Consider the following 115,873-nt stretch of genomic DNA (forward strand, 5'->3'; position numbering starts at 1 on the left):
AATAGACAAGCAAATAAAGATACATTGTATGGCTGGCCCTCGTGGCGTGTGCCTGTAGTTCCAGTACTCAGGAGGCTGGAGTGAGAGGATTGCTTGAGTCCGAGAGTTTGAGGCTGTAGTGTGCTATGATTGCGCTTGTGAATAGCTATTGAATTCCAGCCTGGGCAACATAGCAAGATCTTGTCTTTAAACATATATACATATATACATATATATAATATAATATGACATGATATCATATGACATGATGTGATCGTATGATACAATAGTAGTTAATGATAAGTTATATGAAAAAAACTAATGTAGAGAAGTAGAGTTGCGGAGGAAAGGGAAGGAAGGGGATGTAGGTTTAGATGGAGTGGTCAGGGTGTACATCTGAGCAGAAATCTGAAAGAAATGAAGAAGAGTGACTTGCATATGTCTAGGGGCCAAGAGTTCCTGGCAGTGAGTAGCCAAGGCCCTTGGTGGGCACATACCTGACCTGCTCAAAGAGTAGCACAGAAGCCAGTATACCTGGAGTACAGTGACTGAAATGGGGAGTGGTGGGGAATATGGGCCTTTAAGTATCAGGAAGCAGATAACAGCAGCTTGTAGATCATGGGAAGGACTTTGGACTTTATTCTAAATGTGCTAAGGAGACACTGAGGGATTTTGACCAGGGGAGCGAAATGATTCCATTTATGCTTTGAAGGATTACTTTGGCTGCTTCTGCGGAGAACAGATTGTAGGGCACAGACAAGCGTGGAAGCTAAGCAGCTAAGAAGAGACTCCCCAGGGCAACCCTGTTCAAGTGAAATATAATATGTGTAACTTAAACTTTACTAGAAACTATATTTAAAAAGGTAAAAATAAAGGGGAAATTAATTTTAATAACATATTTTGTTAGCCTAATAGATCCAAAATATTATCTCTTCAGCTATATAAAACTATTGTTGAGATAGTTTACATTCTTTTCTTTCATTTTAAGACTTTGAAATCCAAAGATTCACATATGACCATGTTTTAAGTGCTCAGTAGTCATGTATAGATCATGGCAACCATATTGGATCCTGAAGCCCTAGATCGTTTCAGAGACGGAATGGGGCTGGACTAGGGTGGTGATAATGGTAGTGACAAGGGGTGGTCAGATTATCAATACATTTCAAAGGTGGAAATTGAAAAATCAAGGGTTACTCCAAAGGTTTTCCCCTAAGACACTGGGCTGGATGCTAGGGATACAGAGATGAAAGAACAAGTCCTTGCCTTAGATGTTCATCTTTGGTTGGGGAAGGCCTGAATCAGGAGGAATCCCCATGCCATGTCATCTATGTTTTGGCAGAAGTAAGTATAGGATTTCGTGGGAGAATAGAGACTGACCCAGCTTTGGGGGCAGGCTGGGGCCCATTAGGCTACCTGAAAGAGTGGACACATGGTCATAAAATTTGGGGCAGAACTTTGAAACGGGGGAGATGATATAGAATTTGCATGTCTGTGGGCATGGGATAGTAAGAAACACTGTCTTTGGTCTTCTTAAAGAAGGAAAGGGATGGAAAGGAGCTGGGAAGAACAAGGAACAAGAGACCAGGGAGAAGAGTATTATGTCCTATCCAACATAGGGTCGGGGGAGACTTCCCTGACTAGACTCTCCACACTAGTCTAGGCCAGGTTCTTTGTTCAACACTCCAAAAGGACCATGCTGCTCTCCTTTGGTGCTCTTGTCTTTTTTTGTGATTCTGGATCCGTGGCCATGATTATTTGTTTAATATTCATCTTCTCTGATGGACTAGGTTGTTAAAGAGCAGGTGGTGAATCACTATGAATCACTAGCACAAGCATAGTGCCTGGAAAGAGGTGGTTGTTTGTTATGGATTGAATATTTGTGTTCCTTCTGAGATTCATGTTGAAACTTAATCCCCAATGCGAGTATTAAGAGGTTGGGGTTTAGGGGGCGATTAGGTCATGAGGCTTCCACCCTTTTGAATGGGTTGGTGCATTATGAAAGGGTTTGAGGAGGCAAGTTTTCCCCTTTTAAACCTTCCACCACGTGAGGACACAGTGTTCCTCCCCTCTGGAGGAAGCAGCAAAAAGGTGCCATTTTGGAAGCAGAGAGCAGCCCTCACCAGGCACCTGAACCTGCCAGTACCTTGATCTTGGACTTCTCAGCCTCCAGAACTGTGGGAAATAAATTTGTGTTGTTTGTAAATTATCCATTCTATGATATTTTGTTATAGTGGCATGAGGACACTAGGACAATGTTTGAGAAACATTTCTTAAATGAATAAATGTGTGGAAATCAGTAAGTCTGTAGGCTTAACTCTCTATAAATGCCCCCAGGGAAAATACAAAGAAGTATGGCCTCAGGGATAGGTGTTGTGCCCTGGTGAGGAGTGCAATTCAATCTGACCAGCGGGTCACTGGAAACCTCCCTGTCCTCCAAACCCTGACTCCTCCAACCAACCACTAAAATCAGGTCTGGCACTGATGGGGAGCATGAAATCAGAAGTCAGCCCCAGTCTCTGTTTAGTGGGACCATCAAGATACCCACAGAAGAGGCAGCAGGGGCATAGCTTTGGGGTCTGGTAGACCCTCCTGTGGCTGCTCCCTCCGTAGAAGGATGTTTTTAAAAATAGGAGAGACCAATGGGGTTGAGGAGGATATTTATTAATTATTTAGGTGCACTGGTGCAGTTGGATTAACATCCAAAGGACTGAGCCCTGAACTATGAAATCAGCGGAAGTCACTTGAAAGTCATTTCCACCTTCAAAATGTATTGATAATTGGACCACCCCTTGTCATCACCATTATCACCACCCTAGTCCAGCCCCATTCCGTCTCTGAAATGATCTAGGGCTTCAGGGTCCAATATGGTTGCCATGATCTATACATGACTACTGAGTGCTTGAAAAATGGTCATATGTGTGAGATGAGCTAGAATTGTAATACACTGGATTTCAATTAATTGAGACATGCATTATATCGTTTCTTACTTTTCAAGGAAAAACGTGTTTTACAACTTGAGTTTATCTGTCTAGTGACCTTGCAGCTGCACAGCTAGAGAAACAGGGTCTTCACAATGCCTGGGAAAGGAGGAGAGATAAGGCTCACTAGCCACAGAAAAACAGGCAGTTAATTTTTAAAGGACTCCAGCTCTTTGTCTTTCTCGGGGGAACTGGGTTTTCTTACATACAACTGAGTTTCTGCTTACACATTCTTTAATTTCTTTGAATTCCTGTTCCACCTCTGGATCTTCTTCAGCAGCAGGGGCAGGCCAGGTGGCAAAATTAAAGAATTTTAGAAAGATTAGATACCCTGCTGGAGGTCGGACATGACAGATGTGAGGAAAAGTGGGAAGGGAGGCTTTTTACTGCAGGAGGGTGGATTTGGCTTTTGGCTTATTTACTGTAAAGCCATGCGGAGACAGTGTATGGGAAGCTGGGATTCAGGACAAGTGACAAATGATGATTCCTGGGCACATAGGCTTCGGGTGGAGGTTTGCTGACCACCCCCACCAGAGGAAACAACTGCATCTGTGAGATGCAGTTGCATGGAAAGTGTGTGAGAAAGTAGAAGCCTGTGGATGGGGCTGAGGGGAGAGGCTAAAGATGGGGGTGAAGTCGGATTGACAGAAGAGGAAGGAGTGTGTGACCCAGGGAAGGGAGTCCTGGAATGGTCCAAGCCTGGAAGGCTTCCATCACCAAATGTGAATGAGAATGTGAGAGCATTTGGGGAAAACCCTCCCTCACGGCACAACCTTGGCCAAATCACTTTGCCTCTCTGGGTCTTTGTTTTCTTTATTTTTGAAGAATTCAAAGGTATTTTAAACATTTGTTTTGAAAAGTTTTAGACTAGGTGAATACTCAGGTGCCACCCAGTGTTAGTACTCTGAGAGACTTCAGTTGGATAGAGAGGAACATTGCACAGGGTCTAGAAGGAGAACGCCACTTAGTGAGAGGGTAGGAAGGAGGATGTCCCTTGGTGCTAAAGAGTAGCAGTCAAGAGTGTGAGGTTAGAACTTATACTTGTGTGTTCAAATCCTAGCATTGCCACTTACTAATTGTGAGACCTTGAACAAGTTACTTAGAATCTTTAAACCTCAATTTCCCCATCAGTAGCATGGGGATAACCATAGCACCCCTCTCCCAGAGTTGGTGAGAGGATTAGGTCATCTCATAGCACATGGAAAGCACTTGGCACAATATCTGATGCAGAGTAAGCACACAGCAAACATTAGCAATAACAGTAAGATCATAATTTAGACAGGAGGTAATGATTGCAGCTGACCCACTCTCTGCCACAGCACAATAGGTATAGATTATTTTAAACCAAAGCAGTTTGAGGTTATATTTAGGGGTGGTTTGGTTAGTTAAAGTTGACCAGTGTAAGATAAGGAACCAAGGGAAGTTGAGCAATATCTTCCTCTAAAGGCCTTTGAACTAGGCCAAGCTGTTCTGCAAACTAGGCCACTCCCTTAATGCACTCACCTTGATTTGGGACCGCTTCTGATATATATAGTAGTATTAGAATCTCTTAAAAAAACCCAAAAAACCAACAACTAGCTGATGAGAACAAAAGCCAAGCATATTTGCTGTTGTGAAAACACTCACCAACTATAATTTTGTTTCAAAATAGCCCACTGAACCACAAGTTGAACTTGAATCATGGCTAGAAAAATTTTAAGGGTTGCTAACCTTGGTCAAAATCCATCAGCCAGCGGCACCTAAGGACAATGACAAGGGCCCTTGACTTGGAATCAAATGAACTTGGTTAGACTCCCAGCTCAACTGCTTGGCTCTGTGAGTTTGGACGAGTGGCTTCCCTTCTCTGAGCCTCAGTTTTCTCAGGTATGTAGTGTGCTGTTTGCACAAGTGATCTCCAGTACCTTCATGAATACACAGAGACTAGACCACGTGACTGTGGTTGGTGTCGTGGAACAAGCAAATGAACACAAGCACTGTTAGATCCACTGAGCCCAGGGATTGGCCTTGTTGTTTCTGGAGGCCTTGTCTCATTGTCACCCTCTGTCCACCCCCAGAGGCCCTATTCTCCAGCCACTCTAGAACAGTCTGTAATTTCTCCATGGCTTTCAAACTTCTTGGGTTTTGCTCCTGTTGTCCCCTTGTTCTCTTTGTCTAAAGGGTCTTCTCATCCCTTCATTCACAAACATTTTTTTGTGTCTGCTCTGTTGCAGACACTAGGCTACCTGGGCCCTTCTCTGGCTCTAGAACACCTGCTTATATACCATGACCCGACTCAACCATCACATCCTTGAGGGAGCTCACCTGTTCGTATCTTCCTCATGTATTTCCATCAAGAGTAGACTTTAGGTCCCTTCCAATTTGGGGCTAACCTCCCTCTTCTGCTCTCTGGCTCCTGCTGGAATGATGAGTCTGACAAAGCTGTCTGGGCAAAGGCATTACTGAGTGATAAAGGACACCAATATCCTCCTGAGGGCAAAGTATTGCACATATAGCACCCAAAAGAGTGGCATTGGTGTCCTTTATCACTCAGTAATGCCTTTGCCCAGACAGCTTTGTCAGACTTCCAGTACACCACAAGTCAAGCCATGCCAGCCTGTGCATCAGGCCCTTGGATCTCAGGAGAAGGATCTGGGCTCAACAAAGTGGCTAACAGAAGCCCCTGACGTGAGAATGGCTAGGTCTTGTCATTTTGACCTGGCCAACACAAGAAGCCTTTCAAGTTAAGATAAAGCAAACTAAAAATCTGGAGGGCAAGAGCTCCTACTTCCTATGTTTCTCTGATTTCTCTTATTGCCTAACACAGGACTGGGCACACGGAAGTGCAATTCTTGCCCTTTCAAAACTTAGCATGGGCATTAGTCCAAGCAAACTTTCCTTCTCCCTTGTTCCCTCTACCCGTGCCCCCTGGCTCCCCCCACCCACCCCCACCACCACCACAGCCAAGAAGACAGCAAAAAGTGCCTCTCTGTACTCTCAGGGCATCTTGTGCTTACCATCTGCCTTTGCTTATCTTTTGCCCAGAACATTGTATTGTAGAGAAAATATCTGTTTGGTAATTGTGTCCCCACTGGACTGAGGGCTCTGTAAAGGCAGGGAATCTAGCACAGTATTTGACATAAGACCAGGCTCAGCAGCCTCCTAACTGGTCCTCATGCTCCTACTCTGGGGTTCCCCAGGCTACCCTCTACATAACCACCAAATGATCTCCTCCAGATACATCATATCACATCACCTGCCTGATTAAACCCCTCCAAAGGCTCTCCAATGTATTTGGGGTGAAATCTTTGTGGAGATGGCTTCTTGTCATCCAGGCCTCGTTTCCAGCGTTGCTTCCTTGCCTGGTTGCTGGCCCATGGAGCAGTCCTGCTAGCAGGTCTCCTTTATTTTCTTTGTGGAACTCATCAACATCTGAAATGATCTGGGCTATCTATTTCTTGACTTGCCTCTGGTCTGACTCTCCCCTAGACGCAGTTTTATTGACCCAGCAACTATAACAGGGTGCTGCATTTAGTTCTTACTCAGTGAATATTTGCAGACTGAACAACTGATGAATGTTGGCTTCTTTGCATGGAGCTGTTTCCTACCGGAGGGAATGAACACCTGGAGTAGAACGCGAGGGCGATGCTTGAGGCGGTGCTGGGAGAGTGGGAGGGCCTGGCAGCAAATGAGCCACACCACAGTGGGTTTTGGAGGCCTTGCCCCTGGCGTGGGCTCCTCTCCCTGGACCTCAGCAATATTTGAAGGCAGTTGTCATGGCTCCCTTGCTTACCTTTTCCAGACTCGATTCCCCAAGACCTTCAACAATTTTCCCTTGTGATTGTCTCCTTTCGTTATTAGGAGTAGACTCGAAAGTGGGACATCCTGTGTTTTGAGGGAGCAATTCCTGGTTAGATATGACCCCTAGTTACTTCACAAAGATTAGATATGACCCCTAGTTGCTTCTCTGAAAGCACCCAGCCACACAGAACTGCATTTTACCACAGAGAACAGGAGGGCAGAAGGCAGTAAGTGAGAAAAAGCTTGGGGAGAGGATGTAGAAAAGGTAGGGAGAGAAAGAGACAGGGTAAATCAAGAGGGAAAAGGTTAGGGGAGAGGCAGGGGAGAGGAGGGAGGATCAGACTCCAAGTCAAGGCGGGGGCTGCTGAAGGTGCTGGCTGCATGCTGGAACCCTGACGGCCCTGCCACCCCTGCTGGCGGCCACCCTCCTCTTCCTCTTCACCTCAGATCTTGGCAACAAACCTCTTCCTCACTGTATAGTCTGCATGCGGCAATTTTGGGTATGTGGGCAAGTGTGGGAGAATTCATGGAGAAAAGGAAAGCCTGGATGTAGTTGCTTTGAGCTGGCACCAATAGCGGTGCTCTGTGTTTAGTTGGGACTCTGCATTCCGTGGGACACTCAGGAAGGAGGCCAGTCGGCTCTCCCTCAGGGGCTCCCTTTCCCTGTCTCCTGTGTCTGGGAGCAGATTTCTGAAGACAGGGGTGGTTTAATCATCCAGGGACTGATTGTGGTCTTGGGATAGAGAAACTGTTTCAGGTCAGAGCCCCAAGAGGCAACAGGACTTGAGAAACCAGATGTTTCAGTCCTGCTGTCACTTTGGTAATTGGAATGTCAAAATCCATGACACGGGGCTTTCTAAAATATATGTTTTAAGCAACTGCTGGAAGAGGGGGGCAGTGTGTTGGGGTTGGATTATGGAGCTTACTTCAGAGCAGGGCTGCATCAGGGTTGTGTAAGGTTGGCTCACTGGGCTGGTGAAAGCTGAGATCTTCCTTCCTGGAAAGGTCTTGGCAAATAGCATGAAATGCTTATTTATCATGTTGCAGTCACACCTCTCCTAATTGAGGTGAAGCTCGGGGTAGTTTGAGGCTCTAACTTTACTTTTTTTGAGAAGCACCGCTTCAACTCTCTTAAGTGCTCACCTGTGCTATTGCAACAGACTCCCCACAGGCCGTGTGCTTGGGGTTTCACTCCCACTCCAAATCCATCCCATAAAACACAGATAGAGAAACTTCTATGAAATGCAAATGTGATTATATCACTGCCCTCCCTGAAGCCTTCGGAGCTCTGCCCCTGTTCTGTTGAATGGAGTGTGAGCTCCTTGGCCTGGTACCTACCCTGTTCTTCTCTGTCTCTCTTAACTCTCCCTGTCACACCCCCAGTGCTCCTCATTCACCCTCAAACCCCACTCCTGCCCATTTCCAGGCCTTTGCACACCTGGCCTCCTGAAGCACCTTCATGTTTATCCCGGGATGTCTACAGGTACCAGCCTTGATGTCACACTGATACTCACCCCTCCACGGAGATGGCCCCAGTGAAGGGCATCATTCCCACCTCAAAGTCCCACTGAACTACATCCCACCGAAGTCTTTTAGCTGGACCTCCTCGGACTCTCATTTTCCACATCAGAATAATTTGAGGAGCTATCTTGTCTCCCTAAAGGGGAGAGCTCCTGAGAGCTCCTTGACAACATGGACAAGCTTTATTTATCATGAAGGCCGCTCAGAGCATTATACTGTGCCTGACACATAGTAAGTCTGCAGTTAATGTCTGTTGAGTGAATGAGGGGAAATACAAGTGAATGGACAAGTGAATTCATTTTCCCCCCAAGTTCTGGAGTCATCCCACCACCACCCAGGCCCCAGACCACATTCAGAGCACTACGAAGTGTCTGGAAAGAGTTTAACAGCTTAGACCACTACTGATCCTTCCTCATTCCTCCAGAAAGGCATCTAGCAGTTCAGGTTCCACAGCTAACACCAGACTGGAGGGCAACTCATTGTTGCAGGAATTGTTGGATAGTCATCTGAAGACAGGTTGTCTCTGGTTCTTTAGTCACCATAATGCTGGGAAAGTCCCCAAAGGTCATGTTTCCCCAAAGGACTCATTAATCACAGAGATAGTTGCTGATTCTCACTTGGAGTGGGAATCTTAACCTTGACATGGACCTGGACATGCTTGCTGTCTCTGAGCAAAGAAGCCCACTCTGCTCTACTCAACAGAATGAGGTTTTTTTTTTTTGTTTTTTTTTTTTTGTTTTTTTTTGTTTTTTTTTGTTTTTTTTAAATGAAAGAGGCTAATGGGAAGGAAGAGGTTAAGTCACCTTGATGAGTTCTGTTCAACTGTGTTTAAAGAAAATTCAACAGGGTGCAAGTGGCTTGCTGTTAGACCATCCCCTGGGGTCTGAAACAATTGCCTACATGCAGACTGAGTTACTAGCGACAAGGCAAATGGAAGAATGCTTGGTATCTGAGGAGGTCTCTGGGTCATCCTGCTGCTCAGCTGCTCTTCTCTCTGCCAGCCCCAGGTCTCCAGACAGCTGGCACCCCCCACTCCCCACCAGTTCCTTAGAGCCACCCCTACCTCACACCCACATTCAAGCAAAGCACCCATTTCTGCTCTAGAATCATCCTATCTTCACTTTGTGGATGAACAAGTGGATAATCTATGCTGGGATCTTGAATGTGGGGGAAAATCAGCCACAGTCCCTGCTTTCAGGGGCTCATAGTCTTGGCAAATGGATATTTTCAATTCAGTATTTGAAGTGCAATGGTGGAATTATCAGAGTTCTGTGGTCCTGGAGGAGGAAGTCCCTATCTTCTTGAGAAGGGTGGATGGTGAGGAAGCAGTAACACTGGCTCTGAGACTTGATGGATCCTAAGGGACTTACAAGAGACACCAGGATGGTGCACAGCATTTTTGGTGCAAAGGTGAAGAGGCTAGAGAAAGCCTGGATGTAATTTAGGGAGGGCGTTTTGAAGAAGCAGAGGAATAAACATGTGGATAGGAGGATGGATGATAAGGGGTTAGATTTGTTCTGTGCCCTCAAAGGGGAGGAAAAGTAGGACTAATGCTGGGTGGGCATGAGGAGATGGATTTTGGCTCAGTATAATGAGGAACATTCCAAGTGCCACTCCCAAAGGAGGAAACTCTCTTTTCCTGGAGGAATTCAGGCAGGGTTGGTTCAATCACTTGGCAGGGACATTGGCAAGAATCACTCTAGGGTGTGGGTGGGGCAGATTGGATTAAGTCCATAGTTTTCACACTTTTTTCAAGACAAATTTCTTTCTTCAAATCAAATTGGTCTGATTGAACAGAGGGGTAGAGGGGCCCTCAGATTCCCTCAACTTTCTGCTCCTTACCTTCAGGTTTGAGATTCTGTAATGCTAATGCAGAAGCCTTCCATTTGCAAGTTTTGATCTCCTCTTGCCTTTCCCCCCCCACATCATCCCTTGAGAAGAGAGCATAGAATATGTGAGAAATTTTAGACCATTATACAGGCAATATTTGTTGAGAACCTTCTATGTAGCAGCCACTACTCTAGGTGCTGGGAATAAATCAGAAAAAAGACGGACTTTGCTCTCTTGGAGTTATTAGTCTGGAGGGGTAGGCAGAGTCATAAACATATTTAGGCACATTGTAATAAGTAATGGTGGGCATAGGGCCTAGGGGGAGCACTTACCACCCTACTGGAAGCATCTGGTCTAAGGCCCTCCAATCCCCAGGATGCTTCTCTCTCCCCATTACCAAGCTGTGTTCAGAAGGGGGTGAAGACAGTGACTCCTCTCTGGATGTGAGCATGGGAGCAGAAGGGCTGTCAGAAGATGAGTGTCTCCAGATGTCAGGTCTCCAAGTCAGGCACAGAAGGGACTGGTGAGGGCTTCTAGACTCTGCTGCCTGAGCTCTCAGCCTGAGACTGTTCTTGGAAACATCTTCATACCCTTGAATGGGAGCCCTTATAACCCTGCACCCAGAGCAGAGCCCCCAGGCCCTTAGAGCAGAAGTCTGCAACAGGCAGGTTGGGGGCACAACCATAGCCAGGCTGTGAGGGGAGGGCTGAAATCCAACCATGGCAGCTCTGTATCTTCCTGCTCTGCACGGGGGAAGGGGCTGGGGAGGTGCAGCCAGTGGGGCAGATATGATTCAAGCTATTTTTCGTACTGCACTGTTTTGAGCAACTCTGTCGCTTGTGTGACTTTGGACTAGTCTCTTCTCCATGTTATGCCTTGGTTTCTTCACTTATGAAAAGGGAGAGTAGATGACTGCTAGTCTTTTCCCAGCTCCCCCAGATCCTAATTCTGTGAGTCTTCTTTCTGCTGAAAGGACAGGGGTCAGAAGACCTTGATCTGAACTCTGGTTTTTGGAAGGCCCACCCCCACTGGTTATAACCTAGGAAAGGGACTTTATAGCCAAAGGGCAGGAAGATAGCAGAGGAGTCCCTGAAGTTAAGGTCTAGGGCAGCTTGAAGTGGGAGCAGCAGCAGTAGCCCTGAGGCAGCTGGGGCCAGGACTGGTAATAGGCTTTGCGGAGAGAAGCAGATACTTGTGCTGGCTCCAGCTCTCAGCTGCCCACCAGAAAGGACAGCTGGCCCTCAAAGCTTAAAATCAGAATCTTTAGACCCCCAGGCTCTCTGGACCCAGAGCACAGACTCCTTATGGTAGTCACTGAGTCTTTTAGCTGCAGAGCCAGGACTGGAGCTCATTTCTTCACTCTGCCATTCTGTTGAGACCAGGGTGGGCATAGAGCTAAGCTCCCAGACTCCCACTTGTGTGAGCACCCCCGTCGCTTAGGATGGCAGGTCTCTTAAGACAGACCCAATTGCTCTCTTGGATCCAGAAAAATTATGAGAGTAAACATACCGGATCTGTCCTTGTTTCCACTGCCTTAGTGCCAGTATTCCTCCCCAGACATGGCACTATCTGGGTCCATTTCTGGAAGACTTTCAGAGGAATAGAATTATATTAGGAGAGAGAGGGCTGCGTAGACAGTGATGGGTGAAGATAGGGTTGGAGCTGGTTGGGAAGGTAGCTGACATATCAAGGGGTAGGGATATGCCCTTTTGCTTTCTACAGTGTACAGTGACAAGGGCCACTTGTCAGGCTGGACAGGCTGGACGGGGTGTCTAAGATGGGGCAGGGTGCCTGGGATCTGAGCAGTGGGGCCTGAAGTCAGAGGTGAGGACATGGCCCGGGAGGTGAGCCCAAGGGGCTCAGCACAGACCCATGTTTTGCTGCTTCTCATTTTGTTAATACTGAATGAGGGGGGCTGAGTCACAGATAAGGACAGGGCTCTCTAATGCCCAGAGCCCTGAGAAGGAAGGGTTGGAGAAGAGGTGGAAGAAGCACACAGAGCACTGATTTGGAGGAAGACTTTATTTGGCCCCAGCCCCTACCGCCACAGCCAGGACAGTTTGGCACAAGAGGTCCCGGGGCCCTGGTTGGGTAGAGGCAGGGTGGCCTGGCCTCCTGATTAGTGGCTGTGGCGTGGCCATGGCCACTGCGATCTTGGACACTGTGGTCTTAGCGAGCGTCCTCCCCGAGACCTGGCTTATGGTGGTGGCCAGGGCCCTCGTCATCCTCGTGCATCTTCTCGTGGGAGGCCCAGGTTAGCCTCGCCATCAGCATGATGAACTCCTCGAAGCTCAGCTGCTTGTCTGCATTTGTGTCCAGGTCCTCCATGATGTGGTCTATGATCTTATCATTCTTTTTCTCCTTCTACAGGTGGGGAGAGAAGGTTGTGAGAGCTGGGTGTGGCCAGAAGTGGGGACTGGGAGCACAGTAAATGACCAGCTGGCAAATGTGCAGGGATGCCTCACCCTGGAGCTTGATTTAAAAATTAAAAATGACCATGGGTTGAATGCCCACAATGGAACAGACAATGAGCACGCACCAAACGCTCTCCAGTTTATTCCCTCCATGACCCTGTGACTTGGGTGCTGATTCTCTATTTATAGAAAAGGAAGCTGAGTTCCAGGGTCTTGCCCTGGTCATGGCATGAGTAAGCCTGGCAATGTCACCTCATTTGGTCCTCATAACAATTTTAACAGCTAGGAATGGTATCTTCCTGGAAGAAACCAGTCCTAGAGAAGGTCATTGGTTTTCACAGCTTGACTACTCAGGGCATGCAAATTCAGATCTGACTTAGAGGCCAGTTCTACTCCGCTACCCCTCTGCACTTCACTTCCTCTCATGCCCTCCTTTCCCTTCCCTCTGGAGGTTACCAATTAGTGAAACTTATTTCAACCAACTCAATGGGGAAACACCTAGAAAAACTAGGTGCGCACAGGTGAGATGGAGGGGCAGAGAGCAGAGTATGTGCTCCGTTGACCTTCAAGAGTGTGATAAAGTATAAAAGGGGAGATTACAGGCATAAGCCGGGCAGGGTGGCTCATGCCTATAATCCTAGCACTTTGAGAGGCCGAGGCAGGCAGATCACCTAAGGTTGAGAGTTCGAGACCAGCCTGACCAACATGGAGAAACCTCGTCTCTACTAAAAATACAAAATTAGCCTGGCGTAGTGGTGCATGCCTGTAATCCCAGCTATTCAGGAGGCTGAAGCAGGAGAATTGCTCAAACCCGGGAGGTAGAGGTTGCAGTAAGCTGAGATTGTGCCATTGCACTCCAGCCTGGGCAACAAGAGCGAAACTCCATCTCAAAAACAAAACAAAACAAAACAAAACAAAAAAACAGGGGAGACATTAGGGGAGGTGGAAGACCCAGGTGGTATCCAAGAGAGCACTGGCTGGTTCCAGCTCTGCCACCCTCTGGCTGAGTCACTTCGCTAAGTCCCCTCCCAGAACCTGTGGGGCACCCAGCCAATGCGAGCTGTCTCCTGCGCAGCCCATCCATGAGGCTCTGCTTCTTTCCCCACAGCATCACTTTGCTTCTGGCAGGGGATTTCAGGTGGGCGGGGAGAGCAGGCATAGGGGATCACATGGAGGAGAGCTTCACCATGCAGCCTCTCTGCTGGGCCCTCTCTTGCCTACCCCACCCAGCAGCTTGCCTGCCAGAGGCCCCCACCTATGGGGAGATGTCAGGGCCCCTAACTCTGAAGGCTGCAATTCTCCACCTTACCAAGGTGGAGAGAGGGGCACCGGGAGGGCTAGGGACCCACCCCAGGATGTCTGGCTCCAGGAGTGGAACTGAGACCGAGACCCATGTGTTCCACCCTTCTTAATGCAGGCCTCTGTTTCCCGACTTTCCCCAAATTTGAAAAGAAAACAAAAAGGCTGTTGGAAGTGCTCAACCTTTTTCTTAGAACTGCTTAATCATTTTTGGAGCAGGGGAAAAACCTCCCACTTCCCTGAGGGCTATGCAGGTGCTCTCCGTGTGCTATTTATGCATTCATTTTCCACCGCAGACCCTTAGGATTAGAAAAACCCTCCAAGTCTTCCACCCCAAGTTCCCACCTGAGGCTTAGAGTCTCCTCAGCTTCGTGCCAAGGGTGGTCCTCAGGGGCTTCCCTCCCCAGCATTTGGGGCTCAGCTCAAATGTTACCTCCTCAAAGAGGATCTTCTCATGTACCCTAACTGGTCACCTCCACTCCACCTAGCCCACGCTGCCCACAGCACTCTGTCTCATTTTCTTCCATACACTTACTGGCATTTGGCTTTATCTGTGCTCTTTATTGGCCAACAATTTTATTGTGTGTCCCCCTCCACTGGAATGGTGGGCTCCCCATTTACCACTATGTTCCTCTGCCCAGAACAGGGCCCGACAAATAGCATGGGTTCAATTGAGCAATCTCTTGACCCTGTCATCCTGTGTAACTGTGAGCATCTACCCTGTATAACAGGACACCCGCTGCGTCTGGGGGCTCGGCTCGAGGAGCTCAAATCTTCCCCTTGATTGCTGTAGGCCACACTCCCATCCTCCCTTGTCAACCCAAACTACTGTGAGGCTGGGTCAGACCTGCCGGAGTCCAGTCCTACCTTGAGAAAGTTTTGCAGATCTTTTTCCACCAGCTGTTTGAATTCCCTCCGGTTCAGGGTGTCTGGGTGCCCCAGCTTCACAGAGTACTGGTGGAAGGTGTTGATGATGGTCTCTATGTTGCGTTCCAGCTGCGACATTTTGCAGGACATCTCCTTGCGCTCTGTCTGTGTAATGGAAAAACAAGAGTTGGGGCACCTAGAAGAAAAGGCTGTCAAGCTTCTTTGACACTTCCTACTAAGCACTCACAGAAATAGTGGGGGAAGCGCAAAATAAAAAGAAAGCACAGGCTGCAAGTTAACTGGGAGATGGTCTGTCACACACATGTACAAAATGATTTTTTAGAATATCTAGGGAGTGCCGAAAAGCAAAGCATTTGAGGTCAGGAGGCCCCAGGGGAACACGACCTAAGAAAATGTGAAAGAAGTTTTAAACTGGGCAGGGCCAACCAAGGAGGGCTTCCAGGAGGAGGATTTGGAAGGAAGTTGGATCAGGGAAGGAAAGAAGGAGTTGGCAGGCAGGCTTCTGCCTGGGGAAGCTGGCAGCTCACTTACCAAAGCCGAGGAGCCACACAGAGCGTTTGCCAGAGCTGTGCAGGCTTGGCATTTATAGGCAGCTCCTGGCTGGGGCACTTGGCCCTTTGGCCCTGTCTCCGGAAGATTGCCTCACAGGTGAGCAGTGTGGTAATGCTGCCAGGAAGGGGGCTGGGGCGGAGCAGGAAATGTTCACAGAGCGCCTTTTGCTTTTTTGTGAAATTCCCAGCCCTAGCCTGAAACTGGTTTGGGAGGAAACTGGTTGTTTAGTTCATTTCCCTTCTATTCTAAGCCCCTCCTCTCCCTGAGTGAGCCTGCTGCTCCTCTGGCACCACTCAGCCCCCCGTCCCCTTTGAGGTTGAAGTAGGCTGAGGACCTTTGGGGGCCTGACCCCCTCAGTCACCCCCTGTGGACAGTCTGCCCCTTCCTTTTAGTCCAACAAGGATGGACTGAGCCCTCCCCCATGCTTGTCTGGCTCTGTGATACTTAGGATGGCGAATGGTTGGTGTGGGATTCTTAGATTCATAGGGTGGGAGTTGGGGTTAGACAGGTTCTTGGAGGTGAGCAACTCTCTTGCATTGTAGATGAAGAAACTGACACCCAGAGATGGACCTGAGCAAGGTCACATAGCTAGTTGCTGACTTGGCAGGAAGTGGACCCAGCTACTCTGGTTCCCGGTTAAGGGTGATTCCGATGATACCTCCCTCTTGGAGTCTGAGTGAGAGAGCCGCAGGGCGAATATGTTTCTAGCGTCTCTCAGCATCATTTTTCTAAATCCTGCTCCCAGCAAGGGTTCCAGGAACTTATAACTTGGGAGACAACTGTTTTTACGTAGCCTCCTGGTGGGCAAGACAGGTCCTTCCCCTGCTACAAACCTCCAGTAGCTCCCCATTGCCTATGGAGAAAGCTTGACTTATTAGCCCTGCACACAAAGCCCTCTCGGAATGGCCCTGCCTGTCTGGCCAGATTTGCTTTCACTACTTCCCTGCCCACTGTGGGAACACAGGGCCCACCTCCCACTTTGCCACTTCAGGAGTGCCCTTCCCCTACTCCACAGTGATATCCTGCCCACCCTCACGGCTCAGTTCTAATGCACTCTCTTCCAAGGAGACTGCTCTGTGCTTCCCATTTGGAAACAGCTTCTGTCCTCCTGACAATGATTTTCATACCACTTCTGGCTCTCAACACTTGCTTTCCTGGAGTAAAATTATTTACATATTTTGCTTCTGTCCGACAATTGACTGTAGATCCTCAAAGGTAGGTTCTCATTCAGGTTCATGTTCTCCTACGCACACATAGCCCAGGGCTTGGCACGAGGGACAACCTCGGATTTGTTGATTGATCCTTGCTGATGTCCTTGCTGGCACCCTGTCCCTCACCCCTGGAAGCCAGTGTGGAGGATCCATCCTGGGACTCCCTCTTGCTTGCTGCCCGCTCTCTCTATCAGGAAAGATGGTTCTCTTCTACCTGTGCTGGTCCTTTTGCTCTGTCTCCATGAAGCCTTCCTTTATTGCTCCAGCCCCTCCTGACCGCTCTGTCCTCTGAAATCCTGAGGCGATCTCTGTGTGTGCTAAGCATTGGCCCTGAGCATGGCCTGCCTTGCACTGCTGAGATGCACATGGAGTAGTGGTTAAGACTTCAGACTGTCTGTGTGACCTTAGGCAATTTACTTAACTTCTCTGTGCCTTACTTTTCTTATCAATAAAATAGGATAATAACAGGACTTATCTTGAGGATTGCGACAATACATGGAAAGTTGGGAAGAGCTCAGTAAATAAAAGGTATTGTTACTAATAATCTTTTCCTTCATTTATGCAACAAATATTTGTTGAGCACCTACTGAGTGCCATACATGAATGCTAGACGCCAGTAGAACTTGATGAGTGAGTCGCGACACACGGGAGACATGGTCTTATATCCTGTCTTCCAATCACATTTTAAACTCTTGGTAGCTAAGGACAGGGCTTGGCACAGTGCTAAGCACACAGCAAGCATTTAATAAATAAATGAATGAGTGCTCGAATATATGAGTCGTCTATGAATGAATGAATGGTGCAGAACAGCTCAGGAATGCATGAGGTAGAGTTCCTATCCAAGTCCACTTTCCATTGTTTAAGCTAACGGAGGAAGCCCAGCCAGCAGCCAGCAGCCCACCCTGTGTGCCCATGCAGCCTGTTCTGCAGTCCCTGCACTTGCCCCAGGTGCCCTTCCTGTGTGCTCCCATGGCGCCCTCTGCTGCCTCTGTCAAAGCACTTCTCACCCTGGACCAAGGATCTCCAACTCAGCCTTGCAGGAATCAGATCCAAGGTGAAGCTGGCGGGGCATGAGAACATCAACATCAGCAGTAGGGTAACTTGTGGCCACTAATATGGGGCCTCAGGGTTGGGGACACTGGACAGTGGTGGCGACTGTGGGGAATGAGAACGTTCCTAACTTGAAGGGACAGCCAGTCTCAGGCCAGGGCTGCCACGTGGGAAAGTAGACCAGATGTTCTTGTACCTCCTGAGGACTCAATACATGTGAATCTTCATGTGAAAATTCCTGTTTAATACAATTTGTCCATTAATTTAAACTAAAAACAAAAAAAGCATGACAATGAAGCAGGGTGTGTGTTAATCAAACCCCGAGCGATGGTGTGCGGCAGGCACCTCTGCTTTGCCATGGAGCTCTCAACTGTCAGGTTGACTTTCTGACTCCTCCACACCACTGTGGCTCCTCTAGGCAGAGATGCTGCGTGCTCACCTCTGAAGTCTTAACACCGGGCAAGGGCTGGCTCAGTAGGCACTGGATAAACGCTTGTTGGTTGAATAAATGCAGGAGTGCACGAATCAATGACGAAGTGAGTGAATGTGGCATAAACACTGGCCTGTCGCCCTCTGTTCTGTGACTTTCTGCAGAGCCACTGACTGTGGTCATTTAGTGCTGACTCAGAATGAAAGTAAAATTGGGAGTGGGGGAGAGAAGGCTCAGCAGTGGGTGGGAGTGAGCAGCCAGTCAGGGTTTCAAAACAGACGGGAGTCTGCACTTGGGGGATCCGACGCTGACAGTGGGCTCCCATCTAAGAAGGTCACTGCAGGCCCCCAGGTTCCAGGCTAGCCCAGGCGCAGGTGAGACCAGGGCCGACCCATTCTGGTTCTGACAGGAGCAGACAATTCCTGGCATGATCAGTAGGTGCTCGACCCCCCACCGGCCTCCTCGCTGCCAGCCGAGGCCAGAGGTTGGATTGAGGGATGGTGGGATGGGGGTCTTCCCCTCTGGGTACTGATTTTCCAGGGAAATTCAGAGCCTTCTGCTAGGGCATGAAGTGGGTGGGCCAATTTTCCTGGCTCCGTACAATGACTCCAGGTTTTCACTGGGAGAAAAGGGCTTGGCTTTTTGGGTTAAAAAACAAATAAGTGGCCGGGCGTGGTGGCTCATGCCTGTAATCCCAGCACTTTGGGAGCGTGAGGTGGGTGGATCACGAGGTCAGGAGTTCAAGACCAGCCTGGCCAACATGGTGAAACCCCCATCTTTACTAAAAATAAAAAAAATTGCCTGGTGTGGTGGCGCACACCTGTAGTCCCAGCTACTCGGGAGGCTGAGGCATGAGAACCACTTGAACCTGGGAGGCAGAGGTTGCAGTGAGCTGAGATTGTGCCATTGCACTCTGACCTGGGTGACAGGGTGAGACTCCATCTCAAACAAACAAACAAACAAACAAGCAAACAAACAGGCGGGCAGAGGCTCTTGCAGCTACCATCAAATCATTGTGCTCTTTCCCAGATGCCTGGGACCCACTGTGGGTCTGTCTTTCCCTTCTCTGCAGCCCCCACTGTGGCTTTTTGGGGAGCTTTGCCCCTCCTGTGTTGTAATGGGGGTGTTATAGCAGGCACACAGTGGGACCAGACTGAGGGACTGAGCTGGGTTTTAGTGCTAGCTTTCCCAGACTTGCTGGTGGTCTTTAGAAGTGATTTCCATGTTCGGGCCTTCATTTTCTTATCCATTACATGAGGAGATTGGGACAGCTGACCCTTGGTCATTTCTAGCAGAGATTCCAAGTTTTGATGGACTCTTGATGGGCTCCATGACTACCACTAGCCTCGTGGCCCCTGGGCACTGTCTCCTGGCTTACTTGCTCCACCTGCAGGTGAAGTCAGGTCCCTGTCCTCACAGGGACTCTGATGCCTGAGGCCCAGCCCCACTCAGGCTGTGCCCAGCCTGCTGCCTATTCCCCTGCTCCCTCTCTTCCTCCTTGCTGGGAGTCCCAGGTGCTCTTCCTTGGAGATCTCTGGATATGGGTCTCCTAACCACAAGCCCCCTGACATTCCCCATTTCCCCAATGCTCATTCTAGACTCTAGTACATTAGGATGACTTAGAGAAGCTATCCACGGGTAGCTTCAGACCATTTTTCCTACCACGTTTGGGTTCAGTCTACACCAAGCTTTGACCACCCTTGGCATCCTTGTGGCCTCCATTGACTGGCCATCCCGAGTTCTCTGAGGCCCCCTGCTGACCGCAGCCCCACTCCCTGCCTCCATGCTGAGCCGCTCCAGCATCCACAGTGAAGACCCTCCAGTGATCTGGCTTCCTAGACATTCAACCTAAGCTTCCCCAAGTCTGGACCCCTCCCCATGTCTCCACCTTGGGTGTCTCTGCTCATTATTCTCCTAATTTCTCAGACAAACTACTTTCAAAATTGAGAAAGCTGGCATTCCCTTTTGTCCCCTGGCTTCTGTTGCTCCAATCCTTTCTCCTCCCCAATCTCCTGGGAACCTGGCTTTCTCCCTCACTATGTGCCTAGGTTCCAGATCCCTGCAGACATTTTTGGCGAGTATCTCAGCATCTGACTTTTGGCATCCTCTGCTCTCAGGACTCCCTTTGAAGTCCACAGCCCTTTGTAAAGAATAAAGGGTTTTCACACTCAGCAGGTATTATAATCACTGGCCTTTGGATCTGTCTCCCTCATCAGATTATTAACTACTTGAGAACAGTGTTCTCAATATACTCATCCCTGGATGATAAGCTTTGCATATGAGTGACACCTGATAAATGTTTGCAGAATAAAATGAATGACTGGCTTGGTTTGGCCAGAACTTATGCTTAGGAGATTGCTATTTCCTGTAATTATGAAGGCGTTGGTGGATAAAGCTAGTTAGAAAAAAAAAAGAAAAAAAGACGTGCAACACAGAAGCATGAAGGTAAGAAAGGAAGCGGTGGGGAGTGATGGAGAAAAGAGGTTGCTCAGAGACTCTTAGTGAGTGAAGGTAGCTCCGGAGTTATCAGAGGACGCATACTGCCACCTTGTGGTCTATCTGCATCAGGACAGGCTGTGGGATTCCCTTGGCCCCAGGTTTTCAATCTTTTTGCTCTGTGGATCCTTTTATATGTACGCATAGAAGTTATTGAGTATCCCAAAGAGCTTTTGTGGATTATATGCATCAATATTTACTTACATTAAAAGTTTAAAAAATTTAAAATGATTTATTAACTCACTTAAAGTACCATTAATAAACACATTACATATTACCACATTTTTAAACGATTAAAAATAATTATATATATATATCAAAAGCTAGTGAGAAGAGTGTTTTTTTTTTTTACATTTTTGCAGACCTATTTACTGTATGGCTTTAAAGAAGACAGCTGGATTATCACATCTACTTCTGCATACAAGGTATTGCTATATGTTGCTTTGGTCGAAGAGTTGAAGAAAATCCAATCTCTCATAGATAAGTAGTTGCAAAGGGGATGAATACATTAATAGCCTTTAAATGTATAATTGTGGATATTCTTCTCTCGTATTACATCAAAACCCAACAAATGGTGGTTTCTCAAAGGTTAGTTGCAACGTAGAGTCTGAAACCATATCAGTGAATTCTTTGTTCTCTGTTACATTAGAATCAACTGGTCCATCTTAAAATTTAATGGATCTTTTATCCAAACTTTGTGACTTTGTGACTTCATATATTGATCATTTGGAAAATATTGGTTAACTGAGTTATGTACATCTTCTAAATGCTGACATCATTTATTACTCTCTATATATACATATTTATATGTATCACACACATATAAATAAACCACATTTGGTGGGGTATGGTGGCTCACACCTGTAATCCCAGCACTTTGGGAGGCTGAGGCAGGCAGATCACGAGGTCAGGAGATCGAGACCATCCTGGCTAACACTATGAAACCCCGTCTCTACTAAAAATACAAAAAATTAATCATATGTGGTGGCACATGCCTGTAGTCCCAGGTACTTGGGAGGCTGAGGCAGGAGAATCACTTGAACCCGGGAGGCAGAGGTTGCAGTGACCAGAGATCATGCCACTGCACTTCAGCCTGGGTGACAGAGATAGATTACGTCTCAAAAACAAAACAAAACAAACAAGCAAAAAACCCCCACCACATTTGTTAATACCACCACTGATCTCATCAGTAGTCTTCAAGTATTGGGAAGCTGTCAAAGTCATGGTGGCAGACACAAATTTTCCAAAGTTCATATTTTTGCCTGAAAGTTCCAATTTTATTATGCTAACAATTTCTAGTTGTTTTCCTGGAAGTGAAAGGCTCACTTTGTTAATTTTTAGGAAAATGTATGCCCCATACCCGAATATAAGTATCTATAGTTTGGCCATCATTTGTTCTATGTTATTTGTTCATGGCGTTCATGAAAAAGTGGCTGGTTTAACTCACAACTCTAGCACACAAATGCTTTTCCTTGAGAGAATCAGGGTTGAGGTTTAATAAAATGAATAATTCTCACTGCTTCATCAAGAACATTCCTAAGTGAGGCTCCTTTTCTTGAAAGAATACATTGTGAGCAACACGAGGACTGCTAGTGCAGTTTGATGCCACACATAGGTTCATGCCTCCAGTGATTTTATCGACTACTGTTTTTGTGTCATCAGTGCAAATATCAGCACAGCGAGGAAAGTGAGGAGCCGGGAGTCTTGGTTTGTGGGCAGTTTCCTGTGGTGGGTAGTTTGGGGAATATTGTTCTGGAATTAGTTTTGATCTCATGGACCCCCCAAGGGGCCTTGGGGTCCCCCAGCTTCCCCTGGGCCACTCTTTGAGAACCACTGCCTTAGGTACTTGAAGATATGCATTATTTGAAGCAGGTGGGTGTGCTGGCTTGCTTTTCCTTTCCATTTCTTCTTTTGACACCTTTTAAAATGTGTCCTGTTTAAGTCTTTCCTTCTTTCTCTCTTCTTTCTTCCTTTCTTTCTTTCTTTCTTTCTTTCTTTCTTTCTTTCTTTCTTTCTTTCTTTCTTTCTTTCTTTCTTTTTTCTCTTTCTTTTCCTTCCTTCCTTCCTTCCTTCCTTCCTTCCTTCCTTCCTTCCTTCCTTCCTTCCTTCCTTCCTTCCCTCCCTCCCTCCCTCCCTCCCTCCCTCCCTCCCTCCCTCCCTCCCTCCCTCCCTCCCTCCCTCCCTTCCTTCCTTCCTTCCTTCCTTCCTTCCTTCCTTCCTTCCTTCCTTCCTTCCTTCCTTCCTTATCTGGCAAGTACTTATTGAGTTTCTAACGTGCGTCAGCACTATACCAGACACTACGCTAAGCCCCGAGACTACAGAGTAAAGTATAATTTCCAACTCTGTGAAGTTCACAACTGGAGGGAAGCTTAAGACAGAGGACAAAAAAAAAAAAAGTAAATATAAATAATGATATTATTAAAGGCAGGTAAAGAGATGGACTTGGGAACTCTCTTGAGGAGGTTATAATTACAATTCATGACAGGTGCTAGAATGGAGAAGAGAGACTCTGAGACTCTACCAGTCCCAACTAGTCATGGAGCCCTTTCCAAAGATGCCAGGATGAAGTGGAGCCTCTGGCCGCAGGTGGGGAGCGAGGCTGGGCGCTTGGGAAGGGTCCTGAGATGGTGGGAGGTAGGGCAGAGAGCACTGGGAGCCTGCTCTGGCAGTGTGGAGTGAGATGGGGCTGGGGGCCGGATAATTCAGGACTTAGGAGGTCGTCTCGGGATTCTGAGTTCACAGAATCAGAGAGGGATGACCCACACTGCTCTCTTCCTCCCTCCTAATGCCCTCGTCCCAGACAGCCCTCAGTCTGTTAGTCCTCAAGAATCTCTTGGTCTCTGGATGGGGCAGAGAATCTGGTGGTCCCCTTAGGCAGCCACCACCCAACCTCTCCTTGGGCTTCCCCTCCCCAAACCCCTCCAAAAAGGGGAACCGAGTCTCCTCAAGTCCTTGGTGCCCTGGATGCAAGCCCAGAAACCTTCTCATTTTGAGAGTTGTTCTACTCAGTTAGGATGGGCAGCCAGCTAAAGGCATGGAGAAACAGCATGCTGCCAGGCTGGGGAAATTGCCAGGGTCCCTACAGTGCTGGTGCCAGGCTCCAGTTCTTGGTCTCCTTCATCTCTGTCTCTGGCTCTGCCTCACATTAATCCTTGCCCCAGGACAGAGCTTAGCAGCCCCTGCTCATCACACAGCTCCAGCCCGGGTCTGGGTGCATGACTGGGGTGAATGCCAGGTAGACCTGGTGCATGCAAGGAGCCCCATCCAGAGAGCGCTCCTGGGGAGCTGGGGCTGAGAGTGAGACTGCAGCTCACTGAGAGCAACTGTTCTGGATTTAGGGCACTTCCTCAGTGTCTAGGGAGGTTGCCCCATGAGAGGCTCTGCAGGTCCCCGTGAAGACTGAACCCTACTGTGTTCTTGGAAAGTGTCATGCAGAATTTCCTCTGTGAATATTCAAGGCCTGGAAGTTCAGGTTGCAGAATGCGGAATGAGATTACGTGACAACTGGAACATGGCGAGGAGCTGGAGATTCTTGGTTTGTGGGAGGCTTTCTGTGGTGGGTGGCAGCTTGATGCCGACGGTGGGGAGTGGCAGGTGGGAGGATGATGGGCAGACATGTAGGCTATTGGGGTGGAATTAGGCATCGTGAGCTGTTTCCTGAGATTGTACCTCCCAGTTTCTCTCTGTCCATCCTGACCCTACTCATGACCCTGGTAAAAGGGAGTGTTGGTGAGTGACTGCAATCCACAGTCTTCAGACTCCCGGAGCAGATCTTCACAGGCAGGAAGTTTCTAGGTATTGCAGACACAGCCATCAGGCCCTGCATGCTTTCCCAGGCTGGGGCTGAGCAAGAGCTCTCCGGAGTGTTGGGCAATCTTGCCCTTTCCCAGGGAGGAGCTACCTGAGCTTATTCACAGGGCGGGTCCCCAGGTGCTCTCAGCCTGAGTCTGGTCCCACTTGCATTTCTCCAGGTGCTGTGAAAGGAGCTGGCTCAGAGCCTTGGCCCTCTGTCTTCTGCTTCTCTTCCATCTTTAGTTAGGGATCCTGGGCTTTCCTCTTCTCTCTGGGAAGCTGGAGCCCGATTGCTCCATTCCCAGGGAGGGAGTGCCCTCTAGGGCCAGAGAGAGTTAAGGCTGGAGGAGAAGGCACCAGCTGGTGAAGGAGGGCAGGGCCTGGAGGCCAAGTCTGGAAGGGAAGGAGCTGCTGGACAGTGAGGGGCTAACCAACTGCACCCTGACCTACTGGGCTGGAACAGCACAGGACCCACAGGTATCTGTGAGTTGAGTGTGTGTTTCTTCTTTAGAAGCCCTCTTCCGGCAAAGGGACTGGAATCCACCAGAAAGGATGTTAAGGGTTGGATTTCCTCTGCCCTAGAACTAGGAACCCCTGCTACTCCTATATCTCCCTCACCTGACATATTCCCAGCGGGGAAGGGATTCTCTGCATCAGACCCATCCATGAGTCTGGATTTCTCGGTTGTACCATTCTTGGATCTTACTTCCTTTGTCTATAAAAATGGGGGTTAACAGTCTTACATGACAGGATTAGGGTGAGGACTAATTAAATAAGACTGCATATGCAAGTGTGTACACAGGCCTTGCACGCAGTGGGCACGTGATGAAATTCAGTTGCTGGGGTAATAATAGGACAGGGAAGCTGAGCACCTGCTATGTGCTGGGGGCCCTGAGAAGCCTGAGCCAGGTGCTGGCCCTCAGGAGGCCACAGGATGGTAGAGGAGGCGGACGGCACCCCCCGCAGTCAGGGTGGAGGATACTCTGCAGATTGAGTATGGTCATGTTAACAACTGTCAACATCTGTCTCAGGCTGTCATCCACACTCTCCAGGTTGGTGTCCTGGGACCACGTGGGGATGCTGCCGTGGCTTCTTGTCTTCTCTGCTCTGGGTCTCCAGGCCTGGGGTAAGTTTTCTTTCCCTGGGCCAAAGAGCAACCAAGAAGGGTGATCCTAAAGTCTCGTAATAGGAATTTAAAAAATACCTACTCTCCATCTGAGCCTGAGGAGTTCAAGGCTGCGGTGAGCCGAGATCCCGCCACTGCACTCCAGCCTGGGTGGCAGAGCAAGAACTCGTCTCAAAAACAAACAAACAAACAAACAAACAAACAAACAAACAAACACCTACTCTCTCTTGGCCAGGGGTGGTGGCTCACGTTTGTAATCCCAGCACTTTGGGAGGCCGAGGCGGGTGGATCACGAGGTCAAGAGATTGAGACCATCCTGGCCAACATGGTGAAACCTCGTCTCTACTAAAAATACAAAAATTAGCTGGGTGTGGTGGCATGTGCCTCTAGTCCCAGCTACTCTGGAGGGAGACTGAGGTGGGAGAATTGCTTGAAGCCGGGAGGTGGAGGTTGTAGTGAGCAGAGATTGTGCCACTGCACTCCAGCCTGGGTGACAGAGCGAGAACTTGTCTCAAAAACAAAAGCAAGCAAACAAACAACAACAACAATAACAACAAAACAAACCTATTCTCTCTTGGCTGGGCATGGTGGCTCATGCCTGTAATCCCTGCACTTTGGGAGGCCGAGGTGGATGGATAATGAGGTTAAGAGATCGAAACCATCCTGGCCAACATGGTGAAACCCCATCTCTACTACAAATACAAAAATTAGCTGGGCATGGTGGTGCACACCTATAGTCCCAGCTACTCAGGAGGGAGGCATGAGAGAATCGCTTGAACCTGGGAGGCAGAGGTTTTAGTGAGCCGAGGTTGCGCCACTGCACTCCAGTCTGGTGACAGAGTGAGACTCGGTCTCAAACAAAGAAACAAAAAACAAAACAAAACAACCCCCCCACCAAAATAAAAACCTACTCGCTCTTAAGGCAAAAGAATAGATCATAGGTAGAGCACAGAACTTGGAGCCTATAGACCTGGATTCAAGTCCTTGCTCTGCCTCTAGGAATGATTTTAAACGAGCGATTCAGCTCTATAATGCTTCATTTTCCCACCTGAAAATTGAGAAAGTTATGACTTCCTAAACTCACTGTGAGGATTAAATGAGATAATGCACCTGAAGATATAGCAATACGTGGGCAGTAAAAGCAGATAAGCAGGAGCAGGGATTGCATTTGTATTATTATGACGTTAATCAGAGTTCAACCCATGGCTTGGGTTTGTGCTTGTCAATAAGAGAAAGCTCCTTGCAGGTAAGGGTCTCAATCAACACACCCTGCCCATCCCCCATGGGCCTTCAGACAGGAGAATGGGCACAGCACATGTCCCTAAAATCAATCCTGGGGAAACTGGTCTGACCCATGCAGGTAATTCTAACCCGTTCTCCACACACGCTTCCCCATTGCTTCGGTAAAATAACGCACACAGGAGAGGACTTTGTGGTTTTGAAGTGTCTGAATACACTTTTTTTTTTTTTTTTTTTTTTTTTTTTTTTTTTTGCCAATTGTGTGTGTAGATACAGCTCATGAGAAAACGGTAACATTTCCAACTCCCTGCCTATCCCAGGGGATTGCCCAGAGTTGGCGTGGGAAGAAACTATGCCACTTGCTGCTATTAGAGGTGGCCCTCTGGTCAGCCCAGAGGGATTTCTTAGAGGGGGCTCTGGGATTTGAGGAGGCAGAGGGGCAGTGGAGAGGGGATGGCTGTTTCTGTTCAGAGCTGGTGCCACCACCATGGCTGGTATTGGTGCTCTCTGATGCAAAATGGGATATTCCTTTGCAGATGATTCCTCCTGGAACAAAACACAAGCTAAACAGGTATCAGAGGGGCTTCAGGACCCATTTGAGAACATCCCCCAGCTCACTGAAAAAGGTAAACTGGATCTGGATAGTAAGGGGGTTTGGGGACCAGCTGGGGTTTTTCATGTGATCGGAAATGTTTCTGAGGTCTGCAGAGCCACATGCGACTGGGGAGGCGGCAAATGGGGTTGAGGTGCAGAGAGCAGTACCAGTAAACCACCTGCATTAATTGCCCTAGGTCCGTGGAATGGAAGGCTGGTGCTGGAGGGCTAGAAAACCAGGAAGGGGGGAAACAGCCTCTTCAGACAGGGACCCCCTGTGGAGGGAGACCCAAATCTTGCTCTCAGGGAGTCCTCAGACTGAGGGGGAGACACAGCCCCTGCTGAGGGGAGAAGATGCAGTCTCCTCAGGGAACACTCAGAGCCACAGACGAAATGATCAGAGAGCACACAATGAATGCTGAGGTGACACTAAGCCAGGCTGTTCAGGGCTTTCCCCAGGGATAAGCAAGTGATGCTTCCTGAAGTGCAGGGCCTGGAACACAGCAGGGCAGGAGCTGAGTAGGGGACATTCTGGGATGGGGAAGCAAAGCACTAGGCTCCCTGGCTGGGTGCAGAGTCTGTGTTGGGGGTGAGTGTTGGAGAGATGGGGTTGCAGAGGTGAGCAGGGCAGGTGTACCTGCCTGTTGAAGGCTTCCTTCTCAGGCTCTTCCACTACCATGGGGCCGACACAGCCCATGCCTGCATGTTCAGCTTGGCCCACTAATGTGGTAGTCATGGGGCAGGTGCGCTGAATGATGTCTCCAAGGCCTCCCCACAGATGTCTCCACCCCGGTCTCTCGCAAGGCATGGGGGGCAGAAGCTGTTGGCTGCAGTATTCAGCTGACCACGCCAGTGAATGTCCTTGTTATACACCATGTCCCTGGACTGGAGTGTCACGACCAGAGAGTCTGCAGCCAGAAACTGCGGGAACTGCAGGCCCATCATGTCCACAACAACAGCGGGTGTGACGTGGCCTACAAGTAAGAGGCTGGGTCTGGGTCCCAAGGCAAATGGTCAGTGTTGCTTCCCTGGGATGCTTCTCCTGTCCCTTCTCATCCCTTTTCCTCATTTTCTGGGTTGTGGTCATATATGTTTTATAATGAATAAAATATTTAAAACCCCCATGAAACTCCCAATCCTTTGGATTTTTCTGTGAGGTGCCTGTCTCTGAGAGCTCCCGGAAGGAAGCAAGGAAGGTTAAGTAATAACTGTATTCTCTACCCTCCCCCAACCCTGGCTTACACAGCACACCACAGATTACATACATGAGGGCTTTAGCTCCCCCAACTGGTAGGCAGGTGTCACCATCTCTTTGCCCTGGGAGAGGGGCCCAAGGGAGGGAGGCTGATTAATTTGAGGTCACACATCTGTGGACTCATGGAGCCTAAATTGGCTCTCTTCATCCCTGGTGTGTTCCTCCACACCACACGCATGGGCTCCGGTCTCAGTGAGGCAACTGTCCATCAGTTGCTGTAATGATCTCTCTAGTAGTTCCTACTGGTGTCCATACCACATGCTTCTGGCTCACCTCTGACTTTGACTAGCTGTGGACAGTTCCTGAGTGTGGTGATGGCTTCCTGCCTCAAGTGTCCAACACATCTCTCTGCTTTCCTGCTTCAGAGCTTCCCCCAGCCCCTGACGACAAAAGGGAGTAAATGCCTTCGTGGGGGACAGTGATTGGTGTGTAGCTTCCTCAACCCTAGCACTTCTGAGAGGCAGTTCTAAAGCACATGTACACAGCTCCTGGGAAGGCCAAAGGGTGGGGTGGAGCTGCGGGTGGCCCCTGTGAGCCAGCCCAATTTCACACACTTTGCTGGCTTTCTTCCTTCTGTCTCACTCTCCTCACCCTGGCTTCTGGGATCCTGCAAGAATTGAAGACAGATGAAAGAAACATGAAAGGTGGCTTGACAGTCAAGGGCAGGTTTATTTCAGAGAAAACAAAACTGAGAGAGGCTTCTGGCCAAGTTAGGTCAGAGCCCACTCTCTTACAGACTAAGAGTTTTTAAGGATTCAGGGTGGGAGAGTTTATCAGAGGCTTGGACTGCTTCTGTGTCTTTGTTGTGCTTATCTGGGAGGGAGAGTTGTGTGTCTGTTCCCATACATCCTTCTTCAGCTGCAGGCATACTCCCACTGCCCCCCAGTCTGCTTTTAGCTTCCATATCTTAGTGCACCTGAAGGGAAAGGAACATGCTTATTAAGGCCCACTGTTTTACTGGGGCCAGTTGTATGAGGGTGAAGTTTGGCAGTTACCCAAGAGACTTTCCCCCACCTCCCTCTGTGCCTGAGCTGTCTTATCTGTGTTTTACTGTCTGCTCTTTCTGGCTGCTTGTTGTTAGAAGAGAAGTGATTTCCTTGAAATACATGAGGCTAGAAAGGGAGCTGGAACTTAAAGTGGTGGTGTTTGTCCGAGATGATGGTGCTCCTGCTCTGTCAGGTCCCTTTGCAAATAAAGTGCCTGCATCCTTGTCCTTGTCTCAGGAGCTACTTCTTGGGAAGTCTATGTAGGACAGTTACTTGACAGGGAGAAATCGAATGAATAGCTCTGCATGGATCACACAGACAGCACACACTTTGGAGGAGGTAGGAGAGCCATGTTTAAGGAAGTGTGGAAGACAGAAGACCCTTCCATTGTGTGGTCAGGTCAGTGTTAGTTAATGTGGAACCTCTAGGACCTCTTCTTCTGAGCATGTAGAATGATAAAACTGCAGTCTCTGAAAAGGGAAGGAGGCAGGGAGTGTGAGAGTGGTTCCTTCTGAATTCTGAGGACTAGTATAAATGACTTGTTCTTTCCAGTGTCTGGGAAGAGTTTGTGCAAATTCCTTTCAGTGAACATGACTTCAGCCCTTCTCCATTTTGAGCCTGGGTAAGTGGTTTCCCCTCTGAGGAATGTCCTACAGTGTCAGCCATGAAAACAGTATTATCTTGCTCCATAGCTTCCTGGTTGGGGATGATGGCAGGGTCTATGAAGGTGTTGGCTGGAACATCCAAGGAGTGCACACCCAAGGCTACAACAACATCTCCCTGGGCTTTGCCTTCTTCGGCACTCAGAAAGGTAACAGTTATCACAGCTGACCTTCTCCAAAGAACTCTCTAATCCTTTGTCTCAGGAGCCACTTCATGGGAAGTAGCTGTCTGCTACTCTGCTGTCTTCTTATCCTTCTCATACTTCTCTGAAGACCCACTCTCTCTTGGAATTCTCTTCTTCCTCGATTTCCAGGAAATGATGTTGTGAAGGGTCTCTTCCTACTAGCCTGGCGTCCTTCTCAACCCCTGTAAACAGGCTCCTCTTCCTCTAGCCATCTCGATGGCTAACCAGTCGTCTCTCTGCAAGCTTATCTGGGCTTCAGCTCTCTCTTCTACGTCAATGACTATCACATCTTCCTCTTGAGCTCTGACCATTCTGTGACTGTGGGCCATGCTTTCCAAGTTCCTGCCAGGCACCTCTTCCTTTCATCTTTCACTACTAGATTTTCTATATATTTCTAAAAAAACCCAACTCTGAGTCCCCTAATCTCTGACTCTCTTTCACTTCTTTCTGGGCTATTGCTCCAAGGCCCCTTGCCACATGCATCCTAACATACGTACTCCAGGACCATTCCTTTGAATTTGTGCACCCTTTGCTGTTAACAGAGATCTTACATACCTAGTTTCTCATTTTCCTCTCCCAGTACCCTTTGAGATAGTCCAGGTAGATTTAATAACCCCTGTTGTGCGGAGGTGCAGCCTGGGATTCAGAGAGGTCGATGACTCCAAGTGGCACAGCTAGAAGGAGAGGAATCAGAACATGGTCCGTATCTTTTATCTCCAGCTCCCGGGTGGTTTCCCCAGCGTTCCAGAGGACTCTGTGTTTATCTTGTTTTTTGCTTTTGCTTTCATGACTACTCATTTCCATTTGTTGTTAACTTGGGATCTTGAGCATGTTACTTCTTGGAGCCTCAAGTTCCTCTTCACAAATCATGCAGTTAATAATAGCATCTCTCAGAGGTTTGTGCTGAGGATTAAATGAGTTATTGTAGGCAAAGAGTCTGGCACATACCTGGAGGGGTCCCCTTCTGATGAGAAACCCTGGCCTGGCCTGGCGGGTGCTGCTGAGCTTGGTGCTGCTTCTGAGCTCTTTCGTGGAGAGAGGGGGTGAAGTTTGGCAGGTATTTGGGATGGAAAACGACTTCATTTTGAGTCTCTGAGAGATCTTTCCAGGCATATCCTTAATTCTCAGCCTCTCCAACTGGGGGCATAACCTGTTCCCTTTTCTTCCTCTCCATCAGCTGTGCAGGGGCTGGCAGAACATCTTCTCCTCCCCGAAAAGATCCCCTGAAACTACTCAGGCTGGGTGGAGGTTTCCCACAGATTTCTCTCTTCCAGGCCACAGTCCCAGCCCTGCTGCCCTGTCAGCCATGGAAAACCTAATCTCCTATGCTGTCCAGAAGGGCCACCTGTCATCCAACTATGTTCAGCCGCTTCTTGTGAAAGGTGAGAACTGCCTGGCCCCTCGACAGAAGGCGAGCCTGAAGAAAGGTAAGACCTTCAACCCTACTGGGCCTGCTGCTGGGTTCACCCCAACTAACTTGCAAACACCATTGGGAGTGACCTTTTCAGTAGGGCTCATTAGATTCCTTCTGGTAGGCAACAGGCCACCCAATTCTTTGAACTCTTGGGGCTGGCAAATCTTGAGAGGAAACCTCCAGGCCACCTCTTTATCCCCCAGATTCCTCATATGAAAGAGCCAGAGCATTATCCCTGGTGTCATATATGCACACTCCTTTCTTCCGTCACTCAACAAGCATTTACTGAACACCTTCTAGACTCTGAAAACATACGAAGGAATGAAAAGCAAAAGTCCCTGGCCTCATGAAGTTTCAGTCTAGAGGGCAGAGAAAGACAATAAGCAAATAGATAAGTGACATATTTGGTATGTTATACGGAGAAAAGTGCAAGGGAGGAAACAATGGAAAGGGACTGGATGTATTTATACACATATTTATACATTGATATGTTTACACATGAACACACACACACTGACACACATTTCTGAATAAAAAACCAAAACAACACTAATAGACTGAAGTGCTGCAGAAAACTTAGACCACTGCTTACACAGACTTTAAAGAAAGAGCTTAACATAATGCAGATAATAAAAGGTGGATACTATTTTGGGTTTGACAAGCAGCAACATCAAAACCAGTAAATTTAATAAGCACTTTCAGCCTTTTCTTGAGCTTAATCAAGATTGAAAGAAGATTCATCTCTATTATGTTAAAGCCTTGAGTAAATTTGATCTCTGGTGCCATCTGTCAATATAAATGATCGCTTACACTGACAGAGAGTTTCATGGATTACAAATGACCCAAAGACATTTCTTAGAATAAAATGTCCATGTCCCACTGTGGGACACTCTCTGCTCTCAAGTCCCACTGTTTGGGTCAGGGTGGGAGACCCAGAAGGGTTTGGGAAGTTGAGGGTCCTGAGCATTATGTCAGCCTACAGTGGAGAAGTGGCTGGCATGGATGGGGAAGATGAACCGTCTGTGGTTTCTCGCCCTACCTCAGCTTGCCCCAGCATTGTCCCACGGTCTGCGTGGGGGGCCAGGGAGACCCACTGTCCCAGGATGACCCTCCCAGCGAAGTATGGCATCATTATCCACACTGCCGGGAGGACCTGCAACATTTCCGATGAGTGCCGCTTGCTGGTCCGGGACATCCAGTCTTTCTACATAGACAGGCTCAAGTCGTGCGACATTGGGTATAAGTAAGTGGGTCTGGGTACTGTGGGCTTCTCTTCCCTTGGGGGCAGAAACTGAACCTTTGAAAGGAAGAGGAAAGGGAACTAATATTTATTTACTGGGTAGTCACCATAGGAGAGGCACTGTATGGGTAACCAAATGGATTCATCACACGGCCCTGCATGGGTCTTACTTAGGAGATAGCCAAGGGGATAGTCATTTGCCCAAACATGTTCTCAAGATGTGTACCTACTAAAGGTAGTAAACTGGCATGATGGATGCTAAAACTCTGCCAAAAAGTCACTGGAGGAAGCAGTATGCATGCAAGACTGTGGTACTTGTAGAAAAGATAATCGAAAGATTGTGCTTTGTTTGTGTAACCACCTCCTGCTACTCAGAGGCTGGGGCTCTGCTGCTCCTTTTGCCACAACCTGAAGCGGTTCCTCCTCAGGGTAGACTCATGCTACTTCTCTGTTTCTAGAAACCACCAACCTCCTTGGGAAGAATATCCTTCCTGTCTGAAGGCAGGGGAGAGACCAGATACTATCTTCTGATTTCTGTAGTGCTAAAGTCTGTGATTCTTTAATAAGGAACACACCAACCTAAGTGCAAGAGTAAACATTTCTTTTTTTTCCCCATTAAACGTTATCTTAAAGGGTCTCAAAATCCTGTGATACATTTCTGATCAAGATGTTTCCATTAAAAAGTACTGATTTTAAAAACTGCCACACAAACACACAAAACAAATAGTTCACAAAACAAATAATCCACAAAACAAGTAGAAATTTCTTAAAGGATGCTTTCAGAGCTTGCAGATAAGACATCCGGGGTTAGACCCCATGTAATATCCCATCAGGAACAATCACACTAAATTTTAAATCTCAGGAAAGGCTACTGCTCGCCCATTTGGCATATTCATGCACATTCATAGAAGGAGCCCTTAACTCTAGGGCCATTTATGGCTTAGTGATGAATTTACCATCGCTTGGTACATGATTCTGGGCTGACTGTCTTTCCCCTCTCTGGCCTCCCTGTTCTCTGTCCCCATTTTAGTATCTTTTCAAGACAGGAGAAAACTTTCCCTCCAACATCTATGACGTATCAGAAACTACCAAGTGCTTTGCTAGGTCCCGCCGTACAGGATTACTTGCAGCGTAGCTGTCTTTAATGAGAGTGGATAGTTGAAAATTGACTGTAAATTTGGAAAGCCTAAACTGGAAAGTGGTGGAGGCTGAGGGGAGGTCCTTTCCCTTTTTCCATTCAGGTCTCAGAGGGTAGTTGCCTGTCCCTTGACTTGGACCTTGTATTGTATCCTCTTCTATTATAGCATTATGACAGTGTCATTTTCTTTCCTTGAGGTGCTCTGTGGTCGGGATGACACACTCCCTGCCTCATAGATTACAATTCACAGAACACGTAATTGAATGTGTACTCGGCGTGGCACAAGGCTGTCCTCTGGGGGTGCCATTGGATGTGCCTCACAGATATGGTTCTTGCCTGAATGGAGCCAATGCTTTAGTGAGGAAAAAAAATAATTCAAACAAATAAGTTCTAGTAGGGTAGGTTTAACATTATGATAGGGGACACATGAAGGGTAGACGGGAGGCTTAGGATGCCAGGAAAATCGGAGTGAAGGAAGCAATCTCTGTGGGAGCATCAGATTAGCTGGGGCCTCACAGGTGAGTGGGAGGAGAAAGCAGGAAGAGTGATTCAGGAAGAGGGAAAGGGCTCCGTGGAAAGGACTGAATTCCAGCCTGAGAAAGGTGCCTTTAGGCAGCTGAGAGAAGTTCATCAGGATAAATACAGATGTCAAAGAGGGGTGTGGGAGAGCTGATGCTGGGGAGGCAGACAGGGCCCATGTCAGAAGGCTCTTGTAACTTAAGTTGGGGTGTGTGCACTCAGTGCTGAGGGACTGAAAACAGGGTTTTGACACAGTAAGATTTGTATTTTAGAAAGACTAGTCTGGCTACCCTTTAGGAATAGATTGGATGGGAAAGGGTGGAACTGGAGGCAGTGAGATCTGAGGACTGTGCAGCAATCCAGGCAGGACTAAGTGGTGACATCCCTGTGATGGTAGCAGAGGTCACGGAGAGAAGTGGGGGAATTTCAGAGGTCAGTGGAGGCTAATGGTTAGTGACCAGGGCGCAGGGCAGATCAGGGAGTGTAGTTGGGAGACATCATTGACAAGCCTGAGTTAATGAGTGGATGAAGTGGGTGGGCTGATGCCTGTATTCCTGGCTGGGGCCAGTGGGTGTGTGACCATGCCTTTCACCAAGATGGGGATCCCAGAAAGGGGAACAGGTGAGGAAGAAGATGGGTCCAGTTGTGAACATGTGGACTTTCATGGATGGCAACTGAAGCCAAGGAAGTGGATGGGTTAGTCCTGTGTCGAGTAAGGGGAGAAGAGGGCTTAGGATAGCATCCTGAGGAACCCCACATTTAAGGAAAGGGTGCAGGAAGATGAGGTGTTGAGGGAGAGCAACTGGAGAAGAAAGCCAAGAGAATGTGGTGTGATGGAAGCTAAGGGAAGAGAATGTTTGGAAAAGTCAAGAGGGGTGGCAGAGTCAAACTTACAGAGAGATCAAGTCAGGAAAGATTGGGGAAGTTTACGTTGTACTTAATGGTAAGGAGATCCTGGGTCACCTTGGGGGAAACTGTTTTCTTGGTCAAAGGAGAAAAGGCATAGGGATTGAAAGCTGTCATTCTCTTTTTTCTTTATTGACTGTGAGCTACTTGGGGGCTGCAGTGGTGTGCTGGAGTCGAGGGGACTCATGCCAGCTCATGAGAGCTGATTGTTAGAGATTCTGGAATTTTGAGAGCTGGTTGTTGTTAAATTGTTGATCACCTGAAATCTGCTATAGTGAGAGGTTTACACCACAGAAATCAGTATATGCTGTAAACTGGGATTCCCTCTCCTTACTCTGCCTCCCTCATTCCCCCTGGGCTAGTTTACCAGCACTCCATTGGCAAGGACTCTGTCTTGTTTCTGTAACCCAGTGCTTAGAATCCAATAGATAATCAAAGTCTGAAGCAGTAAAGACATGAATAAATTAATACATGAAAGAGAGAAGCAATTCCAGAGTTTCATGCTGGTCTCCATCTCCCCTTGTGGTCCTCTAGCTTCCTGGTGGGCCAGGATGGCGCCGTTTATGAAGGGGTGGGCTGGAATGTCCAAGGCTCCTCCACTCCTGGCTACGAAGACATTGCCCTGGGCATTACCTTCATGGGTACCTTCACAGGTAAGTGGATGCTTTGGGCAGTAGGGTCATTGCATAGTATTTGAAAGAGAGCATCTGACATGGAAGACAAAGTCTCAGTCTCAAGCGTCATTTTAGTGCCTGCATATGCTTGATTGACCCAGCTTCCAATCCAACATTTGACTCAGCTGAGTGTGACCAGAGGTGATCCCCAGACATAATGCTTACCCTACATCTACCCTCCTTTGCACCAGCCAAATGTCTCTTTCTTCCAGTATGTAAGGAACATGCAAAGCAACGGGAAAAGATCTTTGTGCTTATTTTTAGCTCATCTTGGTCAGCAGATGCAGCCTCTCTTGGTTACCATGACAACAATGTAGAGACACTTTGCCTTATATGCCAAAGCCACAGTGAGCCCCAGTCTTTGCACTGAGAGTTCACACTGAGAATTGTCATGGCTTAGAGCTCTATTTCACTTTTTTTTTTCATTTTTATAGATTTAGGGGCTACATGGATATATTGTGCTACATGGATCTATTACACAGTGGTGAAGTCTGGGCTTTCAGTGTACTCATCACCTGAGTAGTGTACATGGTACCCATTAAATAACATCTTGTCCCTAATCCTGCTCTCACCTTCCCACCTTTTGAAGTCTCTGATGTCTATTATTGTACTCTGTGTGCCAATGTGTACCCATTGTTTAGCTTTCACTTATAAGTGAGAATATGTAGTTTTTCATTTTCTGTTTTTGAGTCATTTCACTTAGGAATATGGCCTCTATTTCCGCTCATGTTGCTGTAAAAGACATGATTTCATTTTTCTTTTTTTTTGAGATGGAGTCTTGCTCTGTCGCCCAGGCTGGAATGCAATGTGCAGTTTTGGCTCAATGCAACCTCTGTCTCTTGGGTTCAAGCGATTCTTCAGCCTCAGCCTCCCAAGTAGCTAGGACTACAGTCATATGCCACCACATCTGGCTAATTTTTGTATTTTTAGTAAAGACAGGCTTTCATCATGTTGGCCAGATTGGTCTTGAGCTCCTGACCTCGTGATCTGTCCATCTCGGCCTCCCAAAGTGAGCCATCGCACCATGATTTCATTTTTTAATGGCTGAATAGTATTCCACGGTGTACACACACACATGCACACACACACACAAACACACCCCACATTTTCTTTATTCATTCATCCATTGACAGACATTGAAGTTGATTCAATGCCTTTGCTATTATGAATAGTGTTGAGATAAACATATGAGTGCAAATGTCTTTTTGATATAATGATTTCTTTTTCTTTGGGGTGATACTCACTATTTGGATTGCTGAATCAAATGGCTATTTTATTTTTAGCTCTTTGATAAATCTCCATAGAGGTTGTACTAATTTACATTCTCATCAGTAGTGTGTAAGCATTCCCTTTTCTCTGCATCCTCAGCAACATCTGTTATTTTTTGACTGATTTATTTATTTATTTATTTATCAAGACAGAATCTTGCTCTGTGGCCAGGCTGGAGTGCAGTGGCGTGATTTCGGCAGCTCACTGCAACCTCCACCTCCTGGGTTCAAGCAATTGTCCTGCTTCAGCCTCCCGAGTAGCTAGGACTACAGGTGCACGCCACCATGCCCAGCTAATTTTTTTGTATTTTTTAGTGGAGATGGGGTTTCACCGTGTTAGCCAGGATGGTCTCAATCTCTGTCAATCAGACTGGTGTAAGATGGTTTCTCATTGTGATTTTAATTTGCATTTCTCTGATGATTAGTAATGTTGAGTATTTTTTCATGGTTTTTGGCTGCTAGCATGTCTTCTTTTGAAAAATGTCTGTCCATGTCCTTTGCTCACTTTTTAATGAGCTGATTTTTTTCCCTAAGTTGTTTGAGTTCCTTGTAGATTCCAGATATTAGCTCTTTGTCAGATGCATAGGTTGCCAACATTTTCTTCCATTCTGTAGGTTGTCTGTTTACTCTGTTGATTATTTCTTTTGCTGTGAAGAAAAGTTTCAGTTTAATTAAGTCCCGTTTGTCTTTTTTTTTTGTTTTTGTTGCATTTGCTTTTGAGGACTTATTCATAAATGCGTGCCTAGGCCAATTTCCATAGGGGTTTTTTCCTAGGTTTTCTTCTAAGATTTTTGTAGTTTGGGATCTTACATTTAAGTCCTTAATCCATCTTGAGTTAATGTTTGTATACAGTGAGATATGTGGGTCTAGTTTCATTCTTCTGCATGTGACTATCCAATTTTCTCAGCATCATTTATTCAATAGGGTGTCCTTTCCCTGGTGTATATTTTTGTCAACTTTGTCAAAGATCTGTTGAGTAGCTATGTGGCTTTATTTCTGGGTTCTCTATTCTGTTCCTTTGATCTATGTATCTGTTTTTATACCAGTACCATGCTAATTGGTTACTATAGTCTTGTAGTATAATTTGAAGTCAGGTAATATGATACCTCCAGCTTTATTCTTTTTACTTAGAATTGCTTTGGCTATTTGGGTTCTTTCTTAGTTCCATATGAATTATAGAATAGTTTTTCTAAATTCTGTGAAAAATGATGTTTGTAATTTGATAGGAACTGTGCTGAATCTGTAGATTGCTTTGGGCAGTATGGTCATTTTAATGACATTGATCCTTCAAATCCATGAGCATGGGATGTCTTTTCATTTGTGCCATTTACAATTTTTTCTTTTTGAAATGGAGTCTCACTCTGTTGCCCAGGCTGGAGTGCAGTACAATCTCAGCTCACTGCAAGCTCCGTCTCCAAGGTTTACGCCTTGCTCCTGCCTCAGCCTCCTGAGTAGCTGGGACTACAGGCACCCGCCACCACGCCCAGCTAATTTTTTTGTATTTTTTAGTGGAGACGGGGTTTCACTGTGTTAGCCAGGATGGTCTCGATCTCCTGACCTCGTGATCCGCCCGTCTTGGCCTCCCAAAGTGCTGGGATTACAGGCGTGAGCCACCGCACCCAGCCTACAATTTTTTTCCATCAGTGTTTTGTAATTCTTCTTGTAGAGCTCTTTCACCTCCTTGGTTAAATGCATTCCTAGTATATGTGTGTGTGTGTGTGTATACACACACACACATATATGTATTCCTACTGTGTGTGTGTATATACATATATACATACACTAGGAATACATATATACACTAGGAATACATATATACATACAAACATATACATATATACATACATATACACACCTATATATAACACATATAGGTGTGTATCTCTATAGGTGTATCTATCTATCTATATCTATCTATATGTAGCTATTGTATATGGAATTGAGTTCTTGATTTGGTTCTTAGCTTGATTGTTATTGGTGTATAGAAATGCTACTGATTTTTGTACATTGATTTTGTATCTTGAAACTACTGAAACCATTTATTAAATATAGGAGTCTTTCGGAGGAGCCTTGAGGGTATTGTAGGTGTAAGATTATATCATCAGTGAACTGAGATGTTTTGACTTCCTCTTTTCCAATTTGGGTGCCTTTTATTTCTCTCTCTTGCGTGATTGTTTTATTCAATACTATGTTGAATACGAGTGGTGAAAGCGGGCATCCTTGTCTTTTTCCAGTTCTTAGGGGGAATGTTTTTAACTTTTTACCATTCAGTATGATGTTGATTGTGATTTTGTCATATATAGATTTATTATTCTGAGGTATGTTCTTTTGATGCCTAGTTTGTTGAGAGTTTTTATCATGAAGTAATGTTGGATTTAATTGAATGCTTTTTCTGCATCAAAACTATTATATATTTTTGTTTTAATTCTGCTTATGTGGTGAATCACATTTATTTATTTGCATATGTTGAACCATCTCTGCTTCCTAGGAATAAAGCCCACTTGATTGTGGGAATTAACTTTTTGATGTGTTGTTGGATTTAGTTTGCTAATTTTTTGTTGTGAACTTTTGCATCGATATCCATCAGGGATATTGGCCTGCAGTTTTGGTTGTTATTGTGTCCTTACCTGGCGCTGGTATCAGAGTGGCTTTGTAGATGAGTTGGGGAGGATTCCCTCCTCCTCAATTTTTGGGAACAGTTTTTGTAGGGTTGGTATTCTTCCTTTTACATCTGGTAGAATTCGGCTGTGAATCCATCTGGTCCTGGGCTTTTTGTTGTTGATTCTTTTTTAAATTACTGATTTAATTGAATTATTTGTTATTGGTCTATTCATGATTTCTATTTCTTCCTGGTTCAGTCTTGAGATGTTGTATGCTTCCAGGAATTTATCCATTTCCTCTAGGTTTTTTAGTTTGTGTGCATGGAGATGCTCATAGTAATCTCTGACAATCTTTTGTTATTTCTGTGATATCAACTGTAATGTGACCTTTATCATTTCTGATTGTGGGTATTCTAATCTTATCTCTTTTTTTCTTGGTTAATCTAGCTAGTGGTCTGTGAGTTCTGTTTATCTTTTCAAATAACCAACTTTTTGTTTCATTGATCCTTTCTATTTCTTTTTTGGTCTCAATACCATTTAGTTCTGCTGTTTTTTGTTATTTCTTTTGCTAGTTTTGGGTTTTGTTTGTTCTTGCTTTTCTAGTTTTTTGGGATGTGACATTAGGTTGTTAATTTGAGACTTTTCTATCTTTCTGACAGAGGCATTTGATGCTATAACATTCCATCTTATCACTGTTTTTTGTTGTATCCCAGAGGTTTTGGTATGTTGTGTCTCTATTTTCATTCATTTCAAAAAAATTTTTAACTTTGGCCTTAATTTTATCATTTACCCAATGACCATTCAGGAGCAGGTTGTTTAATTTCCATGTATTTGTATAGTTTTGAGAGTTAATTGGTATTGATTTCTAGTTTTCTTCCACTGTAGTCCAACAAGATACGTGATATGATTTTAATTTTTAAAAAATTTATTGAGGCTTGCTTTGTGGCCTAGTATATGATCTGTTTTTGAGAATGTTCCATGTGCAGAAGAGATGAATATATATTCTGCCATTGTTGACTAGGAAGTTCTGTAAATGTCTGCTAGGTCTGTTTGGCATAGAGTCCAATTTAAGTCTAGAGTTTCTTTGTTGATTTTCTGCCTTGATGATCTGTCTAGTGCTGTCAGGGGGGTGTTGAAGTTCCCTACTACTATTATATCACCATTCATCTCTTTTCTTAGGTCTAGCAGTATTTGTTTGATGAATGTGGGTGCTCTTGTGTTGGGTGCATATATATTTAGGATTGTTATATCTTCTTATTGAATTGACCCTTGTATCATTACATAATGAACTTCCTTATCTTTTTTTTTTTTTTTTTTAACTGTTTTGACCTAAAGTCTATTTTACTTGATATAGTGTAGCAACTCCTGTTCCTTTTTGGTTTCCATTTAAATGGAATATCTTTCTCCACCCTTGATTTTGAGTCTGTAAATGTCTTTACCAGTTAGGGGGTTTCTTGTAAGCAGCATATGGTTGGATTTTGTGTTTTTATTCATTCTGTCAGCCTATATTTTTTAAGTGAAGCATTTAGTTCATTTATGTTTAAGGTTAATACTGATATGTGAGGATTTATTCCTGTCATAATGTTAATGGCTATCCAGTTGCTTTGCAGTCTCGATTGAGTAATTGCTTTATAAGTCCTGTGAGTTTTATACTTTCATATGTTTTTGTGATAGTGTGTATTGTCCTTTAGTTTCCATGTGTAGAACTTCTTTGAGCATTTCTTATAGGATCAGCCTAGTGGTGACAAATTCCCTTAGCATTTTCTTGTTTAGGAAACACTTTATTTCTCCTTAAAAATATGGAATGCTTCACGAATTTGCATGCCATCCTACCTCAGGGGCCACACTAATCTTCTCTATATCATTTCAGTTTTAATGTATGTCCTACCAAAGTGAGAACAACTCAAAGCTTTTAATCGGTTTGTTTAGACTCAAGGATCTTTCACTGAACCTCTGAAAAGATGAGGCCATGTCACTGGAGCTGATTCAGTGACATGGCCCATACTAAAATGGGCATTGGGTCAGGGGATGGGGTGAACCAGGACTGTGACTTGATACTGGGCTGAGCATTGAGCTAGACATGAAAGGGTACAGGGAGCACATGTGTGATTAAATCAAGTTTCTCAACCTCAGTACAAGTGACATTTTGGCTCAGATAATTCACTGTTGTAGGGGGCTGTCCTGTCCTAGGATGTTTAGCAGTATCCTTGGCTTCTACCAACTAGCATTCCCCTGCATCCCAGTTTTCACAACCATAAATATCTCATGACATTGCCAAATGTCCTCTGGGGGGCTAAATTGCATCCTTATAAAGAACTACCAGGCTAAACTTTTGTAGTGGATAAAAGCTTTGTATATCCCCAGAAGAATATATTATCCCAGGCTTGGCTCTTTTGATTCAGGAAAACTTTGGCACTAAGAAACCTTGACCTTGTTTTTTGCCTGTCTCTAGGGAGGCTGCCGACAGTGGAATATATTAGCTTTGTGATGAGGGTGGGTTCTGGGAATATGTTCTATCTTGCAGGGTGCCCTGTAATCCTGTGGACAATGGGCTGCTGTGTTTTGCAGGTACACCACCCAATGCTGCAGCACTAGAGGCAGCCCAAGACCTGATCCAGTGTGCCACGGTCAAGGGGTACCTGACTCCCAACTACCTGCTGGTGGGCCACAGTGATGTGGCCCAAACCTTGTCTCCTGGGCAGGCTTTGTACAACATCATCAGCACCTGGCCTCATTTCAAACACTGAGAGAAGCCCCAGGTCCTTCTGAGACTGCTCTCCCTCCCCTGTCAGGTATCTCTTGTCCTCACCATCCACCTTGGCTCAACACCTTGTGTCCTCCTCCCCTGCCACCCCTTCCTGGGCTTCCTTTTTGAGGTTGGGATGATCATGCCCTCTCCTGCCAACATCCTCCAAGGGCCTACAAACCTCATAGCTGGACATTCACAGTCCTCTGACTCTGAGTCCAGACTTCTTCTCTCCTTACCTTCCTCTCCCCTGGAAACCCAACTCCTCAGCCAGGTGAGACAATGAACCGATTCTTGTTTCATTTCTCTCTCTCTCTCTCTTTCTCTCTCTCTCTCCCCTTCTCTCTCTCTCTCTCTCCATGCCCCCCTGCCAGGTGAGCCTTCCCCTGGTGTCTGCCTGGTAGCCACCACCTCCCACCCATCACCCCTCACCCATAACTCAGGTCAATGTGACCACTCTTCTTTCTTACACATAAACTTGTATATATTTGGATGCAGCCCTTATTTAAGGGCTGTCATTATTTATATCCTTGCTACTTGGTTGTGAGTTTCTCCGGGAGAAGAACTGTGTTTTATTCATCTATATGTCCTCTGTTTCTCAGCAGTGTCTGAAATTTAATACGTTCTACTGATATTTATTAGATAAGTGGATGAATAAATGAATGAAGAGATCCAAATTCATGTTCACCTTGCCAATTCACTACATTATCCCCTATTTGGAGGAGAACTTTCTGGACAGTGCCCCCATACCACCAGCATTTTCTGCATTTCTGTTCCCTCCCAGTCCAAGAGCCATAAGATCTATATGGTACCAGCATCTGTGTAAGAGGAAGCAAAGAGAAACAACAGAGTGTCTGGTGGACATCAGAACCTAAAATAACCAAGATAATTTTACCCCAAATTTTTGACAGCTTAGCATCTAAAATCAAGAGGCCTTTTTGCACACCCCAATGGTGTGTAAACACAAAGGATTCTGCAGTAAGATCTGCGGGAACTGGAACGGTCTGGGTCTTATGCCTCTCAAAACTAGCCAGATAAAATTCCCTTCTAGAACAAAGTACAGGGGAGAACTGCTGGAAACAGAATCTAATTCAGTCCAGGCATAAGACATAAAAAAGATAAAAATAGAAAAGGAGCTCACATGAAAGTGTGGAAAGGCAGTGGAGCAAGAAGCTCTCTGAATATAAGCCATCATAATGTTGAACATTTACTTGAAAAAAATAATAGAAGAAGGTGTTCCAGAGTGATTGAATTAAAAAAGCTCTTCAACACCATACATCTTCTTTAAAGTTGAGGAAAGCTAATACAGACAATAAACAACAGAAAATACTTGAGGTTCAAACCCACATAAAGTTATTTTAAGATAAAAATAGAATCAGGAGCAGAATCAAGAAAATAAAAGCATTACATAAAGACATGCTTATGGGTGAAAACTATAAACTGCAATTTCAAACTGAGCTAAAATAATTAGGAAAATAATACAAGATATGAAAGAACAATTAATGGAAACTACAAAAACTCAGAAACAAGGTAATGGGGCCCAGAAGAGAATAAGAAATAAAGGAAATATCCATTTCAGAAATAACCAGTTAAAAAATGTTAAAAGTGGATGCACATAATGGATAATGCCTTTAAAGAAAAATAAGATAAAAGGAAGGAAAATTCTAAAATAAAAGATAAATTAAAAAGTAAGATTAAAAGAATTAGAGAGAAAGTGATAAATGTAAAGCATAGGCAAAGAAGATACAAGACACGTGTAACTGGAGTCCCTAAAGAAGAAAATTGAAGTAAAGGAACAGAACAAATATTCAAAACTACTATGCTAGAAACACCTCCTGAAATAAAAAAATTTTGAAATTTTGTTTTTAAAGGGCACACTTCATACCAGAAAAGATGCACTCAAAATGATGGATGCAAACATAAGGTCTAGCTGAACTAATGGATTTTTAAGAACTTAGTCTCTTTAGTGGAAAATATCCTTTGGGCATTCAGGAAAAAAACCAAAAACAAATTACTAACAAGAGAGAAAAATATCATCAGACTTATTGACAACAACATTTTGGACTAGGAGAAAATATAATAAAATGTTTTAAAAATAAGAAAAAATGTGATCCAAGGATTATGTTCAACTAAATTGACTTTTGTGTATAAAGGTCACAAATAAACTCTCACAAACATGGAAGAATTCTGTGAATATTATTCTCATGAGACTCTTTGTGAGAACCTACAAGAGAATGTCTTTAAAAATGACCAAAATAACTGGAGAGACACTGGCATTATGACTGGTGGTAAGCATTTAATATATATTTACTTGTAAAATTAAGACCAAATGAAGGTTATTAGAAAAATAGTATTGCATGTAATGGTTATGAACTCTGACAGTGTAGTATAAGGTAGAACTGTAAAAAACTGGGGAGAGAATAAGGAGAGCATCTGCAAGTTAATTTTTAAAACCATTTTAGTAATCATATTGTAGTTCTAATATTAATATTGTTATTAGAAGAAAGTTTAGTATGAGATGTTGAATCAAACAAATGAGTAATTATGTGACTAATTCCATCATCCCCAGTGTTTTTGAAGTAGGATTCTCAGTGTGGGACAAGGAGATACAGATGAATACAGCAGAGGTTAAGTGATGCACTGTGTCCCTGGATGTGAATTAAAAAATAAAGTGAACTCATTTATGAACATATGAGGTGTTTCATCTTAAATAACTTTACCTTTGCTCACTGAAAGGGCCCAGAAACCTGATCAATATGGTAGCAATGAGTATCCATAGCACCCAAGTTGTGATCTTAAAATACCACTTCCCAGTAAAAGAAATCAACAGTTCTTAGAGAAATGGCTGATTTCAGGTCTGGGATGGGAAACATATAAGTTAAAACATTTTATCATATCAGATAACAATGAAGCTATTAAATATTTCTCATATTGGGTCGAAAGGACTTGGGAAATTTCTACTGTCTAAAGGGAAAATTCCAGTGTCTAACGGCTAATGGCAATGTGAGCATCAATAGCAACAATAATTGCAATGTGTCTGAGCTTGTTAAGTTTAAATCAACACATTCATAATAATAACAAAAACCCCCCCGAATTGTCACTTCTAGGACATCCACTGAATCTACTTTTTTACTTTAAAACTTGTAAAAAAAGGGAAAGAGAAAAGTACCTATTCTTCCTTTCCTATACAAAGAATACAGTTGAATAACCAAATAATAGAGAACTTCTCCTAATAGATGTACTCTAACAAATAAATGAAAAAGTAATGGTAGAAATGGAATATCATCACCTTGCAAGCCCTAATAAAAAACCTAGGCATTAATGACTGTTAACATCACACACACAGCTCCCAGCTGATGAAAGGTCTGTGGACTCAGGAAACACGCTTGTCTTTTCACCACCGTTTATCTAGCTGCTGCATGTAGTAGTTGCTAACTAAACATAAGCTAAGTTGGATGAATGTAGAATCCCAAGACTCCAGGGAATCTACTCCTTAATATCTGACATTGTTTTAATAGCTGATCCAGAGTGGTATAGGCTTGATGGGATCTGGCCCTCCTAAGATCCCACATGTTCATCATGGGAATTGGTGTTGGCTGCAGGGTGGGGAGTTGGGAGTGAGAGGATGGAAGAGTCAAAAGGAAACATATCCAGGATTGAACCGAATTAGAGCAGACCCACAGAGTCAACATGTAGCCTATGTGAGGTGGCAATTTTTACTGAGTCTTTTCTGTGTGCACAGAGTCTATGGGGATTCATGAATCTTCATAACAATTTTGTGGACTAGGTATTGTCATTTCTGCTTGATAGCTGAGGAAACAGGTTCAGAGAGGTTAATAAATTTGTCTAATGTCATATAACTTATGGGTATCAGTTCCAAGATGGGCTTGCATCTAGGTATATCTGACCTCATATCTTTTGGGAAGTATATCATGGAAAGCTTTCTTTGGATTTCAAATTCCTTCTTAAATGCTGTGACCAGAAGTGAACATAATACTCCAAGGATTTCCAGACTCAGGTGGGGCTGAGTGGAGCCATTATTTCTCTTATTACAATACACTAATTATATATGGTGATACATATGAAAATGCTTTGTGAATGATATAGTTCTCAATTGATAGTTGTAATAATTATAAGGCCTAAGACTGCGTGATCTATTTTGATATCTATATTCTTCTGATCACCTTCATTGATTTGGCAGATGGGAAAAACGATCAGGTTTTCTATAAAGAAGTTATATAAATCCACATTTCAACCAATGTGCCTAATCATACCCAGTGTTTAAAAGAGTATAGTTTGTCCTGATTTAGTGGCATCATAGTTTTTCAGCCATGAAATATTTCAAAATCTCGATTTTGTCATCTGCTTTGAGCTCACTGTGCACTCAGCGCTTTTGGGTCATCTGAAAATATGAGCAGCATGTCTTCTCTGCCTTATTGTATCCTTCATCAACATTCTTACCGTAGGGAATTCAGACCACACTTGTTAGATGCCGTGTGCCAGGTACTTCTGCATAATTGCCCCACCTAACCATCATAAAACCCCTGTAAAGTAGGTACTATAATGTCTGTTTGCAGATGAAGGCACCAAGAGGTGCCCAAGAATTAACCTGGCAGACAGAGTACAAGCTGGCTTTGAACCAGGCCCCTGACTCTGGGTTCACTGTCAGCTTTCCTTTATCATAGGTTCTGGTGATTTCATCATAGCTTGTGTGATTTCACCAGTGACATCCTCCAGGGCCACCCACTTCATGAAGTACACACCTTTCCTTTCATTTATCAGTCACAAACATAATGACAAAATGAGAAGTACTACCATGTAGCCCATTTTGTTTTATAATGCTATAGAGGGAGGAAATAATGGCTGAAATTTGTGTGTGTGTGTGTATACATATTGCCACAATTGTCCAACATTTTCAGTCAGCCCGTATGGTTTATTCAATCCTTCTTTTTTCACTTAGGTAAGTGATTCCTTTAACTCTGTCCTTAATTTTTCCTTTATCTGTTTGAGTAAAAAAAATATATGGGGCACTAGTTCACATTTCAAGTGTGAAGTTTCTGGCATTTCATGACCTGTAAGGCCCTTCAATTAATGTCAGACACCAGCCAGTTATTGAACCATGTGTGTCTGCCTCAGCATTATGTTTTGAGGGGGCATGTGGAAAGAACACTGCTGGGTGGTGGCTGACTTGTCTTTTGCTCTCCACTGTATCCCCAATTCCTAACATGATGGGAGGACCACTGAAGCATACTGTTAGCTCAATAAATATTTGTTGTATGAATCAACGAATGAGTGTTCTTAATTTCTGGATTGTGGGCTGTGTTTTCGGATCTCCTGATATTCCAATTGCTATAGACTGACTCTGTCCCCCTCAGTTCATATGTTGAAGCTCTTACTCCCAATGTGATGGCACTTGGAGATGGGCCCTTGGGAGGTAATTAGGATTAGATGAGGTCATGAGGGTAAGACCTTCATGATGGGATCAGTGCCTTCATGAGACACCAGGAGGTCTACACACACACACACACATACACACACACAAATACACACACCCTCCCCCAAGTAAAGGCCGTGTGAACAAGTGGTGAGAAGGCAGCCAACTGCAAGCTAGGAAAAGGGCCTTCACCAGAACGTGACCATACAGACACCCTGATCTTGGACTTCCAGTTTCCAGAACTGTCAGAAATAAATGTTGTTTAAGTTACCAAGTCTATGATATTTTGTTGAGGCACCCGAACTGAGTAAGGTATCAATACATCTCAATTTTTAATTTTAAATCTCCAGATTTTAAAAGAACACTGATTTAATTGAAACATAAAATTAAAAATAATATGCAGGCCCAATAAAATGTATCTTCAAGCAGTTGGGTTGTAACCTCTGCTCTGCAGGGCTGTTAGTGTACAGGGCTAGTTTCCCTTTTTTGGCAGTGAGCTCCTTGAGGTTGGTGGCCTTGTCTTGTTTGTCTCTTTATTCTAAGCACCAGGCACAAGGTAGCTCATTAAATGGTTGAATTTCCGGAGTCCATTTCAAATTTTTCCCTCCCTGAGAAGATTTCACTTCTGATGGCCTCCTGTTCACCTGCCTGAACCCTGAACCTGCATTATCAACGGAAGACCCTCGGAGTTACCTTGACACTGTGCACGTCCTTCTATTAAATCAGACTGCCCAGCACCCTGCTTTACCACTTTGCATGTCTCTGTGTCTTCCCTAGATTACAGTCTCCTTGAGGCCAGGCTGTTATTTGTGGTTCTACCCTCAATGCTTAGCACAGTGCTGGGCAGTGCCTGGCCCATAGTTTATGCTGAATAAATACATGTTGAATAATAAAGGGATGAATGGGTGGAGGAACAAATGAATAAACACTGGATCTGTTTACCTTTGCCCTGTAATTTTGCTCAGAGTCACTGGCTGTGATGATATATAATCACATGATAAATATTATATGTAATTCATAAGTATATATAATATTACATGTAATTTCATATAATCACATATTGTATATTATTATACATTATATGCGCCATATATAATATATCTGGTTCAGGTGGAAAATAAAATAAGGGGAGGAGAGGAGAAGGAAGCAGGACCGGGATAAGTTTGGCAGGGGCAGGTGGACTGATGCCAAGAGCCCTCATTCACTGCAGGCCACCCAGAGGGTAGTCGTCACTGAAGAATCCCACTTAATCCACGTAGCAGGCAGATGATTATTCCAACCTCTGCAGGGCTGAGGGGCTCAAGGCTCTGACATTTAGCCTGATATATAGGAGCTCTCACCCCCGATTACTTCTCACTGTAACCAAGGCTCGCAGTTAAGAATGAGGGGACGCAGTAGGTAAATTTATTCTTTCAGGTGTCTTATTTATCAATAAGGAGGCGACTCTGCTAGTGCATGAAATAAGGCAACTGTCCTCACTGTTTTTGGTGTGGTGTTTTACTCACTGGGTGGGAGTCATTGAAGTTTCTTCAAATGGGTTATTTGAACACAAAATGAAACAATGCAAAACAGAGATTTATATACGTACAGTGAAACAGCACTCTCTCCCATCCCCAGGGCAGTGAGGGAGCCAATGCCTCTTTCCATCTCCACATCCTGATGTGCCTCTGGGAACTTCACTCCTTCTAGATAATAATGAGTGGGCTTTTGCCAGTCACCAGGGGGTGATAGGGCATTGTCACTTCAGACACAGAGAGTTATTGTCCCAGGTTTTCTTCTTTTAGCTCTGAAGTTTCAAAGTCCTGGCTGAAAGTGCCCACTAGACCATGGGCACCAGAGCTGAGTTCTAGATTTGGCTTTTTTTTTTTTTTTTTTGCCTGACTTCCTCTGTGGTCTTGAGAAAGTCTTTCCCTCTCTGGACATTAGTATTTTTTTCTTTAAAATAAGGAGTCTAGACCATTTCTAGAGTCCACTGGAGTTTTCAGTTGCTGTATTATAATGAGCCTCAAGACTCCAGGGTGCCATTCTGAATCCAGGTTTCTGGGCAGCCCCACCAGCAGAAAAGTCCCTATTCTGTCCATGCACACTGACCCCTCACATAGCGATCTGAGGTCTGGGGAAGAATTACAGACTCTCAGAGGTAAACTTTGAGCCCAGCCCCTGCAAGAATGTATTCCAACCCACTGCCTCTTCACCCCCTCCCTTTATTCCAGGTCATCTTCCAAAATACTTTCTGCAACCATACTATTATCTGGCACTATTATCTGCACAGTTGCTGACACTTTCTAATACATTCTCTGTCTATCCACTCCCTTGGTGTCTCTTGTGCATTACAAGGTCTCAACAAATTCCTCACAGCCCAAAGGTATTTTCAGATCATGGCCCTGCCCTCTGGGCTCAATCCAGACCAAGACCTGATTATGCCTCTGGTCTCCAGGCTGCTTCAGCGTTGATACGAAGAACACAAAGAACACTTCCATTATCTTTGTTCCTTCAACCTTCTCAACTCTAAATGCTCCCCATTGACTTCATCTCAGAGGTTCCTAGTCACAGAGCTCAAGCTCAGCATCACTCATAACTATATCCCCTCCCAAACTGAGAACCCTGGAGATTTCTTTTATATTTCCCGTCTCTTATATTTCTAAGATTTTCACCATTCTCACCATTTTACTCCTTGCTGAACCCAAGCATGAAATCAAAGGGTTATGACTTAATAGCCCATTAAATAGCCTCAATTCCCACCTTAATAACCCATTCCTGGCTTGTGCATTCTTCCTTAGAATTCCTTTTCTTAGATATCTCTTTACAGAAAGCACACCGGTTACCATATTTGACCTCGCTGTCAAAAAATTACTGGTGTTTGAGCCTGTGACCCACACTATCCTATCATTAACTCTTCAAAAGTAAACTAATTATTGTGTCATTTATTTTTGGATGATGATGAACTTCACGTAGAATAAACTCCTGACAGTTGTGTGCAGAATAATGGTTTTGATATACAGTTAAGAGAAAAGCTGAAGCAGTTGGGAGACTTGGGAAATTCCTAATGATGGGAATGTGAACTCTAAGGTCACCAAAGAGTCTATACTGCCTTCTCCTGGCCTTATCCAGTTGAGATAGCCTTTAGCTTTTGGGCTGATTATTTACATGAAGACTTTATTTATATATTCTGTCATTCTTTCAAAATATTTTTATAATGTGCTTTGCTAGGAAAGGTGATAATACCATGGATAAAAAGTTAATTAAAGACTCACAGCCCTCTGAAGTTTAAAGTCTGCCAGGGAGATATACGTAAAGTAAATTATCAAATTAATTGTGAGCAATGACTTTTGGACATACAAGAATTGGCCATGTAAGGGATGGAGAATTCATGGGTCAAAGAAGAAATTAAAATGGAAATAAGAGATATTTGAATCAAATAATAATAAAAATACTCCATACAAAATGTGTGGGATGCAGCTAAAGCAGTACTTATAGGAAACTATAACCTTCAACACAAACATTGGAAAAGAGGAAACTAAAACTAATGAGATAAAATTTTATCACAAGAAGTTAGAAAATAAGTAGCACTATCAACCTAAGATAGTGGAAGAAAGGAAATAACGAAGGTAGATGAAATTAATGAAATAGGCTGGGCGCAGTTGCTCATGCCTGTAATCCCAGCACTTTGGGTGGCTGAGGCGGGCAGATCACGAGGTCAACAGATTAAGACCATCCTGGCTAACATGGTGAAACTCCGTCTCTACTAAAAATACAAAAAAATTAGCCAGGTGTGATGGCATGTACCTGTAGTCCCAGTTGCTTGGAAGACTGAGGCACGAGAATCGCTTAAACCCAGAAACCCAGGATGTGGAAGTTGCAGTGAGCTGAGATCATGCCACTGCACTCCAGCCTGGGCAACAGAGCAAGACTCCATCAAAAAAAAAAAAAAAAAAAAAAGAAAAGAAAAGGAAAGAATTAATAAAATAGAACAGAAAATCTCAAATTAATCTTTATTTTAATTAATTAATTAATTAATTATATTTTAAATTCTAGGGTACACGTGCACAATGTGCAGGTTTCTTACATATGTATCCGTGTGCCATGTTGGTGTGCTGCACCCATTAACTCGTCATTTACATTAGGTATATCTTCTAATGCTATCCCTCTCGCCTACCCCCACCCCATGACAGGCCCTGGTGTGTGATGTTCCCCGCCCTGTGTCCAAGTGTTCTCATTGTTCAGTTCCCACCTATGAGTGAGAACATGTGGTGTTTGCTTTTCTGTCCTTGTGATAGTTTGCTCAGAATGATGGTTTCCAGCTTCATCCATGTCCCTACAAAGGACATGGACTCATCCTTTTTTATGGCTGCATAGTATTCCATGGGGTATACGTGTCACATTTTCTTAATCCAGTCTATCATTGATGGACATTTGGGTTGGTTCCAAGTCTTTGCTATTGTGAATAGTGCCACAATAAACATATGTGCACATGTCTTTATAGCAGCATGATTTATAATCCTTTGGGTATATACCCAGTAATGGGATGGCTGGGTCAAATGGTATTTCTAGTTCTAGATCCTTGAAGAATCGCCACACTGTCTTCCAAAATGGTTGAACTAGTTTACAGTCCCACCAACGGTGTAAAAGTGTTCCTGTTTCTCCACATCCTCTCCAGCACCCGTTGTTTCCTGACTTTTTAATGATCGCCATTCTAACTGGTGTGAGATGGTATCTCATTGTGGTTTTGATTTGCATTTCTCTGACGGCCAGTGATGATGAGGATTTTTTCAGGTGTTTGTTGGCTGCATAAATGTCTTCTTTTGAGAGGTGTCCGTTCATATTCTTCACCCGCTTTTTGATGTGGTTGTTTGATTTTTTCTTGTAAATTTGTTTCAGTTCTTTGTTGATTCTAGATATTAGCTCTTTGTCAGATGAGTAGATTGCAAAAATTTTCTCCCATTCTGTAGGTTGCCTGTTCACTCTGATGATAGTTTCTTTTGCTGTGCAGAAGCTCTTTAGTTTAATTAGATCCCATTTGTCTTTTTTGGCTTTTGTTGCCATTGCTTTTGGTGTTTTAGTCATGAAGTCCTTGCTCATGCCTATGTCCTGAATGGTATTGTCTAGGTTTTCTTCTAGGGTTTTTATGGTTTTAGGTGTAACATTTAAGTCTCTAATCCATCTTGAATTAATTTTCATATAAGGTGTAAGGATGGGATCCAGTTTCAGCTTTCTACATATGGCTAGTCAGTTTTTCCAGCACCATTTGTTAAATAGGGAATCCTTTCCCCATTTCTGGTTTTTGTCAGGTTTGTCAAAGATCAGATGGTTTGTAGATGAGTGGTATTATTTCTGAGGTCTCTGTTCTGTTCCATTGGTCTATATATCTGTTTTGGTACCAGTACCATGCTGTTTTGGTTACTGTAGCCTTGTAGTATAGTTTTAAGTTGGGTAGCATGATGCCTCCAGCTTTGTCCTTTTTGCTTAGGATTGTCTTGGCAATGTGGGTTCTTTTTTGGTTCTATATGAACTGTTCCAATTCTGTGAAGAAAGTCATTGGTAGCTTGATGGGGATGGCATTGAGTCTATAAATTATCTTAGGCAGCATGGCCATTTTCATGATATTGATTCTTCCTATCCATGAACATGGAATGTTCTTCCATTTGTTTGTGTCCTCTTATTTCGTTGAGCAGTGGTTTGTAGTTCTCCTTGAAGAGGTCCTTCATATCCCTTGTAAGTTGTATTCCTAGGTATTTTATTCTCTTTGAAGGAATTGTGAATGGGAGTTCCCTCATGATTTGGCTCTCTGTCTGTTATTGGTGTGTAGGAATGCTTGTCATTTTTGCACATTGATTTTGTATCCTGAGACTTTGTTGAAGTTGCTTATCAGCTTAGGGAGATTTTGGGCTGAGACAATGGGGTTTTCTAAATATACAATCATGTCATCTGTAAACAGAGACAATTTGACTTCGTCTTTTCCTAATTGAATACCCTTTATTTCTATCTCCTGCCTGATTGGCCTGGCCAGAACTTCCAACACTATGTTGAATAGGAGTGATGAGAGAGGGCATCCCATCTTGTGCCAGTTTTCAAAGGGAATGCTTCCAGTTTTTGCCCATTCACTATGATATTGGCTGTGGGTTTGTCATAAATAACTGTTATTATTTTGAGATACATTCCATCAATACCTAGTTTATTGAGAGTTTTTAGCATGAAGGGCTGTTGAATTTTGTCAAAGGCCTTTTCTGCATCTATTGAGATAATCATTTGGTTTTTGCTTTTGGTTCTGTTTTTATGATGGATTACATTTATTGATTTGCCTATGTTGAACCAGCTTTGCATCCCAGGGATGAAGCCCACTTAATCATGGTGGATAAGCTTTTTGATGTGCTGCTGGATTCAATTTGCCAGTATTTTATTGAGGATTTTTGCATCGATATTCATCAGGGATATTGGTCTAAGATGCTTTTTTTTTTTTTTTTTTTTTTTTTATGTGTCTGCCAGACTTTGGTATCGGGATGATGCTGGCCTCATAAAATGAGTTAGGGAGGATTCCCTCTTTTTCTATTGATTGGAATAGTTTCAGAAGGAATGGTACCAGCTAATCTTTCTAGCTCTGGTAGAATTCGGCTGTGAATCTGTCTGGTTCTGGACTTTTTTTGGTTGGTAGGCTATTAATTATTGCCTGAATTTCAGAGCCTGTTATTGGTCTATTCAGGGATTCAACTTTTTTCCTGGTTTAGTCTTGGGAGGGTGTATGTGTCCAGGAATTTATCCATTTCATCTAGATTTTCTAGTTTATTTGTGTAGAGGTATTTATAGTATTCTCTGATGGTGGTTTGTATTTCTGTGGGATCAGTGGTGATATCCCCTTTATCATTTCTTATTGAGTCTATTTGATTCTTCCCTCTTTTCTTCTTTATTAGTCTTGCTAGTGGTCTATTAATTTTGTTGATTTTTTCAAAAAACCAGCTCCTGGATTCATTGATTTGTTTGAAGGGTTTTTTTGTGTCTCTATCTCCTTCAGTTCTGCTCTGATCTTAGTTATTTCTTGCCTTCTGCTTGCTTTTGAATGTGTTTGCTCTTGCTTCTCTAGTTCTTTTAATTGTGATGTTAGGGTGTCAATTTTGGATCTTTCCTGCTTTCTCTTGTGGGCATTTAGTGCTATAAATTTCCCTCTACACACTGCTTTAAATGTGTCCCAGAGGTTCTGGTACGTTGTGCCTTTGTTCTCACTGGTTTCAAAGAACATCTTTATTTCTGCCCTCATTTCGTTATGTATCCAGTAGTCATTCAGGAGCAGGTTGTTCAGTTTCCATGTAATTGAGTGGTTTTGAGTGAGTTTCTTAATCCTGAGTTCTAGTTTGATTGCACTGTGGTCTGAGAGACCGTTTGTTATAATTTCTATTCTTTTACATTTGCTGAACCGTGCTTTACTTCCAACCAAGTGGTCAATGTTGGAATAAATGCAATGTGGTGCTGAGAAGAATGTGTATTCTCTTGCTACATTTGGGGTGGAGAGTTCGGTAGATGTCTGTTAGATCTGCTTGGTGCAGAGCTGAGTTCAATTCCTGGATATCCTTGTTAACTTTCTGCCTCATTGATCTGTCTAATGTTGACAGTGGGGTGTTAAAATCTCTCATTATTATTGTGTGGAAGTCTAAGTCTCTTTGTAGGTCTCTAAGGACTTGCTTTATGAATCTGGGTGCTCTGGTATTGGGTGCATATATACTTAGGATAGTTAACTCTTCTTGTTGAATTGATCCCTTTACTGTTATGTAACGGCCTTCTTTGTCTCTTTTGATCTTTGTTGGTTTAAAGTCTGTTTTATCAGTGACTAGGATTGCAGCCCCTGCTTTTTTTTGTTTTCCATTTGCTTGGTAGATCTTCCTCCATTCCTTTATTTTGAGCCAATGTGTGTCTCTGCACGTGAGATGGGTCTCCTGAATACAGCACACTGATGGGTTTTGACTCTTTATCCAATTTTCCAGTTTGTGTCTTTTAATTGGAGCATTTAGTCCATTTACATTTAAGGTTAATATTGTTATGTGTGAATTTGATCTTGTCATTTTGATGTTAGCTGGTTATTTTGCTCGTTAGTTGATACAGTTTCTTCCTAGCATTGATGGTCTTTACCATTTGGCATGTTTTTGCAGTGACTGGTACTGTTGGTTCCTTTCCTTGTTTAGTGCTTCCTTCAGGAGCTCTTGCTTCTTCAGACAGGCCTGGTGGTGACAAAATCACTCAGCATTTGCTTGTCTGTAAAGGATTTTATTTCTCCTTCACTTGTGAAGCTTAGTTTGGTTGGATATGAAATTCTGGGTTGAAAATTCTTTTCTTTAAGAATGTTGAATATTGGCCCCCATTCTCTTCTGGCTTGTAGAGTTTCTGCTGAGAGTTCAGTTGTTAGTCTGGTGGGTTTCACTAACCACATCTGGCTAATTTTTTTGTTTTTAGTAGAGACAGGGTTTCACCATTTTGGTCAGGCTGGTCTTGAACTCCTGGCCTCAATGATCCACCCACTCTGGACTCCCAAAGTTCTGGGATCACAGGTGTGAGCCACCATACCCAGTCCATACATTGTGTTTGATATGTCTTTTATAATTCCTCTAATCTGTAGGCTCCTAGCATCTCTTTTCTTTCCTTACTATTTGTTTGTTGAAGAATGAGTTTGGTTTGCTACAGTTTTCCACAGCATAGATTTTGCAATTGTGTATCCATGGTACATTTTAACACATCTCTCTGCTCTGAAATTTCCTGTAAGTTGGCAGATCTAGAGGTTTGTGGTTCAATTTCTTTGTGGGCGAGAATACTTAATGATGGGGTTAGATTCTTCCATTAGAAGTCACATAATGCCTGATGGCCTGTTTAGCTTTTCTTTTTGATGTTAGCAGCCACTGATAATCATGTTCAGAAATTCGTTAGGGGTGATAAAATGCTGATATTATAATTCAATCATTCCACCTTCATTTATTAGCTGGAATACTTTTATAAAGGGAAACTTCCCTTTACCAACCATTTGAACACCATGAGATAGAGTTTATACAGAAAAAATAAAAAACAATATGTACACACTCACACACACACACACCCCCCCCGCAAAACAAAATCTTGATTCTTTAAAATAATATATTATTTCCCCAATGTAGCACTGGCCACAATAATGTTGCCTCACAAATCACCTCAAAACTTAGCAGAATACAACAATAAGCATTTATTCCCACACTGAGAAACAAGTGTGAATGAGCTGATTTAGAGATGACTGACAGGCTTTGCTTCAAGCTGTGGCTCTGTCTGGGTTTGGCTTCTTGCTCCAGACTAGGCACAGATCAGCCCCATGCATATTTATTCTGGGGCTCAACTGCACATGTAAATTTCAAACTTTTGCACCTTACTTCCACGTTCTACTTATTGGCCAAAGCAAGTCACAAGACCAGATCAATACTAGTAAGACAGAAAAATACACTTTGCTGCTGCTTCTTTTTCTTTTCTCTTTCTCTCTTTCTTTCTCTCTTTCTCTCTTTCTCTCTTTCTCTCTTTCTCTCTTTCTCTCTTTCTCTCTTTCTTTCTTTCTTTCTTTCTTTCTTTCTTTCTTTCTTTCTTTCTTTCTTTCTTTCTTTCTTTCTTTCTTTCTTTCTTTCTTTTTTTAAGATGGAGTCTCATTCTGTTGCCCAGGGTGGAGTGCAGTGGTGTGGTCTCGACTCACTGCAACCTCCTCTTCCCAGGTTCAAGTGATTCTCCTGCCTCAGCTTCCTAAGTAGCTGGGACTACTGGTGTGTGCCACCACGTCCAGCTAATTTTTGTATTTTTAGTAGAGACGGGGTTTCACCATGTTGGCCACTATTCTATTCTGTAGGTTGCCTGTTCACTCTGGTGATAGTTTCTTTTGCTGTGCCAAAGCTCTTTAGTTTAATTAGATCCCATTTGTCTATTTTGGCTTTTGTTGCCATTACTTTTGGTGTTTTAGATATGAAGTCCTTGCTCATGCCTATGTCCTGAATGGTATTGCCTAGGTTTTCTTCTAGGGTTTTTTATGGTTTTAGGTGTAACATTTAAGTCTCTAATCCATCTTGAATTAATTTTCATATAACATGTAAGGAAGGGATCCAGTTTCAGCTTTCTACATATGGCTAGTCAGTTTTCCCAGCACCATTTATTAAATAGGGAATCCTTTCCCTGTTTCTGGTTTTTGTCAGGTTTGTCAAAAATCAGATGGCTGTAGATGTGTGGTATTATTTCTGAGGGTTCTGTTCTGTTCCTTTGGTCTACATATCTGTTTTGGTACCAGTACCATGCTGTTTTGGTTACAAAACAGCATGCTGTTTTGTAGCCTTGTAGTATAGTTTGAAGTCAGGTAGCATGATGCCTCCAGCTTTGCTCTTTTGGCTTAGGATTGTCTTGGCAATGCTGGCTCTTTTTTGGTTCCATATGAACTTTAAAGTAGTTTTTTCCAATTCTGTGAAGAAAGTCGTTGGTACCTTAATGGGGATGGCATCAAATCTATAAATTGCCTTGGGCAGTATGGCCATTTTCACGATATTGATTCTTCCTATTCATGAGCATGGAATGTTCTTCCATTTGTTTGTGTCCTCTTTTATTTCATTGAGTTTGTAGTTCTCCTTGAAGAAGTCTTTCACATCCCTTGTAAGTTGGATTCCTAGGTATTTTATTCTATTTGAAGCAATTGTGAACGGGAGGATCTAGAACTAGATCTTGTTTCAATAATATTTATTAAAAATGCCCATTTATTTACTTTTTGGATCTACTTTTGTGTCCTTCAGACTTGTTTTAGCCCTAGTTCTACAGTTAAACACATTCAATGCTCACCACAAGTTTTTAGGTTTTTTTTTTGGTCGAAATTTCTCCAGTAATCTGTTGACTGGATAAAGATTATTCTCTAGTAAAGTGCTCAAAAAAGAGCCTTGCCTTAGTCCATTTTGTGCTGCTATAACAGTATACCTGACACTGGGTAATTAATAATAAACAGGAATTTACTGGCTTACTGTTCTGGAGGCTGGGAAGTCTGAGACTACAGCACAAGCATCTGGTGAGGGTGTTTTTGTTATATCCTCACATAGTGGAAGGCAGATAGGCATGAGCCCTCATGACTTAAACACCTCCCATTAGGCCTTACCTTTCAGAATTATCACATTGGGCATTACATTTCCAACACATGGATTCTGGGGAACATATTCAAACCATAGCAGGGCTCATGGAGCAACAAGATTTACCTAGTTACTACATATTCAAAACAGTTTTTATCTGTAGCCTTTATACTTTGAAGGATAGATTGGCTGGATGTAAAATCCTTGGCTCATGCTATCTCTTTTCTTTGATGAGTGTCTTGTAGGTTCTTCTCCACAATCTGCATGTGAATGTTGTTGTTGAGAAGCCTGATGGCAATCTAATTTTTTCTCTTTTAAATGACTTGGTCTCTTCACATGACTGACTAAAAATTTTATTTCTTCATATTTTAAGTACCATAATATGGTTTAGCAATTACCATTGCAGTTAATTCTCCCAGGTAAAAGTGTGGCCTTTCGATATGTAGAGTCATATCTTTGATTTCAAAACATTCGTTTCTTGAATTATTGTTTAAAGTATTTATTCTTTTACATTGGTTTTCTTCTTTTGGTTCATGAATTATGTGTATGCTGGATCTCCTTTGCCTGTCTTCTACATTGATCACTTTTGCTTTAATTCTTTTTTCCTCCAATTTTTTATTGGAGGTGTATGTGGCGAAATACACATACAATTTACCACCTTAAGTATTATTAAGTGTACAGCTCTGAGATAATAAATACATCATATTGTGTACAAACTCTCTCTAATTCTTTTTTATCTCTGTCTTTTTAAAAATTTTTAGTTTCCTTGGACTTTTAAAATTTCTTTTCTCTAGACCCCTGACATGTGTTTTCTGGGGCACATGCTCCCCTTTGTACTCCTTGTATTTTAGTCTTAATTCCTGAGATGATTATGTCACTTCTCTTTCACATCCTTCTATTGTCTAGTTAAATTCTTTTCTGAGGTCTTTTACTTCTGTTTTGTAAACTTTTTTATAGGTAGACAATTAGGAAAATTATGTTGAAATATTTTTCCCCTCTGCCTATTTTAACCTTTTTTAATGATGACTTTTGTTAATAAAATATGATTTTATGTCATATATTTAAATGGAGCCTTTGTTTGGATGTGACAGTTTGCCTTTTATTATTCATATTTAGATGAGTTGGATTTTTTCTGGTCCATTTGCTACAGGAGTATCCTGTGGCAGCTGTGTTGGGAGGTGGGAGAAAATTAATGTAGCTTCTCCTGTTTCTCAGCTCATTGGCTCTTCCATCAATTGCACTCAATGGGTAGTTTATTGGATATATTGTGATACTACCTTGTTCTCTTTGCTCTCCCAGTCATTTCTGTCGATCTCCACCAGTTCTCATGCAATACCCTTTTCATTCTTAGAACTGTCCAGAGCAGTGCCCCTCTAGGTGGTCCCTCACATTCTGGTGATGAATATCTGCTGTGGATTCCATATTCTGCTTATAACAGTCTCTTTTTCCATCCCCACATTTCCTCATAGCACTGACCACTCCACCACCTCACCATTCATTGTTATGGCTTCTAGTATCAGTTTCCTGACTTGCTGTCTCCCCTCTCCACACTTACTTTCACATACCTAGAAGTTTGTGAACATTTTTGTCTTCTTAAATTATATATATTTACAGCATACTACATGATGTTTTGGTATATGTATACGTTGTGAAATGGTTAAATCAAGTTAATTAACATATCTATCACCACGCATACTTGTTTTATTTTTTTGTGGTGAGAAGATTTAAGATCTACTCTCAGCAATTTTCAAGTATCCAATATATCAGTATTAACTATGATCACTTGCAGTACTATGGATCTCCCAAACATATTCATCCTTTGTAACTAAAACTGGATTTTTTTATCTGCTAATTTTGCTGAAGGTGTAGGATTTTAAGATATTAATTAATTTTAAGACATTAATTCTTCTTGTATTTTTGTATGGTTATGAGAAAGATACATCAAAGTTTCCATTCTCAGCTGCTGACATGCTCCTATATGGCCAGGAGACTACCTGATTATCTTAGATACTGTATTTGTTTTCTATTGCTGCATAACAAATAACCACAAATTTAGTGGCTTAAAACAAAAACATTGATTATTTCATAGTTTCCATGGGTCAGAAATCTGGGCATGATTTATGTAGGTCCTCTGCTAAAGTCCTTTCAGTGCAAAGTTAAGGTCTGAAGGGCTGCACTCTCATCTGGAGGCTTGAGTGGGGAAAAATCTCCTTCCAAGCTCATTCACTTTGTTGGCATCATTCATTTCCTTATGGCTGTGTGACTGAGGCCCCTGTTTTCTTGTTAGATACTGGGCTGGAATCATTCTTAGCTCCCAGAGGCTTCTCTCAGATCCACTCTGGGGCCCCCTTCATAGGCCTTCTCATGACATGACAGGTTACTCTTTCAAGCAGGATCATTTCTCTTGAGGAAGTAAGACAACTAGGCCAGACATGATGGCTCACACCTGTAATCCTAGCACTCTGGGAGGCCAAGGCAGGTGGATTCCTTGAGCTCAGGAGTTCAAGACCAGCCTGGGCAACATGATGAAACCCCATCTCTACAAAAATACAAAAATTAGCCAGGTGTGGTGGCTCACCTGGAATCTCAGCTATTTGGGAAGCTGAGGTGGGTGCATACAAGCCTGGAAGGTTGAGGCTGCAGTAAGTCAAGATTGTGCCACTTCACTCCAGCCTGGGTGACAGAGAAAAACTCTATCTCAACCAAAAAAGAAAAAAGAAACAAAAGAAAGTAAGGCAACTAAACATATTGAGCATAACCAAGAGAGTGCTCTTCCAAGATGGCTGAATAGGAACAGCTCCAGTCTGCAGCTCCCAGAGAGACTGACGCAGAAGACGGGTGATTTCTGCATTTCCAGTTGAGGTACCTTGTTCATTGGTTCATCTCATGAAGACTGGTTGGACAGTGGGTGCAGCCCATGGAGGGCGAGCTGAAGCAGGGTGGGGCGTTGCCTCACCCGGGAAATGCAAGGGATCAGGGAATTTCCCTTTTCCAGCCAAGGGAAGCCATGAGAGACTGTACTAGAAGGAACGGTACACTCCTGCCCAAATATTGCACTTTTGCCAAGGTCTTTGCAACTGGCAGACCATGAGATTCCCTCTGGTGCCTGACTCAGCAGGTCCCACGCCCATGGAGCCCACCAAGCTAAGATCCATTGGTGTGAAATTCTTGCTGCTAGAGCAGCAGTTTGAGATTGACCTGGAACACTGGAGCTTGGCAGGGGGAGGGGCATCTGCCGTTGCTGAGGTTTGAGTAGGCGGTTTTATGCTTATAGTGTAAGTAAAGCTGCTGGGAAGCTCGAACTGGGCAGATCCCACTGCAGCTCAGGCCGACTGCCTCTCTACATTCCACCTCTGTAGGCGAGGCATACCTGAACAAAAAGCAGCAGCCCCAGTCAGGGACTTATAGATAAAACCCTCATCTCCCTGGGACAGAGCACCTGGGGGAAGGGGCAGCTGTGGGCACAGCTTCTCCGGACTTAAACGTCCCTGCCTGACAGCTATGAAGAGAGCAGTGGTTCTCCCAGCACGACATTCAAGCTCTGGTAACGGACAGACTGCCTCCTCAAGTGGGTCTCTGACCCCTGTGTAGCCTGACTGGGAGACACCTTCCAGTAGTGACCGAGAGACACCTCATACAGGAGAGCTCTGGCTGGCAGAGGTCCCCTCTGGGATGAAGCCTCCAGAAGAAGGATGAAGAAGCAATATTTGCTGTTCTGCAGCCTCTGCTGGTGATACCCAGGCAATCAGGGTCTGGAGTGGACCTCCAACAAACTCCAACAGACCTGCAGCTGAGGGGCCTGACTGTTACAAGGAAGACTAATAAATAGAAAGGAATAGCATCAACATCAACAAAAAGGACATCCACATAAAATCCCATCTGTAGGTCACCAACATCAAAGACCAAAGGTAGATAAAACCACAAAGATGGGGAGAAACTAGAGCAGAAAGCCTGAAAATTCCAAAACCAGAACATCTCTTCTCTAAAGGACCACAACTCCTCACCAGCAAGGGAACAAAACTGGATGGAGAATGAGTTTGATGAGTTGACAGAAGTAGGCTTCAGAAGGTGGGTAATAAGAAACTTCTTCAAGCAAAAGGAGCATGTTCTAACCCATTGCAAGGAAGCTAAAAACCTTGAAAAAAGGTTAGAGGAATGGTTAACTAGAATAACCAGTGTAGAGAAGAACATAAGTGACCTGATGGAGCTGAAAAACACATCATGAGAACATCATGAAGCATACACAAGTATCAATAGCTGAATCAATCAAGGGAAGAAAGGATATCAGTGATTGAAGATCAAATTAATGAAATAAAGAAAGAAGACAAGATTAGAGGAAAAAGAGTGAAAAGAAATGAATAAAGCCTCCAAGGAATATGGGACTACGTGAAAAGACTAAATCTATGTTTGATTGGTGTACCTGAAAGTGATGGGGAGAATGGAACCAAGTTAGAAGACACCCTTCAGGATATTATCCAGGAGAACTTCCCCAACTTAGCAAGGCAGGCCAACGTTCAAATTCAGGAAATACAGAGAACACCACAAAGATATTCCTCAAGAAGACCAACCCCAAGACACATAATCGTCAGACTCACCATGGCTGAAATGAAGAAAAAAATGTTATGGGCAGCCAGAGAGAAAGTTCCCACAAAGGGAAGCCCATCAGACTAACAGCGGATCTCTTGGCAGAAAACCCTCCAGGTCAGAGGAGAGTGGGGGCCAATATTCAACATTCTTAAAGAAAATAATTTTCAAACCAGAATTATTTCATATCCAACCAAACTAAGCTTCGTAAGTGAAGGAGAAATAAAATCCTTTACAGACAAGCAAATGCTGAGTGATTTTGTCACTACCAGGCTTGCCTTACAAGAGCTCCTGAAGGAAACAGTAAACATGGAAAGGAACAACCAGTACCAGCCACTGCAGAAACATGCCAAATTGTAAAGACCATTGACGATATGAGAAACTGCATCAACTAATGGGCAAAATAACCAGCTAGCATCATAATGACAGGATCAAATTCACACATAACAATATTAACTTTAAATGTAAATGGGCTAAATGCCCCAATTAAAAGACACAGACTGGAAAATTGGATAAAGAATCAGGATCCATCAATGTACTATATTCAGGAGAACCACCTCAGGTGCAAAGACACACATAGGCTCAAAATAAAGGGATGGAGGAAGAGACAAAGAAGTCCATTACATAATGGTAAAGGAATCAATTCAACAAGAAGAGCTAACTATCCTCCAATACAGGAGCACCCAGATTCATAAAGCAAGTCCTTAGAGACCTACAAAGAGACTTAGATTCCCACACAATGATGATGGGAGACTTTAACACCCCACTGTCAACATTAGACAGATCAATGAGACAGGAACTTAAGGATATCCAGGAATTGAACTCATCTCTGGACCAAGCGGACCTAATAGACATCTACAGAACTCTCCACCCCAAATATTGCAACAGAATATACATTCTTCTCAGCACCACAACACACTTATTCTAAAATTGACCACATAATTGGAAGTAAAACACTCCTCAGCAAATATAAAGAACAGAAATCACAACAAACTGTCTTTCAGACCACAGTGCAATCAAACTAGAACTCAGGATTAAGAAACCCACTCAAAACTGCCCAACTACATGGAAACCGAACAACCTGCTCCTGAATGACTACTGGGTACATAACGAAATGAAGGCAGAAATAAAGATGTTCTTTGAAACCAATGAGAACAAAGATACAACATACCAGAATCTCTGGTGCACATTTAAAGCAGTGTGTAAAGGAAAATTTATAGCACCAAGAGAAAGCAGGAAAGATCTAAAATTGACATCCTAACATCACAATTAAAAGGACTAGAGAAGCAAGAGCAAGCACATTCAAAAGCTAGCAGAAGGCAAGAAATAACTAAGATCAGAGCAGAACTGAAGGAGATAGAGACACAAAAATCCCTTCAAAAAATCACTGAATCCAGGAGCTGTTTTATTTTCAAAAGATCAATAAAATTGATAGACCGCTAGCAAGACAAAGAAGAAAAGAGAGAAGAATCACATAGACTCAATAAAAAGTGATAAAGGGGATATAACCACCGATCCCACAGAAATACAAATTACCATCAGAGAATACTATAAACACTTCTATGCAAATAAACTAGAAAATCTAGAAGAAATGGATACATTCCTGGACACACACACCCTCCCAAGACTAAACCAGGAAGAAGTTGAATCCCTGAATAGACCAATAACAGGTTCTGAAATTGAGGCAATAATTAATAGTCTACCAACCAAAAAAAGTCCAGGACCAGATGGACTAACAGCCAAATTCTATCAGAGGTACAAAGAGGAGCTGGTACCATTCCTTCTTAAACTATTCCAATCAATAGAAAAAAAGGGAATCCTCCCTAACTCATTCTATGAGGTCAGCATCATCCTGATACCAACACCTGGTAGAGACATAACAAAAAAGAGAATTTTAGGCCAATATCCTTGATGAACATCAATGTGAAAATCTTCAATAAAATACTGGCAAACTGAGTCCAGCAGCACATCAAAAAGCTTATCCACCACGATCAAGTTGGCTTCATCCATGGGATGCAAGGCTGGTTCAACATATGCAAATCAATAAACGTAATCCATCACATAAACAGAACCAATGAAAAAAAATCACATGATTATCTCAATAGATGCAGAAAAGGCCTTCGACAAAATTCAACAGCCCTTCATGCTAAAAACTCTCAATAAACTAGGTATCGATGGAATGTATTTCAATATAATAAGAGCTATTTACAACAAACCCACAGTCAATATCATACTGAATGGGCAAAAACTGGAAGCATTCCCTTTGAAAACTGGCGCAAGATGGGGATGCCCTCTCTCATCACTCCTATTCAACATAGTGTTGGAAGTTCTGGCCAGAGAAATCAGGCAAGAGAAAGAAAAATAAAGCGTATTCAATTAGGAAAAGAGGAAGTCAAACTGTCTCTATTTGCAAATGACATGATTGTACATTTAGAAACCCCCCTTGTCTCAGCCCAACATCTCCTTAAGCTGAGAAGCAACTTCAGCAAAGTCTCAGGCTACAAAATCAATGTTTAAAAATCATAAGTATTCCTATACTCCAATAACAGACAGCCAAATCATGAGTGAATTCTCATTCACAATTGCTACAAAGAGAATAAAATACCTAGGAATACAACTTACAAGGGATGTGAAGGACCTCTTCAAGAACTACAAACCACTCCTCAATGAAATAAAAGAGGACACAAACAAATGGAAGAACATTCCATGCTCATGGACAGGAAGAATCAATATCGTGAAAATGGCCATATGGCCCAAAGTAATTTATAGAATCAATGCTATCAAGCTACCAACGACTTTCTTCACAGAATTGGAAAAAACTACTTTAAATTTCATATGGAACCGAAAAAGAGCCCACATTGCCAAGACAATCCTAAGCACAAAGAACAAAGCTGGAGGCATCATGCTACCTGACTTCAAGGCTACAGTCACCAAAACACAGCATGGTACTGGTACCAAAACAGATATATAGACCAATGAAACAGAACAGAGATCTCAGAAATAACACCAAACATCTACAAACCATCTGATCTTTGACGAATCTGACAAAAACAAGAAATGGGGAAATGATTCCCTATTCAATAAGTGATGCTGGGAAAACTGGCTAGCCATATGTAGAAAGCTGAAACTGGATCCCTTCCTTACACCTTATACAAAAATTAAATCAAGATGGATTAAAGACTTAAATGTAAGACCTAAAACCTTAAAAACCCTAGAAGAAAACCTAGGCGATACTATTCAGGACATAGGCATGGGCAAACACTTCATGACTAAAACACCAAAAGCAATGGCAACAAAAGCCAAAATAGACAAATGGGATCTAATTAAACTAAAGAGCTTCTACACAGCAAAAGAAACTATCAGCAGAGTGAACAGACAAGCTACAGAATGGGAGAAAATTTCTACAATCTATGCATCTGACAAAGGGCTAATATCCAGAACCTACAAATAACTTAAACAAATTTACAAGAAAAAATCAAACAACCCCATCAAAAAGTGGGCAAAGGATATGAACAGACACTTCTCAAAAGACGACATTTATGCAGCCAACTGACATATAAAAAATGCTCATCATCACTGGTCATTAGAGAAATGCAAGTCAAAACTATAATTGTATAGCATCTCATGCCAGTTAGAATGGTGATCATTAAAATGTCAGGAAACAACAGATGCTGGAGAGGATGTGGAGAAACAGAAACGCTTTTACACTGTTGGTGGGAGTGTAAATTAGTTCAACCATTGTGGAAGACAGTGTGGCAATTCCTCAAGGATCTAGAACTAGAAATACCGTTTGATCCAGCAATCCCATTACTGGGTATATACCCAAAGGATTATAAATCATGCTACTATAAAGACACATGCACATATATGTTTATCGCAGCACTAGTCACAATAGCAAAGACTTGGAACCAACCCAAATGTCCATCAGTGATAGACTGGATAAAGAAAATGTGGCACATATACACCATGGAATACTATGCAGCCATAAAAAGGGATGAGTTCATGTCCTTTGTAGGGACATGGATGAAGCTGGAAACCATCATTCTCAGCAAACTATCACAAGGACAGAAAACCAAACACCGCATGTTCTCACTCATAAGTGGGAGTTGAACAATGAGAACACATGGACACAGGGAGGAGAACATCACACATAGGGGCCTGTCAGAGGGTGGGGGGCTGGAGGAGGGATAGCATTAGGAGAAATACCTAATGTAAATGAGGAGTTGATGGGTGCAGCACACCAACATAGCACATGTATACCTATGTAACAAACCTGCACGTTGTGCACATGGACCCCAGAACTTAAAGTATAATTAAAAAAACATAGTATATCTGAGTAACTTTGAGTTCCTAATTACTGTGATTAAGAATTCAAAATGGGTCGGGCGCGGTGGCTCAAGCCTGTAATCCCAGTACTTTGGGAGGCCGAGACGGGCGGATCGCGAGGTCAGGAGATCGAGACCATCCTGGCTAACACGGTGAAACCCCGTCTCTACTAAAAAAAAATACAAAAAACTAGCCGGGCGAGGTGGTGGGCGCCTGTAGTCCCAGCTACTCAGGAGGCTGAGGCAGGAGAATGGCGTGAACCCGGGAGGCGGAGCTTGCAGTGAGCTGAGATCGCGCCACTGCACTCCAGGCTGGGCGGCAGAGCGAGACTCCGTCTCAAAAAAAAAAAAAAAAAAAAAAAGAATTCAAAATGCGAAGAAAAAAAAAAAAGAATTCAAAGTGTTATTTTGTTTAATAATTCAATTTACATAACATACAAAGTAGCTGTTTATCCTGTTTTCATTAGCCTTAACATATTGGCTACAACTTTTACCTGTGGAAGGAACACTTTCTCTAATGTTAATGAAAATACCATATGGCTAACAGTGGTCTTGCTTCAGACTTTCTGCCAGCTAATCCCTTGGTGTCCTTCGATCTCTAGTTGGGGACTGCAGGATCCTACCCATTTTCCTTTCCCTTTGTGGGCTGCCACTGCCCGCTTTATCACTTGGGTTTCTTCTCTTCCATGTCTGGTCTTCAGAGTGAGACAGTCTCCTCAGTTCTCCCTAAGGTGCTATTCTAAAGATAAACCATTATCATTTTAAGGACTTAATCATGACTGCAAAAGATCCAAAGTCATAAATAAAAATTTCAGACTTATAAGGTAGTGTCTGTCATTGTCATCAACTATAATTCCCAGTCCCCTTGCTAGATGTCTGTCTCTGAGGTCCTCACCCAAGATTCCCCACCCTATGGAAAATGGAGCTCACTCAGCATGTCTCCCTCAGATGCTGGCAGCCATATGAGGTGTGGGGTCTAGCAGAGGTCTCTCCAGCTTTTGTCCCTGAAGTGTGGTTTGGGCTGATCAGTGTATAGAACAGAGTGGATACCCAAGTATCTTCTCAAGAGAGAATGGTACTTTCCAAGACCTCTGGCCTGAGCATTCCCCATCCAGGTGGCTGCAGCTCAGGTACCCTTGGCTGAGCCTGACTGGAAAGTCTTATGCATTAACTGCTTCAGAGAAGAGACAGCAATTCTTGGAGACTGGAGTTGAGGATTGAGGGCCACTGTCAGGAATGGGTGAGGAGAGGAGAGCCTTGGTTTGTTTCAGGCGAAGAGTTTGAAGTTGAGATGCGGTGGTGGATGAATGGGCATGATAGCTACGGGGTCAGAATAAGTTCTAGTGATGACACATTGCTAGCTGCCTCCTGGGAATGTGCCTTTCCATTTCTGTCCCTTTCTCCTGCCCCTGCTGGTGACTCCAGTGGAAACTGGAACAGATAGATCTTCATTGGTAAGAGGTTCCCAGATGTCAGGGACAGAACCCCCGGGACCCCAGGTCTACAAGGCACAAGGGCTGGGGATGAGGAAGGAACTCAGGGAGTGTTGGGCAATCATGCCCTTTCCCAGGGAGGAGCTGCCTGGGCTTATTCACAGGGCGGGTCCCCAGGTGCTTTCAGGCTGAGTCTGTTCCCACTTAAGTTTCTCTGGGTGCTGTAAACGGAGCTGGCTTGGAGCCTTAGCCCTCTGCCTTTCTCTCCTCTTCCATCTTTTGTTAGGAATCTTGGGTTCTCCTCTTCTCTCTGGGAAGCCAGAGCCCAAGTGCTCCATTCCCAGGGAGGGAGTGCCCTCTAGGGCCAGGGAGAGTGAAGGCCGGAGGAGGCACCAGCTGGAGAAGAAGGGCAGGGCCTGGAGACCAAGTCTCAAAGGGAAGGAGCTGCTGGCCAATCAGGGGTGAGCCGACTGCACCCTGACCTGCTGGGCTGGGACAGCACAGAACCTACAGGTATCTGTGAGTTTGAGTGTGAGTCTGTTTCTTTAGAAGCCCTCTTCCAGCAATGGGACTGAAGTCTATAGGGTTAAAATGTGTACCTGGTAGGGAAAGTTCCCCTGATCTCCCTTGTGGAACTCTTTCTCCAAATAAGAAAAGTTTCTTCATTCTAAATTCTTCTAAATGAGTTTGGTTTCATCACTCCTGGATCTTTCTTGGCAAGGCTGTGGGTTCTGGGGTTACCTCTACCCAATTTATTCCCTTTCTGTAGAGCCCTAAATTCTTATCTATTATGTCTCACTTGTCTCCTGCTCTAATGTTTCTTTAAGTATATAGGACGCACAACAATGTGAACCAAGGTGGTAAATCCTTGGCTCTAGCTTATCCTGCCATCTTAGTGTTTGCAGTTCATGGTGCGGATTGGAGACACTATCAATTCTGTCTCTGGCAAGGTCAGGGACTGGGCTGAAGCCTTGATATTTTGGATGTATGATATGACAAGCTTGGGGCAGGATTTGCCATACTGACATTACATGGTTGTGGAAGCACCATGATTAAATGACCAGGGTCCAAACCAGAATTGATAGTGGCTTCCAGAAACTTTGCAGGAGACCAGCTCCTAACAGGGCTTCAATCTTGGGAAAGTGAATCCTTACCTCTCATTTAACTAACAAGGGAGGCTGAACATTTTCCCTCATATTTATTAGGTGCCTGCCTCATTTGTAATTGGCTCATTTTGTCTTCACTGCAGTTTTCCTGAATGAATGGAATCCTGGATGTTATCTGCTAAGTGGTTGCTTGTCCTGACCCAGGAAGCTTCTACATGCTCTACTCTTCAGATGTGGTTTTAAAATTTTTCCATCTGGGGACTACTGATTGCAGTTTAAAAACCCTGGATGGCAATGATCTATCCCATTTGGTTTCAAACTCCACTTTATAGTTTCTCAGTAGGAAAATTGGGGGGAAAGTTGATGTTTTGGGTGGTAGCTCATAGAGCTACAGTTTCAGTCTGACTGAGGATGAGTAAGCAATTCACTTCAACCTGAAAGAGCAGGAAAGATTCCTGGAGCTGGAAAAGACTATAGTGATCCTATAGTTCAACCTCGGGCCCACATTGAGAATGTCCATCATCAGAATCTCAAGCAGGTTGTGAAGTTTCAGGCAGAGGCTCTGGAGTCAGCCAGACCTGGGTATGAATCTGGCTCTGACCCTATTAGCTGGGAAACTTAGAACAAGTGACTCAAACTCTCTGAGGCCCAGTGTTCTGATGATAAGTGCGGGTCTCATAGGTCATTGTGAGACTACTTAGTGAATATCCATGGAGTCCTCAGCAAAAACCTCGGAACACAGAATGCAGTCAGTAAGTGGTAGCTGTTGTTATGATTCTCACTAAAGAAGAGGTTAGTCAAGCATCTGTCAGGGATCTTTGCAGAGAAGAGGACTGAATTGAATGACTTTACGTACCTGAGACTCTCAAATGGTGCAGGGGGCAAAGCCAAGCCTGCTTCTGCTTGTAGTTCACTCCATCTGAGCCTCAATGTTCTTACCTATAAAAATGGGATTAAATACGAAATTGCACCACTAGATATGAAAATACATACACAGGATTTTTTCATAACAGCTCCCTCGAGGATTTTAGAAATGGTTATTTTCTACCCTGAAAGGCCTAAGATCAGGCACTGGGCTTCTATGAGGAACCAGGAGTTGCCCAGGGCAACAGGAGGTGGATGGGGAGTGGGGTGGCTAGACATAGGCATTAGTGTCCTCACATTTATTGGGCACCTGATGTATTCAAGGGGTCCTGAGAAGCCTAAGCCAGGTGCTGGCCTTCAGGAAGCCACAGGATGGTAGGGGAGGCAGACAGCGGTTGCCACATAGTAGGTGGGTGCTCCACTTGCAGAGTTAGCATGGTTGTGTTAGCTGTTAGCCTTTCTTCCAGGGCCGCCGTTCACACTCTCCTGGTCAGAGTCCTGGGACCACATGTGGATGCTGCCGTGGCTTCTTGCCTTCTCCATTCTGGGTCTCCAGGCTTGGGGTAAGTTTTCTTTACTTGTATCAGAAGTGCTTTTGATGAGCAAGAGAAAACCGTTCTCAAGTTTAATAACAGAAACCCATCCAAGTGCTTTCCCTTTGCTAGTGGATAGTGTAGATTTGCAATTTGGAGCCCTGTTCTAGAGTTTACAATTTTTGTTCAAATCCTTGCCTGCCCTTTGTTATGGTCTTCAACAAGTTATTCAATTTCTTTGAATCGTATTTGTTTCCATGATAAAAGGATAATATTGCTCATTTCTTAGGGTTGTTTTTGAGGATTAAATTAGTTCACAAGTGTGCGCCATTAAGCACAAGTAGTAAGTGCTGGGTAATTTGTAGCTATGATTTAATTTTTATCACCATCATTATTATACCAATCATAGTTAAACCCAGCACTTAGGTCTACATTTGTAAATAAAAGCAAATTCCCCAAGAGTAGCAATGCCCTTTCTCTAGATTAAGAAGACTTCTTATCATTTTATACACAACAGTAGACACACAGCAATGTTCAATAAACAAATGCTGTTGAATTAAAACGAAAGTGAGCTTGGTGATTCTTAAATATGACATGTTTTTCAGTTTGTCTTACATACGGAGTCCCCTTTCTGAAGGAATAATGTAATATAGCTTTCTTTCTGTCCTCTGCTACTCAGAGAGCAAATTTAATGGGATTACCTGGAGTTAGTGCTGGAGAAACTCACAGGTCAGGGAACACACAGTTCAGCCTTTCATTGTATGAATGGAGAAGCTGAGGCCCTGATGGGGAAATTAACTTGCCCAAGCAAGATGGGGAGTTGTGTGTGGTTCTCATCCCTGTCTCCCGGTTCCTGCCCTGCCCCTGTCCTGCCTGCCAAGTGTCAGTGCTGGCCTGCAGGCTGCTCTTCCACTCTGAGAGTCCTCTGGGTTTCATTTGCAAAGTGTCCTCTCCAGGCTCCGCCTTCCCCCCTCCCCAGTCCTCTGTATCCCCTTCACGGCCCAGCTCAGGCCCTCTGCCTGCTGAGGTGGGCTCCCGTCCTCAGCAGTCTCTCTAGCACACCTTGGCCTTGGTGTCCTGGTCATGTATTTGCTCTTGATTTCACAGAAAGACAGAATCCCAGAACCATGGTGGAGACCCTCGATGACTTTGTCTTGTAGGAAGAGAAACAGGTCACATTGTGGCAGTGACTGACCCAAGTTCACCTGACAACTTTGGGGAGGCTGCAGAGTACAGTTGTTATGAACACGGGCTTCGGGGTTAGAGATTCTGATTGGAATCTAAATCTACGCTTAAAACCTCTGTTATGTTAGACAAGTTACCTAACTTCCCTAAGACTTGGTTTCCCTTTTGTATAGAGATCATAGTTGCTTCGCTTAACTCATGAAGTTGTTTTAAGCCACAATTCTGATAGCGTCCTTAGACATGCTTTGTAATCACAGGGCTGGTCTGTGGGAGGTGGGGCTGGTGACAATGTCACTGCTGCCACTGGCCACTGCTCCCAGGATCCCTCATACTGAGTGGGAGCAGTGGGGGATAAGGACAGGCTGGCAGTGGCTAATCCACAATAAAGCATCTCTGAAACGTCTAGTTTTTGAAGGCAGTCACAATGATCTGTATATTTCTGTTTCAAGAACCTTGTCTGGCACCAATAGGTGATTAAGACATGTGTGTTAGCTCAACATGTCACAACCATCTTGGTATGTGACACTCTGCTGGGTACCCATGGTTTGATTAGTAGGTCTCCAGGTGAACCAGGAAAGGTGGCACTGCCCAGATAAGGCAGCAGGCGAGGCTGCAGTGTTCCTGGAATGGAGGGAGGCTGGGGGAGGTGGGAGGAAAAAGGCCTCTCTGGGAAGATATGGAAGGCAGAGTCAGTCCGAGGCCAGAGACTTCTGTGGTTCTCCTCCGTGTGCTCCCTAGAGGGCCTTAGGTGACCTGGGGAGGAGGAGAGAATATGCACTGCGGAGTGGGATGTCTGGCTCAGCCTCTGAGCTTGCTGGCCACGTGCACTCCAAGGAGTGCACCAATGCACCAGCGCTCTCTTGCAGGGGATTTCCCACAGTTCTCCTGGAATGAGACCCAAGTCAGAGGCTTGTCCCAGAGGCTTATGGACCTGATTGTTAGGATCTCACAGTTCATTCGCAAGGGTCCCAATGGTGAGGCGGTTTGAAGATTGGCTGGGGCTTCTTAAGTGGTCAGAAATGTTTCTCAGGACTTGATAATGTCTAGACTAAGAGTGAATGGGGTGGGGAGGAATCCCAAGATGTTCATCTCCAACCACTCCCTTGGATCATCCTGAGTCCTTAGGCAAAGGGGAGTTCCTCAGCCTAAGGAGAGAAAAAGAAGAGAAACTCAGATGAAAAAAGAGAGAAGGAGGCTGGGCGTGGCGGCTCACGCCTATAATCCCAGCACTTTGGGAGATCGAGGAGGGTGGAGCACGAGGTCAGGAGATCGAGACCATTCTGGCTAACACTGTGAAACCCCGTCTCTACTAAAAATACAAAAAAGTAGCCAGCCATGATGGCATGCACCTGTAATTCCAGTTACTAAGGAGGCTGAAGCAAGAGAATCGCTTGAATCTGGGAGGTGGAGGCTGCAGTGAGCCAAGATTGCGCCACTGCACTGCAGCCTGTACTATGGAGTGAGACTCCATCTCAAAAAAAAAAAAAAAAAAAAAAAGAGAGAGAGGGAGAAAAAACCCAGAGAGAAAAGACATGTCCTCCACTCTCAGCTCCAGCATGACAGTGTCTCAACTGTCCCTCAGCGTGCTCCTGGGGCTCCTATGATGAGGATGGAGAAAGGGAGCCCTCAGGTAGCCTGCAGCCGCGGGTGGGATCTCACAGCCCTGCCACTAGGGAGTGTTCGCCCGGAAGAAAGAGGCGCAGACACCGTGTTCATGGAGCCTCCTGTGAGCTCTGGAGCCGCTTGTTGAGGAGACTGATGGAGCTTCCTTCAGAGACTCAGAGTTCTTAGGGGAGGGGAAGACAAGAGACACAGTTGAGACTGGGGCCAACGCCAGTGAGGACAATACATCCTCAGGCTTCCTGGCTAAGGAGGCAGCTCAGAGCCCCAGGGTGGGCGGCGGGGTTGGCTGGGGTGCTTTCTGAAGGAGGGGAGCATGTAGGCCAGGGGGCAGTAGGGGATGAGATTTGCCCTTCAGGGAAAGACAAGGAGAGATTGTCTGGGAACAAGGTGGCACGACTTCCCAGGCTGAGTGCTGCGTGTGTCTGGGCAGTGGTTCAGCCACAGTGGAGAGGAGGGGGCTGTGGGGGTGAAGAGCTCCCCCAGGGTGTCTCCCATGCGCAGGGCAGGCTGGGCCTGAGTGTGAGAGGTCAGGGGACATGACCTGTTGGGGGAAGATGGGCAGGGCCTGCCATGTGACATTCTGTGGTCTTCCCTACAGATACTCCCACTGTCGTCTCCCGCAAGGAGTGGGGGGCAAGACCACTGGCCTGCAGGGCCCTGCTGACCCTGCCTGTGGCCTACATCATCACAGACCAGCTCCCAGGGATGCAGTGCCAGGAGCAGAGCATTTGCAACCAGATGCTGCGGGGGTTGCAGTCCCATTCCATCTACACCATAGGCTGGTGCGACGTGGCATACAAGTAAGAGGCTAGTCAACTCCCCGAGGCCCGCATCCAAAGTCACCCCTCTTGGGGTGCTTCCCACTTCCCCTTCTCTGTGTCTCTTATTTTCTGGGCTTCATTTGTGTTGCTTTTGTAATGAATAAAAATGGTAAAAGGGAAATCAAACAAAATCCGAATCTTCCGGGGATTGTAAGGGGGATGACTCTAAGCCACTTATTTAAGTGGCTTTCGATTCTGGCGCTCCTGTGAAAAAGCAAGGAAGGTTATGTAACAACTGCAGTTTTAACTGAGCCCTTGGAACTCATGAAACGTTACAGTTTACAGAGGTCTTCACAAATATCACCCAATTTTGCCCTCCCAGCTACTCTGAGAAATGGGTTCCTACCCTTATTTTATGGGTGACAAAGCCATGGTTCAGGGGAATTAAAATCTCTGCTCAGAGCGAGGAAGCATGTACCCAGAGCTGTGTCAGGGTGCCTGTCAGTGCAGCCCCCGCTCCTCCTCACCTCACAGGGACTCGCACCTGGGAAGCAGTGCCTCACTCGTTACCCTGAAGGGCCACTCTGACAGCGAGTCTGGTGACCCCACAGGGGAGAGTGGGCGCTGGGAATGGCGGGGAAGAGAGCCCCACGAGGAAACAAGGGAGGGCATGAAGGAGCTGTGCACTGTGCATTGAGTATCTGCTCTGGGGATCATCAGTGGAAGCCCAGAACCTTTTCTCCCTTAGCCTCAGGAATGAGGAGACACATGTAGAAGGAGAGGGAAAGACAGAGTGGGAATGGGGCTGTCCCTCATGGAACTCTAAAGACAAACATAAATAATTTCTGAATTATCCATTTTGGAAAGGAAAACCTAAGTCTATTTATTTATTTATTTATTTATTTATTTATTAACACAAATAAATAAGAGCAGCCGCAGGCCCTGGTTGTGGCCCCCAGCACCCCTGGGATGGCTGGGTCTTCCCTGTCTGCCCATCATGTGTGCCGTGTCAACCACAACTCACCTGTTGCCCCTGCCACCAGCACCTCCACCATCCTGCTGTTGTCGCTGCTGTGTTGTCTGGTTTGGTCACTGTATTCCTAAGTTATTTCAGCCACTGCGTCTCTAAGTCAGGTTTCTGCAGTGACCATTTGACAATCTCCAGTTTTTGCAATGAAGCTGACAGTAGCTGTCAGGGACTGCTCACACCAGACTAACCACAGGCTGCTGTAAGAGTGACCAAGGAACCTGTGAAAGTACTGACAGCAAAGCCAGGGAAGGGGTGGACACACCAGACTCCACACCCATTCCTCAGGTCAGCATCGGTGTAGGGTGGATAGTCGGTCTGACCTAGTTCAGAGTCTTTCCTTGACCTCAGGGAGATGTTCTTTCTGTGTTCAGTTTGCTGTGGAAACTCACGTTCTATTAAAACATGAACAAGGCAAAGTTGTGAAAACATCAGTTCTGAAGACTGATTGGAAAGTGGAGGAGAGAAATTATAAAGAGGCAGGAATAAAAGAAGTAGAATAAAAAATGTATTTGAGTTAAAAAATAAATGTTAAAAAGGAACATTCTAAACAAATTTCTATGGTAAAGAAAAGCTTAAGGAAATTCCTAAAGGGAATCTGAAGAAAAACATCAATACAAAAGGACCTATTGAATCTGGCATAATTGTTTAAGAGAATGTTCAAGTGCTTGGTCCCTTAATTTAAAAACATGATGTATTAATTCTCAAGCTCTTGAAAAGTGTTGGACTAATGTCCTTAGGTCCTTGTGTGTCACACAGTCAAATTCCACTTTGAACAAAATGAGTATTTTTAAAGTGAGGTTCTGGAAAATACATGTAAGCTAAATCACAACAAAAATTAAATTATATTCCCATGTCTCTTGGAGGTCTAAAACTGGTTATTCTGCACCTCCCATTGTTATGTTATTGGAACATAGTACTTATTTATGAGCCTCCAGAATCCCTTTTCCTTTTGAGGATCAGTGAGAGGTTTTCATTTATGGGGATTTGCCAATAAACCCATTATTTCCTTCTTGTCAGCTTCCTGGTTGGGGATGATGGCAGGGTGTATGAAGGTGTTGGCTGGAACATCCAAGGCTTGCACACCCAGGGCTACAACAACATCTCCCTGGGCATCGCCTTCTTTGGCAATAAGATAGGTAAGAGTCACTCCCTGTGGACCCTGTGCTGGAGAGTTGTGTACACTCTCTTCCTCCACTCCCAAGGCTCAGCGCTTATCTTTTCACCCTACATCATGCTTACCTTATCTGATGATTGCCCTTCTCGTGAAGTTCTTTTCTCCTTTGAATTCTGTGACATGCCTACTTTTTGTCCTCTGCCTCTCTTTACTGGTCTGTACTCCTGTGATATTGCCGAAGCCAGCCAGCATGGGCATTGCTTGAGCTCACAGTTATTGCCATCACTTGTAAAGTCTGAGGTTGTCTGACATAGATGCTGTGACTGCACAGGCAGAGAAGCATGGCTCATCTCTTCTTCTAGTTTCTTCCATTGGTAGAAACTGACCAGAAGGCAGCAGTCAAGGAAATCTGGAGCTATAATTTTTTTTTGTTTTTGGAGACGGAGTCTCGCTCAGTCGCCCAGGCTGGAGTGCAGTGGCGCGATCTTGGCTCACTGAAAGCTCCGCCTCCCGGGTTCATGCCATTCTCCTGCCTCAGTCTCCCAAGTAGCTGAGACTACAGGCACCCGCCGCCACGCCCGGCTAATTTTTTGCATTTTTAGTAGAGACGAGGTTTCACCATGTTAGCCAGGATGGTCTCGATCTCCTAACCTCGTGATCCGCCTGCCTCGGCCTCCCAAAGTGCTGGGATTACAGGCGTGAGCCACCACGCCCAGTCTGGAGCTATAATTTGCAGGCTTCTAGCCCCTAGAAAAACAGAGAAAAGCACAGAACAGGGATGGAGTTGAGAAATAATACGTACAGAACCAGCACCTGCCAGCATCCTCATTTGACAGCTGGGGCTAGGTAACAGCATTTCTCTCAGAGGTTTTCTGTGAGACTTATGAGTTAACAGATATAAAGAGCCTACTGCATACTTCATCAGGGGAGCTATGAGTAAATTCTGGTTGCCTTTTCTCCTGTGCTAGTACACACCTGACTTGGTCAGGTGGGCCTCCCTCTGCATGTATCCTTCACTGCCTTCCAGGTCTTCTGCCTAGAGATGGAGTGGATAAAGTCTTAGCTTGACTCTTGGAAGAAGTTGTCAGCCTTGGCTGCTGAGAGATCTAGGTAGTTTCTTGCCTCTTAGGCCCTCTGTTCTGGCAACTGAATCAGTTTCCTCTCTTCCAATCCAGTTATTCAAGCTCAAGTGGTCATATCATCCTTCCTTCAGGTATCTGGTCCAGGTGAAGTTTCTTACATTTCTGTACTCCCTGTCCTCCTCTTTAAGGCAGCAGTCCCAGCCCTGCTGCCTTATCAGCTGCAGAGGGTCTGATCTCCTATGCCATCCAGAAGGGTCACCTTTCGCCCAGGTATATTCAGCCACTTCTTCTGAAAGAAGAGACTTGCCTGGACCCTCAACACCCAGTGATGCCCAGGAAAGGTAAGACCCTCCATGACATGTCTCCCTCCTCCTTGTCACCACCCAGCCATGTTTGGGAGTGCTTTTTCCTGTTAGACCCCATTGGGATTCTGGGACCAAGAATAAGTCATGCCTACTTTGAGATCTGGAAAATTCTGACAGGGCATCTTCCTGGCCTCCTCTCTATCCCATCAGAATGATATAGCCATGGACTTATTCTTAAAACAAAGACATATATACACAGATTTCCACTCAGTCAAGAAATATTTACTGCATAGCAGGCACTGTTCTAAGTACTGAGCACACAGCTGTGAACAAAACAGATGAAACTCTTCACCTTCAGGAAGCTTGCACTTCAGTGAGAAAAGACAGAAAATGAACAAAATAACAAATAAATACATATGATGTGAGATGGCATAAAGGCTATGGAGAAAAAATAGAGTGGGAATGCAGTGGGATTAACATGTATACACATTTGTGTCTATTATGTGGGGACATGAAGACTTACATAAACTTACATACCTTTCTAAACGCAAAAACCTGCCCTGGCCACAGCATGGCCACAGCATGGCCACAGCTCGGAGAAAAGCTCATGCTCACAGATGATGCTGACATCAGAGTGCATATAACAAAAAGCTGAGTAATGAAAGTAAAGCATTATTTTGAAGCGAATAAGCAGCAACCTAAAACCAGTCAAATTAATAAGCACTTCTGCTAGTGTGGACCTTTTCTTGGGAACAATGATATTTTTAGGATTAGCTTTTTAAAATTGTGAATTGCTAAATAAAATATTTCTTGCTTTTGGACAGGCACTATCTTCAATAATGATAATTCCTTAATATTTGTACAGTTCTTTCTAGATTTTAAGTTTTTTCCAAATATGTGTGATCAGTTCAGAGAGTCCACTGACTTTCCATGTAGTGGCCCTGATACAGAAGCACACATACTTGCATATGTATTTGCAATGCACGGTCTTTTGAAGACAATGACCATGCCTCTGTATAACCCACAGTCCTCTCCCTTCTGCTTCTACACTGATTTCTATGGGTATCAGACCTGTAGATTTTTGCCTCAGCCCCTTGGCTCCAGTCATCTGACTCAGAAACCCTCCATCTGGACTTCCCCAGGATCCCACAGCCGATCTTACATTAGGATGCACCCGTGGGTGCTGGAGGCCTAGGAGAGGCTGAGCAATAATTCAACCTGGAGTTGAGCGATTGCTCACAGGGAGGCAAAACCAAATTCTTATTCCCTTGACTTTTCATCTTACCACAGTTTGCCCCAACATCATCAAACGATCTGTTTGGGAAGCCAGAGAGACACACTGCCCTAAAATGAACCTCCCAGCCAAATACGTCATCATCATCCACACCGCTGGCACAAGCTGCACTGTATCCACAGACTGCCAGACTGTCGTCCGAAACATACAGTCCTTTCACATGGACACACGGAACTTTTGTGACATTGGATATCAGTAAGTGGGATCAATGCCAAGACAATGCCTCTTTTTCTTCAGAATTGTAGGAAGGAAGGCTGTGGGAGGGAATTGATGTTTCCTGAGGCTCTCCTTAGGACTGGGTGCTTTCCATGAGGAATCGTATTTTATTTTTGCAAGACTGGGCTGAGGATCACTCAGAGCATAGCTAATGGTCAGTTATCTCGCTTGGACGTATCTCCACAAGTGGTTGGGAAGATTCTGAAAAGAAGGAATTAGAAGCCTAGTGATAAAGCAAGACTGTGATATCCTCAGGGAAGGCCATGAAGGGTTATACCTTTTTAATGCAATCCTTTCTAACCTGTCAGAGACAAAGGCCTTGCTCACTACTACCTCAGTCTGCCCAGCTCCAAACTTGCTCTCTCTGATATTAGAATCCTGCTATTCTTCCAGTGTTACTTACTTCATTTTATAGGTGTAGGAACTTGTGACATTTCTGGGCCTCTTTTATCTCATCTCTACAATAGGGACAATACTTTATCTGTTTGAATACAGGGGGTGAGATCAAAACATTCTCTTTTGGTACCTTTAATGCCAGGTCTGTAATAAAGAAACACATTAAACTAATGGGGTAGAAGAAGCTATTTGGAAAATGTCTTGGAATTTTTAGAGTAGAATGTATTTCAATTATTCATCTGTGACTTAATCACAACAAATACTACAAAGTCTCAGGTAGACGTGCTTTTGCAAATGTGTTGTTCTGGGCCTACTGTCTCTCCTTTTAACTCCTGTTTTAAAAGCAGCCTTTGCAAGCAGGAGGGAACTCTTTTTTTTTTTTTTGAGACAGAGTCTCGCTCTGTTGCCCGGGCTGCAGTGCAGTGGCCGGATCTCAGCTCACTGCAAGCTCCGCCTCCCACGTTTACACCATTCTCCTGCCTCAGCCTCCCGAGTAGCTGGGACTACAGGAGTCCGCCGCCTCGCCCGGCTAGTTTTTTGTACTTTTTAGTAGAGACGGGGTTTCACGGTGTTAGCCAGGATGGTCTCGATCTCCTGACCTCGTGATCCACCTGTCTGGGCCTCCCAAAGTGCTGGGATTACAGGCTTGAGCCACCGCGCCCGGCCAGGAGGGAACTCTTGCTTCACTTTGCGGGATTTTCCAAAGGCTTTCTATGATTATTTAGTACAGGTAACAGGAAATTGACTATAAATCTGGAAATTCCACATGGAAAATGCCAGAAGTTGAGGGAATGTTTGTTCTCCTCTTTCACTTAGTCTTTAGAGACTCGATCCCCATTCCTTGACTTTTCAAAACCTGTTGCAATATCCTTCTGCTCCAGCCTCATGATATGTCATCTGTAACCCTGATGTGGACTGTAATCAGGACAAAGCATCAACTCACACATTATTTTCTAGCTTTTTAATCAATAGTTATTGGATAGCTACTGTATGCCTGGTGCTAGACAAGATATGTCAATCTAACAACACACAGAAAGAGATTCTCCAAAGATGATGAATTTGGCCAGGCACCGTGGCTCATGCCTAGAATCTCAGCACTTTAGGAGGCCGAGACGGAAGGATTGCTTGAGGTCAGGAGTTTGAGACCAGCCTGAGCAACGTAAGGAGACCCCCATTTCTTCAAAAAAATTAAATAATTAGCTGGGTGTGGTGGCATGTATAGCTGTAGTCAGTCCCAGCTACTTGGAAGGCTGAAACAGGAGGATTGCTTGAGCCTAGTAGTTTGAGGCTGCAGTGAGTCATGGTTTTGCCACTGCCCTTTGGCCTGAGCAACAGAGTGAGACCCTGTCTCAAAAAAAAAAAAAAAAAAAAAAAAAAAAACCAAAAACAAAAGCAAGAGAATAAAGATAAGTAGTTTATTTGGTAGTGCACAGGGAATTTGCAAATCTGGGATATGCATGCTACAGGAACCATAGGCATATCCAAAGAGGTTCAGGCTAGAGGAAGCTTTTAAAGGCAAAAGGGAAAAGTATACATCATTTGTTTTGAAATAAAGGGAACCCTGGAGAACATTGGCACTTATCACAGGAGGCAGGAGGTGACACCAGTTCGTTAGTGGAGACAGTGTGTTGGGCAAGTGTTCTTCATCACCAGATGTTCTTGTGGCTAGTAACAAGCTGCAGTTTCGAACGTTTTTTGGCAAAAGCTCTTGTTACAGGCTTGTGTGCATAAGAGTCCTTCAGAGTCTTTGTGCTAGTTCTTTATTGTAGGCTTGTGTGCATGAGGGTCCACCGTTCTCGACCTCCTGGCTTTATTTATTTTTGTTAGAGTTTGACACAACTGACTCCATTTTGATTCTGACAACTTTCACTGATAGATATGAGAGAAGGAGGGCTAACAAGTAACTACAAGTCAGAGTGTTGAGCACTGTGATGGATGCAGAACAGGATAATGTATAGGATGAGCTTCTAATCAAGGCTTTGCAGGGAGTGACTGGGGTCTGAGAATAGCCTCTAGAGGGAGGAGTATCTTCATTAGGACAAGGATAAGGAGTAGGGTTTATTCAGGCAAAGAAGGAGGAAGAGTGTCTGGGTGAGGAGGAACAGCATTTGCCAGGGCCCAGGGTTCAGAAAGAGCATTGCAAATAGATTTGAAAGAGTGGAGTGGTGAGCAGTAAGGGTGGGAGTGCCTGTGGGGGCCACATTGCAGAGGGCCTCATAGCGGACTCAGAGAGACTGACTTTATTTGAAAGGCAGCTGCAGACTCTTTGAGAGGTCATGCCCTATGATAGGATTTGTATTTTAGAAAAATCACTCTGGGTGCTACTTTAAGAATGGATTGGAAGGAGGCAAAACTCTGGGCAGGAAGCTATTGCAGTGATCCAGTGACTTGGAGTGGGACCATGGCAGTCGGTCTAGAAAGAAGTGGAGGAATTTAGAAGTTGTGTAGGAGACACAATTGACAAGCCATGATTGGTGACCAGGTGGACTGAGTGAGAGGCTAGAAGGCATTCAGAGTGTTGTCCAGTTTTCTAGCTGGAGAAATTTTAGAAGAAGGCGAGTTTGCTTGCACTGTTTTTACAGGTAGTTCTTGAAGCTGTGGCAATGATTTTCCAGGGTGAATACGTTGAGTGAGAGAATGGCCTAGACCAGAGTGCAGAGGAGCACCATGTTTGAGGAAGGGAAGCGGGGTGGCAGAGGGGCCTGAGAGAGCAGCAGGGGAAGGGTGGAGTGAGTCATGGTTGTGGAAGGGTGCGACTGTGGAAGCCCAGGGAAGGGAACATTTTAAGAGAGTGGTCAACAGGGTCAGTGTAGTCCAGAAGTAAAATAAGTGTCCATTGTACTGAGTGCCAGGAAGCCACTGCTCACCTTGGAGGGGTCAGATTTAGTGGTGTGTTGGGAACAAAGGCCAGGTTGAAGTGGATTGTGGTGTCTTTTTGTTTTGTTTTGTTTTCTGTCCTTGTCCACATTGGCACATAAGAGATCTCCAGTCAATATCTGGTGAATGGATGAAAGAATGAACGAATGGTTGAAGGAGTGAATGAAGTATTTAAATTCTGTTTCCCAGAGTGACTGTCTTCATTTTCTTTTCCTGACTTAAGCTTCCTGGTGGGCCAGGATGGTGGCGTGTATGAAGGGGTTGGATGGCACGTCCAAGGCTCTCACACTTATGGATTCAATGATATTGCCCTAGGAATTGCCTTCATCGGCTACTTTGTAGGTAAGGGGTGAGCATGCGGTAGAGGGGTGCTGGGGGCTGAGAGACCAGGCGGCATGTCTGGGAAGCATGGCGGGAAAGGCAGTCCTGTAGTGTCTGGCAGTGTGAGTGGAATAGTTTAGCTTTAAAGTGGACTTTTAATACAGGATGTCACCAAGATCCCCTTTCAGACAGAGCATTTACCCCCAAATCCACCCATCCCCATGCCCAGCTCCACCTCGCTCTATATCCAAGGCAAACATGGAGCAAGGGGGGAAAAGTCTTTTGGAAACTTCAGTGCTTTTATCGCTCAGTTGGCAAATGGGTCCCCTTTCTTGGTAGTCATGGCAACAATTTGGGGAGCACCAATGTCTGTTATAGAAAACCAGTAGGCGTCTCTGTGGTGCTGTATCTGCTTTATACCTGCTCAGAAGTGGTGTATTGTGCTGCAGTTCTCTTCCAGAGCAGTTTTTTAACCTTCTGGAAGAAACTTTGGCATGGAGGAATCAGACAAAGCTGTGACCTTGTTTTCTTTTTGTGCCTGATTGCCACAATTTATGTAAATGTGTTGGCTATGGTGATGGTGGAATGGGGCGGGGGCGGGGGGGGGGAGAAAGAAACTGGAATCTAGGTGCTTGTCCCTTCCCTAATCAAGAAACTTTGACCCCTAATGACTGATGGGGAAAATGTGTTTTGCAGAAAAGCCACCAAATGCCGCAGCTCTGGAGGCGGCCCAGGACCTGATCCAGTGTGCCGTGGTTGAGGGGTACCTGACTCCAAACTACCTGCTGGTGGGCCACAGTGACGTGGTCAGCATCCTGTCCCCTGGGCAGGCTTTGTACAACATCATCAGCACCTGGCCTCATTTCAAGCACTGAAGGAGGCCCCACTCCCTCTGAGACTGCCCTCCCTCCCCTGCTGGGTCTCTCCAATCCTCACCAGACACCCTGGCTCAGCACCTTGTGTCCCCCTCCCCTGCCAGCCCATCCTTTCTCAGGTTCGAATGGTCATGCCCTTTCCTGCCAGCATCCTCCAGGAGCCCCTAAACCTCGCAGCTGGGCATTCACAGCCCTCCTGGTCTGAGTTTAGACTTCCTCTCTCCTCACCTACCTCTCCCCTGGGCACCTACCTCTTCAGTCGGGTGAGACAATGGGCTGGTCCTTGTGGCATTTTTCTCTCTCTCTCCCCAACCCCTGTCTTCTCTCTCTCTCTTTCTTTTTGTCTGCCTGGTGAGCCTTCCCTGTTGTCTGCCTGGAAGCTCCCACCCTTCACCCCTCACCCATGACCCAGGTCAGTGTGCCCACCCCTCCTCTCTGCTCACACATGGACTGGTACATATTTGGATGCAGCCCTTACTTAAAGGTGTAATTTTTTATAGATATGTCCATCCTCTCCTCTGGGTTGTAAGTTTCTCCAAGGGAGGAATTCTATTTTATTCATCTCTGTCCTCAGTTCCTCAGCAGTGTTTGGAGTTTAGTAGGTTCTGCAGATGTTTGTTAAAGAAATGGATGAATAAATGAATGAATGGACCCTGGTCCCTGTTCACCTTGCCAGTTTGCTTCAGAACTTCCTCTCTGGGGTAGCCATCCTGAATGGTGTCCCCATCCCACCAGCATTCTCTCCGTTCCTGTTCCCTCCCAGTCCAAGGCTCAGAGCTGGCTCCGGTGGCCTGTCTGTAATGGTGGCTGTATTGCTAGGGTCCTGCGTCCATGTCCCCCAAAAGCACCCTGAAGGCAGGGAGCATGTGCTTCCCTAGGGTCAGGCCAGGGCTGTGTCCACACAAGCTGCCCAGTGCCTGCCACTTGCCCTTGCCTGGCAGGGCCCCGCTGGGTGTTGGGCTTAGAAAGAGCCCAGAGCCCTGGTGCTCTGTAGCCCTCCCTACCTGGGCTCCTCTTGCCCAGAGGGAAGCTCCTTTTTTTCAGATGGGGGCGTGATGACGTATTGCTGTTTACTGGAAGCACCTGAGCTGGCTCTTGTTTTCACAGGTTTTGATCTGGAAACAAGGGAAGGTGTTGACAAAAAGAGTCAAACTCTGTAAAATATTTGAAGAGATTTATTCTAAGCCAAATATGAGTGACCATGGCCTGTGACACAGCCCCAGTAGATCCTGAGAACATGTGCCCAACATGGTCAGGCTACAGTTTGGTTTTATATATTTTAGGGAGACATGAAACATCAGTCGATACATGTGAGATGCATATTGTTTTCACTGGAAAGGTAGGACAACTCCAAGCAGGAGGTGGGTGGGCGGCGGGAGGGCGTCCAAGTTATAAGTGGATTCAAAGATTTTCTGATTGGCAATTGGTTGAAAGAGTTATTATCTAAAGACCTTGAACCAATAGAAAGGAATGTCTGGGTTAAGATGGGGGTTGTGGAGACCACAGTTTATCATGCACATGCAACCTCCAGGTAGCAGGCTGTAGAGCTCTCATCAGACCTAAAAGGTGCCAGACTCTTCTGTCAGTTATCTCCTGGATCAGGGAAAAGACCTGGAGAGGGAAGAGAATTCTCTATAGAATGGGAATTTTCCCCACAAGAGACAGCATTACAGGGCCATTTCAAAATATGTCAAATAAGTATAGTTTGGGGTAAAATACTTCAATTTCTTTTAGGGCCTGCTACCTGTCATGTTGATATCTTTTTGCAACAGTCTGTTTGGTCAGTCTTAAGATCTCTGTTTTAAGGTTAATACTGGTCAGTTGTGCCTGAATCCCTAAGGGAGGAGGGTATAATGAGCCATGTCCGACCCCACTTCCCAACATGGCCTGAACTAGATTTTCAGGTTTCCTTTGGAATACCCTTGGCCAAGATGAGGGTTTGTCAGTCAGTTGGGGGGATTAGGAAGAAGGGGAGCCAGAAACATGGGCTTTCTTCCCCCTGTACATGTTTTGAGCCCTGATGCTGTGTCTTTGCTTCTAGAGTGTTTCACATCTCTTACAAGGCAGGCTTTAACAGCCTAATCTGTATACAGTTCTGTGTGGTTTTTTTTTTTTTTTGATATGGAGTCTCGCTGTGTTGCCCAGGTTAGAGTGCAGTGGCGCACTCTCGGCTCACTGCAAACTCCACCTCCTGGTTCACGCCATTCTCCTGCCTCAGTCTCTTAAGTAGCTGGGACTACAGGTGCCCGCCACTATGCCTGGCTAATTTTTTGTATTTTTAGTAGAGATGGTGTTTCACCATGTTAGCCAGGGTGGTCGCGATCTCCTGACCTCGTGATCCACCCGCCTCGGCCTCCCAAAGTGCTGGGATTACAGGCATGAGCCACCGCGCCCGGCCAGCTCTATGCTTTCAAAACAGTCCCTCCGATCTCATTAGATTGATTCTGTCCATTTGTCATTTGCCCTATGGCATCCTGGTTATGTAAGCAGGGGAAGAATGGTTTGTCTAGAGGGTCACATAAGCCCAGGGAGACTCAGAACCCTTGCCCCATTTGTACAATCAGAGGAAGGTGGCTCCAGGAGAACTTGTGACTCGTGTAGTGAAAGGTCTTCCTCCTGCAGTAAGAAGTGACACTCCTGCTGGCCCCTTTCTGGTGGAGGGGTGGGGAGTAGGCACAGGTTTCCCAGAGGAACCTTCCCCAGCAGCGGTGAGTTTAACACTCCCTCATGCAGGAAGTAGCCAAAGGGGTAGACTGAGATGCTGAGAAATGGTTTCATGAGAAAGGTATCCTTATAATTCTTGGCCTTCCTTACAATCCTCCAAAGTAGACGGTCTCCTCCTTTTGATTTAAACACCATTCCCAGGCCTTAGGGACTCATTAACCTCCCTCCCCAACCCCCATCCCTTATGAACTTTGGAAGAGACTATAGACTCCCCATCTCTATCAGCACTCATGAAGTCCTCAAAACAACAATATTGGCTGGGCACGGTGGCTCATGCCTGTAATCCCAGCACTTTGGGAGGCTGAGGTGAGTGGATCACCTGAGATCAGGAGTTCAAGACCAGCCTGACCAAAAAGGTGAAACTCCATCTCTACTAAAAACACAATAATTAACCAGGCGTGGTGGCAGGCACTTGTAGTCCCACCTACTCATAAGGCGGAGACAGGAGAATTGCTTGAACCCGAGAGGTGGAGGTTGCAGTGAGCTGAGATAGTGCCATTGCACTCCAGCCTGGGTGACAGAGCAAGACTCGGTCTCAAAAAAACAAACAAATAAACAAAAACAACAAAAAACAAAAACTGCATGGTCTGGATTATTGTTTTTCCCAAAGTATCTACTTTTATTGATCGTAAACATACTAAATAAAATCAGAGCACTCAACCAGCAAATGCTCTTTCTTTCTTTTTTTTTTTTTTTACTTGAGATGGACTAATTTTTGTATTTCTAGTAGAGATGGGGTTTCACTATGTTGGCCAGGATGGTGTCGATCTCTTGACCTTGTGATCCACCTGCCTTGGCCTCCCAAAGTGCTGGGGTTACAGGCCTGAGCCACTGCGCCTGACCAGCAAACGCTCTTTCAAGGCAAATTCAAGGCAGCTTATTCCAGGCAGTTTGCTTCTCCTGTGTCTTTTTATACAGAAATTCTTCCCAGCTTCCCCTTAATCATTTAGAGTGAGGGGCAGTACTAACACCCACCTCAGAGGATTGTCGTGAGGATTAAATGAATGATCAGGTGTAAGGGTCTGAGAACTCGTGCTCAGCATTGGAGAACCATACCACTGGCATTGGGTGAGGCGTGTGATTGTTGCTATTACTCCTGTGTGAGGGGCAGGAAGGATGTGCCTTCGTGGGCATCAATGGCAGCTGCCTGGGGAAAATTGCTGCAGGTTGTGCCCAGACTTTGTGAGGAGCAAGGAGGAACCAGACAGGCCTGCAAGTGGGTGGGGCAGGTTTGAAGGAGCCAACGGTGAAGGAGGGGGCACAGCCCCTTCATGGCCCCTGGCATCGTCAGGGTGGGAAGGGCCCAGAGCTCATTGACTCAGTGGTTGTTCACGATTATAAGCTGGGAAAAAAAGATTCCAAAGTTTTCTTTGGTTCCAGCATAGTGAATATCAGTCTGGTTAAAGCCTCCTGTTTCACCGAACACTGAACCGGAAGGAGGTAGATGACCTGTTCAAGTTCGCCCGGTGAGTTAAGTAGAGGAAGGAGCATCCAGATTCCGAGGCTGAGGCACGGCATGATTCCTATCTCTCCTCTGCTAAAATCATGGTATGGCCTCTCCTTTCCCACTGAGTCAACTAACAATACACGAGTATGCCAGTGAGGGCCTCCACAGTCTCTTTCCCACAGAACAAGCCCGTGCGGGTCACTTGCAGTCTCACACTCTGGGCTTTCCCATGTTCCTGCCTTTGTCTGCATAACTTGCCCTCTCTTGACCTCTCCAACTCCCCCCCACCTTTTTTTTTTTTTTTTTTTTTTGAGACGGAGTCTTGCTCTGTGGCCCAGGCTGGCGTTCAGTGGTGCAGTCTTGGCTCACTGCAAGCTCTGCCTCCTGGGTTCACACCGTTCTCTTGCCTTAGCCTCCCGGGTAGGTGATTTTTTTTTTTCTAGCTGCTTTTCAAAGGCTTGATCTTCCAGAACCTGCTTCTCCAAACTAGAAATGGCGTCTCCCACCACAGGCGCCCATGGACTTGGCCCCGGCCTCATAGTGTCTCTTTGCTGCCCGCGTGCCTTCTCCCTGCCGGCCTGGACTCCCCGAAGGCTGCACCTGCTTCCCTCACTCCCTCTCCTGGGCCAGCACAAGGCCTGGCACACTGCCGGGGCCACCTAAGCGTCTGTAGGAGGAAAGCCAGGGTGGGTTGGGCAGAGGCAGTGTTTCCCTCAGCTGGTCTCAGACGCTTGTCGCAGAGTGGAAAATTCCAGTGTCTCCACAGCTGAGCCTCCGCAGATTTCTCACAGGGAACTCCCTCTTAATGCCAGGCCATCCTTGGCCCTTACCCTCTGGCGGCTTCCCCTCTGCTGGTGAGATTTGGAGGAGACATTCTGTCTTCTCCAGCACCAATGCCCTCCACCCTGCCTCTGTGGAGGCTCCTGTGACCCCTCACTGTGGTGGATGCAGCCTCTGGGGCTGGGCGTGGGTGGGGAGGAGTGGGTGGGGGTGGAGAGTGGGTGGCTGGGCGGGAGTCGCGGCTGCAGTTGCTCCCCTGGCGGTGGCTTTCTTCCGACTGGCTGACTTAGGAAAACCTTTCTTCCTGAGCTTCCTACCACCCTTCCCCATGCTTCCTGGGCTCTTCCTCTCCATGTTGTGGGCTTTTTTCTTTCCACCATTGTGTCTTGTGTCTGTCTGTGCCTCCCTCCCCTCCCTCTCAGCCTCTCTGTTCTTTTCTCTCACGCTGCCTCCCTGCCTGTCTCTTCATGCTCCTCGTTTTCTGTCTGTCTGCTCCTGTTCGTCCCTGTCTTTATTCTTTCTCTTCTCTTTCACCAACATCTAGAATATGGCAGTGTGAAAGGATTAGTGGGGGAAGCGCGTCTGAGACTCAGTACAGTAGACATCCACAAATTATCTCCATGCTGTGCCCTGAAAATCATCTCCACACCCTGCCCCAGGGCGGGGGTGCTGGGAGTGGGAGGAGAGGGTCAGAAGGCCAGGGGCAGGGTGGCTCTGGGCAAGGTATGCATTTGGGAGCGAGACTGAGCACACCCAGTGTGTTTCTGGCCCAGCAGGTTCCATCGGGTGGGGCGTTAATTAGAGCCTGGCCCTGGAAGAGGGGAAGGTGTTATTAGGTGGAAGGACTGGTGGGCAGGGGTGGAGCTCCCAGGAGGTTTGGCAGGGACGTCTTGGGAACTTTCCATGGTAGGCTGGAGTAAGAATGTCACCCCATGGGTGGAGAGCTGGGGCTCCCTCTCAGAGTGGCTGAGAGCCCTCTGGTACCCAAAAGTGAAACAGCTGCCTGTCTGGAAGGGGAGCTGGGGAGTTTCCTCTTCTCTCTTCAGTGCTCAGCTCATGTGCCACTTCATCTAAGAGTCTAGCTCTTGAGGTCCCCAAATTAGGATTTCCCTCTACTCTGTTCACTTGTAATTACTTATTTATGTGTTTTTCTCTCTGTGCGTGTATACATGTTTCAATCATCTGTGTTTCCCACTAGATTATAAGCTCTGTGAAAGCAGGAACCACCTTTAGCACACTGATGCTACATACCTAGTCCTGGTGTGTAGCTGGTGCTCCGTCAGCATTTTGGACACGCTGAGCCTCAGGTCTGGGGAACATGTGCCGTGATAGTCCATTGGCATGTCTTGGGGAAGGGGGCAAGTACAGTGGCTTTGTCTGGGTCTGTCCCCACTAAGCTCCGACTGGGGTGAGGATGGGGGAAGGGCCCAGTGTGTAATGACAAAGGGGTGAGAAGGAAACTGATGTGAAATGAAACCAGGTTCCAGCAGACCTACAGAGCAGATACCCATAAGTGGATAATTGAGAGGGATGAGAGCCTAATGACAATGGACTGTCTTTTCTGCTTGCAGACTCTGTGGTAGGCACATGGTATATGGGATTTCATCTGATCCTCAAGACAGCTCTATAGGGCAGGAACTGCCATTCTGTTGAAGAAACCAAGGCTCAGCTTGGAGAGATGAAGTCAATTCCTTAAGGTTGCATAGCTAGTGCGTGTCAATGCTGAGCTGGGTTTTTGTTCCTTTGCCCATATTACACTGGATTTTTGGTTACTTATATTCCTTTTACACTTAGTGACTGGCAGAAGACAAAATTCCAGGGATTCCCTGACTCAGCGTTCATTGGAGTAATCACTTCCCTTGATCTAACAATATTCTTCAATTAATAGGTGGTACAAGTGAAGCCCTCTGTAAATGCTGTAGCTCTGAATTCATGCGATAATAACAACCCTGGCCATAGCAATGCAGCCCAAGATTGCTTTACCTGTCTGGCCACCGCATCATGCCGTCAGCCTCCACTTCATCATGATTGTTATTAACCCACCTCTCACCACTTCCTATCTTCACCAGGCCTGTTTTTCAACCTAACTGCAAGACTCTGGTTTGTCTTTAGTTAGTGTTGTATTAGTGGTGTTCCCTTTAGTTCAAATCTGTTGAAATCTTTTTGAATTTTGATGTTGTCATCCTCTACGTGTCATTGCTCACTTCATCTTCAGGTTTTTTTTTTTTTTTTTTTTTTTTTTTTTTTTTGAGACAGGGTCTCACTGTCACCCAGGCTAGAGTGCAGTGGCACGGTCTCAGCTCACTGCAGCCTTGACCTCCTGGGCTCGAGCCATTCTCCCACCTCAGCCTCCTGATTAGCTGGTACTATAGGTGTGCACCACCATGCTTGGCTAATTTTTGTATTTGGTAAAGACAAGGTTTCACCATGTTGCCCAGGCTGGTCTTGAAGGGCTCCTTGGTCTCCTGGGCTCAAGGGCTCCACCCACCTTGGCCTTCCAAAGTGTTGGGATTACCCCTGGCCCAGCATTTTTATTCAAATCCTTCATTAACACCCATGCCCCAAATATCCACATGTATTGGGCAATGAGTATTAGGAACTTTTGCATAGATCACTCCATTTGACCTTCACGAGAACCCTGTGAGGAGGGCACTATTATCCCCCCAACTTTATACATGAATAACAGACTCAGCTTAGGTAGTGTCTGTTTCCCCACACCACCATAGCCTTGTGTAGGTTTTGCAGAGATCTACCTCCAGGCTGACAGTAATCCATTAGCCACAAGTCTCTGCTTTTGTTCATTGCACCGCCCACAAGAGCACTGACAGGTACTATCTATCATCCAATCGTGGTAATTCTGTGACTGCTGAGGGAAAGAGGAATCATGGCTGATGTGTGTGTGTTTGTATGTGTGTGTGTGGTACCAACACCACTGCTCATTATTATGAATTAGTCAATTTTCCTTACTGAATACCCACAATCATTTCATTTATCACCAATATTCATTTATCACCAATTTGGATCCCAAATCTGGAATTTTCATTATTGACTTTCCCTGAAAGGCAAGAATATCCCTTAACTCCATTCTTACTTGCCTTTCTTCTCTTAGTCTTTTTACACACAGGTGATGAGGTTCATGTTTCAGGGGTGCATCTTCTGGTATTGTGGCCAACTGACCTTGAGCCGGCACTTAGCTGTCCAAGTGAACTTTGGGCACACCACCCTAATACTGAACCACGCATGTGGGTAACAGTGTGGTGTTCATATAGTAAGGCAAAGGTGACATGTGAAAGGACTCTTATGCTTGATTCATGCTGTGGAGCTTTCATGGAGCTTCATGATGCATAGCCCTCTAGTGTTTAAGGAAGTTAAAGGTGTGTTGTTATTTAAAAGCACAGGGAGTCTTGGTTTAGATGCTAGTTTCAGTGAAGCCAAGGATACTTGATCAACCTTCTTGGTTTGCTATTCTGTCAAATTTGGGCAACAGTGAAATTCTCTGGGTTGCTATCTAAAGGAAGAGAGGAAGAACTCATAATATTATGAAGTTGAGGGATAAAATACATATGTTCAAACCGATTAAAGTAAGAGCAAGCAATATTGCCTTCCCTTAGGGAGGCTTTCATTTAGAGATGAGGGGGATGAGGGAGGGAGGGGCCCACCAGGGAACAGATGTGTGCCTTACAGGCTCTTCTCCCCATGAGGTGAGACGGAGCCCTGGAGCCCTGTTGTTGACAGGGCCCTCTGTTCATAGGCTGTGGACATCAGGGCCTTCTCACATACTGTTTCCTCTGTCTGGAATGTTTCTCCCACCTTCATTTCTTTTTCTGGCCAATTTATATTCAACCTTCAGTTTCCAGTCTTAAGGTCATGTCTTCAGAGAGGAGCCCTCCTTCCTGCCAGCCATAAATTCATTCATAAACTTTTCCCTTTCCAACGTTGCACCATTTAAAGCTGTATCTTTAATTCTGTGGCTATTTATTTTATATCTGTCTTCCTCAATGACCTGTTCCATTTATGAGGGCAGGACCTCCCCAGTGCATCCCTAGCTCCTGAGTGATGCCAGGTACACCATCACATAATGGTAGCTCCATAAATATTTGTGGAATGAACGAATAGCTTCAGTATCTTCTTTTGTAAAACAGTGGGGTTGCAACTGGTGACCTGGGCATTTGCCAGGTCTGAAATGCTTTGGAGTCTGACTCCTATTGTGAGCCCTAAGTCCCAGGGGCTGTTGGTGTGGAAGGGGGGTTGGGGAATAGCAGCAGAAGGGCGCTGGAGTCCTGCCGTGCCTTGCCAGTAGGTGGTGCAGGTGAGCTGGCTCCATGGTCAGGGCTAGGGTTGGGCCAACCCTGGTGGGTGTGGAGTTGGAGCGCCCTTAGCTGAGCCATTGCCCAGACCTGCCTGGTGAAGAGGCGGGGCACCGAGCAGGTACAGGCACAGAAAGGACGGGAGAATGGCTGGAGATGCAAACCTGCTGGGACAGTTGCTTGCTACACGGGTGGGTCAGGGGGTTGGCATCCTGGTACTTCTGGCCACAAAACTGCTCTTGGTACATCAGGGGCCAGAGTAGTGAGGCTGTCTGTCCCAAGAGTTGGAGGTCAGAGGAACTAAGCCTCCCCTGCCTGCAGGCTGGGGCCCCAGCACTGCCTTGGGACAAGTCTCCTACCTGTCTAGGCTCCTGCTAGCACTATCCTTATGTATATTCGTGCCCACATTTTACCTCTTTCCCAAAGCTTCCTTCCCAACCCCCTACAGCTCAGCAGAGAAAATTGAGGCCATCTGTCAGGATCTTGCTCCACTTCCTGCAACCTTGCAAATGTTCTTGCAACCACATTCCCAAAGCTTCCTTGTCATCAGCTTCAGAAGGTCAATTTTTCACTCCGTCCCTCGATCCCATCCTGTTCATGTTCCTTGAGCTCTCTTTTTAAACTCATCACCTTTACCTCCTAAATTTATATTTACAGTGGAAACTTTTTTTTTTTTTTTGAGACAGAGTCTCGCTCTGTCACCCAGGCTGGAGTGCAGTGGTGCAATCTTAGCTCACTGCAACCTCCGTCTGTCAGGTTCAAGCGATTCTCTTGCCTCAGCCTCCCGAATAGCTGGGATTACAGGTGTCCATCACCACACCTGGCTAATTTTTGTATTTTTAGTAGAGATAGGGTTTCACGTTGTTGACCAGGCTGGTCTCGAACTCCTGACCTCAGGTGATCTGCCCACCTCGGCCTCCCAAAGTGCTACAATTATAGGTGTGAGCCACTGCACCTGGCCACGTTTTTCTTTAATACAGGTTCAAATTCTGCCATGTATTTATCTCTCCACGTTTGTGTGTCATAGAACATCTAATACATGCCCAAAGCCAAACTCCTGATCTTGCCTCAAGAGCTCTCCTACCACAGTCTTCCTCAGCTCAGTAAGCGACACTTCCACTCTCAGGACAAATCAGTAAATGGCAATTCCACTGTCAGGCCTGGTACTGCGGCCAACTGACCCTGAGCCCACCCTTAGCTCTCCAGGTGAACTTTGGGCACACCACCCTAATACTGAACCACGCATGTGGGTAACAGTGTGGTGTTCATATAGTAAGCCAAGGGTGACACATGGAAGGACTCTTATACTTGATTCAAGCTGTGGAGCCTGCATGGAGCTTCATGATCCATAGCCAAATGACAAAAAGCCACTGATTCCTTCCTTTCTCCCATTCCCCTCATCTGGCTGGCTCTGCCTTAAAAATATATTATTTCAGCCACTTCTCACACCCTCCCTTGCTGCTACTCTGGTCCAAGTCAGCATCATCTTTTACATGAAGTGCTGCAATAGCCTCTTAATTGGTCCCTCTGATTCTGACATCCTTCAGCCCTTCAGTCTATTCTCAACACAGAAGCCAGGGAGATCTGGTTAAAATCCATGTCAGATCCTGTCTCTCCTCTGCTCAAGACCCTCTAATGGCTCCCCATGTCACTCACAATAAGAGCCAAGGTTGTTACTATGACCTGAAAGGTCCTACACTATCCAGCTTCTCATTTTGCCTCTGACCACACCTTCTACTCTTTCTTCCCTCTCTCATTGCTCCAGCCTCACTGGCTTCTTTGGTGTTCCTTGACCATTCCAGGCAGGCTTCTGCCTCAGGGTCTTCGATTTGCTGTTCCCTCTGCCTGCGGTGCTTTTCCCTCAGACACTCACATAGCCCTCTCTCTCATATTCTTCAGGCTCTTACTCAAATGCCACTTTCTCAATGAGACTTTCCCTGGTCACCCCACCCACAAATGCAACACCCCTTCCTTCCAGCACTGTCTCCTTTCTTTGCTTTATTGCACCCTCTTTCATACAATGTATTTACTCATTTATCTTGTTTATCTCCCCCAACTAGAATGTCAGCTCTGTGGAGAGTAGGGATTTTCAGCTGTTTTGTTTTCTGCTGAACATAGACATCTCAAAAAAATGTTCTTGTACATAGTAAGAATCCAAAAAATATTTGTAAAATGAATTTATTTAATGCATCTTCACATACTATCTTCTCTCTCTTCATACTCAGTTTATAAAGATACTCAAGATTCTTTCATCCTGAAACAATTTGGACAAAACAACAAAAATAAATCTGTTTTAACTCCACTGCTCTCTTTAGTTACTTTCTAATCTCTTTTTTATTCTTTTCACTCACATCTCTAGAAAGATTATTCTCTTTCTCACTATTTACTCTGCACTACAGTTCTGCCCTTACCCCCACTTGGCGCTACTCCACTGGAATTGCTCTTACTTGGTTTCCTAAGGACACTGTAAAAGCCAAGTCCAAGGGGACAGTTGTCACTCACTCCTCTTCTTACAGTCTTTACTGTATCTGATACACCTCATTATTTTTTACATATTTTTGAAACCTTTCATTTTCTGTGGTTCTGGTGTCAATACACCTTTCAGATTTCTTTCTTCTTGTCTTTCATTGTTTTCCTTAAGGGCTCCTTTCCCTCCCCCATCATAAGGATCCTCTCCATCTGCTTTCTCTGCTTTCTCTGAGTGATGGCACCAGGTATTTGGTCGTCATGTCTTCTTAGGCTTCTCCTGGTTGTGATGGCTTCTGGGACATCCTTTGTTGTGGATGACTTTGACAATGTTGAGGATTACTGGTCAGGCATTTTGTAAAATGTCCCTCAATTGGGATTTGTCTAATCTTTCTCATGATGAGAATGGGGTTATGGACTTTCGGGAGAAAGAGTGCAGAGATAGCAATGAGCACATCTAGTAGCCAGATCTTGGTTTCTAATACTATTCTCTAAGAAATAAACCAAAGCTTCTTGGAGAAATGGCTGACTCTAGGATTGGGAAGAAATATACAATATAAGTTTGGAACCTCTTATAGTACCAGTAAGTAAGGCACTACTCAAAAAGAGTAATAGTAAAATGGTGGATACAAGAGCCAACTGAAAAATACAAGAGCCAACTGAAAGAATTCTTAACGGCCAAAATGAAACAATTTGAACAAGAACATAAATGAATTAGTATTGGATTATAACCTAGAGTATAAAATAAACATCCATGACTCCATACTAATATAAACAAATAATTGAATAAATAAATAAATGGAAGAGAAGAGAAAAAAGTATTCCAAATAATTTACATAGATCCTTTGCCCTGAGGAAAGTAGAACATAACTCTCCACTCCTTAAGTGTGGATTGCACATGAGACTTCCGTCCAAAGAGTGCCGTGTGCAAAAAGGGGAATAAAAGTAACTTTACAGTGGAGAAACCTGACTAATGCTACATTGCCAGATGATCCAGGTCAACCCAATAGTGATGGCATGTTGATAGTGTGTACCCTTTGATATGTGATGAAAATGTCACCACCTTTAGTCAATGGCACAAATGTTATAAATAGTTGCATGCACATTTTTGTGGACCTAAGTTCTCAAATCAGTTGGGTAGATTCTTAGAAGTATGATTACTGGATCATGTGGTAAGACTAGGTTTAGTTTGTAAAAAACTTCCAAACTATCTCCCCAAAGAGCTATACCATTTTGTATTCACTAGCAACAAATGATAGTTCCTGTTGCTCCGCATCCTTACCCGCATTTGGTATTATCAGCTTTCTGGATCCTGACCATTCTCATAGATGCATAATAATATCTCATTGTTATTTTAATTTGGAATTCCCTAGTGACAAATTATATTTAGCATCTTTTCATATGCTTGTTTGCCATCTGCATTTCTTATTTAGTGAGATGTCTGCTTAAATATTTTGACCGTTTTGTAATTGAGTTGTTTGTTTTTGTTTTATTGTTGAGTGTTAAGAGATCTTTGCATATTTTGGATATAAGTGCTTTATTAGGTTGTGTTTTACAAATATTTTTCCAAGTCTATGGCTTGTCTCTTCATTCTCTTAACATTACCACTTGCAGAGCAGAAGTTATTAATTTTAATGAAGTCCAATTTATTAATTTTTCTTTCATGACTTGTGCTTTTGGTGTTGTATTTCAGAACTCATTATCATACCCAAGGTTACCTAGATTTCCTCCTATGTTTTCTTCTAGAAGCTGTATAGTTTTACATTTTACATTTACGTCTATGATCTTTTTTTTCATTTTTGTGAAGGGTGTAAAGTCTATGTCTAGTTCAGTTTTTTAAATAGGTCACCCAATGATTTCAGCACAATTTCTTAAAATGACTCATTTTCTTTGTTCCTTTATTAAAGGTAAGTTGACTAGGGCCCAATGGGCTCTCCATTGATATATATGTCTATTCTTTCACCAATACCACACAATATTTATTACTATAGCTTTATAGCAAGTCTTGAAATCAGGTGATGTGAATCTTCCAACTTTGTTTGTGTCCTGCAGTACTGTGTTATTCTAGGTCTTTTGCCTTTTCATATAAATTTTAGAATCATTCTGTCAAGATCTACAAAATAGCTTGCTGGGATTTTGATTGGGATTGCATTAAATCTATAGATTAATTTGGGTGGGTTGACATCTTAACAGTACTGTGTCTTCTAATCTCTGAACACAGAATATATCTCTCCATTTATTTAGATTTTCTTTATTTCATCAAAGTTTTGTAGTTTTCTGCATATAAATCCTGTACATCTTTAGTACGATATTTATTTATTTATTTACTTTTGTTTTTGTAGAGGTGGGGTCTGACTATGTTGCCCAGGCTGGTCTCAAACTCCTGGGCTCAAGTAATCCTCCAGCCTTCACATCCCAAAGTGCTGGGATTACAGGTGTGACCCACCACACACACCCAGCCTTTAGTTAGATTTATACCTAAGTATTTTATTGTTTTTGGTACTATTATAAATTGTATTATTTGAACTTTCACATTTCAACTGTTCATTACTAGTATATAGGAGGGCAATTGACTTTTGTCTGTGAAACTTGTATCCTGTGGCCTTGCTGTACTTATTAGTTCCAGGTATTGTTTTGGTCTGTTCTTTGGGATTTTCTTCATAGACAATCCTATCATTTGTGAACACAGGCAGTTCTATTTCTTCCTTTCTAATCTGTATGTCTCTGTTTCTGGGGCTGTCATTGGTGGCTCACATTATACTCTTATTGGGCATGACTGATCTAGACAGTCCCATAGCTGAGATGTGTGATTGGTGATTGGCCATGGCTGTGGAAAGCAAAAGGGTTTCTGTGAAAAAAGTCAGCCTGCTTCATTTATTCCAGCATTCTGAAGGAGTGAATATGCAAGAGTGACCTGTTGGGATTTTGAAACACATTTTGACAGCATTCTGTATGGCACTGCGGAAAACTGTTTTCTTATTTGCAGGGGTTTGTTCTAAGTATAGAAATAAAAACTTTTCTGCAAGGAGAAGTGTGAAAAGGGTCATTTCTGAGAGGTCAGCCCTAGACTGGCAGAACTTCAATGTTTTCATTAAAATGTTGTCCTGGGGCCGGGCATGGTGGCTCCTGCCTGTAATTCCAGCACTTTGGGAGACCGAAGCGGGTGGATCACCTGAGGTCAGGAGTTTGGGACCAGACTGACCAATATGGCGAAACCCTGTCTCTACTAAAAATACAAAAAAAAAAAAAAAAAAAAAAAAAAATTTAGTTGGGCCTGGTGGCATGTGCCTATAGTCCTAGCTACTAGGGAGGCTGAGACAGGAGAATCGCTTGAATCTGGGAGGCAGAGGTTGCAGTGAGCCAAGTTTGTGCCACTGCACTCCAGCGTGAGTGACACAATGAGACAATGTCTAAATAAAATAAAGTAAAATAAAATAAAAAATGTTGTCTTGCGGGTAGCTGAGACCCATCAAGGGGCGGACAAGTCAGATATGTTTTTTGTTAATTTGATTGATCATTGCAGTTGTGTTACAAAATCTAGGCTTGCAGATTATGGTAAGCTTTCCTTGGCAGAGAAAATCTAAGCCGACAGGAAGGGCTGTGGGGATAGCATGCTGTTTCCGATTTGAATTTTGTCTCTGACTGCCTGTTATTACTCTCCTCTTTAGTTCCTCCACCTGCTTGGCATGTCAAAAATTTCCAGAACTCTGTCCTTTTCTCTTTTTCCTCTACCTTTCCACAGATTGCCTCATCATCATCTTGGTTTTAATTTTCAATATATTGATAATGCTTGATTCTATGGGTCTAGCCAAGATCATTCTCTGAGCTTCAGGCCCATATGTGCAATGGGGCTCTGCAGTGGACATCTCAGCTCTCACATATCCAGCAGTGAATGTGTCTCCTTTCTCCAACAGCCTTTTCCAAACTGGAAAACTCCATGTCACCTTTCCCCCTTCCTCTTCATCCACATTCAATGTGGGAGGCAGTTACCGGCTCAGCACTTATACTTTGGATGTGGATGGAATTGGGGCCAAATCGAAGCCTTTGTTTCCAGATCTGCAAAATGGGATGTATAAGTTCATAACCTATAAGGCCATTGTGAAGACAATGCAGATTATTATGAGATAATATAGATGAAATGCCTAATAGCAACCAAGAGCATAATAGTCCTCAATATATATAGTATCGATTATTTACAACCAATTAGTTGCCAGCCTTATGATTTTGAGCTCAGAAATGTTTCCTGACTGTAGTCCCTCCCTTTCTTTCCATGCCATGGCCTGAGTTAATGTTCTTATCATTCTCATCCAGTTGCTTCATTAATCACACTATTGCCTTTCATTTTTCATACCACTTACATTGTAATATTTCTGTAAAAACAAAGCAATCAATCAAACACAAAACACATCTGACTTATCAGGCCCTTGTGTTCCTATTAACCGTGGGATAAAATAGAAACTTCTTGTTTTGACGCACCAGGCCCTTTGCCAGCATCACTGAGACCTCCTTTTCCACATCCACTCTTTTGCCTGTCCCTGTTGTTCTCTTGGACTCAACCAGAACACCTGTTTCCTGAATACACCAGAACCTGTTCTTAGATCAGTGCCTCTGAATGTGCTTCTCTGCCTGATAACCTAATGGTTCCTAAAACCCCAGCACAAACATCACGTCTTCTGTTTATTCCTTCTCAGTCCTCCAAGGCAGAGGTCCCTAATGAGAGGCCCTGAAAACTCTTGCTTTTCATGCTGTGCTAAGGTTTTGTCTTACTTCTCTTCATCACTCATGAAGTTGTAAGCTTTGTGGAGGCTGAGATTCTGTCTTATTCTGAGATGCTGTCCCAGCCCCTACATGATCAATAAACACTTTGGGAGGTGGTTATGAACTAATGGTATTATTGGTTTATTTGTTTGTTTCTCCACTGGAACTTAGGCTCCGGAAAGGCCAGGGCCTTTCAGATATATCAAGCATTATCAATATATTGGAAATTAAAACTATGATGATGATGAGATAATCTGTGGAAAGGTAGAGGAAAAAGAGAAAAAGACAGAGTCCTGGAAAATTTTGACATGCCAAGCAGGTGGAAGAAAAAACCTAAAGAGAAGAGTAAAAAGGTGCGGTCAGAGACAAGATTCAAACCAGAAGCAGCATGCTGTCTCCACAGCCCTTCCTGTCGGCTTGGATTTTATACTGCTTAGTATAATCTGCAAGTCTAGATTTTGTAACACATCTCCAATGATCAATCAAATTAACATGCCATTCATCTGTGTCTTCAGGGTCTCGCCCCGTTCTTGAATGTGGTTGTTGCTTAATAGTTTGTGTCAGTAGCTTAACAGCTTGAGAAAATGAGAGATGAATTTCATCATGAGTAAAGGAAAGAGGATACCCTCAGATGGAAATGGCTTGGATGATCATTCTGGGGGCTAGTGGAGTGGAGGGGCAGTTCAGGCTGAATTAGACCCCAGAAGGAAACTGGGAATCTCTGCTGGGGGCTCCTTGAAGCAGAATTGCCTTTCTCTGTGGAAAATGACTTCCCGGTTGTATCCTCCACCCCTTCTCTCTGCATCTCCCCATTCTTCCTCTACCATAATGGGCTTTTCGTCAAGTTGAAGGTGATGATCTCAGTTAAAATAAGCAATAATAAAGATAGAAACAAACATAAGCTTAGTGTCCTTGGATAGATTGGCTAATCTCTCTGAACCTGAGTTTCTTACTCTGTATCTATAAGATGGGTGCTGTGGGAAACTCTGTTTCCACAGTGATGGAGTGACAGTCTTTGAAGTCATGTGAACTGTTTGTTTTGCTTCTCTTAATATTTTGGTATTTTCTTAGAAGACTAAGTGCCTTAAGAAAGGTGACAACTCTCAATGAATGCCAGTGGGAAGCCCAAGATGGCCTTGTTGCTAACGGCATGGGATAGGGTCTGCAAACTCAAGCCTGTCTGACTTCAAAGCCAGGGCACTTTCATCTAGCCTAGGCTATTTATTTACTGCTAATGTCCATAGAGATACAGGGACACTCTATACCTTCTTTTGTGTGGAAATTATTACTAAACCCAGGAAACCCTTGTCAGAAAATAATGAATATACACAAGGCTACCAGTTCAACACTGCAACTGAGTAAGACAAATACCAGCTAGAGTGGAAGGGAACAGTAAACTTTCAGGTTGCAGAGGCTCCAGTGTCAGACACGAGGTGCAGTGCTGCTGTTCACCAGCAGGGAGCAGGTGAAGTCGGCCCTTGGCCATGTGTGGGATGCAGGTGGCACCTGAAAACTGCATCAGAGACTTTCAGATGGGTTGAGACTATGAAGCAACAATGACTTCCATTCATATAGACAGGGATTTGTAGCTGTGAGCTCCACAGTGGCTGTGTGATGTGGGCTTTATTACTTTCATTTTATGGAGGCTCAGATAGGTTGGATGATCTGTTCAAGGTCAAACCTTGGAGACCCTGGGTCCCCAACCCGGTTCTTTTACTCCACTTCTTGGGCTGTTTCTGGCATATCACACTGGTTTTTTGGTAGATCTGACAATTAAAAAATATTTTTAATAAAGACATTTCCACATACTTGCTTCTACCTCCTATTAACTGCCATCCACCAAAGGATTTTCCATGCCCATGTAACAAGGAACTCATCACCCCCAAATGCTTTCTTTAGCAACAGAGGGAACAGCTTTGAAGGGAACTGTCGAGTGCTGCTTTTCATAGGTCTGGCCACAGAATTGAGGGAAGTCTTTTGTTTGTTCATTTATCAAATTTATGTTAGTTATTTGCTAAGTAGTCACAAAGTCCACGTATTTAGTCTGCTCATTTTGCCATAACAAAATACCATAGACAGGTTGCTCTAACAGCAGATATCTATTTTCTTACAGTTCTGGAGGATGGACAGTCTGAGATCGGGGGCCAGCATGATTGGGTTCTGGTGAGGGCTCTCTTTCTGGTTTGCAGATGGTTGCCTTCTCACTGTGTTGAGACAAAAAGAGAGATAGAGAAAGAGAGAGAGAGAGAGAGCAGGCAAGATCAATTTCTGGTGTTTCTTCTTATCAGAGCAGTAATCCCATCAGACCAGGGTACCATCCTCATGACCTCATCTAACCCTAATTACCTCCCAAAGCCTTCATCTCCAAATATAATCAAAGTGGTGGTTAGGGTGTCAACATATGAATCTTGAAGGGGACACAATTCAGTCCACTGCAGTGTATATGCCAATTAGCATAGGGTTATTAATATATCCACATTCCCTCTATTGTAGAAATTTTAACTTTTTCCCCATATTAGTTTGGACATCTTCCTCTGTGCTGTGGTTGGAAGCTGAATTAGTCAAGATAGGCCTTGCTAGCTGCCATTGTCCTCTGTCAACCTAAATAACAGCCTCAGAGAGGCTTTCTAAAAGAAAATAATATTTATTTGGGAATAGGGCATTGCAATGAAAATATGTGTGCCACAGTAAACTATGTGCGTATTCAGGGAAGTAAAGGAAGACAAAGGTTTTCAAAGAAAAAATGAGGATGATTACATAATTATTGTGAGATAGTTATCCTTGGCTTCAAGGATTAATAATAAGGGTGATGCCAGTCCAAGGCTGGGCAAGTGTCCTCAACAGAAGTATTTTTTGCATAAGGTTGCAATGTCGTTTGTACAAGTCATGGTTTTTGCAGTCTTTCATGATTGTTTTTGTTATCAGGCATTTATGCATGAGAACCTTCTCTTTAGGGGCTTCCCTTACTCTGTTTGTTAGGGAGTTTTTATTTTTATTTTTATCAAGATCTTTCTCCAAAAGCGGCACTAATTAATCATCCTGTAGTTAGCTTTTGATGTCCATTGGTGCCAAAAAAGGCCTGTCCTGGATTATTGATATCATCCCATATTGGAAGGAGTGAATGGTGGCTAGAAGTCAGTGTCAAAACTTTTTAAGCCACACTTGAGCAACAAGGGAGTTCTGAAGGGAGTGGCCCTCAGGCTGAGTCTACCTGGAGTCCATTATTAAGTTCAATTTCATCTGTTTTGTAGTCTTTTGCTATCATCTCAAAGTGTTGGAACAGTATTATTCTGTTAATAGTTGTACTTCTACAAAAATTTAACAAGTAGCAGCCACAAAGTTTAAAAAGGGAAAATTCCCAAATAAAATAAATGTTAATATGACAATCTCAGTTTGCATAATGATTTTGAGCCAGGATCCTAGGCTTACATATAATCAACTGAAAGAATAAATCAAATGATAATTATCCTGCCAAGTGTAAAAGATAGCATTAAGAGGGGTTAGAGTCTTATTAAGATACAGATGTCCTCAGAAAAGCTATCTACAGAGTGAAAACATCAGCTTCTCGTACTGGCTTGCAGTTTGAATGTCTCTAGTTATGCATCGGGTGGTTTTGTGAACTTTTTGGGTGGCCTATACGTCAGGCATAAGACTTGTTTCTTAAAAGTCATTTAGTTTCTGCTGATAGGGCTTTAGAAACAGAAAAGTTATCATTTTTAGTAATTCCATGGAGGAAAGTTGGATTGGAGAAATCTAGAAGAATTCAGGATCTAGTCTAGTCTGTAGATGGATAATAAGAACACAGAAAGAACACACAAAACTACAGTGTAATAACAGGTATATTATAGCTTTTCTTTAGAAATATAAATTTTTCTCTATACACTAACCACATAGGAAATCCCTTATTAAAAAAATCTCTTGAAGTTAGGAAGTCAAATCAAGGCAGACTTGAGATATTATCTATAGTCTTGGCCAGGTGCAATAGCTCACGCCTGTAATCCCAGTACTTTGGGAGGCTGAGGTGGGCGGATTACTTGATGTCAGGAGTTCAAGACCAGCCTGGCCAATATAGTGAAACCCCGTCTCTACTACAAACACAAAAGTTAGCCGGGGATGGTGGTGTGAGTGTGGTGGCGTGCATGCCTGTAGTCCCAGCTACTCGGGAGGCTGAGGTAGAAGAATTGCTTGAGCCTGGGAGGTGGAGGTTGTGGTGAGCTGAGATCACACCACTGCACTCTAGCCTGGGCAACAGAGCTAGACTTAAGTTTCTTGGGCCTGCTAGGAAGTGACAATTTTTACTCATTCACTGTAAGGCTGTAAACCTTTGAAGCCAGGCATTTCATGCACATTCCCAAATATGATATTTTAGTCAAAGCCTTGGTAATATAACCAATGTTTCCAATTGTATCCTGTTATAAATAGAGAACAGATTCTTATTGAACTTATGTAAATAACCATATTGCTAAAAACATAGTAAGAACAGTTTCTAAATTTTGGAGGAATCAAGTAGGGAGAAAAAGCAAATATTTCCACCTTTGTTCACAAAGTATACTTTACCAAATTGTTGTAACATATGGATAGCTCAAAAGGAAAATTTTCTGAAATCTGTAAAACAAAACATGTAAGTAAGGAACATTTCAAGTAAAAGTCATCAAAACATTATCTTCATCAGTTATTCAATCTTATGCAATTAATTTTGTTCTGCTTTATCTTATTTAGCAGTTTCACGAACCCATCAGTTTCTTCATTTGAGTTTTGAAGACATTTTATTTAGTTCATTGATCTTAAAGTTATCAGAAATCTGTGTTCAAGACTACTTGTTAGAGTCTTTTCCATGAAATACAATTTTAAAATGTAATCAATTGAAAATGCTTTTAGAGAAAAACCAAAGCAATAGCTGTGGATGACAAAAACTTGAAATAGCCATGGTTAAAAATCTGACAGAAGTTCAAAATTAAAAAATAAATTTAGTTATTTCTATCCCATACAGCATTTTAAGAGAGAACAACCAGAATTATGACTGACAATGTCAGTCACATTGGGACCATCAGACTGTTATAAATTTACATTTCCAAAAGAGATCTAGACTGTTAGTTACCATGAAGCTGTTATAATTTGTAAAGCTATTCATCTGAAAGCTTCTAAAGAGCACTTTAAAAATCTTGGCTGGAATGTCATAAGCAGAAAGTTTTCTCTCAACTCCAGCAGAAAAATTAGCAGATTCCAAGTAGGCAGAAAACAAAACAAAACAAAACAAAACAAAACACCTAGAGACATAGAGAATTTAGAAGTCTGTACATGTTAACTTTATAGCTGCAGGGTTTAATTGTTTTTTAAAAGAAATTTTGAATAATGGCCATTTTTACTCTGAGTCAGTAATATGTAGCCAGCCGGAGTCCCAGAAAACCTGGCATATCTTCATGTTTGAAAATCCCACTCCATTTCTCCTTAATTTCTAGAGAGCAAAGAAAATCCTATAAGTAGCATCAAAGAACATCAGGAGTTTAGATCAGTGTTTTAGTGGTGGTGACTGCTCTAGTGGTGTTTAGTTAATAATTCTGTATCCAACATTTAGAATGTTTATTTTTGCTCTTAGAAGATTTTTAGAAACAAGCAAGGGAAAAAAAGCCAAATCACTTACAGATGCACATAACCAAATTAAGATAAGAATGTTCACAAAAATTTTAAACCAGACATGCAGATCAAACAAAATATTAAATTAGATGTGCAGAAAAAACAAAAGTAAATTCACCAGCAAAGACATGCCTCAGAGACAGAAGGTAAATTCTGTAGAAACCAGAGTACTCAAACCAGAAGGACAGCGGTCTTTATACCAGAAAGGATTTGCTAGAAAAGACAAAGGGTCTTTTATCATCCCAGGAGGGATGTGAGGTTCTCGATGAAAGGTGGCCTTATATCCAAAACACATCTTGAATTAAAAAAGAAAAAAAAAGCTTCTACCAAAAAAAGGAGGATTGGCCTGAAGTCAAACCCAATAGAAAATTGAAGTAGTGTCTTAGGTTTTGTTCCCTTGAACCACAGGTTTGTGTGTAAATGATTTTATTAAGAAAGTGCTGGCCAGGTGCGGTGGCTCATGCCTGTAATCCTAGCACTTTGGGAGGACAAGGTGGGCGGATAACCTGAGGTCAGGAGTTCGACACTGGCCTGGCCAACATGGTGAATCCCCATCTGTACTGAAAATACAAAAATTAGCCGGGCATGGTGGCAGGCGCCTGTAATCCCAGCTACTCAGGAGGCTGAGGCAGAATTGCTTGAATCTGGGAGGCAGAAGTTGCAGTGAGCTGAGATCGCGCCACTGCACTCCAGGAAAGTGAGTGCCAGACTTTTCCTTGGACCCACAAACCAGGCCCACCCCAGCACAACCCAGTACCAAACAAGCCCCAGACTATAGGATGGTAATTGAGGACTGAATCTCGAAGGCTGCCCCAGTGCTAGACAAGACATTGCACATTCACGCTCCAGGCCTGACAAGGAAATGCAGGCTTTGGGCTTGCCCCAGTGCCAGGCTGACCCCAGTAGCCCTAGGCTCCATATCAGCCCCAGTGCCAGGTAGGCCTCAGCATCCCTGGGCTTTGACCCCCACCCCAGCACCAAGTCAGCCCTCCCAGAATCAAGCTCCAGGCCTGCCCCAGGGCAAGGCCAGCCCTGCAGCCCTAGTCATCAGCCTGGCATATGCAGACCTAGCCTCCAGACTGGCCATAACAGACAGGATCCAGGTTCACCCAGCACTCAGCTGTAACCCCAGGCTTTAGGCCCACCCCAGCACCAGGTTGGCATTCCTTGCCTCAAACACTAGGTGGTCACCCATGGACACAGGCTCCAGATATGCCCGATGATAGGCCAGTCCTCATGGCTTCACCCTCCAGGCCAGCTCCCATGGACCTACGCTCCGGCAGAACCAATGTCTAGGCTTGTTCCAGAAGAACCATGGCACAGGTCTGTCTCATTAGACCCCAGTGGTGGACTGATTTCAACACACCCACGCTTCAGGACTTCCCCTGTGTACCTAGGTCCCAGGTTGACCTTTAAGGCCCCAAGCTCCAGGCCAGTTCCTGTGGCTCTAAGCACCAGGACATTACCCACAATCCTAGGCTCCACATCTGCCTCCACAGACCCAGGCTGTATGCTGGCCCTAGCACCAGGCTGGCCCCAGACTCCAGGCTGGTCCTTGTGGTTCCAGCCTCCAAAGGACTCAAAATCCAGGTCTGCTCTAGCAGACCCATGGTTCAGGCCCACTTAGTAGATCCTGGTGTCAGGCTGGATCCCATGAACTGAGGCTCCAAGAACACTCCTGCAGACCCAAGCTCCAGGCCAGCCCCTGTGGACCCAGGACCAAGACCTGCCCTCAGGGACTCAGGCTACAGCCCTATCCCAGTGGACCCATGCACCAGGCCCATCTCAGATTTGGCCAGCCCTTGGAGACTTAGATTCAAGGCCCATTCCAGTGCCAGGTCAGTCTCTGTGGACTGAGGTCTCAGGCTGGCCCCCACAGCGCAGGAAACTTCAAGAAAATAGAGAGAAAGGTAAAAAGAAAGGTAGAGGTAAAAAGAAAAACAACAAATGGAAATTCTGGAGCTGAAGAAAGATGATGAATTAAATGGAAAATGAAATAGAGAGCATCAGCAGCATAATTAATCAAGCAGAAGAAAGAATCCGTGAACTCAAAGACAGGTTATTTTAAAATATTTACTCAGAGGAGAAAAGAGAAAAAAGATTGAAAAGGAATGAAGAAAGCTTACGGAATTGATGAGGCAGTATCCAAAGAGAAAATATTTGAGATGTAAGAGTTCGTGAAGGAGAGAGAAAGATAAAGTGCAAAGAAAGCTTATTTAAACAAATTGCAAAAACTTTACAAATTTGGACGGAGATATAAATATGCAAGTACACGAAAGTCAAATGTCTGCAGTCAGATTCAATCCAAACAAGACTAACTAAGACATATTGTAATCAAACTGTCGAAAATCAAGGACAAAGAGAGAATCCTGAAAGCAGCAAAAGAATAGAAGAAAATAACATAAAAGGAGCTCCAATAAGGATAACAGTGGATTTCTCTGCAGAGATCCTACAGGCCTGGAGAGAGTGGGAAAATATATTCAAAGTGCTGAAGGAAAAACAAAATAAAACAAAACAATCAATGTAGAATACTGTACCCAGCAAATCTGCCCTTCAGAAATGAAGGATAGTAGAGACTTTGTCAGACAAACAAAAGCCAAGGGAGTTAATCACCACCAAACCTATATTACAAGAAATGCTACAGGGAATTCTTTAAGATGAAAGAAAAGGACACTGGTTAGTAACATAAAAACATAGAAAATATAAAACTCACGAGGTAAAAGTATTATATAGTCAAATTAAAAATGCTTTAATACTGTAATGGTGATGTGTAAATTCCTTATCTCTTTAGTATGAAAGTTAAAAGACTACGCTATTAAAAACAATAATAGCTACAATAATTTGTTAAGGGATATACAATAAAAAAGATGTAAATTGTGACATCAAAAATTTAAAATGAAAAATATTAAAGTGTATGGGGGAGGGGTGAAGTAAAAGCATAGAGTTATTTTTACGTGATCATAGTTAAGTTGTTATCTATTTAAAATAACCAGTTACAACTATACGATGTTTTTGTAAGCCTCCTGGTAACCCACAAAACAAAAACCTATAGTAGATAAACAAAAGATGAAAGTAAGAAATCAATGCATACCTCTAGAGAAAATCACTTAATTACAACGGAAGACAGCAGGAGAGGAAAAAAAGAACAAAGGATTTACAATAAAACCAGAAAACAATTTAAAAATGACAGTAGTCTTTACCTATCAACACTTCCTTGAATGTAAATGGGTTAAATTCTCAATCAAAAGACATATAATGACCAAATGGATTAAAAAATCAAGACCCAACTATTGCTGCCTATAAGAGACTCATTTCACCTGTAAGAACACATATAGACTGAAAGTGAAGAGATAACAAAAAATGTTCCGTGCAAATGAAGCCCAAAAGACAGCAGTAGTACTTATAGTTACATCAGATAAAATAGGCTCTAAGTAAAAAACCGTAAAGCAAGGCAAGGATGTCACTGTAAAATGACAAAGGAGTCAATGAAACAAGAGAATATAACAATTGTAAATGTTTATGCACCCAACATTGGAACATCTAAATATATAAGGCAAATACAAATACACCTGATAGGAAAGATAGATTATAATACAATAATAGCAGGTGACTTCAGTATCCCACTTCTAGCAATGGACAGATAATATACACAGACAATCAATAAGAAAACATTAAGTACAATGTTTAAGTACAAACTACATTCTAGACCAAATGAACCTAACAGACATATACAGAACATTCCACCAAATGGTAAAGAATGCACATTCTTCTTAAGGACACACAGAACATTCTACAGGATAGATCATATGTTAGCCAACAAGTCTTAACAAATAACAAGATTAAAATCATATCAACTATCTTTTCTGACCTTAATGGTATGAAACAAGAAATCAATAACAAGAACAATTTTGCAAAATTTACAAATACATGGAAATTATACAACACACTGCTGAACAATCAATGGGTCAATGAAAAACTTAAAAGGGAAATTACAAAATATCTTGACACAAACAAAAATGGACACACAACATACCCAGACATAAAGGGAATAGCACAAGTTCTCTGAGTGAAGTTTACAGCAGTAAATGCCTACATCAAAAAGGAATAAAGGTCCTGAATAAACAACTTAAAATAACATCTCAAGGAACTAGAAAAACAAGAATAAAATAAGCCCAAAGTTAGTAGAAGAAAGGAAATAATAAAGATAATAGCAGAAATAAATGCAGTAGAGGAAAAAAAACAGCAGAAAAGATCAACAAACCTTGAGTTGGTTTTTTGAAAAGATAAAATCAACAAACCTTTAGCTGGATTACTTAGGAAAAAAAGAGAATACTCAAATAAATAGAATCAGAAATGAAAGAGGAGACATTACAACTGATACAAGAAAAATACAAAGGATCATAAGAGACTATGAATAATTATTATATACCAATAATTTGGATAGCCCAGAAGAAATGAACAAATTCCTAGAAATATTCAAACTATCAAACTGAATCACAAAGAAATATGAAATCTGAACAGATTAACAACTAGTAGGGAGATTAAATTAGTAATAAAAAGTCTTCCATCAAAGAAAATCCCAGGATCCAATGGCTTCACTGCTAAATTCTACTAAACATTTAAAGAACTAATATCAATCCTTTCCAAGCTCTTCCAAAAATGAAAGACAAGGGAATACTTTCAAACTCATTTTACGAGGCTAGAATTACCCTGATACCAAAGCCAGACAGAACACTACAAGGAAAGAAAATTAGAAGTCAATGTCCCTGATGAATGCAGGTGTAAAAATCTTTAACAAAGTTATTAGTACACTGAGTTAAAAAGGGCTGAGTTCAGTGGCGCACGCCTGTAATCCCAGCAGTTGGGAGGCTGAGGCGGGTGGATTGCCTGAGGTCAGGAGTTCATGACCAGTCTGGCCAACATGGTGAAACTCTGTCTCTACTAAAAAAAAAAAAAAAAAAATACACACACACACACACACACACACACACACACACACACACATTAGCAGGGCATGATAGCATGCACCCACCTGTAATCCCAGCTACTCAGGAGACTGAGGCAGGGGAATTGCTTGAACCAGGGAGGTGGAGGTTGCAGTGAGCTGAGATCGCACCACCTCACTCCAGCGTGGGCAACAGAGCGAGGCTCCATCTGGAAAAAAAAAAAAAAAAAAAAAAAAAAAGCACATTAAAAGGATCATTCACTATGATGAAGTGGGACTTGTTTTGTGAATGAAAGGATGGTTTTAAAAATGCAAATCTATAAATGTGATGTACCACATGAACAGAATGAAGGACAAAAACCATACGAATCACCCCCAATAGATGTAGAAAAAACATCTGAGGAATTTCAACACCTTTTCTGATAAAAACTCTCAGAAGATCAGATATAGAAGGAACGTATCTCAGCACAATAAAGGTTGTTGATGACAAACCGTCAGCTAACATTATACTTTATGGCGAAAAGTTAAAAGCTTTTCCTCTGACAAGGATGCTCACTTTTGCCACTTCTATTCAATGTAGTACTGGAAGTCTTGGCCAGTGCAATTACACAAGAGAAAGAAATAAAAGGCATCAAAATTGAAAAGACATATAGATCAAGGAAAGAGAATAAATCCACACACTTAACAATCAGTTTTTGACAAATATGCTGAGAACATGCAATAGAAAAAGGACAGTCTCTTCTATAATTGTTGGCACAGCTGGATATCCACATGTAGAAGAAGGAAATTAGACCCTTATCCTACATCATATGTAAAAATCAACTCAAAATTGATGAAAACTTAAATGTAAGGCCTGAAACTGTGCAATTACGGGAAGAAAACAGAAGAAAAGCTCCATGACTCCGGTCTAGGCAATGATTTTTTGGATATTGAACCCCAAAGCACAGGCAACAAAAGCAAAATAGACAAATGGGCTTGTATCTAACCAAAAAGCTTCTGTACAGCCAAGGCAACAATCAACAGAGTGAAGAGACAACTTAAGGAATGAAGAAAATATTTTCAAACCATACATCTGATAGGTGGTTAATATCAAAAATGTATAAGGAATTCAAACAACTCAATAGTAAGAAAAAAAAAACCCAATTAAAAAATGGGCAAAGGATTTGAATAGACATTTCTCAAAAGAAGACATACAGATGACCAACGGGTATACAAAAGTGCTCAAAATCATTCATTAATTTTTGGAGAAATGCAAATTAAAGTCACAATGACATATCACCTCTGCCTCATTTCATTTGTGCTGTTATAACAAAATATATATATCAATGATGTGGTTATTGCTTCAACTATCAAATATAATTTTAAAAAACTCAGGAGGAAGAGGATACTGTCCTATAGTTTTAGACTTCACATTGTTCTTCCTTTATTCCTGATGTTCCATGTTGGTTTCTTTCATTTCTTTTTTGTTTGAAAAACTTCCATTAGTCACACTTTTAGGATGGGTATGCTGGCACCATATTTTCTTATTTTTCTTTCATATGAAACTATATTTGTTTTACCTTCATCTCTGAAGGACATTTTCACTGGATGCAGAATTCTGGGTTGACAGTTTTTCTCATTTAGCACTTGAAAGATGTGGTGACATTTTTTCCTGGCCTTCTTGGTTTCTGACAAGAAATCTGCTGTCATTCAATTAATAGTTTCCCTACAGATGATACGTCAGTTTCCTCTGCTTTCAAGATTTGCTTTCAAAATTTTCTTTTTTTTTAAAATTATACTTTAAGTTCTAGGGTACATGTGCACAATGTGCAGATTTGTTACATATGTATACATGTGCCATGTTGGTGTGCTGCACCCATCAACTCATCAGCACCCATCAACTCGTCATTTACATCAGGTATAACTCCCAATGCCATCCCTCCCCACTGCCCCCTCCCAACAATAGGCCCCGGTGTGTGATGTTCCCCTTCCCATGTCCAAGTGATCTCGTTGTTCAATTCCCACCTATGAGTTAGAACATGTGGTGTTTGGTTTTCTGTTCTTGTGATAGTTTGCTGAGAATGATGGTTTCCAGCTGCATTCATGTCCCTACAAAGGACACAAACTCATCCTTTTTGATGGCTGCATAGTATTCCATGGTGTATATGGGCCACATTTTCTTAATCCAATCTGTCACTGATGGACATTTGGGTTGATTCCAAGTCTTTGCTATTGTGAATAGCGCCGCAATAAACATACGTGTGCATGTGTCTTTATAGCAGCATGACTTATAATCCTTTGGATATATCCCCAGTAGTCGGATGGCTGGGTCAAATGGTATTTCTAGTTCTAGATCCTTGAGGAATTGCCACACTGTTTTCCACAATGGTTGAACTAGTTTACAGTCCCACCAACAGTGTAAAAGTGTTCCTATTTCTCCACATCCTCTCCAGCACCTGTTGTTTCCTGATTTTTTTAATGATTGCCATTCTAACTGGTGTGAGATGGTATCTCATTGTGGTTTTGATTTGTATTTCTCTGATGGCCAGTGACGATGAGCATTTTTTCATTTGCCTGTTGGTTGCATGAATGTCTTCTTTTGAGAAGCATCTGTTCATATCCTTTGCCCCCTTTTTGATGGGGTTGTTTGTTTTTTTTCTTGTAAATTTGTTTGAGTTCTTTGTAGGTTCTGGATATTAGCCCTTTGTCAGATGAGTAGATTGCAAAAATTTTCTCCCATTCTGTAGGTTGCCTGTTCACTCTGATGGTAGTTTCTTTTGCTGTGCAGAAGCTCTTTAGTTTAATGAGATCCCATTTGTCAAATTTGGCTTTTGTTGCCATTGCTTTTGGTGTTTTAGACATGAAGTCCTTGCCCATGCCTATGTCCTGAATGATATTACCTAGGTTTTCTTCTAGGGTTTTTATGGTATTAGGTCTAACATTTAAGTCTCTAATCCATCTTGAATTACTTTTCGTATAAGGAGTAAGGAAAGGATCCAGTTTCAGCTTTCTACTTATGGCTAGCCAATTTTCCCAGCACCATTTATTAAATAGGGAACCTTTTCCCCGTTTCTTGTTTTTGTCAGGTTTGTCAAAGATCAGATGGCTGTAGATGTGTGGTATTATTTCTGAGGGCTCTGTTCTGTCCCATTGGTCTATATCTCCAGTACCATGCTGTTTTGGTTACTGTAGCCTTGCAGTATAGTTTGAAGTCAGGTAGCATGATGCCTCCAACTTTGTTCTTTTGACTTAGGATTGTCTTGGCAATGTGGGCTCTTTTTTGGTTCCATATGAACTTTAAAGCAGTTTTTTCCAATTCTGTGAAGAAAGTCATTGGTAACTTAATGGGGATGGCATTGAATCTATAAATTACCTTGGGCAGTACGGCCATTTTCACAATATTGATTCTTCCTATCCATGAGCATGGTATGTTCTTCCATTTGTTTGTGTCTTCTTTTATTTCACTGAGCAGTGGTGTGTAGTTCTTGAAGAGGTCCTTTACATTCCTTGTAAGTTGGATTCCTAGGTATTTTATTCTCTTTGAAGCTGTTGGGAATGGGAGTTCATTCATGATTTGGCTCTCTGTTTGTCTGTTACTGGTGTGTAAGAATGCTTGTGATTT

General features: G+C 43.9%; 3 protein-coding genes and 1 non-coding gene across 5 annotated transcripts; 2 read left to right on the forward strand and 2 right to left on the reverse strand.

The window, feature by feature from the left end:
- Positions 1–12,089: 12,089 nt before the first annotated feature.
- Positions 12,090–15,326, reverse strand: LOC105497926 (S100 calcium binding protein A9). Its single transcript, XM_011769461.2, has 3 exons — positions 15,218–15,326; positions 14,666–14,830; positions 12,090–12,449 (listed from the first exon to the last, which is right to left on the reverse strand). The coding sequence occupies exons 2-3, from the start codon at positions 14,813–14,815 to the stop codon at positions 12,255–12,257; spliced, it is 345 nt and encodes a 114-aa protein (XP_011767763.1). The 5' UTR covers positions 14,816–14,830; positions 15,218–15,326; the 3' UTR covers positions 12,090–12,254.
- Positions 15,327–25,294: 9,968 nt separating this feature from the next.
- On the forward strand, positions 25,295–42,770 carry LOC105497925 (peptidoglycan recognition protein 4). 2 transcript variants are annotated; one of them, XM_011769460.2, is made up of 8 exons: positions 25,295–25,343; positions 27,119–27,208; positions 27,943–28,156; positions 30,110–30,228; positions 31,539–31,691; positions 32,723–32,921; positions 36,016–36,134; positions 42,592–42,770. In XM_011769460.2, exons 1-8 carry the CDS (start codon positions 25,295–25,297, stop codon positions 42,768–42,770), a joined length of 1,122 nt encoding a protein of 373 aa, XP_011767762.2. The 2 variants fall into 2 exon arrangements, with proteins under 2 accessions (XP_011767762.2, XP_024653870.1); XM_024798102.1 differs by lacking the exon at positions 27,119–27,208 and having other exon boundaries at positions 27,955–28,156.
- Positions 41,817–41,923, reverse strand: LOC112429572 (U6 spliceosomal RNA). Its single transcript, XR_003021842.1, has one exon. It is a non-coding gene; the product is annotated as a U6 spliceosomal RNA (small nuclear RNA).
- A 29,147-nt stretch (positions 42,771–71,917) lies between the features above and the next one.
- On the forward strand, positions 71,918–85,469 carry LOC105497924 (peptidoglycan recognition protein 3). The gene is made up of 7 exons (XM_011769459.2): positions 71,918–72,162; positions 75,539–75,740; positions 77,749–77,867; positions 79,116–79,268; positions 80,523–80,721; positions 84,239–84,357; positions 85,033–85,469. Exons 1-7 carry the CDS (start codon positions 72,108–72,110, stop codon positions 85,209–85,211), a joined length of 1,026 nt encoding a protein of 341 aa, XP_011767761.2. The 5' UTR covers positions 71,918–72,107; the 3' UTR covers positions 85,212–85,469.
- Positions 85,470–115,873: the final 30,404 nt, after the last annotated feature.

The sequence above is a fragment of the Macaca nemestrina genome, chromosome 1 (assembly GCF_043159975.1).
Source record: "Macaca nemestrina isolate mMacNem1 chromosome 1, mMacNem.hap1, whole genome shotgun sequence".
In the NCBI taxonomy this organism is placed as follows: domain Eukaryota; kingdom Metazoa; phylum Chordata; class Mammalia; order Primates; family Cercopithecidae; genus Macaca; species Macaca nemestrina.

Excerpts from the sequence above, each read along its gene's own strand:
- LOC105497926 (XM_011769461.2), bottom strand. The coding sequence starts at position 14,815 with ATGTCCTGCAAAATGTCGCAGCTGGAACGCAACATAGAGACCATCATC. Across the intron at positions 12,450-14,665 it reads ATCTGCAAAACTTTCTCAAG|AAGGAGAAAAAGAATGATAA; the intron begins GTAGGACTGGAC and ends CCCCACCTGTAG.
- LOC105497925 (XM_011769460.2), top strand. The coding sequence starts at position 25,295 with ATGCTGCCGTGGCTTCTTGTCTTCTCTGCTCTGGGTCTCCAGGCCTGG. Across the intron at positions 31,692-32,722 it reads GAAGGCGAGCCTGAAGAAAG|CTTGCCCCAGCATTGTCCCA; the intron begins GTAAGACCTTCA and ends GCCCTACCTCAG. Across the intron at positions 36,135-42,591 it reads CTTCATGGGTACCTTCACAG|GTACACCACCCAATGCTGCA; the intron begins GTAAGTGGATGC and ends TGTGTTTTGCAG.
- LOC105497924 (XM_011769459.2), top strand. The coding sequence starts at position 72,108 with ATGTGGATGCTGCCGTGGCTTCTTGCCTTCTCCATTCTGGGTCTCCAG. Across the intron at positions 72,163-75,538 it reads TCTGGGTCTCCAGGCTTGGG|ATACTCCCACTGTCGTCTCC; the intron begins GTAAGTTTTCTT and ends TCTTCCCTACAG. Across the intron at positions 77,868-79,115 it reads CTTCTTTGGCAATAAGATAG|GCAGCAGTCCCAGCCCTGCT; the intron begins GTAAGAGTCACT and ends CTCCTCTTTAAG.